Source organism: Pituophis catenifer, unplaced genomic scaffold (assembly GCF_029215685.1).
Source record: "Pituophis catenifer annectens isolate HBS135680 unplaced genomic scaffold, rPitCat1.0.hap2 SCAF_2, whole genome shotgun sequence".
Classification (NCBI taxonomy): domain Eukaryota; kingdom Metazoa; phylum Chordata; class Lepidosauria; order Squamata; family Colubridae; genus Pituophis; species Pituophis catenifer.
This window is the reverse complement of record NW_027256882.1, coordinates 31991154-32130862: the sequence shown is the minus strand read 5'-3', so window position 1 is coordinate 32130862 and position 139709 is coordinate 31991154. Positions and strand designations below refer to the sequence as shown.

At 43.2% G+C, this 139709-nt stretch overlaps 1 protein-coding gene across 1 annotated transcript; it reads right to left on the bottom strand.

The window, feature by feature from the left end:
* Nucleotides 1-20698: 20698 nt before the first annotated feature.
* On the bottom strand, nucleotides 20699-108825 carry LOC139312055 (complement C4-B-like). Its single transcript, XM_070936577.1, has 39 exons — nucleotides 108606-108825; nucleotides 106478-106548; nucleotides 106216-106304; nucleotides 104731-104813; nucleotides 103322-103418; nucleotides 101582-101687; nucleotides 97504-97627; nucleotides 90640-90755; nucleotides 87376-87546; nucleotides 86125-86304; nucleotides 82425-82607; nucleotides 81584-81739; nucleotides 80347-80473; nucleotides 79368-79439; nucleotides 77531-77722; nucleotides 70314-70422; nucleotides 69281-69351; nucleotides 67347-67486; nucleotides 63050-63259; nucleotides 61118-61169; nucleotides 58865-58954; nucleotides 57614-57817; nucleotides 55969-56044; nucleotides 52884-53040; nucleotides 52607-52747; nucleotides 49653-49824; nucleotides 47004-47191; nucleotides 44412-44570; nucleotides 43989-44048; nucleotides 41559-41652; nucleotides 38487-38658; nucleotides 35435-35525; nucleotides 34170-34244; nucleotides 30709-30814; nucleotides 29046-29135; nucleotides 26845-26937; nucleotides 26075-26158; nucleotides 24406-24538; nucleotides 20699-22331 (listed from the first exon to the last, which is right to left on the bottom strand). Exons 1-39 carry the CDS (start codon nucleotides 108799-108801, stop codon nucleotides 22190-22192), a joined length of 4872 nt encoding a protein of 1623 aa, XP_070792678.1. The 5' UTR covers nucleotides 108802-108825; the 3' UTR covers nucleotides 20699-22189.
* Between the last annotated feature and the right edge of the window lie 30884 nt (nucleotides 108826-139709).

The following is a 139709-nucleotide window of genomic DNA, read 5'->3' as shown; positions in this document are numbered from 1 at the left end:
TACTTTTGACATTAAGATAATGCATATCCTCCAGGCCCGCTTGGCTGGGCATTTATGGGGGCTGCTGCTGCTCCCCCTTTAATATTTCAGTCGAAGTTATTAAAGGTGCGTGGGATCGCTTGCGCGTGGGAATCGTCGAATTTACGGGAGCATTCCGGGAAACGGTGGAAAAAAACGTAGCCGGCATCCACCCTCCAAGGCTTGCAAACGCGCTGCCTTTTCCTATTTCCTCCCCCTTTTACCCAACGTAACGGGCCTTAACGTGATGCGAAAGCCACACAACCCCTCTTGAGTTTTTCTAACTCTATGCTCGCAGGTGCCTCCAAGAGGAGCGGAAAAACTCCGAGGAGGAGCGCTAGTGACACCTGCGGTTCGCAAGGCAACTCAGCGAGCTCTGAGGCAGGGAAGGGAACACCAAAGCAGGGGCAGGATAGACTTCTGAGTAGGCAGGGGGCTCCTCTGTTTATATTTATATTTATATTTATATTTATATTTATATTTATATTTATATTTATATTTATTTATTTTTATTAGTTTGTCAAACATGTATATGTATATATTATTTATTTATTTTTTTTAATTTGATTTATATGCCGCCCTTCTCCGAAGACTCAGGGCGGCTTACAATGTGCTCAGCAATAGCCTTCATCCTTTTTGTATATATTTATACAAAGTCAGCTTATTGCCCCCACAACTGGGTCCTCATTTTACCTACCTTAGAAAGGATGGAAGGCTGAGTCAACCTTGAGCCTTGGCGAGATTCGAACCCTGCAGTAATTGCAGGCAGCTGGTCTTAATAAGCTTAATAACAGGGTGCCTTAAACCCCTGTACTACCAAGGCTCTTGGTATTATATTTATATTTATTTATTTTTATTAGTTTGTCAAACATGTACAAGATAGCAGGTATAAATATTAACATGAGCGAAGGAAATGAATACAAATAAATTACTAGTTACTAAGTCTGCATTACTATTAATCTCCTCATCGTTCCCACCACCCATCTCCTTCCACTTATGACTGTACGACTGTAACTTTGTTGCTTGCAGCCTTACAATTTATATTGATATTGTTTCCTGATTGCTTATTTGTACCCTATGACTATCCTCAAGTGTTGTAGTTTATGATTCTTCATGAATGTATCTTTTCTTTTATGTACACAGAGAGCATATACACCAGTGGTTCTCAACCTGTGGGTCGGGACCACTTTGGGGGTCGAACAACCCTTTCACAGGGGTCACCTAAGACCATCAGAAAACACATATTTTCAATGGTCTTAAGAATAATTTTACGGTTGGGGGTCACCACAACATGAGGAACTGTATTAAAGGGTCGCGGCATTAGGAAGGTTGACACCCACTGATATACACCAAGACAAATTCCTTGTGTATCCGATCACACTTGGCCAATAAAAAAATTCTGTTCTGTTCTATTCTATTCTATTCTATTCTATTCTATTCTATTCTATTCTATAAATGGGGACGGTAGGCATGCAGGTGCGCTTATTCACGCCCTCTTTTTCTCTTTCCGTGCATGTAGTTGTATATTCCCACCCACCCACTCCTTTCATTGTGTGTTTCTGATAGGACTGCAAACTTGCTGGTATTGCCTGGAGCAGTGTTTCTCACACTTATACCTTTAAGATGTGTGGACTTCAACTCCACATGCTGGCTGGGGAATTCTGGGAGTTGAAGTCCACACATCTTAAAAGTTACCAAGCTTGAGAAACACTGACCTACAGCCTTTTCAGTAGAAAATCACATGTACAAAGAGGAGACGGACACCCATGCAATTTAATTGGAATTAAAAGCAAAGCAGAATATAGTACTATTGCCAAAATTCATTCATTCATTCATTCATTCATTCATTCATTCATTCATTCTGTCTGTCTGTCTGTCTGTCTGTCTGTGTCTGTCCTTCACTTTTCCCTTTCCCTTTTCCTTTCTCTTTCTGTCTCATTCTCTTTCTTTTTTCCTTTCTTTTTCTTTTTCTTTTTCTTTTTCTTTTTCTTTTTCTTTTTCTCTTTCTTTCTTTCTTTCTTTCTTTCTTTCTTTCTTTCTTTCTTTCTTTCATAAACTACAGACATTTAATCTCTTTCCTAAGATACTTATTTACATTGGCTTTTCTATTTGTTCCACTGTGTGGCTGCTCCTCCTGTTGCTGCATATTTATGCAGCACCAAAACCTTTCGAAATGTAAGCTTATTCTGTGGGTGGGCCAGCCTCTATGTGGACTGGAATCAGTCCCATTTGGGCATGGCGAGGCCTTGTTTTGCCTGCCAATCTTCACCCTGCTTCTTTTGGGAAAGAAAGACCATAAAAAAAATTTGCCATGCTGGCCTGTGGTGATGGGAGTTGTAGTTCAAGGCCCTGGATGGAGGAAGTGGTTAAAAATGACTGCCTTACTTGGTTGTCTTCAAAAGCCTGTGTGACTCAGTTCACGCAATAAACTGTAGTTAGTCACACCCAGCCAGTGGGTGTGTTAGTTTAGGTCACTATTCAAGTCTAAACTCAGAACAATGAAATAAATCATGATTCCATTGTGGATAAGCTCATAGGAACATGGTAAACTTTAAGAATGTGCTATACAGTATGCCAGAGATTCCCAACCCCCGTTCTGTCACCCAGTACCACCAGACTGTGGCCCGTTGAGACCCAGGCCCAACAAGTGGTGGGCGAGAGGATCAAGCTTCATTTGCACAAGCGGGTGCACGCATGAAACCATCCCCTCTTCCCCCCCATCCCCACTGCCACGGCCGCTGGTCCACACAGACAGAAAGGTTGGGGACCACTGTTATACGCCACCTCACAAAATTGTTGGAATATGTCCATCCCTAAAATTTATGCCATGGTGTTATGCACATTTACCCATTGACAAACCAGGGAAAGTATACAGGTAGTCCTCAATTTACGACCACAACTAAGCACAAATTTTCTGTTGCTAAGTGAGACATTTGTTAAGTGTGTTTTGCCCGCATTGTATGACTTTCTTGCCACAGTTACGTATGTGAATAGCTGCAGTGGTTAAGTTAGTAACATGATTATTAAGTGAATTGGGCTTCCCTACTGACTTTGTCAGAAGTTTATAAAAGGTGATCATGTACCCCCTCACCCCCCACCCTGGGACACTGCAAATATCACAAATATGAGTCAGTTGCCAAGCATCTGAATTTTGATCACATGACCATGGGAATGTTGCAACAGTCATAAGTGCGAAAAATGGTCATAAGTCACTTTTTTAGTGCCGTTCTAACTTCAAATGATCACTAAACAAACTACTGTTATTCTATTCTATTCTATTCTATTCTATTCTATTCTATTCTATTCTATTCTATTCTATTCTATTCTATTCTATTCTATTCCATTCCATTCCATTCCATTCCATTCCATTCCATTCCATTCCATTCTACTAAATGGTGGGATTCAAATTTTTTTACTACTGGTTCTGTGGGCATGTCTTGGTGGGCGTGGCGTGGTATGGCTTGGTGGGCGTGGCTTGGTGAGCATAGCAGGGGAAGGATACTGTAAAATCTCCATTCCCTCCCCACTCCAGGGGAAGGTTGCTGCAAAATCCCCATTTCCTCCCGATCAGCTGGGACTTAGGAGGCAGAGAATAGATAGGGGCTGGGCCAGTCAGAGGTGGTATTTACCAGTTCTCTGAACTACTCAAAATTTCCGCTACCGGTTCTTCAGAACTGGTTAGAACCTGCTGAATACCACCTCTGATTCTACTCTACTCTACTCTACTCTACTCTACTCTACTCTACTCTACTCTACTCTACTCTACTCTACTCTATTCCTATTCCTATTCCTATTCCTATTCCTATTCCTATTCCTATTCCTATTCCTGTTCCATTCTAGTTTCATTCCTATTCTATTCCATTCCATTCCTATTCCAGTTCCATTCCACTTTGATTCCAATTCTATTCCATTCCATTCCATTCCATGAAATATACAGTCAATGCATTTGTAACTGCTATACAGAAGATTGGAAGCTGTTCCTTTATATCTTTTCCCCCCTTTTCTCTTTTTTTATTTCTTTTCTATTACTGCATCACTTCTACTTTTGCATTCGTTTTAAAATTTATATTATTTTTACTTTATAAAAAAAATTATTATTATTCTTTAAAATGGGTGGATGATAACCTGGAAGAGTATTTTTCTACCATAGAAAAATGGTAGATTTGTTTAGTTAAGGCCTAGTATTAACCAAAGCCCTGTGTAAATTCTATATTCTTCATTCTTCTTCAGAAAAGCAGATCTGAGACAGAACAATAGCTGCCCTTCCATATTATTTAGCATAAATTAACACACATTTTTTAGCCATGGATAATGTCCATAGCCACTGTGTCTATCTCTACTTATTGAAAAAGTGACAAGTTGAGGGCCAAGATGGAGAAAATGTTACTATTTCAGCACTGGAGTTTAAATTGAAGCCTGCAATTCAGATCTGAAAGCTGTTTCTTTGTAGCAATAATGAACCAATTTTTTGGCAGTAACATAATTACTTCAAAATCTGGTGAGTGATACACCCACAGTTGTTGCTGATGCTTGCCTTGTTTTCTGCCCAAAGTCAAAAATGCCAGTGACTGTCTTGATTATTTTGACCTCCCACCTACTTCCACCCCCAAAGCCTTCCCCTTGATGATTGATCTGGGTCCAAATTATGGACAGGGTTTGAAAAAAACGTAATCCAGATGTGAGAAGATGCTCCTGAAAATATGAAAGAAAGCACCAGATTTCCATTAGGATCCCGGCAGGAGCAAAGAAGTTAGTTAACAATCAGAGTCCTATTTGTATCTTCCAAAGGTGCTTTTTCAGGAGGCAACTGGACTTTCTTGTTTTTTCTTTGAAGACCTTTCGCTTCTCATCCAAGAAGCTTCTTCAGCTCCAGATAAACACAGATAAACATCCAAGTGCTTCAATGACCCTCAAAAAGGATGGAAATGACCAGTTGCCTGTGAGGAATATACAGTAAATCCTTCCATTCCCCACATCCAGTCAGAGCTGAGGAAGCTTCTTAGATGAATCTCTGAGAGAGATTTTTCCCTCTCAGCCACGACGAGGAGAAGAGGCAGCCTAAAGATGGCTGCTATGAAGCTGGGACAACCAAGAAACAACTAAGATTGGTGCTGGAGCAAAGTAGGTGAAGAATGACTGGAACTGGGGGAGAGGATTCCTTTTTGCTTAAAACCTAACCCCAAGGAATAATTTAGAACTATTTGCTCAGAATTATTTGTTAAAGCAGTGATCAAGCATTCTGAGAAAAATACCAAACTGGAAGAAAAAAATGCAAAGAGAGAAAAACAATAAATCTTTAAAAATACAGAAAATTGGACTCTTAAACTGGGAAGATGTGGTAATGGGAAGGCATTTTAAAATGCTGGAATTATCTATTTAAAAACTTATCCTGCTTCTATAAAAAATTCACAATTGAAAGACTAACATTAGATTGATCAGTGGCAAGTTTAAGTTGAGAGCGGCACCTGCTGACGAAAGAAAAATATACAAGTCTAGGAATACTTATATGAAGGATTGTGAAACATCTTCAAAAGAAAAAACAAAAAACTCCAGTTGCCTCCTGAAAAAGCACCTTTGGGACAACCATGACCTGGATGACTGAGAATCTCTACAGACTCCTGTTTGTATAGTATTTTATATCAAGCAGTTCAGGAGCCTAGAACATAAAGACAAGTAGTCCTTGAGTTTACAACCACAACTGAGCCCAAAATTTATGTTGCTAAGTGAGACATTGGTAAAATGCGTTTTGCCCTATTTTATGACTTTTCTTGCAACAATTTTTTAAAGTGAATCATTGCAGTTGTTAAGTTAGTCACCCAGTTGTTAAATGAATTGGGCTTCCCCATTGACTTTGCTTGTCAGAAGGTCACAAAAATGGATCACTTGACCTCAGAATACTGCAACTGTCATAAATATGAATCAGTTTGAAAGCATCTGAATTTGGATCGTGTGACCATGGGGATGCTGCAATGGTCATAAGAGTGAAAAAAGGTCATAAGTCACTTTTTTCAGTGCTGTCGTAACTTTGAACGGTCACTAAATTATTATTATTATTATTAGTTCAATTTATATGCCGCCTTTCTCTGGAGACTCAGGGCAGCTTACAATGCATTTTAAAAAAAACATTATAAAAACATTTAAAAATTAAAACATTAAAACCCATTCACACCATTCATGGCCGGATCTCACAAGAATGAGAGCCTGGATAGCTCAACAGACAGAGCTCTGTAATTTAAGACCAGCTGTCTGCAATTAAAGTAAGATCGAATCCCGCCAGGCTCAAGGTTGACTCAGCCTTCCATCCTTTCTAAGGTAGGTAAATTGAGGACCCAGTTTGTGGGGCAATAAGCTGACTTTGTATAAATATACAAAAGTATGAAGGCTATTGCTTAATGCATTGTAAGCCGCCCTGAGTCTCCAGAGAAGGGCGGCATATAAATCAAAAATTTAAAAAAAATTTAAAAAAATGAAATGTTGTAAATTGAGGACTACCTGTAATTGTTTTTATTGTCCCTTTTTTTTTTACAAAAAATAATCAAGAATCAAAAGATGTTTCCAATTCTCATCCTTTTGGAGAAAAAAGACAGGTTTATATAACTCTTTAAATGCTTTTAAAAATATAATACAATAAAGATTTTAGAATTATATTTATAATTGTTCACATTAGCTTAAACTGAGTGCCAAACACTCCGTGCTGATACTAAGAGGCACTAATAAAATTGCAACTTACTCCCTTTTCTTACTTCCTGTTTTGTTTTTAAATCACATAACCCATTTCCTCCAAAAATAGAGGGGTGTGGCACTGTCACTTTCTAATTATGTAATGCACTTTAAAAAGAAGTTCTCACACCTAAAGTGTGGTGAGCAGGATTTTAACATTTAAAACGGTATAGGGCAGTGACGGCAAACCTTTTTGGGACCGAGTGCCCATACCGGAATGCACATCCATGGGCGTGCATATGCACATGCTAGAGCACTGGAAACCAGTGGTGAAATCCAATTTTTTTTTACTACCGGTTCTGTGGGCGTGGCTTGGTGGGTGTGGCAGGGGAAGGATACTGCAAAATCTCCATTCCCTCCCCACTCCTGGGTGAAGGATATTGGAAAATCTCCATTCCCACCCCACTCTGGGGCCAGCCAGAGGTGGTATTTGCTGGTTCTCCGAACTACTCAAAATTTCTGCTACCAGTTCTCCAGAACCTGTCAGAACCTGCTGGATTTCACTGCTGCGGGAAACCCAAAGACCAGCTGGCTGGCACATGCATGCCTGTTTTTTGGCCGTTTTTTGGCTGTTTTCAGGCTGTTTTCAGGCCATTTTCTGGCTATTTTGGGCCAAAAACAGCCTGAAAATGGTCCGGAAAATGGCCTGAAAATGGCCCGGAAATGCCCAAAAAATGGCCTGGTGTTTGGGTGTTTTCAGGCCATTTTCCGGCACTCATGCACCTGAGAATACCAGCTGGCTGGAAACCAGAAGAGCAGCTGGCGTGTGTGCAACATAAATTTTGGGGTCAATTTTTGTCGTAAGTTGAGGACTACCTGTCAATCCAAGTTGACTGACTGACTGACTGACTCTCTCTCTCTCCCCCCCCCCTCCCACTCTCCTCCCCTCCCAACTTAAGATATGTGTACTTAAAACTTCCAGAAATCTTCAGCTAGCATGGCTGGCAGAAGAATTCTGGGAGTTGAAGTCCATGTATCTTAAAGTTGCCAAGCTTGAGAAACACTGGAATAGAAGCTGTTCCAGAATGCTATATAGTAGTGATGGCTAACCTTTCTGTTGTTGTGTGCCGAAAGTGCGTCCACACCCATAATGCAATGCACACATGACCCACCCACCCCCCGCACGCCCTGTGTATGCAACACCCCCCCCCCCCCGTGCATAGGCCTCCCTGCAACCTCCTGGGAGCAAAAACAGGCCACAGGGGGCCATGCCGCACCCTCCTATGCCCCATTTTGGGCCTAGTAGGCCTCCCTGCACTGGGTTATAATGCAATGCATCTCCCTGCGCAGACCCCGCCCATGCACACACGTCTTCTGAGACCTGAAAATCAGCTGGCCAGTGTGGTGGAGCTGAGCTGGGTGACGGCTCGCGTGCCTGCGGAGAGGGCTCTGCACGCCACCTGTGGCATGCGTGCCATAGGTTCGCCATCACGGCTATATAGCCTCTCAGTTCCTGTAAGATATATATTTTCTCCTGCAGCAAAATTGGGAGCAAACAAAGGATCAAATGTCACTGCAATCAGGGATTGTATTTTTTTAAGAGGTCTCGTAAAATACTGCAGTCATTTCCCCTGCAGGTTGGAAAACAAATTCAGCAAGGATTTATGTGACGGAAATCCAGAAGTGAGTAGAATATTTCAGAGCATGGATGGAGAAGGTGTTGTATTTATGAAAGGCAGTTTATAGGAAATAAGATAAAAAAAAGTGTTAGAAAAAAATGAAACCGGCTGAGGATAGGAATGTTTTACCTAAGGGAACATTAAGATGGTATATCCTGCCTCCTTTCCAAAATGGAATGGTCCGTTCTGTCTCCTGAGAATTAGGACACCTTTCGAAATGTATGGCTTTTTACCAAAATCTGGAAGAACACAGGCCTGCTGTCTGCTACTAGTTTTTTTCCTGACAGCTTAATTGATCTGACAAGTATGCAAGAAAAAGCCAAATTATTTGCAGGAAAAGTAAGATGAAAACCACCTGGCTATTAGGAGCTACAATTAACACCTGTTTTTATAATATAAATGCAGACAAGGCTGCTTTGAGACAATGAAATACAAACATTCTGCCTGCTTTCAAGCATTGTTTTAAGCCATTGTTTCTTGGACCGTGGATTATGGAACAAAATAAAAAATGTTGTTTTTACCCACAGACATATAATCCAGACTTTAGAAATCATGACGAATGATTTAGCTCATCAGGACAAGTCACACACAAACAAATCATGTTTTGATGCAATGTATTGAGAGAACCTGACCAGCATAGGTATAAAAAGTTGCATTGAGGTCACGGCATGTTTACAAACATTCCACATGATTTGATTCAGGGCTGTGAACTAAGCCTTTGTTTCCATAATCAGAGATTATTGAATAAAGTGCACTTGGATGGGTTCGAACAACGTGTGAAGGCAAAACCACATTATTCCCATTAAGGTTTAATGTGTTTTCTGAAGTCAGCCGAGGCGATGTTTTGACATTATCAACGAGATGATGACAGAGGAAAAAGCTAACTCCTTGTCTGAAATTATATGAAATATCAAAAGTTGAACGCTCTTAGGAAGCAAAGGAGACCAGTTAAATCAGTGTTTTTCAAATCCAATTCCCCCGCCGACTTTGAAAAGCACTGATCTAAATTAAGTTGCAAAACAGTTGCTCTGGAAAGCCCCACATACTCCCAGAAGGGGCTATTTCTTAGTAGCATGATAAGGTGTAATTTTGCCAGCAATATCTAGTTTGAAGTCCGTTTAAATGTAGACAAATTAAGACATGTAGTATGAGGGTAAAGGTCCGTTCTTCGAGCTCGTGGGTTGGTTTCCGAATCTTTCGTTACCAGGCTAGGAAATGAAGGGAAACAATAATAAGGATATAATAAATAATACTAGAATATGATATACTGGTATACTAGATTCTGTAACCATTAGGTTCCTGTATTACATATATGCCTTTGTATTTGTATCACACATATTATGTATATTTGTATCTCCTGTAACAAACATATTCTGTTATTAGGCCTCTGTAATGTATCTGGTATTTGTCAAACGTATGTCCCTGCCATTTGACCTGAACTCATATCAATCTATCTAAAAGCATGGTCCATTATCTCAGTTGAAACTACAGCCATCAACAAAGGGATAATTTACACCTCAGCCCTAATTTATGTTTGATCTGGATAAACTCCTGTCTTCCAGAGCCAGGGGGCTAAGTGGCCAATTGAGTAAACAAAGAAATGCTTAAGATAAAACTAATTGGGAAGTTTCTATTCCCCCTTGCAGGGCATCAAGGAATACAGAAACCTAAATTAGGAGGCCAGAATTGGGTACTAAGCTGATGTCTCTGAGGGTATAAAAGTACGCCATACCTTCCCCAAGGTGTGGCTATTTCCTCGCATGCATTGTATCTGTATGTTCTGGATATAGTTCCACCCAGTATTTTGTTTTTGGCCATAAATAAAATCTGCTTTTTTGCAAGCCTCGTCTTGAGTCTCTCTCTTTGGCATTGTGGTGACTCAAGTGTATTTTGGGACCTTACAGAAACATCATCAGCGGAATTTAGGGAATGTCAGTGTCAGTGTTCTGTTTATAAGGGCTTCAGGTGTGGGTGTGTCAAGGGAGGGTCTTGTGACAAGTCAGTTGTGAGTGTCTGTTGTAGGTCCAGCTATAACTTTGGAGAGTTGTCCTCAGAATGATAGATACTCAGCCACTCCGTCTGCATCCCAGTCTAGAAAAGGTTGTTCATCTCGGATCTGTGAAGAACAGGGGAGAAGCTTGAGGTGGCCTTCCAGTATGGTCAATGGTCATACAAGACTAGAGGTAGCTTTAGAATAATGTTTCTTAACCTTGGCAACCTTAAGATGTGTGGACTTCAACTCCCAGAGTTCCCAAGCCAGCAAAATCCCTCTAGTGCAGTGCGGTGCATTTCAAACTTAGCAACTGTGTGGACTTCCAATTCCTAGAATTCTCTAACCGGCATGCTGGCTGGGGAATTCTGGGAGTTGAAGTCCACACAACGTAATGTTACCAAGGTTGAGAAACACTGTTCCAGATCATAAAAATCTGTTAGAATCTCTTATCCCTTACACCATGTTTTTCAAACCTAGTAACTTTAAGATGTGTGGACTTCAACTCCCAGAAGTCCTTAGCCAGCTAATGTGAAAAAGGAATATTTTTTTTCTCTGCAGGGAAACAAGTGGGTGTGATACAGCAACTTTCTCTAAGCTATCTTCTTGTACAATGAACTTCAGCTCCCAAAATCCATTTTAATGATGGTTGAGCTTCTGAGGAATTCTGGGAATCAAAGCCCATACAAAGTCAATTATGAACCGTGGTGGTGCAGTGGTTAGAATGCAGTATTGCAGGCTAATTCTGCTGACTGCCAACAGTTCAATTCTCACCGGCTCAAGATTGATTCAGCCTTCCATCCTTCCGAGGTCAGTAAAATGAGGACCCAGATTGTTGCAGAGTTTACAAGCTGCTCCAGCAAGTTGACTCTGGCATATAATTCCCAAATCCATCACCTGGGTTCAAAATGGACAGGATAAATAGGGTATAATATTCTTGTGCAGTTTTAATTTTCAAGAAGATTTTAAACCATCTAGAAAATTGCAATAAAGAGGAAATACATTCAAGATTGAAACAAAATCCTACTAGATAAAATGCTAGGATAAGAAGTATATCAGTTGAATACAGCTGGAGAGACTTCTGCTATGTTTTGTATCTCAGATGATGGTGTGAATATGTTGAAAGCTAACATTCCTACAAGCAACCACGTTCAACCCGTTGCTTCTTGTATGGAAGTGATGTTATTAACAGTGAAAACTGCACGAGGATTTTAAAAATACCCTGTAAAACTAAAAATCTACAATGCAAAGATTGGAAGGCTGAGTCAACCTTGAGCCGGTGAGACCCAAACTGCACCATGCTGAAGGACACAAACAAGCGGGAATCTGAACAAACCAAAGAAAAGCAAGTCAACAACATGGGAAGGAGATACCTTCTTGAACAAAAGATTTGAATTATGTTCTTTCTCTGTCTTTCTAGCTAGCTACCTATCAAGTATACTTTGTGGCAGTGGTGGAATTTAATTTTTTTCACTACCGGTTCTGTGGGTGTGGCTTGGTGGGCGTGGTGTGGCTTGGTGTGGCTTGGTGGGTGTGGCAGGGGAAGGATACTGCAAAATCTCCATTCCCACCCCACTCTGGGGCCAGCCAGAGGTGGCATTTGCTGGTTCTCTGAACTACTCAAAATTTCTGCTACCGGTTCTCCAGAACCTGCCAGAACCTGCTGAATAGCAACCCTGCTTTGTGGATAGAGGCTCTACATAGCTATCAAAGGATTGGGCCCCTTTTGGAAGTCTCACCTGACTGCAATGAGAGTTTGGGGGCCCAAACTAGGTTTAAAACAAGCTTATGAACATCACAGCCAAGAAAACAAGTGTTGATGGAGCTGGTAGCCCGGGGATTTGTGGGGAGAAAGACAAAAGGGGGTGAAAGGCAAAAGCGGTTTAGAGTAAGCAAAATTATTTTTATCTAAGCCTGAATCGAGGAATCCTCTTTTCTGTGCCTGGCAATGGCGTCTCTCTGTTCATTGATGTATTTTCCAGGGCTTGTTTGGAACTATTTCTCTTCCCACAAGAGATGACTGTGGTAAAGCCAGATTGCACAAAGCAGCTTTTAGTGGGTTTCGGCTAAAAGGGGGAGGGAAGGCAAAGAGAGATTAAAAAATGGAAAAGACAAGGCTGGGGGGGGGGCTGGGCTGTTTCTTCTGCGAATGCTTTTCTTTGCGAGAAACAACGTGAAATTGGAAGTTGGACATTTGCGTTGCAACAAAAGGGTTTTTCTCTTTAGCGTCCACTGAAGTCAGGTCTCACAACTCAGTCTCGCTCATATAAACAACATTTCTCCAACCCTTTGGTAGAGGAGTTCTTCTTCTCCCAGGTTCTGGGCCTTTTGATTCTCACTCTGTGCTCTTCAAAATGGGACCCATTCTTTGAAGGCACAATAGCATTTAGATGTTCAAGGGATATGAACCCTGATGCCCATCCCTCAATACTCTTCTTCAGAGACAAGCTTCCTAGCCAGACATCACAACCTTGTATCAGGAGTTCCTTGTGGTAGATTAGGATCCCTGCTGGTCTTAAAGAAATGCTGTGAAGCACAGGAAGGCATCAGAATGCTTTCAGATAGCACATAGCAGCCATTTGGGGAGAAACCTACAATAGCGGCCTTCAGAGTGCTTCTTGGTCCCAACCAGTGGTGGGATTCAGCCGGTTCGCACCACTTCGGGAGAACCGGTTGTTAACTTTCTGAGTAGTTTGGAAAACTGGTTGTTGGAAGAAATCATTAGGGCAGAGAACCGGTTGTTAAATTAATTGTATCCTACCACTGGTCCCAACCCTTAACTAACTTTCTTTCTTTCTTTCTTTCTTTCTTTCTTTCTTTCTTTCTTTCTTTCTTTCTTTCTTTCTTTCTTTCTTTCTTCCTTCCTTCCTTCCTTCCTTCCTTCCTTCCTTTTTCTTTCTTTCTTTCTTTCTTTCTTTCTTTCTTTCTTTCTTTCTTTCTTTCTTTCTTTCTTTCTCTCTCTCTCTCTCTCTCTTTCTTTCTTTCTCCTTCCTACCCCTTCCCTTTCCTTCCTTCCTCCTCCTCCTCCTCTTCCTCTTCTTCTTCTTCCTCTTCCTCCTCCTCCGTCAGCTTTCATCTTTTGCCCACACTAGCTTTCTGTACCTCTATAAGCCTATTGACTCTGCTCGCTTATCAGCACACATATTAAAATTGGAACGATGCAGAAAAGATTAGCAGGGATCAGCGTGAGTGACAATAAACCCCTAGAAGCAACAGATGCAAATCCAGGCAGCGGAGGGAGGGATTCTATGCTTTTAGCTTCTTTGTCTCAAAGGCCGATTTGGCGTGCTTGTAGGTGTTGTGTTGGTTCGATTGAAAACCTTGGTTGTTCAGTACTTCCTTCCTCTTTTGCTTCAATCCCCTTTCTCTGCTAACTTTCACCCGCTCAGCTAAGCTACCTATCTGATTGATGGAGAGCTCGTGCAAGATCATATCTGTCAATAGACTTGAGTTAAGCTTTTTCCTAACTAAGACGTATCTTTATTTTTTTCTACAAGCAGCACCAGCCTCAAGAATACTTTCTTACAAGTGTTTTTCTCTCCACACATTCTTTCCATCATCCAGAGTGAGATGATCATTCATTCATTCATTCATTCATTTGTTTAGTCATTCATTCATTCATTCAGTCAGTCAGTCAGTCAGTCATCTATCTATCTATCTATCTATCTATCTATCTATCTATCTATCTATCTATCTATCTATCTATCATTCATTCATTCATTCATTCATTCATTCATTCATTCATTCACAGATGAAGTTGCTTAGATAAGCAATGAAACGTCTCAGGTGAACAAATTTTGGTCCAGTTGCCATGACTTAACCTTTTTAGATACTTTTGGCCTGGATGATTGAGTCTTCATTGATATATTGTCATGATGGCAAACCTATAACACGTGTGCCACAGCTGGCACGCAGAGCCTTCTCTGCAGGTACATCGCCCCAGCCCAGCTACACTGCGCATCCATGTGCAGCTTCTGCCGGCCAGCTGGTCTTCGGGTCTCTGGCGCGCATGTGCAGGGGGCGGGGCACATGCAGGGGATGCGTGTGTGCATGCACAGGGGAGTGCATGCCCAGGGAGCACTCGCATTGCATTTTGGAGGTTCGTGCAAGCACTCCCTGCAACCTGTTTTGGACCTGGAAGGCCTCCTGCAACCAACCTGGAAGCCAAAATATGGGTGAGGGGGGAAGTGCGTGCATGTGTGGGGGGGAAGGCCACATAGAAGAGCCTGAGTGGCGTAGGAGGCTAATGCCTCCTACTAAGGCAGCATTTAACATCTAGCTGCCTGCAATTACTGCGAGTTCAAATCTCACCAGGCTCAAGGTTGACTCAGCCTTCCATCCTTTCTAAGGTGGGTAAAATGAGGACCCGGTTTGTGGGGGCAATAAGCTGACTCTGTATAAAATATACAAAAGTATGAAGGCTATTGCTTAGCGCATTGTAAATAGCCCTGAGTCTCCGGAGAAGGGCGGCATATAAAAATAAATAAAAATAAAAAAATAAAAAAATTTTTACGGGGAATGCTCGCATTGCATTTTGGGGGGTGCATGTGCACGCTTTGGCCACTTGGCACTAAAAAGGTTAGCCATCACTGATATATTGCAATACATTTTGAGGAAAAACCGCTGCAGTTGGTATGGCAAGAATTGGTACATTCTCTGCCCATCTATATATTTTTTTTAAGTTTGACTGATGAGGTTGCTTGGATGAGCAACGAAACGCCTCAGCTTAACCAATTTTGGTCCAGTTGCCATAAGTTAACCTTTTAGATATCTGCAATGGTTGTTCTCTTATGTCTTTCATCTTGACTGAGTGGCTGTGGTTCCCGGCATCCCGATATAGTCAGTTGACTCCATCACTGACTATTGGAGGCGAGTCCTTGGCCCCCACGGAGCAGGTTCGCAACTTGGGCATCCTCCTGGATACACCGCTGTCCTTGGAGGAACATCTGACGGCTGTGGCCAGGGGGACTTTTTATCAGGTTCGCCTGATCCACCAGTTATGGCCTTCCTAGATCAGGATTCTTTGTGCACAGTCACTCATGCCCTCGTTACCTCTCGCCTGGACTACGGCAACGCTCTCTACATGGGGCTCCCCTTGAAGAGAACCCGGAGACTCCAGCTGGTCCAGAATGTGGCCACCCGGGTAGTGACGGGAGCTGCATGGCGCTCCCACATAACACCTCTCCTGCGTGAGCTGCACTGGCTCCCAGTGGTCTTCCGGGCACGCTTCAAGGTGTTGGTTATCACCTTTAAAGCGCTCCATGGCATAGGACCTGGATACCTTCAAGACCGTCTGCTGCCACCAACGACCTCCCACCGACCGGTGCGCTCCCACAGAGAGGGCCTCCTCAGGGTGCAATCGGCCAAGCAATGTAGACTGGTGGCCCCCAGGGGGAGGGCCTTCTCTGTGGGGGCACCTGCCCTCTGGAATCAACTGCCACCAGAGATACGGAGAATTCAAGACCTCGGTGCCTTCCGCCGTGCCCTGAAGACCTTCCTTTTTCAGCAAGCCGGGCTGGCTTAATGCTTTTTAAATGTTGTTTAATATGTTTTGTTACTGCTTTTTAATTTTGTGGCCAAATTTATATATATCTTTTAAAATTGTTTTTAATGTTTGTATTTATGTTTTTTACTTTGGCTGTACATCATCCTGAGTCCTTCGGGAGAAGGGCGGTCTATAAATTTGATAATAAATAAATAAAATAAAATCTTGTTTTGTGTAAAAAAAAAATCCATATTAAAAAAAAAACGCAGAATAGATTAGCGCAATTACTTTAGGAAGACGCCTCTGTCGTTTTACTACAGACGTGGTTTCAACATGTCTGCAGCAACATTGGCAAGCAACCCTATCATCAGACTATTATCTTTCTGTAGGTTTCAGGACTGTTTCCTCCGTGTTCTTAAGCCAACATCTTTTAATTAGTTCCAAAATTTGTATTTGGCTGCATTCTGAAAATACTGGAAAATGTTTTTTGCTGCGGCACTCAACCGAGTGATTGATAAAGCATGATAAATAATGATCATTTTGAAACCCCTTAACCCAACCAGCCCTGTTTTTTCTAGGCTGCCAATGTGGCATTGTTATTAAACCTGCTGTTTACATGCAAGTGTTCTGTAACAGGGGCAGAAGGTTTAAAGAAGGAATGAAAATAATTGCAGAATAAAGATCCGGAATAAATGCAAGCTCTTTTTGTAGTTTAAAGCAATCTATTTTTTTTTTTTTAAAAAAAATATGGATACAAAAATAGCTTAAAATTGAATGGGCACTGTTGGAGAATTCAACCAATTCTCCAATTCTCTTCTCAGGGCCTGGTGGCTCAGCAGACTGATAGCATTGTGATTAACACCAGCTGTCTGCAATTACTGTAAGTTCGAATCTCACCAGGCTCCAGGTTGACTCAGCCTTCCATCCTTTCTAAGGTAGGTAAATTGAGGACCCAGTTTGTGGGGGCAATAAGCTGACTTTGTATAAATATACAAAAGTATGAAGGCTGTTGCTTAACGCATTGTAAGCCGTCCTGAGTCTCCAGAGAAGGGCGGCATATAAATCAAATAAAAAAATAAAAAAAAAAAGGTTCCTGGGTGCTCTCTCTAGCTTGGTTATTGAGTGCCCGTGCTCAGCGTCATATCCAGAGGTTGGCTTTGGGAAATAGATGTGTGAGTGCTGCCAGCATTTCTGCAGAGGTTGAAGGGGTGGGGGTGGGGGTGGGTCAGCCTGTCAGTGCTCAGACCATCCATCGCACGCTGCATCAAATTGGTCTGCAGAGCTGTTGTCCCAGAAGGAAGTCTCTCCTAAAGATGATGCACAAAACAGCCCGCAAACGGTTTACTGCAGACAAGCAGACCAGTGGTGGATTGCCCCCGGTTCGCACCGGTTCAATAGAACTGGTAGTAAAACTGGCGGTAGGCTCCGCCCACCGACCCTGACATCATCAAAACGCTTATGCGCATGTGCAGAAGAGTGCTTGTGTGCGCGAGCAAAGCGAGCGCGGGCAGCTCCGCAGCAAATCGGTAGTAAAGGTAAGTAGAACCCACCCCTGAAGCAGACTAAGGACATGGATTTCTGGAACTATGTCTTGTGGCCTGATGAGACCAAGATAAACTTATTTGGTTCAGATTGTGCCAAGCGTGTGTGGCGGTAACCAGGTGAGGAGTACAAAGACAAGTGTGACTTGCCTACAGCCAAGCATGGTGGTGGGAATGTCATGGTCTGGGGTTGCATGAGTGCTGCCGGCACTGGGGAGTTACAATTCATTGAGGGAGCCATGAATGCCAACATGTACTGTGATATACTGAAGCAGAGCATGATCCCCTCCCTTCGGAGACTAGGCCGCAGGGCAGTATTCTGGGTGTGCGCACAGGAGGCGGCAAGTGCTTGCATCCTGGGTGAAAGGGAAGCGCTCAGCCTGTGGGGCAAAACCACGCGGGTAGTGATGGGAGTGTCCCGATACTCTCATGTTACACCCCTCCTGCGCGACCTGCATTGGCTACTAGCTGCCCTCCGGGTGAGATTCAAGGTGCTGACTATCACCTATAAAGCCCTACATGGCTTAGGCCCAGGGTACCTGACGGACCATCTGTGGCCAGGAACAGCTCCCCATCGCCCGGTGCGTTCCCACAGAGAGGGCCTCCTTGGAGTGCCGTCGGCCAGGCAGTGTCGTCTGGCGACTCCTAGGGAACGAGCCTTCTCTGTGGGCGCACCTATCTTATGGAATCAACTCCCCCTGGAGCTCCGGGTGGCCCCTGACCTGCGCTCTTTCCGCCGTGACCTTAAGACATGGTTATTTCACCAGGCCGGTTTGGACTGAAGGGGTTTTTAAGGGGAGTTTTAATGGTTTTTAACATCTAATATTGATTTGTCTATTTTATTGCTGTGAGCCGCCCTGAGTCCTTTTCCGAGAGAGGGCGGCATATAAATTAAATAAATAAATAAATAAATAAATAAATAAATAAATAAATAAATAAATAAATAAATAAATAAAACGGTCCCCAGGGATGCCAAGCCCTGAGTGTGCACTGCGCATGTGCCCAGGGGGTGGGGTGGAGGCAGCACCTCGCTGGCTCCAGGGTGGCCCCGCAGATCTAAGGCCGACCGCATTCTGGCTCAGATAGCCGCCACCAAGTTGTAGCTCAGCACAGCAGGGGTGGGTTCCACTTACCTTTACTACCGGTTCGCAGCGGGATCGTGTGTGTGCATTCACTTCACACGCACGCACGCTCTTCTGCGCATGCCCAGATCACCAATGATGACGTCGTGCGGGTGGGTGGAGCCTCCCGACGGTTTTACTACTTGTGCTATAAAACCGGACAGAACCAGGAACAACCCACCACTGCAGCACAGGTACATGCTCAGACACACATTTTTGTTTCCTCATTTGTATTTTTTAAAGTAATATTTTGCAGCATGTTTATTGCAATAGCGTTTACGGTATAGCTGTACTTCATGTTTATTTTGCCAGCCGCAAAGAGCACAGAGGACGCTGTCCCAACCACAGCGAGTTTTATGCCTCAGTTTTGTTTCTTTTTGCAGGAATGTTAAACTGTGTAAAAAAAAACACACAACAACTCCTATATGAACCATGAAGGATCATATCTTTCCAGACCTGTGTTTTTTTTCCCTCCCCAAATATGAAGTTGTTTTTCTTGGCAAGCAACGTTCTAGGGCAGAGTCGGACAGATTCTGGTTTGTGGGCCTAATGTGGTTTAGTAAAGCTCTTTTCTCTTGCCTGAGACCTTCTCCCGTTCCCCAAACCCACCCTCCCGGGTTGGAACATCAAAATGGTTCGTCCCACAACTTTGGAATTGGTGGCAGAAGATATTTCCAAGCGGAGTTGGTCTGTTGTGAACATCACCGCCATCAAAGTGGAAATGTTGCTTTTAGCTCAAAGGGACATTCTAGCTCAGGGATCTCCAACCTTGGCAACTTTACGACTTGTGGACTTCAACTCCCAGAATTCCTCAACCAGCATACGCTGGCTGAGGAATTCTGGGAGTTGAAGTCCACAAGTATGCTGGCTGAGGAATTCTGGGAGTTGAGGTCCACAAGTATGCTGGCTGAGGAATTCTGGGAGTTGAAGTCCACAAGTATGCTGGCTGAGGAATTCTGGGAGTTGAGGTCCACAGGTATGCTGGCTGAGGACTTCTGGGAGTTGAGGTCCACAAGTATGCTGGCTGAGGAATTCTGGGAGTTGAAGTCCACAAGTCTTAAAGTTACCAGGTTGGAGACCCCTATTCTAGCTGACTTGTAGACTAGCTTCTCCCAATGGTGGCTTCTAGGTGGGATAGATAGACCACAATAGGAATTGTGATAGTAGTATAGGTACTTCTCGATTTACAACAGTTTGCCTAGTGACCATTCAAAGTTACAACGGCACTGAAAAAAGGGAATTATGACCATTTTTCACACTTATGATGATTGCAGCATCCCCATGGTCATGTGATCAAAATTCAGACGTTCGGCAACTGGCTCGGATTTATGACTGCTGCAGTGCCCTCGGGTCACGTGATTCTCGTTTTACGACCTTCTTACAAGCAAAGTCAATGGGGAAGGCAGATTCACTTAACAACCAGGTTACTAACTTAACAACAGCAATGATTCACTTAGCAACGGCGGCAAGAAAGGTGGTAAAACAGGGAAGAACTCATTAACATTAATCTTGCTTAATCTTATCTTGCTTGAGCAAGGGGTTGGACTAAATGACCTCCAAAGTCCCTTGCAACTCTGTTATTCTATGGTATCAACAGAAAATTTTGGTTCAACTATGGTCATAAGTCGAGGATTCCCTGTATAGCTTTGCAACCTGTTTTTTTTTTAAGGTATTCATCTGGCCATTTCTTCACTAGGAAGTTTGTAGGGTTAGCCTATAGATTCAGGAAATACAAATCTGGAGTCAATCATGGATAAAATTTCCCTTCCATTTCTACCTTTTCAGCCTTGGGATAGAAGCAGGGGTGAAATGCTCCCGGTTCGGACCGGATCGCCCGATCCGGTAGCGATGGAGGTGGGTAGTTCGGAGAACTGGTAGCAAAAATCCCTGCCCCCCCTCATGCCCAGCTGAGCCGCATGATCAACAGAGGCTTTTTAAAATTATTTTTAAAAGCATTTTTTCTACAACCTCTTCGGCCGAAGAGGTTGTAGAAAACATGATTTTAAAAGTTTTTTTTTTTTAAAGTTGGCCATGCTCACCCAGTCATATTACCCTCACCACCAAGCCATGCCTACAGAACCGGTAGTAACAAATTTTACATTTCACCACTGTATAGAAGAAAGTTGCCATTACAGAAGTATCAGAACGGAGTGGCAGAATCCTCAGCAGAATCAAGAATTAACAAACGGCAAGAGGAAACAAAATGAAAGTAAACGATTTTATTGCATGAAAAAGTAGTGCAAAACAGTGCCAACTCATTGTAAGACTCACCTATTTGGTCAAACGTAGTCTAGATACATTGGATTATGAATTCCTAAATCCTAGCCAGCTAAGCAGGTTACTGAAAGGGTAGCTCAGTTTTGGGTGGGGGTTGGTGGTGTTACACTATTCCGAGACAGGTGCTGCCCAGGAAGATGACTGAAAATTTTGGTTTGTGAAATTGCAAACCCTGAGAATTTTTGTACACTGTTTAAAATTAGGACTTATCAAACTTCAGGCTCTCCAGAAACAGACAAAAAGACTGTTGGATTATAAACATTTGAACGTGAGAGAATGTGGAATCCAGAGGTCTGCCCAGTCAAATAGAAAGTTGAATGCATAGTGATAAATCCCTGGGAAACCCAAAATTAGGAGAGTGGAAAAGATGGGGGGGGGTTCCTCCTTTTTAGCAATGACACACCCTCATTTGCTTTGGTTAATTTTTTTTTTCCCCCAAGAAAAAGTGGTGTTGAGTTCAGAAAAGAATACATTCTCAGATAGAAAGCACTTCTGATTATAAATAATCAATGCAGTGGATGGTGTGAAACAGGGCTTTGGCTAGGAAAAAATAATACTGAAATTGACACACCTCAGAACAGAAATGACTGTGTAGTAACAATAATTTGGGACAGAATGAAACACTTTCAAAGGAATGGTTGTCGACACTGAGTCAAACTCTACTAAAGACCTCCCAACTTAGAGGCAATTTAATGTCTGGCTGTTTTCTCGTAAAAATTGCTTCAGTTTGCTTTACCAAATGTCTTGGTAAGACCACACTTGGAATATTGCATCCAGTTTTGGTTGCTACAATATAAAAAAAAAGATGTAGAGACTCTGGAAACGATGCCGAGAAGAGTAAGAGAGATGATTGGGGTGGGTGGGTGGAGGTTAAAACATATGAAGAATGGTTGCTGGAATTGGGTATGTCTAGTTTAATGAAAAGAAGGACTAGGGGAGACATGATAGCAGTTGTTCCAATATCTCAGGGGCTGCCACAAAGAAGAGGGAGTCAAACTATTCTTCAAAGCACCTGAGGGTAGGACAAGAAGGGACAAAACTGAACAAGGAATGAACCAACCTAGAAATAAGGAGAAATTTCCTGACAATTAGAACAATTAACCAGTGGAACAACTTGCCTCCAGAAATTGTGGGTGCTCCATCACTGGAGATTTTTAAGAAAAGACTGAACAGTCATTTGTATCAAATGGTATAGGGTCTCCTGCTTGAACAGAGGGTTGGACTAGAAGATCTCTAAGGTCCCTCCCAGTTCTGTTAATCTGTTTTGATGCTGACAGACTCTTCTTGGGTCTTCAGGTCCTCTAATCACAAAGTGTTAAGGGACTCACAACACAGCATTCAAGAGGAGGTTTTCAGCCAGGCGGTATTCCATAAAAGAGGTGCATCCGCTTAGTCAAAGGTCCAAGAGGTTATTTGGCTCAGATGCGGCAGCCGTTCACAGCAAAGGAGGTGGTGAAAGACTCAAGGCGACTGCAAGTGTTGCGATACTGGGTGGCTTTACAACGCCTAGGATCTGGTATCTCTTCTATCCAGGAATTCTTATCCAGAAGGTACTGGGGGCTGCAGAAAGAAAGAACATTGAGTGACAGGTCTGGCATGACACTCCTTCCCCAAAGGGCCGGAGAAGCAGCGTTGAGTCCCTGATTATCAGAACCTGGATGAGATGGGTTGGACATGTCATCAGAATGGATGACCACTGTATGCCTTGCCAGGTGCTCTACACCAGGGGTGTCAAGCACAAGGCCCGCAGGCTGGATCCAGCCCTTGGAGCCGTCCTGGAAAATGTAAGGAACCGTCCCGCATCACTTCGGCCCAGTCTACCCCAATGCGAAGAGGAAACATCGGGTCAGCGTGGCTTCGGCCTGGCCTACCCAATGCAAAGAGGAAACATGCCAGCAGTTTGGGGAGTGGCGTCAAGATGGCCACGCCCACCTAGTTGGCCACACCCACCCAGTTGGCCACGCCCGGCCAACCCCCTCCCCCCCCGGACTTCAACCACAGCCCTGATGAGGCCCTCAATGAAATTGACACCCCTGCTCTACAGTGTTCTGGAGTCTAGGGAAGTGACCACAACAAGCGCTCTGAAGACTGTGGAAGAAAACCTACGCCACTCAGACATCCAGCCAAGGGAATTAGGACCCGCTGGCCAGTTGTACGCTATGAAGCCTCCACACACTGTGAAGGCAGGGGCTACCAAAACTGATAGAAAACTATGAGTGGCATCATAGAATAACACCCACAGTCACTAGAACAATGGTCTTCCAGTGCCCTCATTGGCTAGATTCTATGCAGAGCCACCTCTGTGTCCACATATGAAGTGCATAACATGATGTCTTCTTCAAATCCTATTTTTCTCTATCTGCCTGCCTGCCTATCTATCATTTGTCTGTCTGTCTATCTGTCTGTCCATCTACCTACCTACCCACCCACCCACACACCCATCCATCCATCCATCCATCTACAGTATCTATCTATCTATCTATCTATCTATCTATCTATCTATCTATCTATCTATCTATCTATCTACCTACCTACCCACCCATCTATCTATCTACCTACCTACTACCCACCCACCCACCCATCCATCCATCTACAGTATCTATCTATCTATCTATCTATCTATCTATCTATCCACCCACCCATCTATCTACCTACCTACCTACCTACTACCCATCCATCCTTCCATCCATCCATCTATCTACAGTATCTATCTATCATCTATCTATCTATCTATCTATCTATCTATCTATCTATCATCTATCTATCTATCTATCTATCTATCTATCTATCTATCTACTATCTATCTATCTACCTACCTATCCACCCACTCACCCACCCATCTATCTACCTACCTACTACCCATCCTTCCATCCATCCATCCATCCATCCATGCATCTACAGTATCTATCTATCTATCTATCTATCTATCTATCTATCTATCTATCTATCTACCTACCTACCTACCTACCTACCTACCCACCCACCCACCCGTCCATCCATCCATCTATCATCCATCCATCTACAGTATCTATCTATCTATCTATCTATCTATCTATCTATCTATCTATCTATCTATCTATCTATCTACCTACCTACCCACCCACCTACCCACTCACCCACCCACCCACCCATCTCTCTCTCTCTCTCTCTCTCTCTCTCTATCTATCTATCTATCTATCTATCTATCTATCTATCTATCATCCCTCTCTCTCTCTCCATCCATCCATCCATCCATCATTCTAGCGTTCACCTATCTAGCTAATCTACAGAAATGGGGAGTCAGAATGGGTAGTTTTTCTTTTTATTACTGCTTTTTCCTTTTCTGTTTTTAAGGTATTTTAATTTTTGGTAAATTTGCTTTGTCTCATTTCCTTTTATCAATAAATAAGCATACCCACACAAGAGTAATAGCACAATGGTGATCTTAATATTGCGTAATTAGTTCAAGACTGTCACTATTATTATATAACAATACTTTATTTGACTTTTTTTGTTGTTGTTATGCTTAAATGTACTCCCTTCTCTATGACCAGACATGTCAAGGCCCTCTAACTGCACACTTCTGCATTTGTTCCTCCTGTCTTTCTAACAACATACTGCACACCGAATTTCCCTTTCTTGTTTCCCAATTTACCGGTCATTTGAATCACGAGTTTCCCCGTCACGTCCCATCAACAAATATTCTTTGCCTGCAGCCAAGCGGGTCTTGCAAGCGGACCGAACCACAAAGCGACGGATCTGGCCGACTTCAATTCTGGAATCCGTAGCTACAGAGAGAAAGAAATCTATGGTTGAAAATCTGAAACAAAAAATATATGAAGCAGTGGTGGGTTGCCCTCGGTTCGCACCGGTTCTATAGAACTGGTAGTAAAACCAGCGGGAGGCTCCGCCCACCGACCCCAACGTCATCAGAATGCTTCTGCACATGCTCAGAAGAGCGCGCACATGAGCAAGCAAAGCAAGGTTGCACACGCGGCCCCATTGCGAACCGGAAGTAAAGGTAAGTAGGACCCACCCCTGATATGAAGACATCTAACAAGGTGGTGTGCTTTTCCACTGGCCCTATTTCTACAGGTAGACCTTGACTTATGACCGCAATTGAGCCCAAAATTTCTGTTGCTAAGCGAGACAGTTAAGCGAGTTTTCCCCATTTTACAACCTTTCTTGCCACAGCTGTTAAGTCAATCACTGCCGTTGTCAGGTTAGTAACCCGGTTGTGAAATGAATCTGGCTTCCCCATTGACTTTGCTCGTCAGAAGGTCACAAAAGGGGGTCACCGCAACTGTCATAAATATGTGTCAGTTGCCAAACAGTCTGAATTTTGATCACGTGACCACGGGGATGCTGCAACAGTCTTAAGTATGAAAAATGATCATAAGTCATTTTTTTCAGTGATGTTATAACTTCACTAAATCAGTGGTGGGTTGCTCTCGGTTCTGTCCGGTTCTTGCGAACCGGTAGTAAAAGCAGCGGGAGGCTCCGCCCACCCATCCAGATGTCATAATGGATGATCTGCGCATGTGCAGAAGTGCGCAAGCTCTCATTGCGAACCAGTAGTAAAGTTAAGTAGAACCCACCCCTGCTTTACAACCCCTGTTGTAAAGCAAGGACTACCTGTATATGATTTTCACATGGTTTTTCTTCAGAGTGTCAGCGTTCCAGAATCCACCCACCCCTTTCCAAGTAAAACTCTGAGGAAAGCATTTTTCAAAGTTCTATTTACTAGAATAGGTAAACTGGCACATCTGGGAAAACCAAAATCTGAGAGGTCTTCTGAGGTTTTCCCTCAGTAAATCAAAATCCCCAAAACCATCCCCTCACTCCCCAGTCGATCACATGCTCCAATCAACGTCCGTCCCATCTCGACTCAGCCCCCTGACCATTCCTTCTCCAGATGCAGAATCGGCCTGACCTTGACTGACAGGAAGAATGCTATTATGTCTAAAGACAACCCCTCTGCTAAATCTCCCCATCCTACTTTCCCACACATGAGAAGGTGGCAGCATGGAAGCTTCCGGCCTAATATGGCTTCCAAAGCTGACACAGAGCTTGCTTCATCCATGCTGCACTCAGCATCTCTAGTAAAAGTATCTTTTCTCTAAACCTTATGGAGTCGAGGGTCGTTCTTTCCTAGGGGATAAGCTGGGGCCAGTCTGACAGTGGGATGGACTTAGATCTCTTGTGGGCGCGTAGGGATTCGAGACTGATGACGTGTTTGACCCCTCCCTTCAGTTCAGTCTGATCATCTCCTACAGTAGTAAAGCTTGAGGCAACAAAACCCCCATGAAAGGGAGGCTACTCACTGAATTGCAGAGGCTCCTTGATTTTAACTTCATAGACCCGGAAGGCGCTTTCTTGGCTCTCGCGCTCCACTCGAACCAGGAATGCTAGAAAGAGGAGACAAAAAACATCATCTTTTGCCCTACTGATGGTCAGAATTAGGGATTTTTCCAGATCATCAAGTTCAAGTCTGAAGTGGTGTAGGGTTTCCTGCCTAAGCAGGGGGTTGGACTAGAAGACCTCCAAGGTCCCTTCCAACTCTGTTATTCTAAGTGTTGTCTCTGAGGCAACAGGACAATAGTTGACATACACAATTTGGCCTTCATTGTCAATCCTTGTTCGGCTAAGTAATGAATCCAGCAAGCAGTGCTGAATTATTTATTTGAGGCAATGGTGAAATCCAAATTTTTCTATTACTGGTTCTGTGGGTAGGCGTGGCTTGGTTAATTTTTTAATTTCAAATGCTCTCCTCCATGGAAGCAATAGGGGAGACAGGGAGGGAGGGAGAGAGAGAGAGAAGAAAGTGGGTGGGGGGAGAGATTTTGCAAAGCTGCAAGTCTCAATTTGATCACTAGGCAGCTCCCCTCGTGCCAATATTGACCAAAATGTTTTCAGAAATGAAAAGAGGCCATGTGAAGGAAGGGGAAAGACACAAGGAACTGAATGATGAGATATAGGTCTTCACAGATGTGAGCATAAGCAATATTTACAGGTTTTCAGGGAAGAAAAAAAATCAGTTCAAGTTATACAGGCCGCAGAGGGTGAGGCTCCCAGGACCAATCCCAACTCTTACCGTAATGTACACGGGGACTGTAACATGCAAAGTTCATCCGTTTCTCTTCTGTGATTGCATCCTCCAGCGTACGCTTCAAACGTGGACAGGCACCTGTTTGGTAGAAGAAATATGGTCTGATTCCTGGATACCCCTTTGATCAAAGGGGAGGGAATCTAGCACCTAACTCCAAATCAGTGGTGGGTTGCTCCCGGTTCCGTCCAGTTCTTGCGAACCGGTAGTAAAAGTGGCGGGAAGCTCCGGCCACCTGCCCGGACGTCATAATGGACGATCTGCGCATGGGCAGAAGCTTCACGAGCGAAGCTTGCGTGTGCACGCACTCCTGTAGCAAACCAGTAGTAAAGGTAAGTAGAACCCACCCCTGTCCAAGATGGCTGAGAAACCAATCTAATTTCTTTAGATAGGAACATGGAAGTTTAGATAGATGTTTTAACGATTAAAGAATGGAGAAAGTGGACAGAACAACAGGACATTTGCATTGTTTTCACATCCTTAAAGACCCTTTTCAAACATGGTAGCTATGTTGGCATCAACCATCAGAAATGTTACACTAACTATTAAGCGTGGGAACATGGAGCAAATACAGTGGCTATGGATATTTTAAGACTGGGGTGGCAGTTGTGATGCAGACATCTACCAGACCTTGGCTACAGCATTTCTACCAATGCATAAACCAGGAGTGGGTTCTAATTTTTTTTTACTACCGGTTCTGTGGGCGTGGCTTTTTTTTTTTTTTTAATTTGATTTATATGCCGCCCTTCTCTGGAGACTCAGGGCGGCTTACAGCGCGCTAAGCAATAGCCTTCATTCTTTTTGTATATTTATACAAAGTCAGCTTATTGCCCCCACAAACTGGGTCCTCAATTTACCTACCTTAGAAAGGATGGAAGGCTGAGTCAACCTTGAGCCTGGCGACATTCGAACCTGCAGTAATTGCAGGCAGCTGGTCTTAATAACAGGGTGCTTTAGACCACTGTACTACCAAGGCTTGATGATCATGTGACAATTCTTTAGGATTTAGCAGAGGTACTGGTCTACCAGGCTTTTAACTGCTTGCAGAGCTGTACTGCTCTACTCATTTTGTTTTTGGAGGCACTGGTCTACCCATTTATTTTTGCAGGCACCGGTCTACTCATTTGTTTTCTTTTACCACTGATCAGCTGTAGGGCGGCCCTTTGAATACCCGCGGCAAGAGTTTAAACAGTTTTTTCCCCTCTAGCCGATAGCTGGGACTCAGGAGGCAGCAATAGATTGGGGGTGGGGCCAAATAAAAGGTAAGAATAATGCAGGGGTGGTGGTGGGGAGTGTGGGGAGGCAGAACCGGTTCGGTGATGTCATATTGTCACCGCTACCGGCTCGGCCGAACCGGGCCGAACCGGGAGGAACCCACCACTGGCATAAACCTATGATTAGGTTCCAAAAAACACACTTATTCAAGTTGTACAGCCACAGGGGTTGGAGGACTGTACCATAAGAAGAACAGCCTCACTGCCAGGTTTGGCAATTACTAGAAAGGCTCAATATAATTTTGATTCCTCCTTCCTCAGTTGTATTCCCGATAGTGCTTTAAGTCACCCTCAAAAATGTATTCCTGATTGAAAGGAGAAGCATTCGGACAATCCTTGGTCCAGCTACCAGGTGGTTCCAAGCGGAATGGGACAACTTGCCACAGTCAGCTTACTGTGGCCAACTCTCCATGGCCAATTCGCTGTGGCCAACTCAACACAGCCAAATCTCCATAGGACAACTCGCCACGGGCAACTCTCTGCTGGTCAATTCACTGCAATTGACAATTTATCAATTCAAGTTAATTATTTAAAATAAAATAAAAACTTGTTTTAATTGTTGTCATTCAGATTTCATTCTGTCCTTCCTTTTTCATCCTTTCTTTAATGATTCCGTTCCAGCATTTCTTTGATATCAATGTAACTCTTGTCCCGCAGTAAATTAGCCATGGTGAATTGACTATGGTGAGTTGACCATAGTGAGATGGCCGCAACGAATTGTCATAGACCCTGTTCCAAGTGACAGCAGATCAGCTGCATTATTTTAAATGACCCTTGAAAACCACCTTTCTGGTTAATCATATGGAAGTAAACTTGGGCTGCATTTGTGTTTTGGCGGGAGGAGGGCATGTGCCCAAGTGTGCCTCTGAATTTAAAGACCTTAAAACCATTGATCTAAAGTCCAGGTAACTTTACCTTCAGCACACTGGCAGACATCATCTGAGCACAATGCGGACACGTACTGTGGCTTATTGGGAGCACCGTAGAAGATGCTGCAACGTTGATCTACAAGAGGGAGAGTGAACTAGTCAGAGGAACATAATGCATGTAGTCCTCAACTTACAACCACAACTGAGCCCAAAATTTGTTAAGTGAGTTTTGCTCCATTTTATGACTTTTCTTGCCACATTCGTTAAGTGAATCACTGCAGTTGTTCAGTTAGTAACATGGTTGTTAAGCTTCCCCACTGACTTTAGAATAGAATAGAATAACAGAGTTGGAAGGGGCCTTGGAGGTCTTCTATCCAACCCCTGACCCACCGCTCAGACAGGAAACCTATAGCATTTCAGACAAATGGTTGTGTAATCTCTTCTTAAAAACTTCCAGTGTTGGAGCATTTACAACATCTGGAGGCAAGTTGTTCCACTGATTAATTGTTCTAACTGTCAGGAAATTTCTCCTTAGTTCTAGGTTGCTTCTCTCCTTGATGAGTTTCCATCTTATCCTGCCTTCAGGTGCTTTGGAGAATAGCTTGACTCCCTCTTCTTTGTGTGAACTCCTGAGATATCGGAACACTGCTATCATGTTACCCCTATGTCCTTCCTTTCATTAAACTACTAGACATAGCAATAGCCCTTAGACTTATATACTGCTTCATAGTGCTTTTAAAGCCCTCTCTAAGTGGTTTACAAATGTCAGCATATTGCCCCCAACAATCTGGGTCCTCATTTTACCCATGCATGTGTTTTAATGTTTTTAAAGTTTTTAATGTTTTATTGTTTTCTTTTTAACATTTTTTATGGGAATGTTCGCATTGTTTTATTCTTTGTTGTAAGCCACCCAGAGTCCCTTGGGAGTTGGGCGGCATAGAAATGCGACAAAATAAATAAATAATAAATAAAATAAATCTCAGAAGGATGGAAGGTTGAGTCAGCCTTGAGCCTAGTGAGATTCAATCTGCTGAACTGCAGCTAGCAGTCAGCTGAAGTAGCCTGCAGTACTGCACTCTAACCACTGCACCACCTCGGCTCTATATACATACCCAATTCCAGCAATCATTCTTTATATGTTTTAGCCTCCAGTCCCCTAATCATCTTTGTTGGTCTTCTCTGCACTCTTTCTTAGAGTCTCCACATCTTTTTTACATGGTGGCGACCAAAACTGAATGCAGTATTCCAAGTGTGGCCTTACCAAGGGATTATAAAACGGTATTAACACTTCAAGTGATCTTGATTCTATCCCTCTGTTTATGCAGCCTAGAACTGTATTGGCTTTAACAAACTAATATTGACTAATAATAAACTAATAAACTGTGTGACACGCTTAAGGACCCCAGTGATTCACTTAACAACTGTTGTAAAAACTGTTGTAAAATCAGATCTGACTTGACTGACGACTGCCACGATTTATGACTGAAATTCTACTCCCAATTGTGGTTGTACATCGAGGACTGCCCGTACTACAAAATTAGCATACCTTTTGAAACAGTCTTTACTAATAATCCGTCATGTCTGTTCTGGAGACATCACAATGTGTCTGACACACCAGTTGTTCCCCACCAGAGATTGATTTTTTTTAAAAAAAATGCATCACACCAGCTCCCCCTCCCTCTCCTCAACTGTTGTTTGCCTTGACTTACCGGGTTCGTAGAAGTCATAGATGGTGGCACTGGCTGGTTGTAGTTTTCCCACAGATACTATCTGTTTAGCCCTGAAAGCGATACACTCACGATCGGATTGTGGTGCCTGGAAACACAGAGAAATATTTCAACTTAAAATGTTATATTCTACCTTTCTTCTGTGATCTAGGATGCAATCCTCCATTCGGGGACAAATCGGATGATCCATGTACAGGCAGTCCTTGACTTACAACAGTTCATTTAATGACCATTCAAAGTTATAAACGGCACTGAAAAAAGTGACTTATGGCCGTTTTTCATACGTACGAGTGTATCCCCATGGTCACATGATCAAAATTTGGACGCTTGGCAACTGGCTCATATTTATGACGGTTGCAGTGTCCGGGGGTCATGTGATCCCTTTTTGCGACCTTCTGACAAGCAGAGTCAATAGGGAAGCCAGATTCACTTAAGTTAGTGTTACTAACTGAACAATTGCGGTGATTCACTTAACAACTGTGGCAAGAAAAATCATAAAATGGGGCAACGTCCACTTAACTGATGTTTCACTTAGCAACACACATTTTGGGCTCAATTGTGGTCGTAAGTCAAGGACTACCTTGTAATATGCAGTTCAGCTCCCTTCAATGTGCTGAACTCCAGACGAGTTGGCTGTTAATTCTAGTCATTTCCAGACAGCATCAACAAGAACTGTGCTGGCTGAGGATGATGGGATGTATAGTCCAACATAAGGGGGGGGGGCTGCTGCTTGGAGAAGGCAAATGAAGCCGGGCATCAATTCAGCACTTTAACAAACAATGGTTCGAGACAGTGAACCAAGATTAGCTTCTGAAAATGTCACAAGGATGATCAACATTAAGACTCCAGCCTTTGGAAGGAACTACATTGTCTAAAAAGGCAGCTATCCGTGGCTTACAGGTAGTCCTCAACTTACAACCACAATTGGAATAGAAGTTTTGTTGCTAAACCATGCAGCCATTAAGTGAGTCGTTAGCTGCAGTTGTTAAGCGAATTGTGGTAGTTATATGAATCTGGCTTCCCCTATTGACTTTTCTTGTTAGAAGCCCCCACCCCCCACCCCGCCCCCGCCGGGAAGGTCACAAATGACAATTATGGATGCTGTAATCATCCTAAATACATGGTTGCAGTGGTGGAATTCAAATTTTTTTACTACCGGTTCTGTGGCGTAGTGTGGCTTGGCGGGCATGGCAGGGGAAGGATACTGCAAAATCTCCATTCCCACCCCACTCCAGAGGAAGGATACTGCAAAATCTCCATTCCCACCCCACTCCAGGGGAAGGATACTGCAAAATCCACATTTCCTCACGATTAGCCGGAACTCGGGAGGCAGAGAATAGATGGGAGCGGGGCCAGTCAGAGGTGGCATTTACCGGTTCTCTGAACTACTCAAAATTTCCACTACCGGTTCTTCAGAACTGGTCAGAACCTGCTGAATACCACCTCTGATTCTACTCTACTCTACTCTACTCTACTCTACTCTACTCTACTCTACTCTACTCTACTCTACTCTACTCTACTCTACTCTACTCCTGTTCCTGTTCCTGTTCCTGTTCCTGTTCCTGTTCCTGTTCCTGTTCCTGTTCCTGTTCCCGTTCCCGTTCCTATTCCTATTCCTATTCCTATTCCTATTCCATTCCTGCTGAGTGCCAAAGAATTGAGGCCTTTGAACTATGGTGCTGGAGAAGACTCCTGCGAATCTCTTGGACTGCAAGGTGATCAAACCGTTCAGTCCTAGAGGAGATCAACCATGACTGCTCTTTAGAAGGCCAGATCCTGAAGATCAAATTCAAATCCTTTGGCCACCTAATGAGAAGGAAGGACTCACTGGAGAAGAGCCTAATGCTGGGAATAATTGAGGGCAAAAGGAGAAGGGGACAGCAGAGAACGAGGTGGCTGGATGGAGTCACTGAAGCAGTCGGCATGAGCTTAAATGGACTCCAGAGGATGGTGGAGGACAGGAAGGCCTGGAGGAATGTTGTCCACGGGGTCGCTATGGGTCGGACACAACTTCGCTGTGGCATACGTAGCCACGCCTCTGCCCAGCAACACGGAAGTGTTGCCTATTGGCTGTGAAGTGACAGCTCGGCTGGCGGGAGAAATGAGTGCGTGTGATTGGCCACCTGTTTGACAGCTGCTGTATAAATAGCAGCCTTGACAGAAATTGTTGCTTGGTTCATTCGTTTCTACTCTAATGGGTGTTTGCTGTTGTTATGGCCTGAGGCCTTGCCTAATAAAGGACACTGTTATTTAATACTGTCTCGCCTCTTCTCACCTCGCTTCAAACAAAGCACTGGCGACGGAGGATGGGATTTTGAGGAGACAGTAGAGCACTGGCGAAGCAGTAGAGTTATCACACTCCCTGCCTTTGTTATATTCATCAAAAATGTCTACCCAGGCAAACTTCGCTCCATATGAACCAGCCTCCGAGACGTGGGACGCGTATGTAGAACGTTTTGACTGTTTCCTCCAGGCCAATGATTTTACCGAACTGTCCAGCGACAGGAAACGTGCCCATTTCCTGAATGCATGTGGCCCACAAATTTTTGCGACAGCCAGGGCTCTGATGGCTCCTCAACCTGTCTCTACAGTGCCCTGGGCCACTCTGATGGGCAAACTAAAGGCACACTATGAGCCTGCTTCCTCTCGCATGTCCCGGCGATTTACATTCCGCCAGAGGGTCCAGAAGGAAGGGGAGTCCATTAACTCTTATATGGCTTCCCTCAGGGCCGCTGCAATAGATTGTGAGTTCCCAAACCTAGAGGACTCCCTCCTTGAGCAGCTGGTGTGTGGTGTGAGGGACACGAGACTACAACGTCGCCTTTTAGCAAAAAATGACATCTGCCTCCAATCCGCTTTGGATGAGGCTTGCGCATATGAGATGTCAGAAAAATCTGCGGCTGAGATGCACAGGGCTCCGTCCGCGCTTGCAACTGCCCGGTCAGTTCACCATGATGATGTCTTTTCTGATGACCTCACAGACGAGGAAGATGCCGAGAGTCGCCTCAAATCATCCCCAACAAGCAAACGGCAAACAGAACGAAAACCACAACGAGCACCTTGCCTCGGCTGCGGCGAAAACCATCCTCGCTCATTGTGCCGTTTTAAGACCACAGTCTGCCGACGATGTGGCAAAAGGGGTCACCTGGCTAAAGTCTGTCGCTGGAGAAATGAGGGCGTGTGATTGGCCACCTGTTTGACAGCTGCTGTATAAATAGCAGCCTTGACAGAAATTGTTGCCTGGTTCATTCGTTCCTACTGTAATGGGTGTTTGCTGTTGTTATGGCCTGAGGCCTTGCCTAATAAAGGACATTGTTATTTAATACTGTCTCGCCTCTTCTCACCTCGCTTCAAACAAAGCATTTGCAACTAACAACAAACCCTATGCCTTGCCTTCTCCAACCACCCCTCTGAATATATTGTTTTGTAGAAAATCCTCTCACCTGGTCAAAATACAGGAGCAGCCGTTGTCCTTGAATCTCCCAGTGGTTGATGTATTGGTCAGGAACCTCTTGCAGCTGCAGAGATGGGAGGGAGGGAAAAGCCATAAGGAATAGATCAAGCAAGCAGATCTCCCAAACCGATTGGTCTTGCGGTTGATTAATGTTTTCCTGCCAGCTATCAACACTGGGAAAGCAGGAGGGTGCCAAGAGCAGATGGTGTAACCAACAGGTTTACTTAACAGGCCCTGGAGGCCTGAAATCCAGGCATCGCTCTCCAATGGAGAGCCAGAAGAGAGGTGACTGAAGCAGGATAGTGATATTTTCCACCTTATTCCAACACCAAGACGATAGGCAAAGATGTAACATCAGTTTAACTCAGGAGTCTCCCAACTTGACAACTTTAAGACTTGTAGACTTCAACTCCCAGAATTCCCCAGCCAGAATATGTGGCTGAGGAATTCTGGGAGTTGAAATCCACAAGTCTTTAAATTGTCAAGTTTGGAAAGGCCTGGTTTAATTTTCTGCCAAGCTCAACGGTGGATAGAAAACAGTAAGACACGGAGAAGCCCTGTTTTCTCAGTGTTTCCACCTCCAGTCTCTGTTTCACCCATCTAAATGGGGACATGTTGGGGACATCCAGATCCAAGAGTTTCTGCCACGGAGGTAGATATGACTAACCACACTTTTCCAGTATTAAGAGCTGTGGTGGCACAGTGGTTAGTATTGCAGGCTAACTCTGCTCACATTGCCAGGAGTTCGATTCCTTCAATCCTGACTGGCTCAAGGTTGACTCAGCCTTCTCTCCTTCTGAGGTGGGTAAAATGAGGACCCAGGTTGTTGGGCGCAAGAGGCTGACTCTATAAACCACTTATATACCGATTATATAGACTTATATACTTATATAGACTTATATAGTCTATATAAGCGGTTATATAGACTATAACCGCTTATATAGACTTATATACCACTTGTGAAGTGGTATATAAGTCTACATGCTATTGCTATTAAAAGCTGTGGCGGCACGGTGGTTAGAAGGCAGTATTGCAGGCTAATTCTGCCGACTGCCAGCAGTTCAATCCTGACCGGCTCAAGGTTGACTCAACGTTCAATCCTTCCAAAGTCAGTAAAATAAGGACGCAGACTGTTGGGGGCAATATGCTGATTCTATAAACCGCTTAGAGAAGGCTGTAAAGCACTGTGAAGCGGTATATAAGTCTAAGTGCTATTGCTATTGAAGAGAAGTACAACGCTTTGTCAAGAGCTACCTGAGCAAGGTCCACCTCATCAGGCTGAAAGCCACTCAACAGGGTGATGTCAACAATGACCATGCCAGAAACACGGGCCCCCCGTTGTCTCCTGTGGAGAAAGATTAAGAGAGAAAGGTTGAGAGGTGGGAGAGATTGTTTAACGCCTTTAGTTTGATTTAGTTGACCTCTGTGGTTCAATAGAAACATCAGACGATGACGTTGGGTGAACTGGATCATATAATGTTGATACAGGTAGTCCTTGAGTTACAACCACAACCACGTGTGTCGGACTCAACTGCATCATGTGATGTGTCGTGATGTTTTTTTGCCTTTGCGGAGCCGAGGTGGGCGTGGCCTGCATGTGACACATCCGGCCTGCAGGCCGCCAGTCTGACAGGCCTGACCACAATGGAGGCCAACCATGCTTCCATTCTTAAGCAAGACAAACATTAAGTGTGTTGTACCCCATTTTATGACCATTGGCCACTGTCGTTAAGTGAATCACTGCCATTCTGAAGTGAATTGTGTGGCTGTTAAGCAAATCTGGCTTCTCTCGTTGATTTTGCTTATCAAAAGCCAGCTGGGAAGGTTACAAATGGTGGTCACATACAGTGCAACAATCATAAATGCGTACTGGTTGCCAAGCAACCAAATTTTGATCACGGGGAAGCTGTAATGGTCGTTCAATCTGAAAACTGGTACTTAGTCACTTTTTTCAGGGCCAGTATGAACTGTTGTAAATTGAGGACTACCTGTACAGAGCATCATAATATATTCCCACCACCACCTCAGGCAGGGTTAGATATTGTACAGGTAGTCCTCGTCTTACAACCATTCATTTGGTGACCGTTCAAAGTTACAGCGGCCCTGAAAAAAAGTGACGGATGACCATTTTTCACACTGACGACTATGTTCGGATGCTTGGCAACTAACCCACATTTAGGATGGTTGCAGCATCCTGCAGTCAAGCGACCATCATTTTGCGACCATCTGACAAGCAAAGTCAATTGAGAAACCAGATTCATTTAACAAAAGTGTTGTTAACAAGTGTAGTGATTCACAACAAGTGTGGCAAAAAAAATCGTAAAATGGGGCAAAACTCGTGTAATGTCTCACTCAGCAACATAAATCTTGGGCTCAAGTGTGGTTGTAAGCCGAGAACTACTTGTAGTTCTGAAGACATATGGTCATGTGGTGGAAGGTATTAGATTGGATTCCCTGGGGGGGGGGGGGGTTATATATTTAAATTTATTCATTTAAAATATTTATATAGCAGCGCATCTTAATCAACTCTAGGAGGCACAGATATTACAGTTATAGGTAGCCCCTGACTTACAACCAGTAGTGAAATCCAAATTTTTTTACCAGCAGTTCTGTGGGCGTGGCTTGGTGGGTGTGGCAGGGGAAGGATACTGCAAAATCCCCATTCCCAACCCACTCCAGGGGAAGGATATTGCAAAATCTCCATTCCCACCCTACTCTAGGGCCAGCCAGAGGTGGTATTTGCCGGTTGTCCGAACTACGCAAAATTTCCGCTACCAGTTCTCTAGAACCTGTCAGAACCTGCTGGATTTCACCCCTGCTTACAACCACAACTGAGCCCAACTTTTTTCTTTCTAAGTGAGACATTTGTTAAGTGAGTTTTGCCCCATTTTACGACTTTTCTTGCTACAGTTGTTAAGTGAATCACTGCAGTTGTTAATGTTAGTAACACGGTTGCTAAATGAATCTGGCTTCTCCATTGACTTTGTTTGTTAGAAGGTCGCAAAAGATGATCACATGAATCCGGGACACTACAATGGTGATAAATGTGAGTCAATGGTCAATGTCTGAATTTTATTCACATGACGATGGGGATGCTACAATGGTTATAAGTGTGAAAAACAGTCGTAAGTCACTATTGTCAGTGCCATTGTAATTTTGAATGGTCACTAAATGAACTATTGGGAGTCAATGACTACCTGTATTTGTAAAAATAAAAAAAGTGGGATATAAATAAACAAACAAATAAATCTGTGAAAATAAATAAATAATAAATAAATAAATATTAAACCTGTCAAAATAAATAAAAAAAATAATAAACCAGTCAAAATAAATAAATAATAAACATAATAATAAATAAACCAGTCTAAATAAATAAATAAATAAATAAATAAATAAATAAATAAATAAATAAATAAATTTATTAATTCAACATATATATATATATATATATATATATATATATATATATATATATATATATATATATACCGCCCTTCTCCCCGGGGGGACTCAGGGCGGTGGACAGCCAAACTTAAAACACATATAGTACAAAAGTTAAGAAAAAACTAAAATAAATTAAATCATCAGCATTTCCAATTTAAAATCCCAGATCTGCAAAATCGAAAAGTTCCCAATTTAAAACCCAGAATCAATAAAATCGAAAATTTAAGAACCCCATTAAAACCATTTTAAGCTAGGCCAGCTTGTTGGAATAAATGAGTCTTCAGGGCCTTTTGGGAAGTGCGGAGGTCCGGGATCAGTCGTATTCCAGGAGGAAGCTCATTCCACAGGTTGGTATGATAAATGATAAATAAACCAGTCAAAATTTTAAAAAATGAACGAACTTGTCAAAATAAATAAATGAACAAACCCATCAAAACAAACAAATAAAATAAAAAATAAACCAGTCAAAATAAACATAATAATAAATAAACCGGTCAAAATAAATAAATAAATAAATAAATGAACCAGTCAAAATAAATAAATAAATAAATAAATAAATAAATAAATAAATAAATAAATAAATAATAAATAAACCAGTCAAAATTAAAAAAAATGAACAAACTTGTCATAATAAATAAATGAACAAACCCGTCAAAACAAACAAATAAAATTACAAATAAACCAGTCTAAATAAATAAATAAAATAAAAACTAAACCAGTCGAAATAAATAAATGAAATGAAAAATAAACCAAAGTAAAATAAATAAATAAATAGATAAATAAATAAATAAACATGTGAAGTAGCCCATTGCTTATTGCCAGCCCACTCTTAACAATTCTTTTGGTCCCCCTCCCAACTTACCAGAAGCAGACTTCGTAGGTGACATCATGTTTTGACTGTTCGGTGTCTTTGGTCTCCCTCCTTCGGCGCTGCCGGGCATCAAATAACTCAATCCGTGACAATGGCTGGCTAGCAGGTGGTGATGTGGGTGGAAGATCATCTTCGTATTCATAATAGTAATCTTCCATTTCAGCTGCAGTAAGAAAACACAGGCAAATCTTAACAAGGATCTACGCAGAGCAAAGACCATTGGCATTGTGAGGTGTGGAACATATTTGCTTTTTGTATAGGTGCACTGAATATGAAGTGTGCCTCATAGGAAGAATGGTTGCATGAACTGGGTATGTCTCAGGGGTGAAATGCTCCCGGTTCGGACCAGATCGCCTGATCCGGTAGCAATGGAGGCAGGTGGTTCGGAGAACCGGTAGCAAAAATCCCTGCCCCCCCCATGCCCAGCTGAGCCGCACAATCATCAGAGGCTTTTTCTTTTAATTTTTAAAAGCATATTTTAAATGCTTTTGGGCCAAAAAAAAATGCTTCTAAAAGTTAAAAAAAAAGCCTCTGATGATCGCGCGGCTCAGCTGGGATCGTCAAAGGGATCGTCAGCTGATGATCCCAGCTGAGTTGCCTGATCGGCAGAGGCTTTTTTTCTTTTAAATGCCTCTGACGATCCAAGCTGAGTTGCCTGATTGGCAGAGGTTTTTTTTCTTTTAAAAGCCTCTGATGATCGCGTGGCTCAGCTGGGATCGTCAAAGGGATCGTCAGCTGATGATCCCAGCTGAGTTGCCTGATCGGCAGAGGCTTTTTTTCTTTTAAATGCCTCTGACGATCCAAGCTGAGTTGCCTGATTGGCAGAGGTTTTTTTTCTTTTAAAAGCCTCTGATGATCGCGTGGCTCAGCTGGGATCGTCAAAGGGATCGTCAGCTGATGATCCCAGCTGAGTTGCCTGATCGGCAGAGGCTTTTTTTCTTTTAAATGCCTCTGACGATCCAAGCTGAGTTGCCTGATTGGCAGAGGTTTTTTTTCTTTTAAAAGCCTCTGATGATCGCGTGGCTCAGCTGGGATCGTCAAAGGGATCGTCAGCTGATGATCCCAGCTGAGTTGCCTGATGGTAGAGGCTTTTTTTCTTTTAAATGCCTCCGACGATCCCAGCTGAGTTGCCTAATCAGCAGAGGCTTTTAAAAGGGAAAAAAACCTCTGCTGATCAGGCAACTCAGCTGAGATCGACAGAGCCTTTTGAAAGCATTTTTTTACAACCTCTTCGCCAAAGAGGTTGTAAAAAAAATGGTTTTAAAAGAAAAAAAAATGGCCACGCCCACCCAGTCACAATACCCTCCCCCACCAAGCCACGCCCACAGAACCAGTAGTAACAAATTTTAGATTTCACCACTGGTATGTCTAGTTTAACGAAAAGAAGGACTAGGGGTGCCCAAAGGTGCTTTTTCAAGAGACAATTGGACTTTCTGGTTTTCTTCGAAGACGTTTCGCTTCTCATCCAAGAACCTTCTTCAGCTCTGAAGAATGAATCAGTGAAGAAGAAGCTTCTTGGATGAGAAGCGAAACGTCTTTGAAGAAAAACCAGAAAGTCCAATTGTCTCTTGAAAAAACACCTTTGGGACAACCATGACCTGGATGGCTGAGAATCTCCGTAGACAAGGACTAGGGGAGACATGAGAGCAGTGTTTCAATATCTCAGGGGCTGCCACAAAGAAGAGGGCGTCAAGCTATTCTCCAAAGTCCCTGAAGGCAGGACCAGAAGCAATGGATGGAAACTAATCAAGGAGGGAAGCAACCTAGAACCAAGGAGAAATTTCCTGACAGAACAATCAACCAGTGGTACAGCTTGCCTTCAGAAGTTGCCGTTGCTCCAACATTGGAGGCTTTTAAGAAGCCATTTGTCTGACATGGCTAAAGACATAAGATGGCTTATTTGCTTTTTGCCTAAACAGCTCAACATTTAAACTATCTTCTACCACTTTGTGTAAAACTAGCCAACCATAAACCAATCTTGTTTAAACCATAAATGATTCTTCCCAAGCAGCAGTCACTGTATATATTGTAACAAGCAAACCTATGAAGGCTAACCCCAAACTAAGAGAGAGGAAAGGAGTAACAAAGCTCTCAAATTTGCATCACTTCTCTCCTGTTCATGGACTTTATTTATTTTTATTTACTTACTACATTCATAAGCCACCCATCCAGTGGTGGGTTTCAAATTTTTTTACTACCAGTTCTGTGGGCATTTCTTGGTGGGTGTGGCATGGCTTGGTGGGTGTGGCAGGGGAAGGATACTGTAAAATCTCCATTCCCACCTCACTCCAGGGGAAGGATACTGTGAAAACTCCATTCCCTTCCCAATCCAAGGGGAGGTTGCTGCAAAATCCCCATTTCCTCCCGATCAGCTGGGACTTGGGAGGCAGAGAATAGATGGGGGTGGGCCAGTCAGAATTTTTACTACCGATTTTCCGAACTACTCAAAATTTCTGTTACCGGTTCTCCAGAACTGGTCAGAACCTGCTGAAACCCTCCTCTGCACCCATCTCCCTCTACAAGGCAGTTCACATTAAGCAACAGTCTGCGATGTGTTGGCCCAGCTATGTTGTTTTTTAGTAATCACAAAGCAGAAAAAGAGGGGGGAACCACCAATCAATTTTATATATATATAAATGTATCCTCCCTGTAAAGGTACAGTATTTGTATTTACTGTACCTTTACAGGGAGGATACATGGGATGAGGGTGTGGCTAACTGATGAGGACTAATAAGTCTGAAATAGATCTATCTTTGTCTCCTTAGTCTCCCAATGGGCAGCAGGGTGCTTGCTGGCTGCCAGAAAAAAGCCTAGAAACTAGTGGATTGGGATTTCACTGAACTAGGGCTGCATAAAAATCTTGGTTTACGTAGGAAGAACCTGGCTAAAGAGAATATGACTATATATATGCAAGTTTTGGTGTATTTGGGTCTTTTCCCGTGTAAGATTGAGAGTATCTTGGTGACGTTTCAACGAGGTCCCACTCGTCATCTTTAGGCTCGTGTCTTCAGCTTCATGCTTGGTATATATAAATAAATCCGCAGTGCCCAATCCCTGACGTACTATTTCGGCGAACAGAGCCGCTCACGGTCACTTCTAGCCCAAGAGTTTGACAGGTGTTGTTCTGGACAGCCAAAACATGAAACTGCTTGAGAACCTGGAAGGATAAGGAAGAGAAGATAAGATTTCCCTCTCCTGAGTGATGCTGTTAAGTTGTGCTAAACGAATGTTTTTCAACCTTGCCAACTTCCCCATCAGAGGTGGTATTCAGCCGGTTCAGACTGGTTCACCTGAACCGGTAGCAGAAATCGCGGGTGGGCCAGTCTACCCACCCCAGCTCTATGCCATCCTATTTAGGCACGTTTTTTAGCCGTGTGCATGCGTGTAAACTGCACACACGAGCAAGGCGCATGCACGGAAGGCCATGCACAAGCATGGATGTGCGCACACTCACATTTGCAAACTGGTAGGGAAGGTAAGTGAATACCACCCCTGTTCCCCATGGCTGGCTGGGGAATTCTGGGTGTTGAAGTCCACCTATTCTAAAGTTGCCAAGGTTGAGAAGCAATGTGCTCTAGCAGGGAGGGGGAAACTACTTATGGTTTTAGTTATTCCAAAAGAGGACCACACATACTAATCCCACCGCCTCCTTAACTGCTCGGGAATCTAGGTTTCCAACTGTGAGCCACCAGTTTCCTGATGTTTGGGTTCTCTGCTGAGGAGAGTTGTGGATTTCTCCTTCAGATTTAACAGATTAACAGAGTTGGAAGGGACCTTACAGGTCAGTGATGGCTAACCTTTTTGCCATCGCGTGCCAAAAGCAGGGGGAGCGCTGGGGGGTCGCATGTGCGTGTGTCCACACCCATAATTCTATGCCTCCTGCCCCCACGCATGTGTGCACAACCCCCTGTGCTCCCCCCGCTTTTGGCACACAATGGCACAGTGGGTCCGGTAGGCCCGTTTTTCGCCCTCCCCAGGCTCCACAGCCTTTCTTCCGGAAGTTGGCAAATGGGCCATTTCCAGCCTCCGGAGGGCCTTGGCGGGGGGGGGGAGGCCATTTTCGCCCTCCTCAGGCTCCTAGAAAGGCTCTGGAGCCTGGGGAGAGAGAAAAACAGGCCTTCCTCACACACACACACACACACACACACACACACACACACACACACACACACACACCAGGTCCTCCGGAGGCAGGAAACTGCTCCGAAGGCCCGAAAATCAGTTGGCCAGTGCGCACATGCACACTGGAGCTGAGCTCGCATGCCCACCGATATGGCTCTGCGTGCCACCTGTGGCACGCGTGCCATAGGTTCGCCATCACGGTTATAGGTCATCTAGTCCAAGCCCCCGCTCAAGCAGGAGACCCCACACCATTTCTGACAAATGGCAGTCCAATCTTTTCTTGAAAGTCTCAAGTGGTGAAGCTCCCACAACTTCCAAAGGCAAAGCTGTTCCATTGGTTGATTGTTCTCACTGTCAGAAAGTTCCTCCTCATTTCTAGGTTGAATCTTTCCTTGGTCAGTTTCCATCCATTATTCCTTGTCTGGCCTTCAGGTGCTTTGGAAAACGTTAGCTTTACCCCACTCCTCTCTGTGGCAGCCCCTCAAGTATTGGAACACTGCTATCCTGTGTTATCGCTATCAATATCCATCTGTGGTGGCACCACCATTTTGGAAACTCTTCCGTTAGGACTGGAGATGCATCCAAAATGCAGGAAAACCAAACATCAATCCCATCAAGGGTTGGAAACATTCCTTCTGTTCTCCCACAACTACTGATTCACACATATTAAGAACCCTTCTGTCTTCACAAGATGCACAGCCAGCAGAAATGCAACAGATGCAGACTTTCCTGTTACTCTGAGGAAAAAATCATCTGGTAGAATCTAAGTTAAAGGAGACCTAGAAGCTGAAGTATCATTCTTAGCAGTTGGATTCCTACTCTTTGGCTATCTCTTTTTCTGCCTTACCCTGGACTCAGTTTCTGCCAATCAAAAAGTGCCAGCTGTAGTTATATAGACCATTTAATTGTTTATGGAGATTCTCAGCCATCCAGGTCATGGTTGTCCCAAAAAAGCTTTTTTTAAAAGGCAACTGGACTTTCTTGTTTTTCCTTGAAGACATTTTGCTTCTCATCCAAGAAGCTTCTTCAGTTCTGATTGAATGATGGAGGATGGAAGGATTTATATTCCTCATGGGGGCACAGTTGAACCTCCAAGTGGCCTCAAAGACTGTCAGAAAAAGTGCTAATGACCCGTTGACTGCAAGGAAATATAAATCCTGTTGCGATCCCATTGCGAACCGGTAGTAAAAGTAAGTAGAACCCACCCCTGGTCACTAAATGAATTGCTATAAGTCAAGGACTACCCTACCTACTTTTCAGCCCTGCTGTGAGGCTAAGAGAAAAGGCCCATTACATCAGCCTCCCATCCTAGTAAAAACCGTAATAGTCATCACTCAATATTAATTATAATAGCAGTATGAAAGTACTTACAGTCAGAGTCCCTTTCCCTTTTCCTTCCACTTTTACGTCAATGTCTTTTCCCAAAGAAAACTGAAGGGAAAAAAAACCCCCTAGAATTACTTTGTAGAATAACAAGAAAAAAAGAGTAATCTAACTCTTTGACAAAAACATATGCTGTACATATAAATTTCCTTGAAAACACATAAATACAAAAGATAGTTTGAAACCTAATTGCAAAAGATATTCCCCTTTTATACACAGACACAAAATTGCAACATCTGCCATTTGAATGTTGCTATCAATATCATTTAAATCGGTAGTTTGTCAAAGTTGGCAACAGAATAAGAGTTGGAAGGGACCTTGGACAGTAGAAAGGTCTGGAAAGGATGGGTTTATATCCCCATCTGCATATTCCATTCCTCATCACATAAAGAGCCATGTCAACATGGGTACCTGAAGCTCTTCCTGGATTGGATCATTGGATCTTCCGAAGGAAATCTGAGTAGGCAAGTGTTTTCCAGGGATTGTAAGAGAAACTGTTAGCTCATTCCCTTCTTCTTTGAAAGTGCTGATCCAGTAAGAGGAAAGGGCTTCCAAAGCCACCACTGTGTCCTGGGAAGAGAAGCCACCATAGAAATCAGAACTCAAGCCCTCATCACCTCCCGTCTTGACTACTGTAATGCTCTCTACATGGGGCTTCCCTTGAACAGCACTCGGAGGCTCCAACTGGTCCAGAATGCGGCCGCGTGGGTGATTATGGGAGCAGTAAGACGCACCCATGTAACACCTCTCCTGCGCGAGCTGCACTGGTTCCCGGTGGTCTTCCGGGTGCGATTCAAGGTGTTGGTTACCATCTTTAAAGCGCTCCATGGCTTAGGACCTGGGTACCTATGAGATCGCCTTCTGCTACCGATAGCCTCCCACCGGCCAATACGCTCCCACAGAGAGGGACTCCTCAGGGTGCCGTCGGTCAAACAATGTTGACTGGCGACCCCCAGGGGGAGAGCCTTCTCTGTGGGGGCACCTGCCCTCTGGAATGAATTGCACCTGGAGATACGGATGATCCCTGACCTATGCGCCTTTCGCCGTGCCCTCAAGACGTTATTGTTCCAACAAGCTGGGCTGGCCTAAACATGAATTTTAATGGTTGTTTTAGTTTTTTTTAATAATATCGGGGCCAAATTATTTAATATATTTTTTTCATTGCTTTTAAATTTTTTGTATATGTGTGTTTTAGTGTTGGCTGTGCACCGCCCTGAGTCCTTTGGGAGAAGGGCAGTATAAAAATTTAAATAATAATAATAATAATTAACTCTGGCATGATTTTGGGAAATCCACATAAGAAAACACACAATCTCCTACCGTTCACTTTCTAGGTGTCAAACTCAAGGCCCGCGGGCCAGATCTGGCCTACGGGGTGCTTAAATCCAGCCTGCGGGGCCGCCCTGGAAATAGCGAAGGACCAGCCCATGGTGCCTTTGCCAGCAAAAGGAGGCTATCCCAGCCGAAAACAGAGCCTGGGGTGGCTGCCTGGGCCACCGCAGGTGCCCCAGACATGAGTGACATCAACCTGGCCATGCCCCCCCCACCCCCTGAGGTCAAACACAACTCTGATAGGTCCCTCAATGAAATTGAGTTTGACACCCCTGTTCTAGGTCATCCATATTTTGTGAGGCCCACGTTCACCATATCTCACTTTTTGTATCCTTCTGCAAATTCCTAAAGACTTGTGTGCATTTGTGGACCTACCAAAATCCATGGGTGTTTTAAACGCTCAGAATTCATGTCCTTTTTAGACTTAGACTAACTTTATTGTCACTTTGAAGGTGACAACTAATCGGCATACATTAAAATGAAATTTCGTTGCATACTGTTAGGATAGGGTTTGAGCCTAACAAGTTGTCCAGGCAATATATGTGTTCTGTGACTTTAATATGAATATGTATTGTGTGACTTTAAGGCTTTACTGCTGAATCATTATAATGCTGAGTCATGCTGTAATGAGATAATCATTGGTTGTGAACGTATTTAAGCAAGGTACTGTAACGTGTTCAGTTTGATGATATGCTGAAGCTGATATGATATGCTACCATTGTGTGTGGAGCTGATGATATGCTACCATTGAGAGGAGTTGCTATCTGCTAATCATGGTTTGATGGATCTGCTACCATCGTGCTTTGTGAACCAGAGTGAGTTTGTTATTCTAACCAACAAATGTTTGTTTGGTAAGAAGATATCTGTAACTACTAGACTGATTTAACTGACAAAGACCTGGAATTTGTTTAAAGACTATGAGATTGTTTTTCTACTATAAAGTAAGCTTTTGATAAACCAGTTTGCATAACTCTTATTCATCGCTCTCAGCAACGTTTCCTTGTGCATTTACTCTGCTGGTTGGTAACACAACACCAATATCCTTAACACATACAGCTCTCAAAGGGTCTCCACCTCCAATATACACTACATAAATATGACAAGATAGATAGATAGATAGATAGATAGATAGATAGATAGATAGATACAAAATTATGCATATACCCACATATGACACAGAGAAACGACACAGTCTAGTTTGGATGTATACAAGTACATGGCGAGAAAAACGAAACTTGCATGTTTACCAGACGGATGGCATAGGGAACAAAGTTGTTACAGAATCTGGTAATCCTGCTAGAAACACTTCGAAACCTCCTCCCAGAGGGAAGCAACGGGGACCAGATAGTGAAGAGGGTGTGTGGGGTCTCTAACAATGCTTCGAGCTCTAAGCACATAGCACTTATAAGCAGTGTCCTGAATGGGGAGGGAGAAGGAAGAGTGCATCATCCAGAATTTAGAATAAAATAGCAGAGTTGGAAAGGACCTTGGAGATCTTCTAGTCCCAACTCCCTGCTCAGGCAGGAAATCCTATACCATTTCATACAAATGGCTGTCCAGCCTTTTCTTAAAAACCTCCAGTGATGGAGCACCCACAATTTCTGGAGGCAAGTCGTTCCACTGGTTAGTTGTTCTAATTGTCAGGAAATTCCTCCTAAGTTCAGCCAGTACCTGTGTTGATCTGAATCCTCCTCCGTAGTTCCTCTGCTCGGTCAGCCACTCAGCCACCTTGGCAGCTCTTGCAGCATCATTTTGCTTCACTAAGTAGAGAAGGGCGTAGCTTGTAGCCTCCACTGAGATAGCTGAAGGCACCCTCGTACGATGGTCCTCACCGGCTAACCAGAATATCATGGTGCTGTCTGGAGGGCCAAGAATGAGAGAACAGAATTTAAGGCCAAAGCAGAAGTGATGCTTAAATTTGTGCTTTTGATTGATTGATTGATTGATTGATTGACTGACTGACTGACTCCCTCCCTCTCTCCATTCCATTCCATTCCATTCCATTCCATTCTATTCCTCCCTCCATTCCCTTTCCTCCCTTCCTTCCTTCCTTCCTTCCTTCCTTCCTTCCTTCCTTCCCATCCCATCCCATCCCATCCCATCCCATCCCATCCCATCCCATCCCATCCCATCCCATCCCACTTCATTTCCATTCCATTCCATTCCATTCCATTCCATTCCATTCCATTCCATTCCATTCCTTCCTTCCTCCCTCTCTCCATTCCATCCCATCCCATCTCACTCCACTCCCATTTCCATTTCCATTTCCATTTCCATTTCCATTTCCATTCCCATTCCATACAGGTATTAAACAATTCAGTGGTTCATAAAACCAATCAAACTAGAGTTCTCACATGAAACACAAATACTGTATCCATTAACCAGATTCAAATGACAGATAGCCCTCAGCTTCTGACCACAATTGAACCCCAAATTTATGTTGCCTTTACTACTTACCTTTACTACTGGTTCGCAATGGGGCCAGGTGCGCGCACTCACATTGCTCGCGTGCATGCGCAGAAGCATTTTGATGACATTGGGGTCAGTGGGCGGAGCCTCCCCCCGGTCTTACTACCGGTTCTATAGAACCGGTGCGAACCAGGGGCAACCCACCACTGGGGTGGGGGGGGGACTGGCGTGCTTTGGTCCATGGGGTTGCGAAGAGTCAGATACAAGTTAGTGACTGAAAAACAATACACATATTTACATATACATGTACATATACATACCCGTGTTTTCCAGAAAATAAGACCCTGTCTTATATTTTTTGAACCCCAAAATAAGTGCTTCGCCTTATTTTTGGGGATGTCTTATTATTTTGGAGCACATAGAGCAAGACGGGGCCCCTCTTGCCATCTTACCTGATTTCCAGCTCTGTCTCCCTAAACCTAACCAGAGGAAATGGCAGTGCATACATTTAAATATTTTCGGGGCAGGCTTATTTTTGGGATGGGCTTATTTTCAGGGGGGGGCTTATTTTAGCGCATGCGCTCAGAAGCCCGATTGGGCTTATTTTCAGGGGATGTCTTATTTTAGGGGAAACAGGGTATACACATACACAACCATGTACTCCTAGACTTACAACAATTTGTTTAGTGATTGTTCAAAGTTACAACAGCACTGAAAAGAGTGATTTATGACCGTTTTTCAGCCTTACAACCATTACTTGAACCTCAAAGTAATCAACTTTGTACAGGTCGTCCTCGACATATTAGTGACTGTTCAAACTTACAACAGCACTAAAAAATTGACTTACAACCATTATTCACCTTTTTGACTTTGCAGCATCCCTATGATCAAAATCCCTAATTTTGATCATAGTCATATGATCAAAATTGAGATGCTTGGCAATTGGTACATATTTATGATGGGTGCAGTGTCCTGGGGTCATGTGATCCCCTTTTGCGACCTTCTGACTAGCAAAGTCGACAGGGAAGCCAGATTCACTTAACAACCGTTTTACTAACTTAACAACTGCAATGTTTCCCTTAATAATTGTGGCAAGAAAGGCTGTAAAATGGGGCAAAACCAGGGGTGAAATGCTCCCGGTTCGGACCGGATCGTCTGATCCGGTAGCGATGGAGGTGGGTGGTTCGGAGAACCGGTAGCAAAAATCCCTGCCCCCCCCCCCCCATTCCCAGTTGAGCCGCATAATCATCAGAGGCTTTTTTTTTACTTTTAAAAGCATTTTTTTCTACAACCTCTTCGGCTGAAAAAATGCTTTTAAAAGTTTAAAAAAAAAAAGGCCCCTGATGATCACGCGGCTCAGCTGGGATCGTCAGAGGCTTTTAAAAGCATTTTTTCTACAACCTTAGAGGTTGTAAAAAAATGCTTTCAAAAGGCTCTGAGGATCCCAGCTGAGTTGCCTGATCGGCAGAGGCTTTTTTTCTTTTAAATGCCTTTGATGATCCAAGCTGAGTTGCCTGATCAGCAGAGGCATTTAAAAGAAAAAAAGCCTCTGCCGATCAGGCCACTCAGCTGGCATCGTCGAAGAGGTTGTAGAAAAAATGGTTTTAAAAGTAAAAAAAAAAAAAATTGGCCACGCCCACCCAGTCACAATAACCCCCCCACCCCACCAAGCTACGCCCACAGAACCGGTAGTAACAAATTTTAGATTTCACCATTGGGCAAAACTCACTGAACTAAGGTCTTGCTTAACAACAGAAATTTTGGGCTCAATTGTGTCATAAGTTGCGGACTACCTGTACACACACACACGTGCGCACGCGCTCGCGCACACACACACACACACACACATAAAATGCCAGAGCAAATATTTTTAAACAGTGTGTCATGAAGATGAAGAAAGAGAAAAAATACTTTTATCTTCTGAGGAAAGTTCCGTCAGGCGGCTGCCAGCAAGAGCAATGGCGGATTTGTCCTGAGAGGCGAATGCGAGGGCGTAGCTGCTGATGGCCATGGGGTACGGCCTCGGGGACTGATCGCTCAGGGAACTGGCAAGATACGCTGTTGCAAGTTCCAAGCTATTTTTCTGGAAGAGAAGGAAATTACATTGGAGCTAATTATGGAGCTAATTATGGAGCTAATCATGGCATGGGCCCAGGGTATTTGCAGGATCATCTCCTACCCGCCTCCCACCGCCCAGTGCGCTCACATATGGCTGCCCTCCTCCGGGTCCCCTCAGCTAGACAGTGTTGGCTGGTGGTCCCCAGGATGAGGGTGTTCTCTGTGGCCGCACCGACCCTCTGGAATGGGTTGCCCACCGAGCTCCGGACGGCCCCTGACCTCCGCACCTTTTGCACCGACCTAAAGACATGACTCTTCCACCAACTTCCCTGATCTGCTGTGGATTTTAATTTGGGTATTTGGGTATTTTTAATTTGGTTTTAATACTATTTAATTTTTACTTATTGTTGGGCTTTCTATTGTTGTGAGCCGCCCCGAGTCCTACGGGAGAAGGGCGGCATATAAATCTGACAAAATAAATAAATAAATAAATAAATAAATAAATAAATAAATAAATAAATAAATAAATAAATAAATAAATAGGGACCTCTAACTCTTGTCTTGTGGCCTTTGGGTTATCCCAGGTTTATTATTACACATTATTTATCTCTTTTATTCATTAAACATGAAACTCAGTCAACTGAACATTTAAAAATGTGTCACAAATACGATTGAGGGCCGAAGTGTACAGTTTATTGATATCACTGTACCAGGAGACGCCAGAGTCGAAGAAAAAGAACTGGAAAAAAATCACAAAATATTGCGACCTGGCCATCAAAACTACACAGCTACGGATGAAACATGTAACAGTGATACCCATTGTCATCGGGGCACTTGGTACCATGTCCAAGAATTTTACAAAACACATCAAGAAATTGCAGCTTCCTGCAATAACACCAGCGGAACTGCAAAAAACTGCGCTACTCGGAACATCGTATATTTTAAGAAGATACTTGGTTGATACCTAGGACCGTGGCAGCAACCCGTATCAACCATTAGCACCAATCACATATATTATTATTATTATTATTATTATTATTATTATTATTGTTGTTGTTGTTGTTGTTGTTGTTGTTGTTGTTGTTGTTGTTATTATTATTTACTTTATTCATTAAACATGAAACTCAGTCAACTGAACATTCAAAGATGCATCACAAACCCCATTGACTGGTGCTAATGGTTGATACAGGTTGCTGCCAGTGTCCTAGGTATCAACCAAGTACCTTCTTAAGATGTACCAAGTGCCCCGATGACAATGGGTATCACATATTTCATCCATAGCCATGTAGTTTTGATGGCCAGGTCACGCTTATTATTATTATTATTATTATTATTATTATTATTATTATTATTATTATTATTGGTTAATCTTCAATTTGTTTTTGTTTTTTTTTATTTGATTTATATGCCGCCCTTCTCCGGAGACTCAGGGCGGCTTAAAGTGCGTTAAGCAATAGCCTTCATACTTTTGTATATTTATACAAAATCAGCTTATTGCCCCCACAAACTGGGTCCTCAATTTACCTACCTTAGAAAGGATGGAAGGCTGAGTCAACCTTGAGCCTGGCGAGATTCGATCTTACTTTAATTGCAGACAGCTGGTGTTAAATTACAGTGCTTCTGTCTGTTGAGCTAAACCAGGCTCCTGGTTGTTGTTTTGTTGTTGCTGTTATTATTATTCGCACAATCAGCCAAATATTCAAACTGAATTTGGCATTTTTGTCTACCTATCAAGTCCGTACCAAGGACCTGGGATAGGCAAATCTGGATGTTTGACAGTGTTATAGATATCGTCACAGGATGGAAACTGTTCCAATAACAATAACAACAACAACAACAATAATAAAAATCATCGCAAAGTCAGCCAGATGCTCAGACGGGTTGGTTGTTGTTGTTGTTGTTGTTATTATTATTTATTACACATTTCTTGCTATTAAACTGTACAGCAGTTTTTCGGAACCTCAGCAACTTTGTCATATGTGGACTTCAACTCCCAGAGTTCCCAAAGCAGCATGGACTAATGAATGATGAATCCAGAATGTTCATTGAAGAATTCTGGAAGTTGAAGTCCACGCATCTTAAAATTGCTGAGGTTCAGAAACATTGCTGTAGACAAAGGGTAACATGGGGCAGGCTCAGAGGTGGGTTTCAGCAGGTTCTGACCAGTTCAGGAGAACCGGTAGCGGAAATTTTGAGTAGTTGGGAGAACCGGTAGTAAAAATTCTGACTGGCCCCGCCCCCATCTATTCTCTGCCTCCCAAGTCCCAGCTGATCGGGAGGAAATGGGGATTTTGCAGTATCCTTCCCCTGGAGTGGGGAGGGAATGGAGATTTTACAGTATCCTTCCCCTGCCAAGCCCGCCAAGCCACGCCCACCAAGCCATGCCACGCCCACCAAGCCAAATCCACAGAACCGGTAGTAAAAAATTTTGAAACCCACCACTGGGCAGGTTGCTTCCAATGTGTATATAAAAGGATCGGAGTGACCCAACCAAATCTGAGAAAGGAGCTTTATTCGAGAACTGAGTCTCCAGTCCCAGTTTCTCATTTTTCTATAGAAGAGGGGGATCAGTAAAAGCTATTTTATTTAATAAGATTTAAACCAGGGAATAAACTAATATTCTTAATCATTTTACCGTGCCAAGCTCTCATATTCATAATTCTACTTTAGCACATGCAAACTACCCACTGACTGGAACATTCATGAGGACTAGTAACTTTCTTCCCTTTTTAAAGAATTCAGGGTCCTGGATTCCACGCCCTAAAAGCAACGTTTTCACATGGGAAAGCACAGTGGTGGCCTCATACCAGTTGGCTCAGCTGCTCCTGTTTCTGCCTTTCTGCCTCTTCTTCCTCCTCTTTGGCTTCATACAAAGGCAAAGCTTGCTTCAGCGCGATGGTGACAAAGGCTGTCAGCGCGGCTCCCCCACGAAGGCCACCCACGCCGCCCTGGGGACAAAAAGAGGGGGGGGAGAGAAAAACTCAAGTATGAGGACCAGAACATCATGATTAATTTTGAGGCACGAGAGTCGCAAAAAGAAGTGAAGAAATGAGCCAAACCTGAGGGGACAAGCCAAGACCTCACCTGCATCTCTCGGTGATAGACAGGGTGGGAGTCTGTGAAAGAACCATCGCTCTGTTGCTGTTTCAGAATCCACTGCACTGATCCCCAGATCCCAGCACTTTCCACCTCCTGGTACATCCGAGTCAGGGACAAAACCTTCACCACAAAAGCTGTGAGCCTGAAGCAAAAGTGAAATGAGTGAACTCTCGGCACTCCTGGAAGTACGGATGGGGATGCTAGCAGGCAACCCAGTTTAAAAGGGAGGATGATGTGATGGGAGCAGGAGAAGGGGACCTTTTGAATAACTATTTTCGGTAACAAGGAGCACCCTGGATTACTGTTTCTAGCTCCGTTGAAGTGACAAGCAAAAATTTGAAATTCTGAGAAGACTCGGCTCAGATGGACCAAAGAGGAGAACCACGTAGAACAGGGGTGTCAAACTCGATTTCACTGAGGGCCGCATCAGGGTTGTGTTTGACCTCAGGGGGGGCGATTGGGGGGCTGTGGCCAGCTCAACGTCACTCGTCTCGGCACCTGTGGTGACCTGAGTGCTCTGCCAGCAAAAATGGGCTCAAGAGCTCCGTGTCAACTTGCAAAGCATCCCTGGCCTGTTCTCGAGTTGCTATAGGCCAGGGGGGATAGGAAACTGGAGAAACGGCACGTCAGCCAAAGACAGATGCACATCCCATGCTTATCTTTCTCAAGGCTGTATCCCAGGGTTACCCACAGCAGCCGGAGAGGAGTGACCTCTACAAGCTGCGAAATTGCTCTGTTGGCGAATGTGATTGATGACACACCCTAGAGGGAGGGGGGAAACAGGGTTATAAATTACGTAGGATCAGAGCTGGCTTCACTTGGGAACGTGCCGACATGAAGCTCCTAATAAATAACTGGATTTCTTTTGAAGCTTAACTCGAGGCTCATGATTTAATTAGGGCATCCGTCAGAACCCTGAAAAGCAAACCAACTTTTCAGCTGCGACAGCCTCCTGCAACCCTCTGCCAGTCAAAATAGAGCTCGGGAGCCCGTTTTTACTGGCAGAGGCACCACAAGCTGGTCCTTCACTGTTTCCAGGGTGGCTCCGTGGGCCAGAACTAAGCACCCCGTGGGCCGTATCCTTGAGTTTGACACCCCTGACCTAGAAGGTAGAACTTTAATATCTCGTAAACTCATAACGTACAAATCACACCTCCTGAATATTCAGTTGGTCATTAACAAGGTCATGCTAAGATTATTAGGGGATGATGTGAATTGTTACTCACTGGAGGAAGCAAATTAATGTGTGTTTGGAAGGGTTAGCAGTAAAAGGCTGCAAAGAACATGATGTCTGGACACTATCAAAGCTGATACCGGCCAGAGCATAGAACAGTTCCACGAAGTGAAAGGTTGGAAGATGTGGACTGACACATCTATGGCCCATAGGGTCACCAAGAGTCAGACATGACTGATTGGATAACATTATCATCATCATGAAATGTACATGTATAATTAGTGGGCGTGCTCTCTAAATCAGGGCCGTCCAACCTTTTGGTCATCAGGGACCAGCTCCATGGAGAAAGATTTTTCTGTGGACTGGAGGGGGAGTGGTTATTCATGCTGCCTGCATCCTGGTTGCTGGCATGCCACGGACTGGTGTCGGTCCATGGACCAGGGGTTGGGGACCCCTGCTCTAGATGCTTGATGACTCAAATGATGCTGGCCAGCTGAAAAACGCATTCCAAACCCTGCATGTTTGATCTGTATATGAAGTGATTGCTCTCCTTTCTGAAGGGGGTCTTCTCACTTTGCACCTGTGGGAGACGTATCCTTTACTTATGCATAAATAAAAATATATTGATCTACCTGTCTACCTCAGAGCCTATTTGGCAAAAGGCATATTGGGCTAAGAACCCTGTCGTGACTTATAGCTAACAGATGGACAGCTTTGTAATATTGTAATTACATATTGTAATGGTCCATGGGAATAATCTTCAGAAACAGGAGGGAGAGCTACAAACTGGACAACTGATGGGTAAAAAAATCTCATTCTAGGATCCTCCTATCCCACACTAAAAGATATCTCAGCCTAGCACCATCCCTAGTGGTTAGGACACTGAGTTAACAATCGGCAGGCTTGTATTCAAAACCTGGTAGCCGCAGGATGGGGTGAGCTCCTGTCACTCGCTCCAGCTCTTGTCAACCCAGCATGCGACCACAAGTAGATGGGTACCACTTCGGTGGGCAACTTAACAGGAACATGAAAGCAGCCTCTAACTGGTGCCCCCCCCACAGGTGATGTCACCAGCTATTCCTCTCAACCCGGAAGCATTTCAGTGTTCCTGATATAAACGTAGTACCCTCCCTAGTTTTCCAGAGACTAAAAGGCAAGGAGGCTGTTAATAGTTGGGAGCTTTTGCATGGTACCTAGCACTAGGTACTGTGAAAATTGGCTACCATTGGCTTACCTCTGCTATCATTAAGGAGCTGCTGGCAGCTTGACAAAGATTTGGGTGTCATTTTGTTGGTAGGTATGTTTTTTATGTTATGCTTTTAAATCTTTTGCTTTAGATAATAAAGCTTAAAATCTCTTCCAGCTCTGTTATTCTGTATTTGCTGGACTGTTCATTGTCTCTGGGTCCAAAAGAACCAGTTGTCCTGATCATTGCCTCACACTTGGCAAAACAGAGCTGTCAATCAGTGGAACAGGCAGCCATATGACATGGTGACTTTCTCTTCATTAGAGATCTTTAAAAATACTCGGACACCATCATCTGTTAGAGGGGCACTGGTGCATTCCACCCTGAACACAGATAGGATTAGATCTCTATGGTATCTCCCAACCAGTGGTGAAATTCAGCTGGTTCTATCCGGCTCCAGTGAACCGGTAATCCCGGTGACGGGAGGCTCCGCCCACCCGCCTGGATGTCATCACGTCCCATTTTTGACCCTCTGCACATGCGCAGGCAACTCTGTCCATGCATGGAGGAGGTGCACGCTCACGTTTGCGAACCGGTAGTGAAGGTAAGTGGATTTCACCCCTGCTTCCAATTCTATGATTCCTCACTCAAGCTCACTCCTCTCTTCCCTGTGGCTGACACCCAACCTCTTTTCCATGGCTACCTCTTACCAGGTGCTGCTGGGGGTGTTGAACCAAGCTCCATAAGACCCATCATTTTTCCGATAAGTGAGAATTCTAGTATAGCCTGCAACACAAACAATGAAAGAGAAAAGAACTTAATGGTGCTTTTTGAGAAGGAGAAAGACTGGTTTCATATCTGCATACACTTTCAACTGAGGGCTTACACCATTTCTTGTTGCATAGGCTAGAGCAGAGTTTCCCAATGTTTCTGGCTTTGTGGACCGATGGTGGGGGAGAAGGGATGGAGCAGCTGGCAAGCATGTATGTGTGCAGCTCCATTTGCACAAGCGGCATTGATGCACGCCTGCCGCTCACTTAGATGGAGCGTGTGTGCTTGCTGGACATTTCTGCAGCCCGGTTGCAAACCCCACACGCAGGGGTTAAATGCTGTTGGTTCACTCTGGTTCAGGCGAACCAGTAGTGATAAAAACTACCGGTTTGGGTGAACCGGTAGTACAGAAATGTTTTTAAAAAGTAAAAAAAAGGTTCCAACGATCGCACGGCACAGCTGTGATCGTCGGAACCTTTTTCAAAAACTTTTTAAAGCATTTTTTACTACTGGGTCAGGCAAATAGGTAGTAAAAAATGCTTCAAAAAGTAAAAAAATAAAAAGTTGGCCACGCCCACCCAGTCACATGACCCCCCCCCCAAGCCACGCCACGCCCACAGAACTGGTAGCAAAAAAATTTGCATTTCACCACTGGTCCACAGGTTGGGGATCCCTGGGCTAGGAGGAGGATTTGACCAGGCACATTTAATAGAGAATTGTTGATTAAATCGAACATTATCAGATGGTCATTGCTCCAAAGCAGGGCTCTCTAAACTTGGCAACTCTAAGACTTGTGGACTTCAATTCCCAGAATTTCCAAGCTAGCAGGCCTGGCTGAGGAATTCTGGGAGTTGAAGTCCACAAGTCTTAACGTCGCCAAGTTTGGAGACCCTGGCTCCAGAGAAAGTCAGTAGGGTGATGATACAGACGTTAATCAATTAGTGCTGGTGCTCCTTTTCGATTTATCAGCTGCAGGGGTGGGTTCTAACATTTTTTACTACCAGTTCTGTGGGCGTGGCTTTTTTTGTGGGCGTGGCTTGATGGTCATGTGACAATTCTTTAGGATTTAGCATAGGTACTGGTCTACCAGGCTTTTAACTGCTTGCAGAGTTGTACCGATCTACCCATTTATTTTTTGCAGGCACTGGTCTACCCATTTATTTTTGCAGGCACTGGTCTACCCATTTATTTTTGCAGGCACTGATCTACTCATGTATTTTTGCAGGCATTGGTCTACTCATTTGTTTTCTTTTAACACTGATCAGCTGTAGGGCGGCCCTTTGAAGCCCCGCGGCAAGAGTTTAAACAGTTTTTTTTCCCTCCAGCCATCAGCTGGGACTCAGGAGGCAGCAATAGATTGGGGGTGGGGCCAAATAAAAGGTAAGAATAACACGGGGGAGAGCGGGGAGGCGGCAGATCCGGTTCGGTGACGTAATATCGTCACCGCTCCCGGCTCGGGAGAACCGGGCCAAACCGGGAGGAACCCACCACTGATCGGCTGATATGGCCCAAGAGGTTCCCCCCCAATGTTCTCATTATTACTAAGGATCAGGCAGCCCATCCTCCTGTGTGTGTCATAGCTACCTGTGCGGAGATTTGCTAGGGCCACTTCTTTGCTTTCCGGTTTCAGATGGAGCCACTGCTCTGTCTGGTCCAAGTAGTGCATGGCATAGACCGCAGGGGCCATCATTATCATGGTCTGTTCTGCACATCCGTGTGGCACCCGCAGCAGGGAGGAGATGCCATCGGGATCCAGAGAACTCTGAAGGGTGTCAGCGGGAACTGATCCTGTGTGAAGATGAACAAATGTTTACCCGATTGTAATTCAGTAAATTTGGCAACTGGCCTGGACTTATGATGGCTTGCATTGACTCTGGGATCAGTTGCAATCTTTCCAGTCGACTTCCGACAAGCAAAGTCCATGGAGGAATCTGGGTGCACTTAACAATTGTAGCAAAAAATGTCTTCATCGGGCATGGTCATGTGATGACTCACTTTATGACCGTACCACTTAGCAATGGGCTAATTGGGATCGTAAGTCGAGGACTAGCTGTAATGAAAGCCTGACAAGTCCAATGGAAGCTGCTTCTTAGCTTCACTTCTAAAATAGGATTGAACTGCCAGGCGCATCAACTTGGGGACCAGGCTGGGAAACGTCCCCTCTTTTTCGCAGATAATATTTATTTTTATTCCTTTATTCAATTTTATACTGGGGCCAAATTAATATATATTCTTTTAATTGTTTTTAATGTTTGTATTGTATGTTTTTATCTGGCTGTATACCGCCCTGAGTCCCTTGGGAGAAGGTGCGGTATATAAATTCGAAATAAAATAAAATAAAATAAAAATAAATTTATTTCCAGCTCATTTTGCCGCAATATGAGCCAGCAAAGTTGGATCGGAGTCTGCTCAGTAAAAATAAGCAACATAACAGCGATGCTGGCTATCTCCGTTTGAAACCAGTAGAACAATATACGTTAGCATCTAAAGAATATCTAAATAGCTCTTGCAAGGCAACTTCAGACAAAAACTTTCGTGTTAGTTAGAACAATTAATCAGTGGAACGACTTGCCTCCAGAAGCTGTGGGTGTTCCAACACTGGAAGTTTTTAAGAAGATGTTGGATAACCATTTGTCTAAAGTGGTGTAGGGTTTCCTGTTTGAGGAGGGGGGTTGGACTAGAAGACCTCCAAGCTCCCTTCCAACTATATTAGGCTATTATTCTGCTAAGAGGGCCTGGTTGGGGAAACTTATCTGAAATTACACCACTGCAGCCCTGGTAGTGAATAGAAAGCTAAGCAGGCTTGGCATCAAAAACCTCAAATTTGCTCTTCACCTGTCAGACGGACGCTCATCTTGAAGTCTCCATCAGGAATGGCGTTGGATGGCAATTCACCTGAAATCTTCAGATATTTGGCGGCATCGTCTAATCCAAACAAAGATGGTAAAAAATCAACTCCATATTGCTCCCATGCAGCATTTTCTAAAGTCCTCGCAAATCGTTTAGAAATCATGCCTCTGATAGCTTCCTCTCCCCCTCAGAAATACCATCCTTCACCCAGACATGCCAGATGTTGGAACAGGTATGATCAGAAGAGATTTCTAGTGGCTAAGGGTAGTAACTGTGTAACTTTTCCTTTCTAGTCCATTAGCCCTTCCTCATAGCCAAATTAAAGAACAGGCAACATGTTATTTAGCCAGTGGAAACTATGTACCATAAAAACTCTGATTCCTGTCATTCCTGTGTGTCCAATCATATTTGGCCAATAAAGAATTCTATTCTGTTCCGTTTTGTTCCATTCATTGTTCCATTCCATTCCATTCCATTCCATTCCATTCCATTCCATTCCATTCCATTCCATTCCATTCCATTCCTTTCCTTTCCTTTCCTTTCCTTTCCTTTCCTTCCCTTCTTCCCTTCCCTTCCCTTCCCTTCCCTTCCCTTCCCTTCCCTTCCCTTCCCTTCCCTTCCCATCCCATCCCATCCCATCCCATCCCATCCCATCCCATCCCATCCCATCTCATCCATGCTCTGTTCCATTCCATTCCATTCCATTCCATTCCATTCCATTCCATTCCATTCCATTCCATTCCATTCCAATTATCTTTAACTGGGTGAAATGGTGCACCATAGGGTAAAATGAAGGGCCTGGTGGCTCAGCAGACTGAAAGCATTGTGATTAACACCAGCTGTCTGCAATTACTGTAAATTCGAATCTCACCAGGCTCAAGGTTGACTCAGCTTTTCATCCTTTCTAAGGTAAAAATGAGGACCCAGTTTGTGGGGGCAATAAGCTGACTTTGTATAAATATACAAAAGTATGAAGGCTATTGCTTAACGCATTGTAAGCCGCCCTGAGTCTCCGGAGAAGGGCGGCATATAAATCAAATTAAAAAATAAAAATAAATGTTTTGAACCAAGATACTTCAAATGGGCTAGTTTACAGAAAGCATCCAAATTCTGGGACCCATGAATCTCTCATGGGATTTAAATTTGACAAATTTTATAAAACATTTTATGACTTTAAAAATCTATCATGGAAGGGTTTAGGACATAATACAAAATGTCCTAAAAGATTTCTTGTACTAATGTTTGACTGTACTAAACAGTTCAACATGGGCTATTTTTACAGCAGATACATCTCTGAATGTTGCATCCCCGTGGTCAGGTGCTCAAAATTCAGAGACTTGGTAATTGACTCATATTTATGACGGTTGCAGTGTCCTCAGGTCATGTTTTGTGACTTTCTGACAAGCAAAGTTATATAGGGAAGCCAGATTCTCTTAACAACCTTGTGACTCACTTAACAACTGCAGTGATTCGCTTCCCACCTGTGGCAAGAAAGATTGTAGAATGGGGCAAAACTCACTGCACAACTATCTCACTTAGCATTGGAAATTTGGGGCTCAATTGTGGTCATAAGTCAAGGACTACCTGTAGTGGACAGGACTTAAGTGCTATTCTGGAGTAATGAACTCCAATTCTTTGCGGGTCTGTTCCCTGAAGTAGTCAATAAAATTTTTACCACTGACCCAACGTCTTTCTTTTTTATTTATTTCTTTATGGAATTTATATTGCTGCCTATTTGCACATGGAAACTCAAAGCGGCTTAAAGGTAAAGGTTCCCCTCGCACATATGTGCTAGTCGTTCCCGGCTCTAGGTGGCGGTGCTCATCTCCATTTCAAAGCCGAAGAGCCAGCGCTGTCCGAAGATGTCTCCATGGTCATGTGGCCGGCATGACTAAACGCCAAAGGCGCAAGGAACGCTGTTACCTTCCCACCAAAGGTGGTCCCTATTTTTCTACCTGCATTTTTTTAACGTGCTTTCGAACTGCTAGGTTGGCAGAAGCTGGGACAAGTAACAGAAGCTCACCCCGTTACGTGGCACTAGGGATTCGAACCGCTGAACTGCCGATCTTTCGATCAACAAGCTCAGCGTCTTAGCCACTGAGCCACCCCATATAAAAACAATAAAACTAATAAGAGTCATATAATAAATTAATATACGAAAATCACTCCCCATCCCCCCACCCTGCCCCGGCGACAGCACCTCACACGAGCCATTTAATGAGCTCCATCCCATCTTACTTTTGCTTTCCAGAGGAATGGTATATTCTTCTATACTGATGGCACCCTCTTTCTGAAAAGGGAGAAGAAATGAAACAGGTGTGACTAAGCATCAGGTTCTTTTTTAAAAAAAAAATAGTATTTTTTATTAAGAATTATAATTACAATAATAAAAACACATCGATCAAACTAAAAAACCCTAAAAGAATAAAAAGGCGAAGTAGAAGGTGCAGAAAGGAAAGAAACAAAGGAAATTGAGAAAAAGAAGAGAAAGAAAAAATAATAAAGAAAAAGAAAAGAACTTTATGAAGAAGTCAATCTATAAAGAAGCAAACTTGAGTTTGAACCTTCTTCTCCTTTAATTGCAATCTTTAGTTCCATCTAGTTCTCTTCCAGTTCCAATTTTTACATGGTTATGCAGCTATTATTATCAAGTGATAAAAGATGAATGGCATTTGTGAACCAAGTAGGCGCGATAAATATAAGCACAACTAGCAAATGTGGTCATCTGTCTGGAGAATTTTGCATAAAAGCTGCGGGATATTTGTATCTCTTTGTCTCTAATCCAGAAAAAACCTATAAAATTGCTTTGTAAATTTGGTGATGTGGGTTTTTTTTTGTTTTTTGTTTTGCATTTTAGCAGGATTTACGAAGCCTTTGTCATTTGAAATTGCTATGTTTAGCTACTATTAAGAGTGGAATCAGCCAGGATTTCCTTGCCATTTCTGATCCTCCTTCCTCTGACTTTGGCAATATACCATACAGCACCCCATTCAAAAGGCAAGTTTAATCCTTGGCTTGGAGAAGAGTTGATGATGATGATGATGGAGGAGGAGGAGGAGGAGAAGGAAGAAGAAGAAGAGGATGAAGAAGAGGAAGAGGAAGAAGAGGAAGAGGAAGAGGAAGAAGAAGAAGAAGAAGAAGAAGAAGAAGAAGAAGAAGAAGAAGAAGAAGAAGAAGAAGAAGAGGAGGAGGAGGAGGAGGAGGAGGAAGAGGAAGAGGAAGAAGAAGGTGGTTTCACCCCCTGAGTCCTAGTCAAAAATTAAACTGGGAGAGAAAGATTTTTGATACTTCATGGCAGAATTTTCTTTTATCAAAATATTGTGTTTTGGGAGAATTGCTAATGTAAAGGCAAACTAAAACCATGCACTTTAACGAAGAAGAAAGAAGAAAGAGGAGGAGGAGGAGGAGGAGGAGGAGGAGAATCGAATCGAATCGAATCGAATCGAATCGAATCGAATCGAATCGAATCGAATCGAATCGAATCGAATAGAATAGAATAGAATAGAATAGAATAGAATTCTTTATTGGCCAAGTGTGATTGGACACACAAGGAATTTGTCTTGGTGCATACACTCTCAGTGTACATAAAAGAAAAGATACATTCGTCAAGAATCATAAGGTACAACACTTAATGATAGTCATACTGTAGGTACAAATAAGCAATCAAATCAAATTAGGAAACAGTCAATTTAAATCGTAAGGATACCAGCAACAAGGTTACAGTCATAAGTGGGAGGAGATGGGTGATAGGAACGATGACAAGATTAATAGTAGAGAAGAAGAAGAAGAAGGAGAAGGAGAAGAAGAAGAAGAAGAAGAAGAAGTAGTAGTAGTTATCAATTCAATTGTGTCTGTCTCTTGGCAATTCTATGAGTCCGGTCTCTCCACATCTTCCAATCTTGCACTATTTCTTTGAGTTGTTTTATGCTCTGTCTGGAGTCAGCTTTGATGGTGTCCAGCCACCGTGTTCTTTGGCGGTCTGGTTTCCTTTTTTCTTTTACCGCTAACTCATCCTAACATGCTTTCTTTCCCCTTGTGACACGGCCAAAATAAACGAGAAGCAGTTTTGTGATTTTGGAAGATTCGTTATCCTGACTTAACACCATTTTGCACCTGGAGCAAGATTATGGAGCACTTGTCACCCTGTGTGCTGTAATTGAAGCTTCTTACCTCGACCCGTAATTTCTTGGAAACCTTGTCCCCTATCCCCCATTCGCCAACAGCAACAACAGTGATGGGGATGTCACTCGCCCCCATGGGCACCAGAACGAAGGGCATGGGAATTGCGGAGTTCCCTGGAATCTCCACCTTCCGTTTCCGTGCTGGTCCAAGTGTTGCTGGGGAACAGATCCCTTCAGCTGGCTCCAGATATACTAAGACCTATGTCAAAAAAAAGGAGAAACAAGATCTGTTTAAATATTCAACGTCTTTTCCAAGAACAACCAAGCAGCTGCTTGTCAGAATATTCATGACTGGGAAGACATACAGTAGTAACAATGTCAGCCAATGTATAGGCATAGCAGCTAAGTCAGCCAATGAGAGAGCTGAGACAAACTGGAGCCAGGGCGTGTCTTAGTCTGCAGCTTCTGAGTCTGTGCAGAGAAACTGAAACTAGTCTGTCTCCTGAACTGAAATTAGAAACCCATCTCTGCTGTTCTCTCCTCTGCTTGTGTTTTGCTTGTAACTGCTACCAGGTTGGAAGAATCTGCTATTGGCATTGTACATTTATTCATCTATTATTATGTATATAAAGAGAAGTTAATGAATCCTGCTGAATCAGTTATCTGTGTGTGCTTCTGGATTTAATTTTTGCAAGAAACTCTGACACTACTCTGATACTGAAACTGAGATGGTGACTCATACATTTCTGCTTGTCCTTATTTTTCTAAATTGCAGGGGGTCCTCGACTTACGACCACAACTGGGAGAGGAACTTCCACCGCTAAGCAAGTTGGTCTTTAAGAGAGTTCTGCCTGATTTTACAACCTGTTTTGCTGTGGTTGTTAAGAAATCCCTGTAGTTTTTAAGTGAATCTGGCTTGCAACATTGACTTTGCTTATTGTAAGCCGGCTGGGAAGGTCGCAAAGGTCACATGATCCTGGGATGGTTCGACCATTGTAAATGCATAGTGATTTATAAGCACCCAAATGTTGATCACATGACTGTGCGACAGTCAGCGCTGTCTGATTTGGCTTGGTGCCTCACAGGCATCCGGCCATCAAAGCTGGAAACTGAGGGGGAGGAGGGCAATAAAGTTGTGTGTGTACGTGATGGGAATTAGGATGGGGGGAATCACAGGTGATAAGGACCAGAGCAGCTGCATCCTGTTTGTACCAGCACCCCATGGACAGGCATCATGAGAAATATGCAAATTACCTACAAACATCTCAGAGTTTTCAAAAAATCATGGTGAGCTCTGGTTGTCTGGAAATGGGCTGGTCCCAGGGGGAGGGATGGGCTGGGGGCAAACCTACACCTTATTTTTGTATCTAATGAGTATGAAAGATTTCAGAGCTGGCTTGACTTTACTGCAACCAACACCCTTAGTAAAAGAACCCTTTGCTTTAACCAAATGGAGTCAAAAGCTTTTCTTTCCTAAGGGATCAGATCGGGGCAGGCCTGACAGGGACAGTGTGAAGACTGTTCGTAAGTCATTTTTTTTCAGCACCATCATCACTTCAAACGGTCACTAAATGAATGGTCATAAGTTGAGGACTACCTGTGGAATTTTTAATTTAAAAATATTTTAAAAATTATTTAAAAACAATAGAAGTATAAAGAATGAAAGGAAAAATAAGATCAAAAAAAGATAAAATCATGGCTTCTGTCTTTCTTTGCATTGAATAGCTATCATCTTACTCTCCCTTCCTTTTTCCCCTCTTCCTTTATAATTCTCTTTTCCTTTCCTTTTAATCCTTTTAGTCCCCAAATCCATAAATCATCAATTCAGTCTTTTCTGCTTTCAACAAAAGCCTCTATAAGGTTTCCAGTCTTTCAGAAAAAATCTTTCTTGGTTTTTCCCCTGACCAAACTGGTCAACCTCACCATTTCCATAAATTCTACCCTGTTTCCCCGAAAATAAGACATCCCCTGATAATAAGCCCAATTGGGTTTTTGAGCGCATGCGCTAAAATAAGCCTCCCCCGAAAATAAGCCTTCCCCCAAAATACTTAAACGCAGAGCTGGAAATCAGGTAGGACGGCAAGAGGAGCCCCATCTTGCTCCACGCACCCCAAAATAATAAGACCTCCCCGAAAATAAGGCCATGCGCTTATTTCGGGGTTCAAAAAAATATAAGACAGGGTCTTATTTTCGGGGAAACATGGTATCAATTTTACAATCCAGTCTTCGGGTATTTCATTATCCTATCTTTTCACATAGGAGGAACTGTACTGTAGTCGCCGGTTTAGTCTAGTGTGGGGGTGTCAAATACAAGGCCCACGGGCCAGATCTGGCCTGCGATGTGGCTGGATCCGGCCTGTGGGACCGTCCTGGAAAATGTAAGGGGCCGGCCCGCATTGCTTTGGCCCAGTCTACCCAATGCAATGAGGAAACATTGGGCCAGTGTGACTTTGGATCGGTCTACCTAGTGCGAATAGGAAACATGAGAGCAGTTTGGGGAGTGGTGTCAAGCTGGCCATGCCCACCCAGTTGGCCACCCCCAGTGAGCGGCATCGAGCTGGCCATGCCCACCCACCCAGTCAGCCACACCCACCCAGTCGGTCATGCCCCCCAGCCCCTCAAGGTCAACCACAGCCCTGATGCGTCCCTCAATGAAATTGAGTGACACCCCTGGTCTAGTGGTTCAGGCACCGGGTGAGAAACTGGGAGATGGTGAATTCTAGTCCCAATTTAGCCAGGAAAGCTAGCTGGTTGACTCTGGGCCACTCATTCTCTCTCAGCCCACTCACCTCACAAGGTTGATATTATGGGGAAAATAGGAAGGAGTATTTGTATATGTTCACCGCTTTGAGGTGTGTATAAAAAATAAAGGTGGGATATAAACCTTCAGATCAGGGGTTAAATCCAGCAAATTCTGACAGGTTCTGGAGAACCGGTAGCGGAAATTTTAAATAGTTCGGAGAACCGGCAAATACCACCTCTGGCTGGCCCCAGAGCGGGGTGAGAATGGAGATTTTGCAATATCCTTCCCCCAGGAGTGGGGAGGGAATGGGGATTTTGCAGTATCCTTCCCCTGCCATGCCCACCAAGCCACACCATGCCCACAGAACTGGTAGTAAAAAAAATTTGATTTCACCACTGCTTCAGAGTCTAAGGATCTGGAAAAACAAATTGTTGCTCTAAATAAAGATGGCCTAGGCCAGGGGTGAAATGCTCCTGGTTCGGACTGGATTGTGCGATCTGGTAGCGATGGAGGCAGGTGGTTCAGAGAACCGGTAGTAAAAATCCCTGCACACCCCCCCCATTGCCCAGCTGAGCTGCAATCATCAGAGGCTTTTTAAAAAATTTTAAAAGCATTTTTTCTACAACCTCTTTGGCCGAAAAAATGCTTTTAAAAGTAAAAAAAAAGCCTCTGATGATCGGGCGACTCAGCTGGGATCATCAGAGGCTTTAAAAAAAAAAAAGAAAGCCTCTGCCGATCAGGCAAGTCAGCTGGGATCGTCAGAGGCTTTAAAAGTATTTTTTTTACAACCTCTTCAGCCAAAGAGGTTGTAGATAAAATGGTTTTAAACGTTAAAAAAAAAAATGTTGGCCACGCCCAATCAGTCATATTACCCCACCACCACCAAGCCACGCCCACAGAACTGGTAGTAACAAATTTTACATTTCACCACTGGCCTAGGCTATAAGAAGATTGCCAAGACCCTGAAACTGAGCTGCAGCATGGTGGCCAAGACCATACAGCGGTTTAACAGGACAGGTTCCACTCAGAACAGGCCTCACCATGGTTGACAGTTTTTTCAGATCCTCAGAGCCTTAGTTCATTGCCATGAGGTGCCATGTTGAACTTCCAGTGACCAGTATGAGAGAATGAAAGTGATAACACCAAAATTAACACACCTGCTCCCTCTTCACACCTGAGACCTTGTACCACTAATGAGTCACATGACACTAGGGAGAGAAAATGGCTACTTGGACCCTATTTGGACATTATCACTTACTCACTTTTGTTGCCAGCAGTTTAGACATTAATGGCTGTGTGTTGCATTATTTTGAGGGGACAGCACATTTACACTGTTATACAAGCTGTATTCTCACTACTTTACATTGTAGACAAATGTCATTTCTTCAGTGTTGTCACATGAAAAGATATACTGAAATATTTACAAAATGTGAGTGGATGTACTCACTTCTGTGATATACTGTATGTATGGTATTAATTTCCTATATTCCTTTTCTAATTCAATGCCCACAAAACCCAATATTCTAGAAACCGATCTGGCTTCATCGTAATATTAACCTGCAATATTTTTTTGCATCATTGTATGGATTTGCACATCACTTACGCTGAGTGGATTAGGTTGGTAGTTATATAACACTGGACGAAGCTCTATCTGTTCAAACTGTTTCACGGAGTATGGCAGCCGGAGAGAAATGTGGAACTCTTGGAAGACTGTAACTTTGAAAGGTTCTGAAACACAAATCCCTAAAAACACACGAAGAACTGAGCATTAGCCAAGAGAAGCAGCTGGATAATAATAGAAGTCTTATTACTAAACATAAACAAAAAAAGAAACAAGCAAGGCATGGAGCTAAGGAAACATAAGTATGCTACCGGAAGTTTAGATTTTGAACTGAAAAGCCTCTGTTTGACTGGGAAAATCCTGACACAGGGAGAAACAGGGAGAAAAAAAATCTAAGAAGGGCCTGAAGATGGATCAGACTATCCGTTCATCTAAATCAGGGGTGTCAAACTCAAGGCCCGTAGGCTGGATCCAGCCCATGAGGTGCTTAGTTCTGGCCAGAGGTGGTATTCAGCCAGTTCGGACCAGTTCAGGTGAACTGGTGTGGAAATTGCAGGTGCCGCCCACTTACCCTGGCTCTATGCCGTCCTATTTAGACACGTTTTTGAGGCCAGGTGCATGCACGGAAGGCGCACGCGTGAGCAAAGCACACATGCAGAAGGCTGGGCGCATGTGCATAAGGCAGGCGTGTGACCGTAGGACGCTGCCAACAGCCGTAAATATGGCCGTGTTGCCAAGCGCCTGAAGTGCGCATGACAGCGGGGGTGGGTGGCAGTGGTAGGATTCAAAAAATTTTACTACTGGTTCTGTGGACGTGGCTTGGTGGGCATTGCATGGCTTGGTGGACGTGGCAGGGGAAGGTTACTGCAAAATCCCCATTTCCTCCTGATCAGCTGGGACTTGGGAGGCAGAGGATAGATGGAGGCGGGGCCAGTCAGAGGTGGTATTTACTGGTTCTCCAAACTACTCAAAATTTCCGCTAACGGTTCTGTAGAACTGGTCAGAACCTGCTGAATACCACCTCTGGTGGTGGGGTGGGTGTGCTAACTGTCAGAGCTTCGGATAGATAGATGAATATAGCCACATTCTGGGGTGAGGGAGTGGGGGTTTATTTATTTATTTATTCATTCATTCATTCATTCATTCATTCATTCATTCATTCATTCATTCAATTTATATGCCGCCCTTCTCCGGAGACTCAGGGTTGCTTACAATGCATTATGCAATAGACTTCATACTTTTGTATATACCTGCTTAGTAGAGCTTTTGCCTCCCCCCCCCCCCAAGCAGTGTTCTTTTTATACAAAGTTAGCTTATTGCCCCCACAATCTGGGTCCTCCGGGTCTTCATTTTACCTACTTCAAAAGGATGGAAGGCTGAGTCAACCTTGAGCCTTTTACTAATTTTACTAATTTATTATTTTATTATTTTTCATTTTATTCTTTTTTATTTCTTTTATATGGTTTTTATATCTGTGTAAGCCACTTTGAGTCGCCATGTGCAAGTGGGCGGCAATATAAATTTTCTAAAATAAATAAATAAATACCCACAAATATGGCACAGAGAAACAACACAGTCTAGTTCGGATGTATACGTCTACAAACATGGAGAGAAAAATGAATCCTGCGAGTTCACCAGATGGATGGCATAGGGAACATAGTTGTTACAGAATCGGATGGTCCTGCTAGAAATACTTTTGAAACCTCCTCCCGGTGGGGAGTAACCTAATGCCCTTCTGATGCATTGGAGTAAAGAGTTTTTCAGAATTTAGAAGCTAGATAAGGAATCTCTGAACATAGCGGCTTTACGACTAGTGGACTTCAACTCCCAGAATTCCTGGCTGGCTGAGGAATTCTGGGACTTGAAGTCCACAACTCTTGAAGTTGCCAAGTTTGGAGATGCCTGGGCTATATCTTTGAGAGGCAAAGTCTGTGAGTGTCTGGTTCCCAAAAAAAGCAGAAATCATCAATGTTTACCTTTCGCAGAAGACATGCTAACCGCTTGGATCTCCCACGTGGTGATGGAATCGGGAAGATGAAATTCTTCTCTGGAAAACACCAAGAAGAAGCTTTCTTCATTTTCTGTATCATGGGCATTTCCACCAAGGTCATACAACTCTTCAAAATCTTTAATCTTGACCAGCCACTGGTCATCATAAGACTCTTCCCCCTTGCATTAAATCCTCATCCCAGTCCTCCAAGACCTGTTTATAGGTAGTCCACAACCAGGGATGGACTTCAAAAATTTGAGCAAGGGGTTCTCTGCCCGGTTAATGGGTGGGCATGGCCATGGTGGGTGTGGTCTAGTTGGCCTCTTGAACTACAGCGGGGGGGAAGGGGGCGCATTTTTGCCCTCCCCGGGCTCCAGAGGCTTTTCTCGAGCTTCCGGAAGGGTGAAAACAGCCTCCCCAGGCTCCGGAGGCCCTCTGGAGGTCGGAAAAGGGCCAGTAGGCCTGTTTTTCACCCTCTCCGACCCTCTGCACCATCCATGACTTACGACCACAATCAAGCCCAAACTTTCTCTTGCTAAGCAACACAAGTGAGGTGTTAGGTGAGTTTTGCCCCATTTTAGGACCTTTCTTGCCACAGTTGTTAAACGAATCGCAGCAGTTGTTAAGTTAGTAACACCATTGTTAAGTGAATGTGGCTTGCCCATTGACTCTGTTTGTCAGAATATGGAAAAAGTTGACCACGTGACCCTGGGACATTGCAACCATCATAAATATGAGGAAGTTGCTAAGCGTCTAAATTTTGATCACGTGATCCTGGGGATGCTGCTACGGTCATAAGTGTGAAAAACAGTTCTAAGCCCCTTTTTTCAATGCCGTTGTAACTTTGAATGGTCACTAAATGAATTGTTGTAAGTCGAGGATGACCTGTACGTAATTATACAGGCAAATATTTGGGCTCAGCGCCTGGTTCCAGGTTCCCAGGAGCCCAATGTCTGACATGGATGAAGCGTTCACAAGAAATGAAACATGACTTGTAAATGAGTTTCTGTTCTACTCACGTGTGGGTTTGATCCACAACGAAGGTTTTCCAGAGCCAGCTCTCAGGGAAAAATCTTCGCAGTGTGATAATATCATCATCGAAATAATCTTCTTCATCTTCATCGTCAACTATGTAGAAAGAGAAAGTCACTAGTTAAAGATGACAGTTTGCTCATTTCCGAAAAAACTTACAGCAGGGTTCTACAACCTCGGCAAGTTTAAGACTTGCAGACTTCAACTCCCAGAATTCCTTAGCCAGCCATGGAATTCTGGGAGTTGAAGTCCACAAGTCTTAAAGTTGCTGAGGTTGGAGACCCCTGCCGCCTTAGAAGGAATGGTATTCAGGCCTTTTCACTTCAGGTGTTTTAACAGTCGCTGCGATGTCTCTGGAATTTCACTGTGATCCCCTTTTGTGACTTTCTGGCAAGCAAAGTTAATGGGGAAGCCAGATTCACTTAACAACTGTGTTACTAATTTAACAGCTGCAGTGATTCACTCAACAATGGTGTCAAGGAAAAATAGGGCAAAATGGGGTAAAACTTGCTTAAAACTTTGATGTTCATCAACCGAAATTGGGGTCGGACTTCCGGTTTCCTCGTCTTCGGCGGCGGCGGTGCCTTTTGAAGCTCCACCAGCCCCGCTGCTTGTAGAGCCGCTTCGTGACTAAGAAGCGGCTCGAAAACTTCAAAAATCTTTAGGATTTTTGAAGAGAGATCGCAGGGTACAGGTTGAGCCCCTGCAACCCCCCCAGGGAACAGTTTCTGGGGAGGGAACAGGAGCGGCTCCCATTCGACCTGCTGGAACTCCGGGCGGCGTGGGACAAGTCTGCTTTCGCAGAACAAGCCGGCTACAGGAAACTTTAAATTGAAAGAAAAGAAACCAGCCTGAATAAGCAGCATATTGTTACTTGAACCCTGAAACTCGGAATCGCAAGTATTAGAGTTTTCTTGGCTTTCTAACTTGATTGAGAAATGCGGATGAGTGAAAGTGAACTGTAAAAATATGGCGCTTAGCCTCAAAGTTAACGAGCGGGCGAGTGTGGATTGCTGAACTCATCTTGCTTTGTTACAAAGTTTCTAAACTGCCACGAAGCTGCTTCGCTTGTATTTTTTTTTTTACAAGAGAAATAAGAGAGGAACTTTTCAATATTGGACTTTGCTTTATTTTGGTTCTTATTTGATTAAATCTGGGGGACTTTTTTAAAAGTCTTTGTGGAGGTGGGAGAGGAAGAAGAACTTCCCTTTTTAGTAAAACTAGCCTACGTGGCAGGATGGCCTCAAAGAAGCAGGAAGTGAAGGCAGCAGGAGGTGGATCTCCCACACATAAAGCACAGCCTCCCCCAGCACAACAGATACAGACTCAGAAAAAAGATTTTGATGTGGGAGATTTAAAAGAATTTATTTCTAAAACTTTGGATGACAAATTTCAAGGATCTCAACAGGAAATAGATTATAAACTTCAAAAATCACATGAGGAATTTTTGCAGGAAATTAATGAAGTTAAAGATATGGTGAAACAGAATCAAAATATGGTGACCAAAAAAATATCAGAAGTGGCGTCTGGCCTGGCAAATTTTATTGGGAAAGTTGATTTTAAAGTTGAAGAACTCAAATCAGAAGTTAATGTTAGGATGAAAGATAATGATTATAAAATTGATGAAGTAGACAATAAAATGCAGAGAATTGAAGATGAGATTGTCATGATACAATTCCGGGCGATGGAATTTGCCATACGGCTTCGGGGAATTCGAGAGGAGGAGAGACAGGACTTGAGACAAATTTGCTCTGAAGCCTTGGCTAAGATTTTACAAGTTAATCCTGATTTGGTATTTCATAAAATAGATAAAATCTACAGAGTGAACTCTTGGGTGGCCAGACAAAGACAACTGCCTAGAGATGTGGTCATATACTTTACTGAGAGAGAAATTAGAAATGAAATCCTCCAAAAATCTTTTCACACCTCTGTACAAGTGGGGGGCTCACGACTTGTAATTTTTAAAGAATTACCTCCTAAAATGCTGAAAGCTAGAAAAGAATTTGGTTTTCTTGTTAAGGAATTGAAAGACTTACAGATACCCTTCCGGTGGGATGCACCAGCTGGGATAATTTTTAGATATAAGGGAGAAGGATATCGGTTGAACACCGTGGAGAAGGCACAACATTTTTATAGTACTATTCTTAAGGAAAGAACACCATCTCCACGTACATCTACAGTTTTGGAGATTAAGGAGAGTGAAGAGAGGCAATTGGAAGAACAGTCTAAGCAGGAATTAGAAGTGCAAGGTGCAGAAGGAGGTTTTCTGAGTGAGCCCTTGTTGGATTCTTCTCCAATTTTGGATTTGATTCAGTTGACTGAAGTTAAAGATCAACGTATAACTAGAGCTCAATCCAAGTTACTTAAACAAAAGCAACAACAACAACAGGAAAGACAAGACAAGAAGGCAGCTAAGAGTACCCCACAAGAGAGTGGAGCTATGGGAGGAGCAAGATCGAAGCTCTTGGATGAACTTCAAATATTTTGCTCTGCGCTCCAGAAACAGGCTGATGACCCTTAAGTGTCTATCTTGGAATGTTAATGGGTTGAATTCAGCACAGAAACGGAAGAAATTATTTACATATTTGAAACAATTTAATAATGATATAATATGTTTACAAGAAACGCATATTACAACTCAAGATCAAAAATATTTGATAAACTCAAAATTAGGAGTACATTATATATCTTCAACTTCGCAGAAAAAGAATGGTGTGGTTATTTATGTAAATAAAAAATTAACAGCAAAAGTTATAGAAGTAGATCAAGATGGTAGGTTTGTAGCAATCGAATTGCTCACAGCAAATGGTCAAATTCTTCTGATTGGAATTTATGCTCCCAACCAACAACAGGATTATTTTTACAAGATGTTACATACTAAAATATTGCAATGGGACTATAGATCTATTTTACTTATGGGAGATTGGAATGGAGTAATTGATTCTAAATTAGACAAAAAGAGCTTGGCAAAGTCTAGAATTAGACTACCGCAGACCTTTTTTAATATGAAAGAAGATATGGAACTAAAAGATGTTTGGAGAATACATAATCCAAATGAATTGGATTACACTTTCTTTTCCGATAGACATAGATCCTTTTCTAGGATTGATTTTATTTTGTTGTCAAATGATCTATTTGTTAAGACAAAAAGAACAAAGATTTTTCCAAGAACTTTGACTGACCATAGCCCTGTATGGATAGAAATCGAGATGGATAAGGTTGAGAGACGTTCTTGGAGATTAAATGAGAACTTGTTTAGATATGAAAAAAATATAATAGAACTTAAAAAGCATTTGAAAGAATTTTTTGAAATAAATCTGAATAAAGGTACTCCAATTGAAATTGTTTGGGACGCAAGTAAAGCTTATATGAGAGGGGTACTTATCTACATGAATTCTAAACATAGACTGTTCCGACAAAAGAAAAGATTTGAGTTGGAAATGGAAATAAAGAATAAAGAACAGTTACTTATTAAAAACCCAACAGATGAAAGAATACGAAGCGCTATAAAACTTTTGAAAGACCAATTTCAAATGCTTATGGCGGAACAAGTTGCAACAAGTTTACAATATGCGAAGCATAATACATTTTGTAACGCTAACAAACCGGGCAGATGGTTGGCTTACACACTGAGGAAAAAACAAAGTATACGGACTATTGATAGTATTGACATTGGAGGGAAAGAAATTTTTCAACAAAAATTAATTAAAGAAGCTTTTGTGGATTATTATACTAAATTATATGCCAAAGAAGAGGTGCAGAATGGACTTATAGAAAAATATTTAAAGGATAAGAGAGTTACAAAAATTACTGATCAACAAAAGGAAAGAATGAATTATCCTATAACACCGGAGGAGATAATAGCGGCAATTAAGCAGCTAAAAACAGCCAAAGCTCCTGGCACGGATGGTTTGACTGCAGTGTATTATAAAACTTTACAAGCTGAAATGGTGGGACAACTTAGAGATTTATTTTGCAATATTCAACAAGGGGGTAGAATACCCCCATCTTGGACAACTGCTTATATATCTTTGATACCAAAGGAACAAGTTGGTCCTAAAAAACCAGAGAACTACAGACCAATATCTCTTTTGAACACAGACTATAAAATTTATGCGAAGGTATTAGCCAACAGGTTGATGCCAGTAATCCAAAAAGTGATTCATGAGGACCAAGCGGGATTTATTGAGGGCAGATACATGAAGGACAATGTAAGGCAAGTAATAGACTTATTGGAATATCTTGATAAGAATAAACAGATTTCTGCAGTGCTGGTTTTTTTGGATGCGGAGAAGGCCTTTGATAGAGTGGATTGGAATTTTCTACTAAAGACTTTAAAAAAGATGGGCTTTGGGGACCAATTTATACAGGCGATTTCAGCAATTTATCAAGAGCAAAAAGCACAGATTATTATTAATGGAAGTTTGACGACAGAGTTTAAAATTGAAAAAGGAACAAGACAGGGATGTCCGTTGTCCCCACTTTTATTTATTTTAACATTGGAAGTCTTGCTAAATACAATACGGGACTCAAAAATTCTGAAAGGCATAGTGATAAGGCAAGAGGATTATAGAATAAAGGCATTTGCAGATGATCTGGTTGTTACCCTATCACAACCAATGGAATCAACAATCCTGATGAACGACATTATACAAGACTATGGTAGAGTTTCAGGTTTTAGACTGAATTCAAAAAAGACTAAAATGATAGTTAAGAATATGACACAAGATCGTAAACATGAGCTTGAAAGGAGGGCAGGTTTTGAAATTGTACCTAAGGTAAAATATCTTGGAGTTCAGGTTGCAGAATCAAATATGAAATTGTTTCAAAATAATTACGAGGTGTTGTGGCGAGAGGTTCAGAAAGACATGGAGACTTGGAAAAAGCTGCAACTGTCTTTACTTGGAAGAATAGCAGCAGTTAAGATGAATATTTTGCCAAGATTTCTGTTTTTGTTTCAAATGATTCCGGTGCTTAAAAGTGATAAACAACTGAAAGTCTGGCAGTCTGGCGTGAATAAGTTTGTCTGGAACGAGAAAAAGCCGAGAGTGAAATTGAAAATTATGCAAGATGTTCCAGAAAGAGGAGGTCTTAAACTCCCAAACTTACAGTTATATTATGATGCAGCAGCTTTAACTTTAACAAGCGATTGGTTTGGAAATAAGAAGGCTGGAATATTGAATGCAGAAAGTTTTGATCTTGAATTTGGATGGCATGCTTATTTATTTTACGACGACAAAATAGATAAAGTATTTAAAAGTCATATACTTAGAGAATCTTTGATGAGAGTTTGGAAGAAGCACCGACTCAAATGGGATTATAAAATACCGTTATGGCTGGATCTTGGTCATACTTTGTGGAATACAAATATAATGTCACTCGGGGGGTTTTTATACAAAGAGGTTCTTTTTACAGATGCGGGCAGATGGCAGCTGAAGACATTACAGACACTGTTGGACGAAGGAATTAATTTAAATTGGTTACAATATAATCAATTACAATTGAGATGGAAAGAGGACCAAAAAACTGGTATTATGTTGCATGAGGAAGAATTGGTTAGACATATAAGAGAGAAAGGTCCAATGCATATTAAAAGGCTTTATAATGTTTTGCTAGAAAGGGATTCAGAAACTGAATTAGTTAAAGATTGTATGATTAAGTGGGCACAAAATTTTGAAGAACCAGTGATGTTGGAAACATGGGAAAATATTTGGGTTCAGAATGTTAAATTTACACAGTCCCAGAACCTGAGGGAAAATTTCTACAAAATGTTTTATAGATGGCATTTAGATCCCAAAAAGTTGTCATGTATGTACCCTAATGTTCAGCCAAAATGTTGGAGATGCGAATGTTTGGATGCTACGTATTATCATGTTTGGTGGACCTGTAGGAAAGTTAAGGCTTTTTGGATAAAAATTTGGTGGGTCATGCAGAATGTTTTGAAGAAAAAAATTCAATTTTCTCCACAACTGTTTTTATTGGGTATAGTTAAGGGTTTTACACGGGGTGAAATAAAATTAATATTGTATATGATAACTGCAGCAAGATTGTTGATAGGTAAATATTGGAAGAATGAAGCTTTGCCTACTATCGAGGAATGGACTTTGAAGATGGCTAGTTTTGCAGAGATGGCGAAGATTTCAGCGTATTTAAAGGATTGTTCACAAGAGACTTATGAATGGGAATGGAAAAGGTGGATAGAATATGTTCAGAACAAATACCAAACTAGAAAGTATCAAATAGCTTTTATTTGAAAATAATGTATTAGAAATATTAAAGAGGAAAAATTATATAGGGGGAGGGATGGGTTCAGGCTTATATATTAGTGTTATTAGTTATGAGTATGTAATAGGGAAGTCCGGGGGGGGGGCGGGTCAGGGAGGGTTAGGGAGGATGGGAAGTTTGGGGAGGGAGGTGGGGGGGTGAAAAAAGGGGTGAAAATGTAATTGTAAAACTTTTGCAATAAAAAAAAAAAAAAAAAAAAACCGAAATTGGGGTCATAAGTAGAGAACTACCTCTATACACTACGGTTTCTGAAACTCCTTATGGACCAAAATAATTACTTACACATAACCTAAGTCAAGGTTGTAATTCGAGGACTGCCTCTATATGCTTCATAGGGGTGTTATTAGCCTATTTTAGTTTGGCAAGATTCTGTCTATGGGTGAGGAACAATTAATAAGTCTGCTTTTAAGAATGACAACGTTTATTTCCTGCTTTTTGGAGTTTGACAGAAAGATATTACGGCTGTTTGTGAGGCAGAACGCTGAAGCCGGAACTCTTTGTTATAAAACGTGTTTTGAGAGCCGACGGGAATTGATGTTCAAACATCTGGATTGCCTTTCTTCATGTAACCTTTCTCTTTTCCTATTCAGCTGGCTCAGGGTTACCATACTCACCAGTGGTGGGATTCCAAAATTTTTACTACCGGTTCTGTGGGCATGGCATGGCTTGGCGGGCATGGCTTGGCAGGCGTGACATGGTGGGCATGGCAGGGGAAGGATACTGTAAAATCTCCATTCCCACCCCACTCCAGGGGAAGGATATTGTAAAATCTCCATTTCCTCCCAATCAGCTGGGACTCGGGAGGCAGAGAATAGATGGGGGCAGGGCCAGTCAGAGATGGTATTTACTGGTTCTCCAAACTATTCAAAATTTCCCCTACTGGTTCTCCAGAACTGGTCAGAACCTGCTGAATACTCACCCCTTCCAAGAGTATGGGACCCCCAGGACTGGCGACGTAATTTGGCAGCATAGCGGCAACAATCAAGGAAGACTTCACGGCACTCTATGTTCTGAATCCTCTTGGCACGTTCATCGCATGACCGGGCATTGCGAAGCAGCACAATGCCGCCTTTGCAGCATTTAACCTGATTAGGTGTACTGTATTTGGCAACTGCAGAAGAGAGAGAGAGGGAGAAGAAGATTAAATATCGGTGGATATAAAATGCAGAAACAAAAGAGATAAAGGAAACTCAATATTTCATATTCCCTTCTTAGAATTCTGATTAGTCTAGCCCAGCAGTTTCCACATTCTGATATACCAGGCCTGCATTTTTTTCAACTTTTGCAACTTTAAGATAGGTGGACTTTAACTCCCAGAATTCAGCAGCTTGACACTGGTGCGTAACACAACTAGAATTGAAGCCGGCTTAAGAAATCCGGTTCTTTGTTCAGTCATGGGAAACAAAATCTGATATTCTGAGTTCCTTGACTCCCAATTGGACTTCTCAGTTTCCCTTGCCTCTCCAGAAGCAATTCAGGTGAACAAGAAAACAAACAAAACAACCTTACATTTCTTTTACGATTTCCCCACCATATAGTCTACACCATTTGCACGAATGGAGCTTCTCATTCACATGCAAGCGCCTTCCACTTCACGCACGTGCTTGCCCACGGCTCATGCCCAGACGTTTGCCCATTTTTTCAGCAGCCCTATTTCAAACAGGCCACAGCAGGTTAGTGGGCTGTAGCTCGGGGGCTGGGGGACCCCTGTTCTATATTGTAAATGTCAGTGTTCCAGAAAACCCCAACTTCGAGTAAAGATGCGAAAGCAAGCATTTTACAAAGTTCTCTTTATTAGAATAGGTAAACTGCTGTGATGGGTTGCTCCCGGTTCGCACCAGTTCCCGAGAGCCGGTAGCGGTGACGATATGACATCACCGAACCGGTTCTCTGTCTTCAGGAGCTGGGCCCTCCCACCTGCCCCGGCATTATGATGACCTTATATTTCTTCTTTTTTCGCCCAGCTGAGAGGTGTGGCAGAGCGGATTGCTGCACCTCAGCTGGGCAGATTTGCAACACGCTTGCGCAAAGCGCAAGTTTGGCGCGCAGGCGAGCAAAGCGAGCATGCTCATGGCGATCACATGCAAAGCGCGCGACCGAAGAGAACTGGTAGTAAAGCCGGTTAGAACCCACCCCTGGTAAACTGGCACATCTGGGAAAACCCGAATCTGAAAGATCTAGATTTTCCCTCAGTAAATCAAAAGGCCGGAAGCTTCTATGCTGCCAGTAAACTACCCAGAGAGTGCTGTAAAGCACTATGGGGCAGTATATAAGCCTAAATGCTAGTTTGTATTCATAGCATTTGCATTTGCATTTGCATTTGCATTTGCATTTGCATTTGCATTATTTTATTTTATTTTATTTTATTTTATTTTATTTATTATTTTATTTTATTTTATTTTATTTTATTTTATTTTATTTTATTTTTTGTTTTGTTTTGTTTTGAAATTTTATATTGCCACCTACTCGCACATGGCAACTCAAGATGGCTTACACGGATATAAAAACTATATAAAAGAAATAAAAATAATAAAAATAAAAATAATAAAACAATAAATTAGTAAAATAATAACTCCCCCACCCTGGCGACAATACACATTCATACAAATCATTGAACGGGCTGTATACTGCTCTGGGTTCCCCCAGGTCTATTATTAATTCTGGCTCTCCCCAGTAAAGTTCTTTGCTTAAATTGGAGCAACTGTGTTCCTAGAATCACAATGGAGAACCTCATTGTTTCATCTCCCAGCATTTACCTTTCTTCTCTATCTCAAGTTGAAATGACAGGGAACGCTTTTTCCGGGAAGCGTTTTCTTCACATCCATGTGCTGTGGAAATGAAAAGAAGAAGATGAATGGAAACTCAATACATAAATAAATAAAATCCCACTAGCAGGGGATATTAAAAGGGATGATTCCTGATGGAAAAGGAGAGCTGCGGTTTCTCAGAAACAGAAGAAGAAAATAAATATTTGTCAGAGAGTAAAGCAAGTGAATCGGCGCCAATGAATGCCCAGGCTATTAGAAAGTTGTCAAAATCTGTGAGATTTGGTTGAAATTTCAGACAAGAAGGCACAAAGAAAAGGGATTCTCAGGGGTGGACTTCAAAAATTTTAGCAAGGGGTTCTCTGCCCGTTTGCTGGGTGGGAGTGGCCATGGTGGGTGTGGCCTCCTGCACCACCATTGGGGGGCGTTTTTGCCCTCCCCAGGCTCTAGAGGCTTTCCTCAAGCCTCCAGAAGGGCAAAAAAAGGCCTCCCCAGGCTCTGGAGACCCTCTGGAGGCCGTAAACAGGCCCGTTTCCGATTTCCAGAGGGCCTCCAGAGCCTGGGATGGGCCGGGCCCATTTCTGGCCTTCTCAAACTTCCGGTAGGCCCATTTTTCACCCTCCCTGAGCATCTACAAGCGCCCTGCATTTACCTGCATCCCACGTGGGGACTCCTGGGGGTGGGGGGCAAGAGCCAGCCAGGAGTGGGATTTGGGGGTTGTCCGAATTGCACAGAATCTTAGCTAGAGGTTCTCCTGAACCCTTGCGAACCCCCAGAAGCCCATCCCTGGGCATTCTCCTTGCAAGATTTTGACTGTTTTAACCTTATGTCCTTCTGAGCCAACCAAGAGTGTTATTTCATTTCTTTTCCTCACAGCTTTGCAATTTCTATTATTCATTTTCTTTATGACTATGAGGATAGAAACTTTTGATAATTGCCCCTTTATTTTCCTTCAGGACTGGTTACTCACCCTTCCGGAGAGGGCTTTGCTGTTCACCAGCACGAATTGAGAGACCAGCATCGGCAAAGATACCCAGGGAATCTTCCCCGCTGCCGGCAGTGCAACCGAGATCATAACTTTTCATGGCCTCAGAAACCTGATTTCAAGAGGGAAAATAAATACACGTGTGGAAAGATGATAAGGCCAGAGAAAAAGAGAGACTGCTTCTATCGATGTGTGATGTTTTACTGGACCAGTATTCCTCAGCCTTGGCAACTTTAAAATGTGTGGACTATAACTCCCAGAATTCCCCAGCCAGGTTAGCTAGAACTAGAAGAGGTGCAAACATAACTAGCAAAAGTTTCCCGTCAGGAAATTTTTCCTTAGTTCTTCCATCTGTTGCTCCAATCCTTCTGATCTTCCACAAGAGCTTTACAACCTGGCACTGCCAGCTGTCTTGAGGCTCCAGTGCGGGGGGAATGGTCTTCACATTGGGGGCAATTGACAGACTAATAACAGATCCCATCTCACCCCCTCTTCATCTTATTCCCTCCTTATCTTTTGATTAGACTTATGGACAGGTAATTCTTGACTTACTATCAATAATTGAGCCCAAAATTTTTGCTGCTAAGAGAAACAGTTACTAGGTCAGTTTTGCCCTATTTTACGACCTTTCTTGCCACAGTTATTAAGTGAATCACTACGACTCTTAAATTAGTGACACAGTTGTTGAATTAATCTGGCTTCCCCATTGACTTGGTTTGTCAGAAGGTCGGAAAGAGGGATCACATGATCTGGGGACCCTGCAACCATCATAAATATGAGCCACTTGCCAAGCGTCTGAATGAGCCCTGGTAACTTTGAAGGGTCACTAAACAAACTGTTGTAAATTGAGGATTACCTGCATTTTATGTGGTTTATGAGTTAATTTCTCTTGTGTATAGGTTTTTTAAAAATTTTATCTTTTTAATAATGTAATACCGCCCAGAGTTACTTGGGGTAAGATGGGCAGTCAATAAATATAAATGAATGAATAAAATTAAAATTATAAAGAATGAATTAAAATAAATTAAAATTATAAAGAATGAATTAAAATAAATTAAAATAAAGAATGAATTAATGAATAAATAAATAAATAAAACCCCTCAAGTGCCAAAATGTGCCCATCAAATTCCTATCCATCACAGCTATCTTACACATGGAGTCGAAACAAGGAGTTGTGTACCCAAATGACTAAGAAGTGTGGCTGAACCAGAAGGCACCATACCTTGTCTTGTGTGAGTCGATTCTTCCCGTTGAGGGCGTAAACGGCAGCATCCGTGGCAGAGAGAGAGACGAAGGATTTGGCATCTGTTTTTAGGGTGAGTGACAGGCGTGACTGTGGCTGCAGACGGTCTATGTTTGACGAGGAGCGAATCTCCAGCTGAAGGTTGGAAAGACAGAGTGAGGGAGAAGTAGGACAGCCAACCCCAACTTCTTCCTTGATCTCTAGGTGGGAGAGGTGACAACTTCATAAATTACCTGGAAATTCCAGAAGCATCCTCCGAAATATTTGGAAAGTCAATGGTTAGTCTTTCCTTATTTTTCCTTCCTTGCTCTTTTCCCCTCTTCCCCTTTTTTCTTTTCTTTGTCTTTCCTCTTTCCCTTTCTCCTTTCCTGTCCCTTCTTGCATGCTCAAATGCAAGATGTTTTGTTTTCAGTTTGTTTTGATAGCCCTCGGCCAATAAAAATTGAGCTCGTGGGGTTGCCACACTCCATTTTCGGCCGCAACGGCTTCCTGCAGGCCCTCTGCCAGTGAAAACGGAGCGTGGGGGGCTGTGCGCGGCTCCCCCACCCTGTGCTCCATTTTCATTGGCAGAGGCACCACAGGCTGGTCCTTTGCTCTTTCCAGGCTGGCTCCCAGGGGCCAGATCTAAGCATCCTGTGGGCCAGATCCAGCCCGTAGGTGAGTTTGATACCCCTGCACTCCACTAAAAACCAAGCCGAGCACAGAATGGAATGGGGGTATGTGGCAATGAGTGAAACAACTGACTGTCTTAGAAACAAATCACTGGCACGAAACTCTGGAGTGGATTTGGAAACGCAAGCCCCTCCTAAATGCAACATACCTTCCCCTCGCAGCGGGGGATCACTTCCAACCATATGGAGTTAGAGACAATTTCATCCCCAAGGCGGTAAAAGGCCACAACACGAAACGTTGGCATCAGATTAGGTGTAATGGGAATAGAGGCTTCTCTAAGAGTGCCACGTGGAACGCTTTTTACAGAGATTATGTCCCCTTTGCTCAAAACCTGCAGGGAAACGGTCAAAACAGTGTTTAAACACAGAGACACATCTTCCAGAAATTTTATAAAAATAATAATAATAATCCCATAACCCAGTCCTCAATTTACGGCCACAACCGAGCCCCAAATTTCCATCGATGAATGAGACATTTCTTGAGTTTTACCCCATTGGACAACTTTTCCCGCCACAGTTGTTAAAAGTGAATCACTGCAGTTATTAAATTAGTAAGGCAGTTGTTCATGAATCTGACTTCCCTGTCGATTTTGCTTGTCGCCAAAGGTACAGGACCCAAGGATACCACAACCCAGTGGTGAAATCTAAAATTTGTTACCATGGTTCTGTGGGCGTGGCTTGGTGGTAATGGTGGTAATGTGACTGAGTGGGCGTGGCCAATTTTTTTTTTTTACTTTTAAAACCATTTTTTCTACAACCTCTTCGGCGAAGAGGTTGTAAAAAATGCTTTCAAAAGGCTCTGACGATCCCAGCTGAAGAAAGCCTCTGCCGATCAGGGAACTCAGTTGGGATCGTCAGAGGCATTTAAAAGAAAAAAAAAGGGGGGGGTTCTTTTAAAAGCCTTTGAGGATCCCAGCTGAGCCGCGCGATCATCAGAGGCTTTTTTTTTACTTTTAAAAGCATTTTTTCGGCCAAAGAGATTGTAGAAAAAATGCTTTTAAAAGTAAAAAATAAGCCTCTGATGATTGCGCGGCTCAGCTGGGCATGGGGGTGGGGAGCAGGGATTTTTGCTACCGGTTCTCCAAACCATCCACCTCCATCGCTACCGGATCAGGTGATCCGGTCCGAACCGGGAGCATTTCACCCCTGCCACAACCCATCATAAATAGAGGCCAGTTGCCAAGTGCCCAAGTGTTTAATGTGAACCCAGTGAGGTGAGTGAGGGGATAATCTTGAGTCTGAGTCAGTGGTGGGATTCAAAAAATTTTTACTACCGGTTCTATGGGCGTGGCTTGGTGGGCATGGCATGGCTTGGTGGGCGGGGCAGGGAAAGGATACTGTAAAATCCCCATTTCCTCCCGATCAGCTGGGACTCAGGAGGCAGAGAATAGATGGAGGCGGGGCCAGTCAGAGGTGGTATTTACCGGTTCTCTGAACTACTCAAAATTTCCGTTACCGATTCTCCAGAACTGGTCAGAACCTGCTAAATACCACCTCTGCTCTGAGTCAATCCTTCCCTCTCAGCCCAAGATCCATTGTGGTCTAAGGGTGAAGGTGTTTGACTAAGCATGGGGAGACCCAGGTTGTTGTTCCTGGTCACCTATGGCAACATCTGGAAGCCATAGGGCCAATTCCTCCCTCTCATCTCAAGAGTCGATGTGGTTAATTTTGATGAATGTGGTGGGGAAATCTAGGTTGTAAAGCTGCTCTCAACCAGGGAAGCTATGAGCTGGTCGTCTTTCTGTCCAACCTATCCTACAAGGTTGTTGATATGGGAATAAAAGATAGGAGGGAGGGAGGCCATCTGTGTTGCAACGTAGGTGATAATAACTATAGCTACAACATATTTAGAAAATTATACAAAATAATAAGCAACTTTATAGGAGCTGTGGTGGAACCAGTGGTTAAAATGCAGTATTGCAGGCTAACTCTTCCCACATTCTGAAATTCGATTGAAGGTTGACTCAGCCTTCCATCCTTCCAAGGTGGGTAAAACGAGGACCCAGATTACGGGGGGCAATAGGCTGACTCTGTAAACCGCTTAGAGGGCTGTAAAGCACTGTGAATTGGTATATAGGTCTAAGTGCTATTGCTATAACCAGTTTGCATGCTGGGAAAAGGCAAGGAGAAAACATGTATTCATTACCCAACTAGGTTACACCATCAGTGCTAGAAGGAAGTGGGATTTACTCTCTTTTTATATACTAGTAGTTTGGTCTGTCAGTATTGGTGCAGTGGAGGGTTGCTCCCAAGTTGGTCCGGTTCTTGCGAACCGGTAGTAAAAGCGGCGTGAGGCTCTGTCCACCTGCCCGCATGCTCCCATTGCAAACTGGTAATAAAGGTAAGTAGAATCCACTCCTATATTGGTGGGAGTGGTCTTGATAGTTTCTTGATTAGACTGTTGTTTATGTTTGATTATTTTTCTATGTTATTATTTTTTTTCTTGATTGGAGTATTGTTTACTTCGTGATTGCTGGTCTGATGTTAATCTAGTCAGGGGTGTCAAACTTTATTTCATTGAGGGATGCATCAGGGTTGTGTTTTACCTTGGAGGGGTGGAGGGCATGGCCTGAGGGGGCATGGTCAGCTCGACATCACTCGTGTGGGGGCGCCTATGGTGGCCCAAGCACTCTGCCAGCAAAAATGGAGCTTGGGAGGGCCCCGCATGGACCTCCCGAGATCCATTTTTGCTGGCAGAGGCACCATGGGCTGGTCCTTCACTGTTTCCATGGCAGCCCCGTGGGCCAGATCCAAGCACCCTTGTGGGCCATATCTGGCTCACGGACATTGAGTTTGACACCCCTGATCTAAGTGTTCATCTCTGTTTATCTAGGTGTTGATTGCTAGGAAGGAGCTGTTGTGGTCTCTTTATTTCCCTTTTAGCTTTTCGACTGTTTTTTTTGAATGGTATTTAGATCTTGTTTATGACCTAGGCTTCCTTAGAAATTAAACAGCACAAACTTAGCCCCACCAAACCTCTTTAATTCATACGGCTGTAAATTACTTTCATTTACAGTCTGCAAAGCTTGATAAACAGTCTTTCAGGGGAAGGTTATCAACACCCACTTATCTCACGTGGAATGCTGCCAAAGAGCTAATTTCCAGATGCAGGGCAACGCCAAACTTGGCACAGAGTCACAAGCAGAAATTTCAAATCTTGAATCGGCCAGATGAAGTAATTGCTTCCTGCAAAAGCTCACGTCCCACTTGCTTCTCTTTTAAGTCTTATAGGAAGGGCCAATCATCTCCAAGCCTTACTCCCAAGTCGACCCTGTTTCCTTAATTGTTCCTGTCTCATGACACCTCTGCGCATGCACACACTGGGAACAGGCTCACGCTGTTCTTCTGCCTCGCTGATGTCAGACTCCGGAGGCAGCAAAGAACTACCAGATGGCCTTGGCCCCCTCTCTGCCTCCGACTCAGAGCCACTGTCCGAGCCTTCCCCAGACTCCAGGACTGGCCCACATTCCTCCCCAATCTCCTCACTGTCTGAATCTGCTGCCAGCTCTGCTGGCCGCTGATGGACCACAACATTTATCTCTATGTATCTATTGATCGCTGATCTGCTGAGTAACAGGCTTCCAGGAATTTTCTAGCATTTTTGGTCTAGGGTTCTCAGAGTTTCCCAATTGAAACTATGGTTATGTGTGTCCATGTGTTGCGCAATTAAGGAGTTTTCATTACGTCTTCAGAGTGCTAGTTGGAGTTCATGGATGCACACTGTTAATTTTCTGCCCAGTTCTTTAAGCGGACACCTACCAACATTGACAGGACAAGCCACTTGTATATAAAGAGAGAACTACCAGGTTCTCATGAACATCTCCCACCAAACCTCCTGAAGGGTCTCACCATGTAATAGAAGTCGGTGAAGGCATCTGAGCCAATGGATTTCAATTGAATTGTGAGGGTCTCTCCAATATTCAAGCCATAACTTCTGAGACTTTCAATGATCAAATAGTTGCCTCTGGCGGACTTGGTGGCCTTGGCGGTCAAGGTCGCTTCTGCTGGACTCTCTGTTCCTGCTGTTAGCTGTGGGAAAAATAAAGATAGTCAGGCTTTTTTATAGACTTCCTGGACAGAGAGGATATCAAGAGCCATGGTGGCGCAGCAGTTAGAATGCAATATTGCAGGCTACTTCTGCGGATTGCTGCCTGCCAGCAGTTCGACAGTCCGATTCTCACTGGCTCAAAGTTGACTCAGCCTTCCATCCTTCCGAGGTGGGTAAAATGAGGAGCCAGATTGTTGGGGGCAATAGGCTGACTCTGTAAACTGCTTAGAGAGGGCTGTAAAAGCACTATGAAGCGGTATATAAGTCTAAGTGCTATTGCTATTATGGAGGGACAATTCCGATGAAAGATTTATCATCTATCTGTCTGTCTGTCTGTCTATCTATCATCTATATATGTATCTATGTATCTTTCTATTTGTCTGTCTGTCTGTCTCTGTCTATGTGTCTGTCTGTCTATCTATCTGTCTATCTATCTATCTATCTATCTATCTATCTATCTATCTATCTATCCAACCAGCTATCTATCTATCCATCCATCCATCCATCTATTTCTGGATTGGGAAAGTTTCATGTACAGGTAGTCCTCGACTTATGGCCACAACTGAGCCCCAAATTTCCATTGCTAAGCAAGACGGTCGTTAAGTGACTTTTGCCCCATTTTATGACCTTCCTTGCCACAGATGTTAAGAGAACCCCTGCGGTTGTTAAATGAATCTGGCTTTCCTACTGACTCTGCTTATCAGAAGTTTACAAAATCACATGACCCCGGGACATTGCAACAGATATAAATACATGCCAATTGCCAAGTGTCTGTATTTTGATCACATTATCATGGAGATGCTGCAACAGTTGTAAGTGTGAATAGTGGTCATAACTCGCTTTTTACAGTGCCATTGTAACCTCAAATGGTCATCAAATAAACTGTTGTAAATCAAGGACTACCTGTATAGTATGCAAACATATACATATACATATGTGTATGTATGTGTACGCCCATTTACTGTGAACATATAGACATACACACAGATTTTGCTGTAATTCTCTTTCTTCCTCCCCTCCTGTCCCCACCCTTTTGATGGGTGAAACAATACCGTGACAGTGACTGAGGAAGAGCCTTGAGCAACATTGATTCTGTATTTCGCAATTCCCTGCTTATCGGTGCTCATCTGTTCATCCATGGAAGATGGTGCTCCGGTTATGCGGGTTCTGATGCGGACTGGGAGGTCGGCGGCTGGTGAGCCATCCGGCAGTGTGATTCGAGCCTGGAGAAAATCCAGAATGTTTTATTAACAATAAGTAGTCTGGGAGTTTTAGAATTCAAACAGACAAGTACCAGCCACGTAAACAGTCCAGACTTAACAAGTGTTGGTAAAAAAAGACAAAACAAAGTCTAGGTAGTGGACATTGCAATACCTGGTGACAGCAGAAGAGAAGAGAAAGAACTGGAGGAAATCACAATATATAAAGACCTGCAAATAGAAGTGGAATGACTATGGCAAAGGAAAGCAAGGATGGTAACAACAGCAATAGGTGCCTTGGGTGCAATCCCAAAACATCTGGAGCACCACTTGAAGACCATGGACATTGATCATATCCCTACCAGTCAATTGCAGAAGGCAGCTTCTCTTAAAATGGTTTACATCCTACGACAATACCTTTAGCAACACCAAACAACATTTGTCTAGCCCAGGTCCTGGGGAAATACTTGATTAGTGGATAAAAATGTCAAATCCAGTTTAAATCTCTGGCTGCCTGTACTTCTAGCGATAATAATTTAAATGTATTGGCCTCCCAGTGAATCTTTATGTGGTTTAGTTGCATACCTACTGTTAAGGATATTGTTGAGTTACACCCGAAGTTGTGGTTTATAAAGCAGAGTACCTTTAGAGTTTTACGCAAGGAAACGTTTTGAGAGTAATTGTGACTAACATATAGACAAACTGGGTTTTACAGTATTTTACTTTTAGGGAAAAGCAAAATCATAGTCCTTTAACAATCCAAGTCTTAGCCATATAAAGTGCAATATAAGATCAATCCAGGGATATAAAATCTTCTTACCAGTTTGTAGTAAAATTCAAGGAACAATCAGGAACAATATAAAAACAGTTCAATAAATATCAGAAAGCAGTAAATAAATAATCATGATCAAACAATGACCATATAGAGAGATCAAAAAGAGTTACAGCATAGCAGCAGGTAAAAATGGTGTAGTGTCCACACTAACCATAATTTAGCTCTCCTTAAATACATTGGCTACAGAGCTCAGCCAATCAGGATGTAGAATGACTCAGCACAGTTCTTAAAGCTACATAATACATTCGCATAATACAAACATACAATGTTGGCTTATATATTTCCTGGCCAACCAATTAGGCAATAACCATTTCCTAACACCTACAGCTGAGACATGCCACAAGTGGACAATTGCAAGAATGAACACATTCACATGGGCAGACTGATCTGCATGAAGCCGCTGAGAGTTCTGGATTGAGGTGGGGTAGAAATGTGTGCAGCTAATCAATAGAAACAGATAAATGTGTTCAACGCATGCTCTCTCATCCACAGAGTGCGGATTTGCCCTTACAGATTTTGGTGAACTACATCTCCCACAATTCTCCTCTTTGTCAGTTGGGTAATTGGGATTAACTCACCCAAATCACAGACTAGCACATTGTCCAATAGAAGAAGAATAAAATAGAATAACAGAGTTGGAAGGATCTTGGAGGTCTTCTAGTCCAACTCTCTGCTTAGGCAGGAAACCCTATACTACTTCAGACAAATGGTTATCCAATCTCTTCCTAAAAACTTCTATGTGCTAGTTGTTCCCAACTCTAGGGGGCAGTGCTCATCTCCATTTCAAAGCCGAAGAGCCAGCATTGTCCAAAGACGTCTCCATGGTCATGTGGCTGGCATGACTAAACACCAAAGGTGCACGGACCGCTTTTACCTTCCCACCAAAGGTGGTCCCTATTTTTCTACTTGCATTTTTTTACATGCTTTCAAACTACTAGGTTGGCAGAAGCTGGGACAAGTAACAGGAGCTCACCCCGTTACACAGCACTAGGGATTCAAACCGGTGAACTGCCGACCTTTCGATTGACAAGCTCAGAGTCTTAGCCACTGAGCCACCATGTCCCTATTTAAGCCTGAGTGGCGTAGGAGGCTAATGCCTCCTACTAAGGCAGCATTTAACATCCAGCTGCCTGCAATTACTGTGAGTTCAATTCTCACCAGGCTCAAGGTCGACTCAGCCTTCCATTCTTTCTAAGGTGGGTAAAATGAGGACCCGGTTTGTGGGGGCAATAAGCTGACTTTGTATAAAATATACAAAAGTATGAAGGCTATTGCTTAACGCATTGTAAGCCGCCCTGAGTCTCCGGAGAAGGGCGGCATAGAAAAATAAATAAATAAATAAAAAATAAGCATTTAAGGATACATTTCATCAAAACAATGACCTCTGGTGGTTAGAAGTTATATCTCTAAAGCCCAAAACAGCTGATGGATCCACACCCAGGATGACCAGTTCTTGAGGGGGAAAAAATGCACATATTGTCCCCATCTGTCGCCAGCCTCCCAAATGTTTATTTATTTATTTAGACTTAGAGTCAGTGACTCCGGACGGCTTGAAAAAGTTGACATCTACACATTCTTTCTTGCTATGTATATAATATAATAGTGTTGGGTTTTTTTTACTCATGCCACCTTAGGGTTTACTTGATTTAGTAAATTTGATTGCAGATAGACACTTCTGATCGAATTAGTTACTTTTCCCAGCAACACAAATGCCCTTCCCTGTTTGCTCTCTGCACTTCACCAAAAAAAAAAAAAAAAATTATCACTGAAATGCTGTCTTTAAACTTGTATTTTACAAGTTTACTGTTGTAAAAGTGAAATAATTTGCTTGCTTTTTTTTTTTTTTTAAAAAAGTCAAGTTAGGCTGGCTGAGGAATTCTGGGAGTTGAAGTGCACACACCTTCAGGTTGCCATATTGAAAAACTCTGGTCTAGACTAAGTGGTGGGAAAATTGGAAAAATTGTAAGATTATTTTGTTTGCTTATTTTTCTTGTTTGTCTGAATTGCCTCTGGAGAGGCCGAGAAACTGGGAAGCCCAATTGGGAGTCAAGGAATTCAGAACAACAGACTATTCCCCCGACCAAACAAACAACCAAATTTCTTAAGCCACCTACATTTTTAGTTGTGTTACACACCACTGTCAAGCTGCTGAAGTGTGTGCGAAACCCTGTGTTTGGAATTCAGAAATGTGAAGGACAACCAGAATCAATAATATGCACCCATTCTCACAACCACCCTGCCCAAGACGGATGACGAACACGGCAGAAAAACACAGCACATACCAGCACTTCGTACGGAGCATTGGGCACAAAGTAACGCTTGGTTTTCGACAGGTCCACTGAATAAGGTGATGATATAAATTTCACTGAGGTGAGTTCCTGTTCCTCCAGTTCTCCACCTAGGAGAACGAAGAAAAGGTCAACAGGCCACCCTTAAACTTAACCAAGTTTTACAGAGATGCAGAATAGAATGGAATGGAATGGAATGGAATGGAGTGGAGTGGAGTGGAGTGGAGTGGAGTGGAGTGGAGTGGAGTGGAGTGGAGTGGAGTAGAGTAGAGTAGAGTAGAATAGAATAGAATAGAATAGAATAGAATAGAATAGAATAGAATAGAATAGAATAGAATAGAATTTTTTATTGGCCAAGTGTGATTGGACACACAAGGAATTTTGTCTTTGGTGCATATGCTCTCAGTGTACATAAGGAGAATAAAATACACTCATCAAGAATAAAAAGATACAACATGTAGTGATATTAAAGGTTACTAATAAGCTATCAAATTGTACTATGAAACAAATAAAAGCAATATAAATTGAAAGATACAAGCAACATGGTTATAGTAATAAGTGGGATTTTTGTGTTTCCCCAAAAATAAGACCCTGTCTTATATTTTTTTGAACCCTGAAATAAGCACTTGGCCTTATTGCCATGTGCTCAAAAGCCCGATTGGGGTTATTATCAGGGGATGTCTTATTTTGGGAGAAACAGGGTAGTGAGAAGAATAGTAATACAGTCTTAGTGAATTATTTGACTGATTATTTGAAGTCCCAGGCTAGATGAAAAGAAAATTAACAAATCAGTAGCATGTACAGGGAAACCTTGACTTTTTTAGCGACCATTCAAAAATTACAAAGGCACTGGAAATAATGACTTATGACTGTTTTTCACACTTATGACCGTTGCAGCATTCCCCATGGTCACGTGGTCAAAATTCGGATGTTTGGCAACTAGTTCTTATTTATGACGGTTGCAATGTCCTGGGATCGTGTGATCCCCTTTCGTGATCTCCTGACAAGCAAATTCACTGGGGAAACCTTTATTCATTTCACCACCGTGTTACTAACTTAATAACCGCAGTGATTCACTTCACAGCTAGGGCAACAAATGGGGCAAAACCAGTAATGGGTTCCAAAAAATTTTACTACCGGTTCTGTGGGCGTGGCTTGGTGGGCCTGGCATGGCTTGGTGGGCGTGGCAAGGAAAGGATACTGTAAAATCTCCATTCCCTCCCCACTCCAGGGGAAGGTTACTGCAAAATTCCCATTTCCTCCTGATCAGCTGGGACTCGGGAGGCAGAGAATAGATGGGGGCAGGGCCAGTCAGAATTTTTACTACCGGTTCTCTGAACTACTCAAAATTTCCGCTACCGGTTCTCCTGAACTGGTCAGAACCTGCTGAAAGCCACCTCACTTAACAATAATCTCACTTAGCAACAGGAATTTTGGGCTCAATTGTGATTGTAAGTCAAAGATTACCTCTATTGGCTTTGTTTCTCTCATCAGTGTTCAGGCTGGCTCATTTCACACAATGGGGGCTTAAATAAAGTTTTTGTTTTTTTTTAAAATTTGATTTATATGCCGCCCTTCTCCGGAGACTCAGGGCGGCTTACAATGCGTTAAGCAATAGCCTTCATCCTTTTGTATATTTATACAAAGTCAGCTTATTGCCCCCACAAACTGGGTCCTCATTTCACCTACCTTTGAAAGGATGGAAGGCTGAGCCAACCTTGAGCCTTGGAGAGATTCGAACCAGCAGTAATTGCAGGCAGCTGTGTTAATAACAGGGTGCTTAGACCACTGTACAGCTTAGACCACTGTACTTAAATAAAGTTTGTTAAAACAAGCCCAAATTGATTGAGTTTATATATCAGGCTCAGATACAAACTCTGGTTTATAAATCACCACGGCTGGGCTCATTCCATACTCTCAACTCTCAACCAAATAATCACATTTAGCAGAGGATTTGAATCCCTGCTGCTAGGGATCAAATGAGATGGGGCAGTCAGTGGGTCAGTCCCATTGTATGAAAGAGGTGACACAGCTTTACTTAAACAGGAGGGCTTTCAAATCAAGCTTTTAATCGTGCAGCGGCTTTGCCCCATTGACAGGTGTTATAAAGAGTCCAGAGACTGCATTGTCTCCTGTCTGTAGGATTTCCTATACCCGTGATGGCGAACCTATGGCATGCATGCTGGAAATGGCACACAGAGCCATCTCTCCGGGCACACCAGCCATCGCCTGTTGCCCTTCTGGGTTCCAGCCAGGTGGTCTTTGTGCGTGCAGGAGCACCAGAAACTGGAAGAGCAGCTCCCTGGCGTGCATGTGCGTGCTGGGAAGCTGAGCTTCCTGTTTCTGATGCTCCCGCGCGTGCGCGCTGGGGAGCTTACTCTTCCGGTTTACGGCGCGTGCTTGTGCGTACTACCCTTTCGGCACTCGGTACCGAAAAGGTTTGCCAACACTGTCCTATACCTTCTCCCACCCTTTTTCTTATCCCTGGAAAATGATTAAGAAAGGAAAAGCTGATACAGGTAGTCCTCAGTTTATGACCACCGTTGAGCTGAAAATTTATTTTGTTAAGTGAGTTTTGCCCCATTTTATTTTTATTTTATTTTTTTTATTTTTTTTATTTATATGCCACCCTTCTCCAGAGACTTAGGGCGGCTTACAATGCGTTAAGCAATAGCCTTCATCCTTTTGTACATTTTATACAAAGTCAGTTTATTGCCCCCACAAACCGAGTCCTCATTTTACCTACCTTAGAAAGGATGGAAGGCTGAGTCAACCTTGAGCCTGGTGAGAATTGAACTTGCAGTAATTGCAGGCAGCTGGAAGCTAAATACTACCTTTAACAGTAGCATTAGTCTGCTGCGCCACTCAGGCTCCTTTTACGACCTCTCTTGCCACATTTATTAAGTGAAAGGCTGCTGTCGTTAAATTATTAAAAACTGGCTTCCCCACTGACTTTGCTTTTCAGAAGGTCGCAAAAGGGGATCATGTCATATATGTGAGTCAATAGCCAGGCGTCTGAATCTTGATCATGTGACTGTGGGGATGTTGCAACGATCATAAGTGTGAAAAATAGTGTGAAAAATAGATCCTGGTGTGGAAGAGGTAGGTTGTAACATTGAAGGGAGGGTGCATTCTAGGTACTTACAGGCCAAATACTTCAGATTCTGACTGAGGAGTTCATAGCTAAGTAAAATAATCTGGTTGATCTTGTTTGGGTCTGAATAGTTCTGAGATGGAAGTTGTCAGCCCTAGTCAGTAGATCAAACCAGGAATTCAACTCTAGAACGAGGCTAAAAGTACAGGTAGTCCTCGACCTACGACCACAATGGAGCCCAAAATGTCTGTTGCTAAGTGAGACATCCGTGAAGTGAATTTTGCCCCATTTTACGATCTGTCTTGCCACAGTTATTAAGTGAATCACTGCAGTGGTTAAGTTAGTAACACAGTTGTTAAATGAATCTGGCTTCCCCATCGACTTTGCTTGTCGCAAAAGGGGAACGTGTGACACACACACACACACCCCGGGACACGGCAAATGTCATAAAGACATGCTAATTGATAAACATCTGAATTTTGATCACATGACCATGTGGGATGCTGCAACCGTCGTGCGAAAAACGGTCATAATAAGTCACTTTTCTGAGTGCCGTTGGAACATTGAATAGTCACTAAACGAACTGTTATAAATTGAGGGCTACCTGTGCTCTCCCTGAGAACCTGTGTTCTATAAGAACAGAATCTTGCAAGTCTAATTGTCCTCCTCCTTCTTATACCCCAGTGAATAAGGGAGGTCTCTTGTCTGAGCCATTTCCCAATGTTATCTGGGCATTCAGGACTTAAAATGTTTTAACCTTTCTTGTATTAGCCACAGAGCCTGCATATTTCCCTCAGAGTCATCTTTCTTATCTCTACAGAGGTTCTCTAAGACTAGATTGGGAGTCAAAAAACACGCTAGATGTAAACTGTGACCAGAGGTGGGTTTAAAAAATTTTAGCAACGGGTTCTCTGCCCGGTTGCTGGGTGGGTGTGGCCATGGTGGGCGTGGCCTCGTCGGCCTCCTGCACCACAGGGGGAAGGTGTTTTTGCCCACCTCGGACTCTGGAGGCTTTCCTTGAGCCTCCAGGAGGACGAAAACGGCCTCCCCAGGCTCTGGAGCAGTGGTGGGTTCCTCCCGGTTCAGTCCGGTTCGGCCAAGCCGGTAGCGGTGACGATGTCACCGAACCGGTTCTCCCCCCCGCCCTCCCACCCCCCCCCACCCACGTTATTCTTACCTTTTATTTGGTCCCACCCCCAATCTATTGCTGCCTCCTGAGTCCCAGCTGATGACTAGAGGGAAAAAAACTGTTTAAACTCTTGCCACGGGGCTTCAAAGGGCCGCCCTACAGCTGATCAGTGTTAAAAGCAAACAAATGAGTCGGGTCGTAAGTGCGAGGACTGGTCATAAGTGCGAGGACCTTCCAGAAATTATTCTGACCAGCTAGCCACGCCCACCTAGTCAAATGACCTCCAAGCCACACGCACAAAATAAGCCACGGCCACAGAACCGGTAGTAAAAAAATTTAGAACCCACCCCTGCTCCGGAGGCCCTCTGGAGGAAACTTCCGGTAGGCCCATTTTTCACCCTCCCCGAGCCTCCGCGTGTGCCCTGCACTTACCTGCATCCAAAACAGGGGCTGCGTGGGGACTCCTGGGAGGGGAAGGGTGGGTGGGACGGGGCCAGCCTGGAGTCCAATTTGGGGGTTCTCCAAACTGCACAGAAACTTAGCTAGAGGTTCTCCCGAACTCTTGTGAATCCCCAGCAGCCCACCCCTGGCTGTGGCCAATTCAGCACTGCAGCCAAGAAAATTCCAGGGATGTGTCCATGAAATCACAATTCAAAGGAGTTGTTCCTTTTTTCTTTTTTTTTTAAAGCTTACGGGCTACCACTAATATTTATTATTCTTGTTTAAGAGCAGCCAGGCCTTGAGATCTAACGCCGAGCTCTAAACCCAGTCCTCCATCCACAGTAAGGCTATGTGTCCTAAATAATAAGGTTCTAACAATTGACAAATGAGTCTCTGGCCTGTTTGTAGATCACTTTTTGTCAGTAGCTTATGAAGCTATCATGTTTCATTTTTGGGACGCTGCTCTCCTTTCATTAAACAAGGAAGTGAAGATGGAATAATTTCCTTTCTATTCCCTCTCTGACAGCGCAAGTAAATCAAGTAAACCCTGACAATACACTTCTACAAAGCCCCAAAGAATGAATTCATGTAATACCACCTGACAGCATTCCTTCTCACAGGTGTTGGCTGAAAGGTAATATAATTTTCACACAAGAGAAGGAAGCTTTTCCCTTGCCACCATCAAAGCCTTGAAAAGCATGAACGATTCCAGCTTCCACCTTTATTTCTCCTTTATTGGTACTCTTCCACTATCTGAGGTGCTCAAGATGTCCGATGCAAACCTAACACATTTGGAAGGGAGCAGGGGTGGGTTCTAAATTTTTTTACTACTGGCTCTGTGGACGTGGCTTATTTTGTGGGCGTGGCTTGGTGGAGGGGTATGTGACTGGGTGGGCGTGGCCAACTTTTTTTTTTTTATCTTTTAAAAGCATTTTTTCTACAACCTTAAGAGGTTACAGAAAACAATGCTTTGAAAAGCCTCTGCTGATCAGGCAACTCAGCTGGGATCATCTGAGGCTTTTCACAGCATTTTTTTTACCACCTCTTCGGCCAAAGAGGTTGCAGAAAAAAATGCTTTGAAAAGCCTCTGCCGATCCCAGCGGAGCCATGGGATCATCAGAGGCTTTTTTTTTTTCTTTTTACTTTTAAAAGCATTTTTTCAGCCGAAGAGGTTGTAGAAAAAATGCTTTTAAAAGGAAAAAAAAAAAAAAGCCTCTAATGAGGTGGGGTAAGCGAGCGGCGACCAGGCCGGGGACCGGTTCAGGGGCGTGGCCAGCCAATGTTATTACCGGTTCTCTGAACTACTACAAATTTTTACTACCGGTTCTTGTGAATCGGTGTGAACCAGGAGCAACCCACCACTGGAAGGGAGTGACCTGAACTGGTGTGTTCTGACTTAGGCTCCCTTAACAAGCAGGAGGCAGGAATTACTGGCCAAACCTCTTTTATTTACATGAAATGACAGCAAGGTTTGTCCAAACAGTTTTTCAAAGGAATATTTCTTAACACACCTTATCTTGTTTGGCAAGCTGCCGCGTAATTTGTTTCCAACCGCAGTACAAGGCAAAACTTGGAACAGAGTCTCTCAGAGTCACGAAATGAACGAATTGTTCCCTGCAAAAACCCACTCCCTGTTCCCTCCTCTTTTATTTCCTATGGGAGGGGTCAATCACCTCCAAGGTGTGGCCTTACTCCCGAGCTGACCCTGCTTTCTGAGTTGTTCTTGTCTTCTGGCAGTTCTGCGCATGCGCGCACTGGGAATGGGCTCTAGCTATTCCTTTGCCTTGCTGCTGTCTACCTTCCTCTCTGCCTCCAATGCAGAGCCCTCATCCGGGCATTCCCCAGCCCCCAGGACTGGCCCAAGTTCCTTCCCAACCTCCTCACTGTCTGACTTTGCTGCCAGCTCCACTGACCACCAGCAGGCCACAACATGGAGAAAGAATGAGTACTACTCATTGTTAATGAGTAGCAATAAATTCCAAAAACAAATGAGTACCAAACATTTTTTTTCTATAAGGGATCATATTAGTGAATCACAAGGCAGCTGACACCAACAGGTTTTAGCTTGTGCGTAGACTACCAAACAGACAATGAGTCCCAGAAGAAAATTTTCTTGTCAAAATGAGTTGAGTACCAAATTCGATGAGTTTCAAAGCCGTTGAGTACCAAGGTGCCACTGTATTTTCAAACTTACTTGCTGTTTCTATGATGGAGGCTGCGATGTAAAGGGATGTTCCAACAAGGTCCTGCAGGGGGCGCCCCACTTTCTCAATGAGAACGCTGCGCTGCAAGATGAGTGAGCCCTCGCCATCCTCGATCTGAAACGGGGCAAATTAGGAAGGTGTTAAGGTCTAAAAATCACATTTGGTGTATGCACATTACCACAGATACAATTTGGTCATAACTGAGATCCAGGAACATGAGGTTGGGGAAGGGGAAGACCGAAAAGAAAGCGTCCAAATTTTGTGGGTCTGTTTGGTGTAATTCCTGGCGAGTTATGGTAGTGACAAAGGCCAAATATTCATTTATTTGTTTACTTCAGGGATACCTGTAGAGAGAATACAGGTAGTCCTCGACTTATGACCATAATTGAGTCTTGAATTATAGCCATTAGTCCTTGCAGACTTTGAGCATTGACTGGACCCGATTTTATGACCTTTTTTGCAGTGGTTGTTAAGCAAACACTGCAGTTATTCAGCGAACGGTGTAGTTATTAAATGAATGCAGTTTACCTAATGGGTATTTTTTGCCTGAAACCCGAGGTCAATGGCGAAAAACATCCAAAATGGCAGTCATAGGATTGCGGGATGCTTCAAATGGCCACAAAAGTGAGCTGGCTGCCCTTTTTGGTTGCCCAAAATGTGATCATGTGACCACAGGGGGAAGGGGTGAGTATGCAGCCATTGAAACTTCAAAATTGGGTTATGAGTAGTTAGGGGGATCTGTTGTAATTTTGGCTAAGCAGCCGGTTCTAAGTCAAAGACTTCTATAAGAAAGATTCGCCCTTAAACCAGGGGTGAAGTCCAGCAGGTTCTGACAGGTTCTGGAGAACCGGTAGCAGAAATTTTGAGCAGTTCGGAGAACCGGTAGTGGAAATTTTGAGCAGTTTGGAGAACCGGCAAATACCACCTCTGGCTGGCCCCAGAGTGGGGAGGGAATGGGGATTTTGCAGTATCCTTCCCCTGCCACGCCCACCAAGCCACACCCACAGAACCAGTAGTAAAAAAAATTGGATTTCACCACTGCCTTAAAACATTTTTGTTTTGTTTTGTTTTATTGTAGTTTTAGTTTTATATATGGTTTTCGTTCTTGGCTATAAAGCCACCCAGAGGGTTTTTTTGTTAAATATATATATTTTAAGTAAATAAATAAACAGGGCTTCAAAATGACTGGAGGAAAACAGCAAATCAGTTGCTGAAAACTGCAAATAGAGAATGGTTACCCGTGTTTCCCCGAAAATAAGACCCTGTCTTATATTTTTTTTGAACCTTGAAATAAGTGCTTGGCCTTATTGCCATGTGCTGAAAAGCCCGATTGGGCTTATTATCAGGGGATTTCTTATTTTGGGGGAAACAGGGTAGCGATTTGTTAGCATTCTCTGTTCTACCTCCAATCAGGTCTTTCTCATCCTACCTAATTCCAAAATTCAAACCAGCTTCCAGGGGCCAGAAGGCATGCTCCGCTTTCATTCTGCTGGTTCTGGATTCTTCTGCTATTTAAGCTTTTCTTGCTAGTTTTTTTCCCCTACTTCCAGTGATGGGATTCAGCCGGTTCGCACTACTTTGGGAGAACCGGTTGTTAACTTTCTGAGCAGTTTGGTGAACTGGTTGTTGGAAGAAATCATTAGGGCAGAGAACCAGTTGTTAAATTATTTGAATCCCACCACTGCCTATTTCTACACTGTCAATTTCAAGTTCCTTCACTCAACCTGGACTTTTGAGTAAAGGGATTGTTTCGAATGAAGTCAAAGCAATACAGGTAGTCCTTGGCTAACAACTCTTCAATTGGTGATGGTTCGAAGTTACAATGGCACCAGTGGTGGGTTTCAAAATTTTTTACTACCGGTTTTGTGGGTGTGGCTTGGTGGGCGTGGCTTGGTGGGCGTGGCAGGGGAAGGATACTGTAAAATCTCCATTCCCTCCCCACTCCAGGGGAAGATTACTGCAAAATCCCCATTTCCTCCCGATCATCTGGGACTTGGGAGGCAGAGAATAGATGGGGGCGGGGCAGTCAGAGGTGGCATTTACCGGTTCTCCGAACTACTCAAAATTTTTGCTATCGGTTCTCCAGAACTGGTCAGAACCTGCTGAAACCCACCTCTGAACGGCACTATAAAAAGGGACTTATGACCATGTTTCACACTTGCGACCTTTACAGCATCCTCGTGATCACATGATCAACATACAGACGCTAGGTAGTTGGCCTGACAGTTGCACCAAAAAGAGTGACGTATCCCTGTTTTCCATACTGACTACCATTGCAGCATCCCTATGGTTGCGTAATCAAACTTCAGACACTTGGAAACTGACTCATGGTTATGACGCTTGCAGTATCCGGAGGTCAGGTGATTATCTTTTGTGACCTTCTGACAAAGTCAATGGGGAAGCCAGATTCATTTAACAAACGTGTTATTAACTTAACCACTGCAGAGATTCACTTAACCTCTGTGCAGGGGTGAAATGCTCCCGGTTTGGACCAGATCGCCCAATCCGGTAGCGATGGCGGCAGGTGGTTCGGAGAACCGGTAGCAAAAATCCCCGTTCCCCCCATACTCAGCTGAGCCGTGCGATCATCGGAGACTTTTTTTTTTTACTTTTAAAAGCATTTTTTCTACAACCTCTTCTGCCGAAAAAATGCTTTTAAAAGTTAAAAAAAAAAAGAGCCTCTGATGATCATGCGGCTCATCTGGAATCGTCAGAGGCTTTTAAAAGCATTTTTTTCTGCAACCTCTTAAGGTTGTAGAAAAAATGCTTTTAAAAGTACAAAAAAAAAGTTGGCCACGCCCACCCAGTCACATTACCTCCCCCACCAAGCCACGCCCACAGAACCAGTAGTAACCAATTTTACATTTCACACTGCCTCTATGGCAAGAAAGGTCGTAAAATGGGGCAAAATTGACTTGTCAACTTTCCTACTTAGCAATGGAAATTTTGGGTTCCATTCTGGTTGTATACTGTAAGGGATAATATTAAAGGAAAGATAAAAATGAGCAACTTCAAATACATTATTCTCACTGTTGAATAGCTATTGAGTCATGTGCTAAGCGTGCACTATTTAAATAAAATTAATTAATAAATAATTTTTAAAAAACTATTATATTCGTCCCATCCCGGTCCACAAAAATGCATTCCTGCAGGGAAGGATATATCAAATGTCGGAGTTGTAAAATGAAATCTGATCAGCTCCTATCTTGTTTGGCTTCAGGAAATCATTAAAAACGGAATTGTTTAAGAAGGCCTTTGATTTATAGATGTTGCCATCTACTTTTATTGCTGTTCGGTTGATGGTTTTATGATTTTAGTTGTGGTTGAATTTTTGGGAAGTTTAGGGGGGAAGCTGCTGTCTGAAAAAGTTTATTGATTGTAACTGTATCATGGGCATTTTTTGTTTCTGATTTTGTAACCTGGAGTCCCTGTTTGTAAATGTGGATGGTTATATAAATTTGTTGAATAACTAAATAGTGAAAAAATAACCTGCCGACAATCTTTCTAGTAAAGTAAAGTAAAGTAAAGTAAAGTAAAGTAAAAAGTAAGTAAAAGTAAAAAGTAAAGTAAAGTAAAAAGTAAAATAAAGTAAAAGTAAAAAGTAAAGTAAAATAAAGTAAAAAGTAAGTAAAAGTAAAAAGTAAAGTAAAGTAAAAAGTAAAATAAAGTAAAAGTAAAAAGTAAAGTAAAATAAAGTAAAGTAAAGTAAAAAGTAAAATAAAGTAAAGTAAAGTAAAAAGTAAAAAAAAGTAAAAGTAAAAAGTAAAGTAAAAAGTAAAGAGTAAAGTAAAAAGTAAAGTAAAATAAAGTAAAGTAAAAAGTAAAGTAAAGAGTAAAGTAAAGTAAAAAGTAAAAGTAAAAAGTAAAATAAAAAGTAAAGTAAAGTAAAAAGTAAAGTAAAGTAAAGTAAAGTAAAAAGTAAAAGTAAAAAGTAAAGTAAAGTAAAGTAAAGTAAAGTAAAGTAAAGTAAAGTAAAGTAAAGTAAAGTAAAGTAAAGTAAAGTAAAGTAAAGTAAAGTAAAGTAAAGTAAAGTAAAGTAAAGTAAAAAAGTAATCTCTGTTCCCTTACCGGGATTTGATATTTCAGTCCAGAGATATAAACCTTTTCCTTGTTCTCACCAATCACACCAAATCGGACATAGGCTGTGCCGGTGACCCCTTTCCCATAGAAAAACCTGTTGGAGAAGCCAAGAAAAAAAATATGATTAACTTTGGAATAAAAGCTGTGGATGACCAGGAAAAAAAAGGGTGTGTCGTCCGCCCACCCCACCCCACCCCACCCGCTGCATCCTCATGATGTTGCCTTCATCTAATCCACACCCTGAAGTGCTCTTTCTGATTGATGATGTGATATCAAGTTGATGTTATCTCTTAGCAACCCCACCGTTAGATTTTTCTCCATGAGGCTCTGTCCCTAACCTGGTCCTTCAGGTTTTGCAGCTGTGTCCCCATCACCACTATAACTGACTGTCCACTTTTGGTTGTTCTCCTCTTCTCTTTCCTTCCACCTTTTCCAGCATTAGAAACTTCCTGCTGGATAGTTAGAATTATGCCATCTGGCTACTGGTAATTTTCTTTAATCAAACAATGTTATAACACGCTCCTTTTTTGCAGTATCATCTTTAAGATACCCAAGAACAAGACACTAGAAATATTAACCTTCCTTTTTCCTTCCCTTCCCTTCCCTTCCATCAATCCACACACCTTCCTCCTTTCCTTTTCTTTTTTCCTCCTTTCCTTTCCTTTCCTTTCTTTTTCCTTTCCTTTCCTTTCCTTTCCCTTCCTTCCATCAATCTCCACACCTTCCTCCTTTCCTTTCCTTTCCTTTCCTTTCCTTTCATCAATCCACACACCTTCCGCCTTTCCTTTCCTTTTTTCCTTCTTTCCTTTCCTTTCCTTTCCTTTCCTTTCCTTTCCTTTCCTTTCCTTTCCCTTCCTTTCTTTTCTTTTCTTTTTCCTTTCCTTTCCTTTCCTTTCCTTTCCTTTCCTTTCCCTTCCTTCCATCAATCCCCACACCTTCCTCCTTTTCTTTCCTTTCCTTTCCTTTCCTTTCCTTTCCTTTCCTTTCCTTTCCTTTCCTTTCCTTTTCTTTTTTCCTTCTTTCCTTCTTTCCTTTCCTTTCCTTTCCTTTCCTTTCCTTTCCTTTCCTTTCCTTTCCTTTCCTTTCCTTTCCTTTCCTTTCCTTTCCTTTCCTTTCCTTTCCCCTTTTCTTCCATCAATCCACACCTTCCTCCTTTCCTTTCCTTTCCTTCTTTCCTTTCCTTTCCTTTCCTTTCCTTTCCTTTCCTTTCCTTTCCTTTCCTTTCCTTTCCTTTCCTTTCCTTTCCTTCCATCAATCCACACACCTTCCGCCTTTCCTTTTCTTTTTCCCTTCTTTCCTTTCCTTTCCTTTCCTTTCCTTTCCTTTCCTTTCCTTTCCTTTCCTTTCCTTTCCTTTCCTTTCCTCTTTTCTTCCATTAATCCACACATCTTCCTAGTCCCCTCTCCCCTCCTCTCCTTCCATTAATTCACCCACCTTCATCCCTCCCTCCCTGCCTTCCCTTCCCTTCTCTTCCCCTCCCCTCCCCTCTCACACTCCACCATAACACCCACGTTGTCATCTAAAATTTTGAGAACCTTCCCTGAGCTATTTTGCATCTATTTTTCCTAGGCTTATGATGAGAATGGCAGTTCAGCTCTCCCAAAGGAAAACTGCCTTCATTTCATGCTTGCAGTTGTCCGTTGCCTTACTTAGCAGCTATCTCCGAAAACTTTACAGTCTGAACATATCACGGTTAGAGAATCCATTGAATAAGAAGGAGTTGCTTACTTAGCCTGAATGTTAATTTGCAAGTTAGATGTTTGCTGTCCAGTGACCAGGATGTATTTCTGCTCTGGGACAATCTTCACCTCGAAATGAGGCAGGACTAATGAGAGAAAGGAAGAGATAGAAAATTGAGTTTCATCCATACTGTATCTTTGATCTGCGTGAAAACAATACTTTGCTCCTGTTCCAAGCAGAAAACAATACTCTAATCAAGGAATCATTCAGGAGAAAACCACACATCCCCAATAACACTGGCAGAGCAAGCTACTGTATATAAGCAGGGAGCAAACCTCACACTTATTAGCACTGATGATGTTATCTAGTAAGGTAATGAAATGTCTGGAAGCAAACAGTCACTTTCAGAGACCACCGAGCACTCCACAGTTCAATCTTGGGCTACAAATATTCTCTTCTTTAATAAAAAAGCTTAATGAAAAGAATATATCCAATATCCAATATCTCAGGGGCTGCCGCAAAGAAGAGGGAGTCAAACTATTCTTCAGAGCAACAGAAAGTGAGACAAGAAACAATGGATGAAAACTAATCAAGGAGGGAAGCAACCTGGAACTAAGGAGAAATTTCCTGACAGCAGAATTAATCAGTGGAACAACTTGCCTGTCAGGTTTCGATGTCGTCTCAAATAAAATAAATTGCATTTCCAAACAATTTTTGAATTTGAAGAAATCTTTCATTTTATTAAGCACGACAACCTGTCCCCGATCGTGGCGTAGCCAACACTGACTTCCTGACCCCAAACCTTCCCTTTCCGTTCCCCAATTCTCGGCGTCTCATTGGCCCTCTTCCAAATCACTCTCCCCATATCTAGTACTTCAGCTCCCAGGAATGTCCCCCCTCCCATCTCATCTCCTAGGGGACATTATCTTCAGGGAAAATAAGTAGGTGAGAAGTCAAGCGTCCTCTTGCCAGCTGCCCCCTCTTCTCCTTCTTATGTCAGCACTAGAGTAAATGCAGGTTGAAGTGCTGACATCGCATCCAGAACTTGTGAATGCTCCAACACTGGAAGTTTTTAAGACGAGATTTGACAACTGTTTGTCTGAAATGTTATAGGCCAGGGTTTTCTTCCTAAGCAGAGAGTTGGACTAGAAGACTTCCAAGGCAGTGGTGGGTTGCCCCCGGTTTGCACCGGTTCTATAGAACCAGTAGTAAAACTGGCGGGAGGCTCCATCATCAAAATGTTTCTGCACATGCGCAGAAGAGGACATGCATGGCCCCATTGCGAACAAATAGTAAAGGTAAGTAGAACCCACCCCTGCTCCAAGGTCCCTTCCAGGTGGCATTATACCTGGGGCAGGATAGAGCTTGCCAGTGGGGGCAATAGATAGATATAATTTCTTCCGACTTCCTGTGTATATTTGGGAACAGAACCAGAGTGCAGCTATCTCAGAACCTACCATATTTTTTCACCTCAAACTCGGTGGTTGTGTTGTAACCCTGTGCACGGACAAAGTTGGCTGTGATAGTCCAAATGCCCGGCCTGAATAGAAGAGAAACGAGAACAAAGGGAAACCTTAGTTGTGTATAGAAATGTAAGCACCTTTTTTGAGGTCAGTCATAACTTCGAATAGTTGCCAAGTCACCAGTCATAAGTTGGGGACCATTTGTATCCAAAGTCCTTTAGATCAGCGGTCCTCAACTTTTGTGGCTTGGCGGCCTGGCTGGGAGGGGAGAGGGGCCCGAGCCGTGTGAGTGGCGGACTGGCACACATACGGATGTGCGCGCAGCTCGACTTGCAGAAGTGGCGGGCCAGAGTAGGTGTGTGCAGTATGCACGGATTTGCACACCAGCCCACTGCTCATGCTGCCCAGTTCCAAATAGGCCACAGCCCAATAGTGGCCCGTGACCCGGGGTTGGGAACCGCTGCCTTAGATAACACAAACAGTGGAAACTTCCCCAAGCCAGGTTGTTAGGGTGTGTGTAAAAAGTATTTGTTGCTTGAGCAACGAGCAGAGCAGAAACACACAGGGAAGGAGATAAACGTACAGCTCGTGTGAGAAAAATACTTTATATACAAGATAAGAAGCAGTCTCGGAGTAGGTAAAACAGTCCAAGGTCATAAACAGTAATATCAGTCCAGTAAGTATCTTCCCTTACCAAAGCAAACAGACTTTAGTAACTCTCGGTATACAGTACCATATACCAATCCAGTTTAACACCAATCAGCAGAAGACGCAGGAAGCAACAATCAAGAAGAAGGAACGCTTCTCTACGCTGCTTATTTATGCACTGTAGCCTAATTGCAGGGTTCAGCAAACCCAGATTACATGGCTCAGTTGTTTCTTAAAGAAACAGATATATTGCCTGACCAACAAGTTAGGAGTAAGCTACAAGCTGAACCTAACACAGGTAGTCTTGCGACAGTGAATCTGAATCTGTTTCTCCCTATCCAGGTTCTAAAAGTCTCCTGGCATAATAGAATGGGACAACTAGAATGCCGAATTAAATAGTATTGTTGTTGTTGTTAGTTGCCAAGTCGTGTCCAACCCATCGCGACCCCATAGACAACGTTCCTCCAGGCCTTCCTGTCCTCTACCATCCTCTGGAGTCCATTTAAGCTCACGCCGACGGCTTCAGTGACTCCATCCAGCCACCTCGTTCTCTGCCGTCCCCTTCTCCTTTTGCCCTCAATCTTTCCCAGCATTAGCAATGCTGGGAATTAAACAGTAGACTTGATTAAATGCATTTGAAATAATTGCACGGTTTAGGACTGCCAGACCAGAGTAAAAAAATCTCAATTTCACCCTTCAACATCACTGCATTTGTGTTTCGGGAAAAGCTGAAAGTTGCAATCCTTATCTCGGCTTGTCGTTCGTTCAGAACTGCGATAGTAAATAATCACCAGTAACGCACAGAGAATCAGGGTTTAAACTGAAACTTACTCAGCCACATCGGGAATGGTCAGATGGTCAGTTATGACAGATTTGAGTGCTGTGCGTTCAATCTTCTTGACCTGAAATCCCCGCGGATTCTGAGGGAGTGAAACGGGAACACAGTGAGTGAATTTCATAAAGCAAAAGGTGTTCGAAGTAGCAAGTTCCCCATGTATAATGCTCCAATTAGTATATTCTTTTTAAAAAAAAAAAAAAAAGTTTTATCAGGTTCTGCTTCACGGCGTTTTAATTGAATTCTCTTGCTCATTACCTTCACAGTGATAACAACGGGATTATTGGTGGGCCGTAACTTGTGATCCAGAGGGAAGACTCGGAAGTTCACTGGAATAAATGAAGGAAAGTGGAGTGTAAGAGAAAGAAGGGAGCGAAGTGCTAAGGCAAATCCAGAACCTACCTTACAGGTAGGGGAAGTAGTGGAAACAGGAGGTTGGGATCATTAAGTAACTGTATGTACACCACCTTGAGTTGACCTAGAGCAGGGGTCTGCAACCTTAAACCCTCAAAGAGCCATTTGGGCCCGTTTCCCACAAAAAAAAACCACCGGGAGCCACAAAACCTGGCTGGGCGAGGTCAACTCATCGTCACTCACTCCCACCCAGTCACATGACCCCCCCCCTAGCCACGCCTAGCCAGTCGGTCCTTAGGGCAGAGAACCGGTTGTTAAAAAACACCAGGAACCACAAAATCCTTTTCTCTCTCTCTCTCTCCCTCTCTCTGTATCTCTCTATGTCTCTCTCTCCCCTCCCTCTGTATCTCTTTCTTTCTGTGTATCTATGTCTCTCTCTCCCCCTCTCTCTGTATCTCTCTATGTCTCTCTCCCCCCCCTCTGTATCTCTTTCTCTCTGTGTATCTGTCTCTCTCTCCCCCTCTCTCCCCCTCTCTCTGTATCTCTCTATGTCTCTCTCTCCCCCCCCGTATCTCTTTCTCTCTGTGTATCTATGTCTCTCTCTCCCCCTCTCTCCCCCTCTCTCTGTATCTCTCTATGTCTCTCTCTCCCCCCCTCTGTATCTCTTTCTCTCTGTGTATCTATGTCTCTCTCTCCCCCTCTCTCCCCCTCTCTCTGTATCTCTCTATGTCTCTCTCCCCCCCTGTATCTCTTTCTCTCTGTGTATCTATGTCTCTCTCTCCCCCTCTCTCCCCCTCTCTCTGTATCTCTCTATGTCTCTCTCTCCCCCCCTGTATCTCTTTCTCTCTGTGTATCTATGTTTCTCTCTCCCCCTCTCTCCCGCTCTCTCTGTATCTCTCTATGTCTCTCTCTCCCCCCCCTCTGTATCTCTTTCTCTCTGTGTATCTATGTTTCTCTCTCCCCCTCTCTCCCGCTCTCTCTGTATCTCTCTATGTCTCTCTCTCCCCCCCCTCTGTATCTCTTTCTCTCTGTGTATCTATGTTTCTCTCTCCCCCTCTCTCCCGCTCTCTCTGTATCTCTCTGATTTCCAAGGCTAGGCAAGGAGTGACTGGGAGGGGAGGGCGAGGGGTGGGGCCAGCCAGTGATGGGACAGGGAGCTACAGCAGAGGGCCCAAAGAGCCGCATGCGGCTCAGGAGCCGCAGGTTGCTGACACCCGACCTAGAGATTTACTAATGACAACTAGTGGTGAACGCACCAGGTTAGAAGCCTGGAGACTGCGAGTTCTATTTCTGCCATAGACGTGAAAGATGGCTGGATGACTTTAGCCCAGTCACAATCTCTCACCCCAACCCACCTCACAGGGTTGTTGTTGCGAAGAAAATAGGAGGAGGAGGAGGAGGAGTATTGTGTGTGTTTGCCACCTTGACTGGCAAAAATTAATAAAGGCAGGATATAAATAAATAAATAAAATGTTGAGTAATAAAGGTAGTATTCAACTTATGAGCACAGTTGAGCCCAACATTTCTGTTGCAAAGCAAGGCAGTTGTTAAGTAAATTCTGACCCATTTTATGACCTTTCTTGCCACAGTGGTTAATCGCTGCAGCTGTTAAATTAGTAACCTGGTTGTTAAGTGAATCTGCCTTCTCTATTGACTTTCCTTCTTAGAAGGTCACAAAAGGGGATCATGTGACCTAGAGACACTGCAACCGTCATAAATATGAGTCAGTTGCCAAGCATCAGAATTTTGATCGTGTGACCATGGAGATGCTGTCCTGGTCATAAGTGTGAAAAACAGTCATAAGTGACCTTTTTTTTAGTGCGGTTTTAACTTTGAATGGTCACTAAATGAACAGTTGTAAGTCGAGGACTACCTATAATTGCACAACCTCAGTAATTGGAAAGTGAATATATATTTCTGTCTGTATAAGCTGCATCATTGTTCAATAAAGGTGGTTTTTTTTTTTTTAAACAGGATAAACGAAAAAGAACAGAGCAAGGTAAATTGCAAGACGCGTGTGAGGTGGCCTCACCCTTTTGCTGGGGGGTGTAAATGGGCTTGTCAGTCTGTAGCAACAGGTAACCCTCTCGGGCACTCCAACGCAGGTTGAGCGTTTGAATGTTCCTGGGGGTGTTGAGCTGAGAACTGTAGGCCACCAGTTGGATGTAGCGGCTTCGCCGCTGGGAGCTCAAACCGCAACGGTCAAAAAACTGCTGTGTCACCTGCATGAATGAAAACAGTTAGACCTGAGAGCAAACGATACCTTCTGGAGAATAGAATAGAATAACAGAGTTGGAAGGGACCTCGGAGTGCCAAAAAGGGAGAGCTTTGTCTGTGTGTGCTTTGCGTGCGCTCGTCTGGGCCACAACCTGGAAGAGGATCTGCCCAGGGCGCATGCGCACGCTTGAAAATGAACTTCCGGTTTCCGGCTCGCGCATGTGCGCCGGCCAGCTAGTCTTCCAGGTTTCTGGCACACATGCGTGCGTGACGATCAGCTGACTGGCACGCATGCTCGCGCAGGAAAATGGAAGACCAGCTCTTCCAGTTTTTGGCACTGCCACATGCAAAAAGGCTAGCTGATCGTTGTGCGCGCATGAGCGCCAGAAACCCGGACGAGGAACGGGCGACGCAGCGCATGCCATGCAACATGGCTCTGCATGTCATTTTGGGCACGCGTGCCATAGATTCGCCATCATGGCCCTTTACCATTTCAGACAAATGCTTGTCCAATCTGGCTTCTTAAAAACTTCCAGTGTTGGAGAATTCACAACTTCTGGAGGCAAGTTGTTCCACTGGTTAATTGTTCTAATTGTCAGGAAATTTCTCCATAGTTCTAGGTTGCTTCTCTCCTTGATTAGTTTCCACCCATTGCTTCTTGTCTTGCCTTCTGGTGCTTTGGAGAATAGCTTGGCTCCCTCTTCTTTGTGGCAACCCCTGAGATATTGGAACACTGCTATCATGTCTCCCCTAGTCCTTCTCTTCATTAAACTAGACCTATCCAATTCCAGCAACTGTTCTTCATATGTTTTAGCCTCCAGTCCCCTAATCATCTTTGTTGCTCTTCCCTGCACTCTTTCTAGAGTCTCAACATCTTTTTTGCATCGTGGCAACCAAAACTGAATGCAGTATTCCAAGTGTGACCTGACCAAGGCATTATAAAGTGGTATTAACACTTCACATGATCTTGATTCTATCCCTCTGTTTATGCAGCCTAGAAATGCTTTGGCTTTTTTGGCAGAGAGGGAAGAAGACAGATAACGTAGAACAGGGGTCCCCAAACCCCCAAACAGCCCACTACCGGGCTGTTCGAAACCAGACCATGGAAGAGATAGGCAAGTCGCATGAGCGAAGTTCCACTTGCATGAGCGTTAAAATGGCTGCCGCTCATGTGAGCGCAAACACCCTCCCCTCGCGTGCGAAGCTCCGCCTACACGCATGCTGGGCCAGGCCATCGCTGCCGTAGAATTATACATTGCCAGAGAAATTCTGATATCAAAATAGGGAAAGGGGGACTTTTCCTCACTATATATAGTATCTATATCACTATCTATACCAACGGTCTCCAACTTTGGCAAATTTAAGACTTGTGAACTTCAACTCCCAGAATTCCTCAGCCAGCTTTGTGGAATTTGAGGAATTCTGGGAGTTGAAGTACACAAGTCTTAAAGTTGCCAAGGTTGGAGACCCCTGGTTTATCTATACCTTTTGCATGTGTACAAAAGGAGTTGGAAGTCAATATTTTTCATTTCTCCCCTCTATCCTACACTTTCCTCTTTTCCCCCTTTCCTCCTTTATTTTTCCATCATTTTTATTTTTCCATCATTTTTATTTTTCCTTCTACTTCTGTATTTTATATTTTGATGAAACTAATAAAGTATAAAATGCAAAGAGTCAATTGCAGAGTTCCCCATATTGTCAACCCAGTGCTTCTCAACCTTGGCGAGTTTAAGCTGTATGGACTTCAACTCCTAGAATTCTCCAGTCAGGTTACTAGGGAATCCTGGGAGTTGAAGTCCATACAGCTTAAACTCGCCAAGGTTGAGAATCACTGCCATAGCCCATTGTCTCCACATATTAATATGAACACTTCACATGATAGAACTTGATTCTATCCCTCTGTTAATGCAGCTTAGAACTGCGTTGGCTTTTTTTTTGGCAGTTGAATCACATTGCTGGCTCATATTTAAGTGATTGTCCATTAGCACTCTAAGATCCCTCTCACATCTACTACTGTTGAACAAGGTACCACATATACTGTACCTGTGCATTTTGTTTTTCTTGCCTAAATATGGAACCTTACTTTTTAAATTCCTGCTTAGCAGCAAAATTTGTTTTGTTTAGCCTAAAGAGCCTCACAGGTGTTTTGCCAGATTTCAGTGGGAAAAATCCCTTTGTGGATTTTAGCATCCTGGGAAGAGAGATAAATCCCAGTGTAATAATCCTCATCTACTGAATACAGATAAAGGTAGACAATAAAAGCATTCAGAAAAACAGGTGATATCTCTGTAAATGACTGTTAGCGTTTGTGTGAAAAGCAGAACTTTCCCCTTGATCACCGAACAGGGATCATTATGTCAATTTTTATTACCCATTTACTGGAACTTCAGGCTATTTCAAGGCAGTATTTCCCTTTTTCATGTTTTTCAAGCCTTTCCCCACATGCACAATATATCCCTTTTCCCCCCATCAACTTCCTCCTTCAAGTTCTGCATGGCAGTTCCAGGCTGGTACAGCGATTCTGAACTGTCAGCATCCAATCCGGAAAACAACAACAGATCACAGATCCATTTCTGTTCCTTGTCAATCTGTGACTTCAGCAGATTATTTCACAGGCCATTTTAAGAGCAACAGCTGATCACTCGGCCAGCCGGTGTTTTCAGAAGTGCAGGAAGAGCCTGCAGAAACTCTTGTGGCTAATTTTTAATTCTGGCTTGAAGAGAACGGCTGGCTGGCAAACTATCGTTTATCCCAAACCAGGCAGTGAAGAGGAAAGAAACGGTGCATCTGAACTTGAGGATTTCATATCTCAAGCAAGTCAGATCTTGTTTTAGCCTGGTTTTATAACAGAGTAACAGAGTTGGAAGGCACCTTGGTAGTCTTCTAGTTCAGGGGTCTGCAATCTTAAACACTCAAAGAGCCATTTGGGCCCGTTTCCCACAAAAAAAAAAAAAAACCCGTTACGAACCGGCAGTAAAGGTAAGTAGAACCCACCCCTGGTGGGTTTCTATTGGTTCGCCCGGATTCAGGACAAGAAGTAATGGATGGAAACTGATCAAGGAGAGAAGCAACCTAGAACTAAGGAGAAATTTCCTGATAATTAGAACAATTAACCAGTGGAATCATTTGCCTTCAGAAGTTTTGGGTGCTCCATCACTGGAGGCTTTTAAGAAAAGATGGGATAGGCATTTGTCTGAAATGATATTGGGTCTCCTGCTCGAGCGGGGGAGGTTGGACTAGATGACCTCCAAGGCCCCTTCCAATTTAATTTAATTTAATTAATTTAATTAATTCAATTTATATGCTGCCCCTCTCTGAAGACTCAGGGCGGCACAACTCTGTGAGTGAATCCATTTCTTTTCTCTCCTAGGGGTGGAACATGCAATCTTCCCAGATTCCAGTCTTACCTTCAAGGTCACATCTTGCACAAATTTTTGGGACTCAACAGACTGAAGGCTGAATGGTGTTTGTTCAGAACATTTTTGTCCGGTCAACTCATTTTGGAAAAAGACACTGCCCTTGAGCCCCGATGGAGCGTCGTCAACCTGAAGCACAATCCGCACCTCTGCTCCCACTGTCACCACGCTGGGGGCAACTATCACCAATCTGCAGCATCGGGGAAAAGCAAGAATATTTCATAGCGAGGGCCATCAACTTCCTTCAACGTTTAAATTTTTGCAAGCTCGTCAAAAAAAAAAAAAAAGAAGGAAAAAAAAATGGAAATTGGAAAAGAAGACCAGAGAAGCCAAAACTAATTAAGCCACATTAACACAAAGTGTGGAGCCTAACTGTGACTCACAAACAGATGGCTGGCATTCACACTGGGCAGGCATCTGGTGGGCATCTGAGATGCCTCCTGGAAGGGGCTGAGAACCCCAAATCCAGGGGTGAAATGCTCCGGTAGTGATGGTGGCGGGTGGTTCGGAGAACCGCTATCAAAAATCCCTGCCCCCCCCCACATGCCCAGCTGAGCCACATGATCATCAGAGGCTTTTTTTTTTAACTTTTCAAAGCATTTTTTCTACAACCTCTTCCGACAAAAAAATGCTTTTAAAAATAAAAAAAAAGCCTCTGATGATCGCGCGGCTCAGCTGGAATCCTCAGAGGCTTTTCAAAGCATTTTTTTCTGCAACCTCTTGGCCAAAGAGGTGGTTAAAAAAATGCTTTGAAAAGTCTCTGACGATCCCAGCTGAATTGCCTGATTGGCAGAGAGGTATTTTTTAAAAAGCCTCTCTGACGATCCCAGCTGAGTTGCCTGATTGGCAGAGGCTTTTCAAAGCATTAGAAAAAATGCTTTGAAAAGTTAAAAAAAAAAAAGTTGGCCACGCCCACCCAGTCACATTAGCCCCCCCCAAGCCACGCCCACAGAACAGGTAGTAACAAATTTTACATTTCACCCATGCCCAAATCCCTTTAGGACAGATGTGGCATTGTGGTAACAATGTGGTGAAGGTTTGTGAGGCAAACCTTTAATGGCACTGAGGGCCACCCTTAACATTTCTGGAGAACAGCTGAGTGCAATGATGCAACACCATTGTGACACAGATTGGCTGAGCTATTTTCTGGCGCTGGCATAGCATTTACATGTTTTTGTCCCTTTACTTTTTAAAGGACATCAAATTCTTACACAACAGCTTTTGTGTACTCGGAAGGAGGGAAAAAACAGCTCAGTCAATTTCCATACTTAAATGGAACCACATTTTGGCATTTGAGTGATCACCGACCAATTTAATTTTCACATTCACATTTTTATCAGTTCACCAGTTTAACTTGGTGAGCTCCTGACAATTGCATTTGGGTTTTATCACACTGAATAATTACATGTGGTCCTCGACTTACAATGGTCTGTTTAGTGACCGGTCAAAGTTACCACGGCACTGAAAAAAAGTGACTTGTTCTGACTGTTTTTCATACTTAGGACTGTTTTTATCGGTTTATTTATTGGTTCGATTTATGTGCCGCCCTTCTCCTGAGACTCAGGGCGGCTTACAATGCGTTAAGCAATAGCCTTCATACTTTTGTATATACCTGCTTAGTAGGGCTTTCGTCCCCCGCCCCAAGCGGTGTTCTTTTTTATACAAAGTCAGCTTATTGCCCCCATAATCCGGGTCCTCATTTTACCTACCTCGAAAGGATGGAAGGCTGAGTCAACCTTGAGCCTGGTGAGATTTGAACTTGCAGTAATTGCAGGCAGATGGTGCTACTTAACAGCACTTTAGTCTGCTGCACCACCAAGGCTCTGTTGCCGCATCCCCGTGGTCATGTCATCAAAATGTGGACGCTTAGCAACTAGTTCATATTTATGACGGTTGCAGTGTCCACGGGGTCACATGATCCCTGTTTGCAACCTTCTGATAAGCAAAGTCAGTGGGGAAGCCAGATTCATTGAACAATCTTGCTACTAACTTAGCAACTGCTGTGATTCACTTAACAGTTGTGGCCAGAAAGGTCGTAAAGTGGAATAAAACTCAATTAACAACTGTCTTGCTTAACAACAGAAATGTTGGGCTCAATTGTGGTCATAAGTCAAGGATTAATTGTATAACTAATCTTATCTTTAAATCAAAGTCACTTAAATCACATTTATTAAGGCGCCAGTTGCAAGGCAACACAGATCTTTAACAAAGCTCACTTTTTACCTCAGTCCATTGGAAAACTTGTCCATTAATTCTTAACCTTTATGTTTTCTTTGCTAACAAGAAAGCAGTTTGTATAAAAATGGTTCCTTTTATCTCCATGGCTGCTCTGTTTACTGACAGCCTTTGATAAAGAAGTTAGTCTAAGGCTTTTTAAAAATCCAAGTATACACTGCTGACAGTTACCTCCATTCACTCTCAAAAAACCTCAGGAGATTGGTAAGGAAACAACAACTTTTAACTTTGCAGAGTACATGCTGGTCCTCTTATTTATTTATATTTCTTCTTTTTTAGTTGTCACAATCAAGAGATTCTTGACGTGTTACAACATCAACCATAAAATGTCTGCTGTAATTTTACATAGCCGTAAACAATAATTAAACACAGATAAGATCATAAAACAGCCCAATCAAAAAGTCATAAAGATATATAGTGATATCCTTTAGCAAGGGTTTTTTTCCCACCCCTTCTAAGGCTTAGGAATTTTAAGTAAGTTTTTGGGACTTTGGGGGAGGTATGGCAACCTGTTTTGCAGAGCTGACAATCATGGCAAAGATCAAGAAATTGATGAGAAGACCAGTTCCTTGGAATCTCTCCTGAAATGGAAAAGATGGGAGATTGCCCAGATGTGCTCCGGATGGCTGGTCCTCTCAAAGAGACCACAAAACAGTGATTTTCTGTGTGTTTGAGCAGCAGAAACAATGGGTTTAGCCATCTCACTTGCAATTGCTGCGGAGATTTTCTGAAATTGCCTATTAACTATTCTAAAGCTATTAGAAACTTTCAGGAAGACAGGTTTGAAAAATCTTCATTGGGTGAATTTACTTCAAGCTACGAAGAACTCAGTATAATGGGCTACGAAAAAATTAAGAGAAATCAAATCCTATGACAACATTTAAATGAAAATTGGTAGAAGTAAAAGGAAGGCATATAAAACTGGTTTATTTGATTGAGGTTTGAATAAGATACTATATATTGCTACTTCTGGGCTTTCTGCTGATACCAGGACTAAAAAGATACCGTAGATAGAATATGAGATTAAAAAGTAATTGTTGGGGGTGTTAATTTTTTTTATACTTGCAACAAAATTTGGAAGAGATTTCTTTATAAACTTTTCTCTTTATTACATTTTTTTTCTTCTCTGTTCTCTTTTTCTCCTTTCTCTTCACTTTTTAAAAGTTTAGTTTGTATTAGATTTTGCTATTATTATAAGGCAAATGCTCAATAAAATTGTACTTTTTTTAAAAAAAAAATCTTTATCAAGTTTTTAAATTTTTCTTCTAGTGCTTATAATTTTTTTTAATTACCATTTTGAGCTATAATTCATGGCTGACATTTCCAAAATCTTCCCTAAATCTCTCTTTTAAAAAAAAAAATATGGTAGCCTTTTGCAATCCTCTTGGCTTGAGCTGGATTTGTGGGACAAGATGCATATTTTTGTTAGCCAGTCAGCAAGTTGACATTTGGCAAAACATTTGGGTGGATGCTCTCAAAACATAGTCTCTCTAAAAAGTCCTAGAATTATTATTGTCTGACTATCTATATTTCTCCACTATTTCTCTTGTTATGGTAGCCTTTTGGCTTGGCCCTAATTATCAAGCTTCTTCACCTCATTGCTGGTCAGTACATCACTGGCTGCTTTTAAGAAAGATCTAAAGCATGCTGGCTGGGGAATTCTGGGAGTTGAAGTCCCCACCTCCTTAAGTTGCCAAGCTTGAAAAAAATATTGATCTAAAAACTCACATTAAATTTAAATTTAAAGGTACACGGCAGTATGGTAGTTAGTAAAACAAAATGGTAGGGCTGTTTTGTGACAGGTAGTCATTAACTTATGACCACAATTGACCCCCAACTTTTCTGTTGCTAACTGAAGTTAAGTGAGTTTTGCCCCATTTCACGATTTTTCTTGCCAGAGTTGTGAAGTGAATCGTCGCAGTTGGTAAGTTAGAAACATGGTTGTTAAGTGAAGCTGGTTTCCCCAATGACTTTGCTTGTCAGAAGGTTGCAAAAAGAGGTTCATATGACTCTGGAACACTTCAACCATCATAATTATGAGTCAGTTGCCAAGCATCTGAATTTTGATCACCTGACCCTGTAAATGCCGCAATGGTCATAAGTATGAAAAATGGTCCTAAGTAAGTCACTTTTTCCAGTGATGTTGTAACTCTGAACGGTCCACTAAAGGAACTGTTGTAAATCCAGGACTACCTGTACCTCAGATAGAGCAGTTGTCAGGTATATTTGTGTACGATTTTATAGCTATATGGCTGTGATTTTTACATGATAAGAAAGATATTCTGATGCATACTAAACTCGTTACTTTTGCATAATTTTTATTTGGTAATTTTGAATGCGTTTGGACTGTGTTCAGACAGGATGTCAGATAAACCTATTTCTTTTTGTTTATTTAGTTGATCTTTGCTTGGCCCAACAGGGAAAGCCAAAAGTTGTAATCTAACACAGCTGTAGAATACAGCTATATTTAATCTGATCTACCAGGGCACAAAGTATACAGATATGCATACACACACATACAAACACACACACACACACACAAATGCATAGACATATATGCAAAATCAGGCAAGTTCTCTCCCTTCGAAGATATGGTTGCAATCTATCAAATGCTGTTTATGGACTGGATTTATGGTCTTTCCATTCAAAACAAACAAGAAGCTTTCAAAGACCAGAGAGTGCGGTTTCCACAATTTCGCAATATTGATGTTGGCTGAATTATAGACATTCCGATGCTTCCAATCCCCCCCCCTCCACTCCTTCCTAACTTCAAAGTCCTTTATACCAGTATCCATTCTAGACTTTTCAAAATTGCTTAAACTCCGATTTACACATTGGATTAGATGAGGCTTAAGATAGATAGATAGATAGATAGATAGATAGATAGATAGATAGATAGATAGATAGATAGATAGATAGATAGATAGATAGATATATCCATGAAACATCCACACCATAGCCCAATTTAAGGCTTTGCTTATTGCTTTGGAAGCTTGTTAAACATTAAGGCCGAGATTCCTGCTACCCTTTTTCCCGAAAATAAGACATCCCCTGATAATAAGCCCAATTGGGCTTTTGAGCGCATGCGCTAAAATAAGCCCCCCCTGAAAATAAGCCCTCCCCGAAAATATTTAAATGCATGTGCAGCCAGTCCCTGCCATTTCTCTGGTTAGGGTTAGGGAGACAGAGATCGAAATCAGATAAGATGGCAAGAGGAGCCCCGTCTTGCTCCACGCGCCCCAAAATAATAAGACCTCCCTGAAAATAAGGCCAAGTGCTTATTTCGGGGTTCAAAAAAATATAAGACGGGATCTTATTTTTGGGGAAACACGGTAAGTTGGGGGTCTGTTTACTCCAAGTAGAACCTGCCCACTCAACGTATGCCCAATAATAAGAGATGGTGTGAGTAAAAAGGGAGGGGGTGCAGATGATAGGTTTTCTTAGTTGCGGTCCCTGAAAAGGAGTGAAGGCTTTTTCTTTTCACCACCCCTGTTCTGCTTTAGATGGCCAGTGTCATGGGCTGGAGAAACTAACCAAGATGATCAGTGATAGGTTTCAAAAATTTTTACTACCAGTTCTGTGGGCATGGCTTGGTGGGCATGGTATGGCTTGGTGGGTGTGGCTTGGTGGGCATGGCAGGGGAAGGATACTGTAAAATCTCCATTCCCTCCCCAATCCAGGGGAAGGGTACTGCAAAATCCCCATTTCCTCCCAATCAGCTGGGACTTGTGAGGCAGAGAATAGATGGGGGCGGGGCCAGTCAGAATTTTTACTACCGGTTCTCCGAACTACTCAAAATTTCCGCTACCGGTTCTCCAGAACTGGTCAGAACTTGCTGAAACCCACCTCTGAAGATGATGTTGCTTACTGTGGGTTTACAGGCAGACCTCGACTTACAACAGTTCCTTTAGTGACCCTTCGAAGTTAAAACGGCACTGAAAAAAGTGACCGATGACTGTTTTTCACACTTACGACTGTTGTAGCATCCCCATGATCACGTGATCAGAATTTGAATGCTTGGCAACTGACAAGTATTTATGAGGGTTGCAGTGTGCCGGGGTCATCTGATTACCTTTTGAAAACTTCTGACCAGCAAAGTCAACAGGGAAACCAGATTCACTTAACAGTGTTCTGCCCCAGCTACGGACCCCAAAGGACGCAGCACACACAAAGTCTGTACAAACCTTAGTTTACTAAAATAAAATCAGGTTTTTTTTCAAACAAAGGCTGTTAATTAACTTTCTTAACAGCCTATAAGAATCCAAAGAATAAATAATCTTACTCTTACTAGGATTGGCAGAAAGCCCAGAAGCAATTTGCAGGAAGCTGATAAGATAAGCAAGACAAGACATGAAGGTATGTGAACTAAGTTGTTCCCTGCAAATTGCTTCAGTCAGCGTTCCTCCTTAAATAGGCTAAAGGAGTGGCCAATTAGCCCCAAGCCTTACTCTCGAGGAGAGCTCCTCCTAAGGAGCCACTCCTGCCTTTTGGCAGCTCTGCGCATCCGTGCATCGAGAAGAGGCTCCTCCTCTTCCTCCTCTTCACTTAAGGGAGCATCTGGAGGTTCTGAAGGCCCTGGCTGAATCCCCACCTCTGGCACCACATCTTCTCCAGCCTCCTCATTGTCCGACTTGAGTGCCAGCTGCACAGGCTGCTGGCACAGCACCACACCAGCCTCCTCGCTGTCTGAATCAGCCACCAGCCGCACAGGCCGTGTACGGGCCACAACAAACAGCCATGTTGCTCACTTAACAAAGGCAGTGATTCACTTACAGTAACTGTCTCGCTTAGCAACAGAAATGTTGGGCTCCACTGTGGTCGTAAGTCGAAGACTACCCGTATTTATTTCTAATCTTTTATGATCTTCTATGATAGTAAACTAGGCCCTGGATATTCTTACTCCTGTCACCACGCTCTCTCCATTATCCCCAATCTGGTTCTGGGGCTGTCAGGGTGGAACTCAGTCAGGGTCTCTTGTGGCTAAAGAGGGATGAGAATCTGGGTGGGTCTCCCCACTCGTGATCCAGCACCCTTCACATCACCACGATGTAAAAAAGATGTGGAGACTCTAGAAAGAGTGCAGGGAAGAGCAACAAAGATGATTAGGGGACTGGAGGCTAAAACATTTGAAGAACGGGTGCAGGAACTGGGTATGTCTAGTCTAATGAAAAGAAGGGCCAGGGGAGACATGATAGCAGTCTTCCAATATCTCAGGGGCTGCCACAAAGAAGAGGGAGTCAAGCTATTCTCCAAAGCAACTGAGGGCAGGACAAGAAGCCATGGGTGGGAACTAATCAAGGAGAGAAGCAGCTTAGGAGAAATTTCCTGACAGTGAGAACAATTAATCAGTGGAACAAATTGCCTCCAGAAGTTGTGAATGCTCCAACACTGGAAGTTTTTAAGAAGAGATTGGACAACCATTTGTCTGAAATGATATAGGGCCGTGATGGCGAACCTATGACACGCATGCCACAGGTAGCACGCGGAGCCATATCTGTGGGCACGTGAGCGTTGCCCTAGATCAGCTCCAGCACGGCTGTGCATGCCGGACAGCTGATTTTTTGCCTCCTGGGCCCACTGGAAGTTGGGAAATGAGTGTTTTCAGCCTCCGGAGGGCCTCTAGGGGGGGGAGGCTGTTTTCGCCCTCCCCAGGCTCCTAGAAAGCCTCTGGAGCCTGGGGAGGGTGAAAAACGGGCCTACCGGGTCCACTGTGCCATCACATGCCATAAGCGGGGGGAGCGCGGGGGGGTCATGCGCGCATGTGCGGAGGGGCAGAGCACATTGAATTATGGGTGTGGGCACGCACGCAACCCCCCCACGCTCTCCCACGCTTTTGGCACGCAATGGCAAAAATGTTAGCCATCACTGGTATAGGGTTTCCTGCCTGAGCAGGGGGTTGGACTAGAAGACCTCCAGGGTCCCTTCCAATTCTGTTATTCTAAATTCTAAACCTCATAGTAGTTGTTAAGAGAACCCTGCAGTTGTTCAGCGAATGTGGGCTTCCCCGTTGATTTTGTCAGAAGCCAGCTGAGAAGATTGCTAATGGCCATCAGATGATGCTGCAACTCACTGATTGGCAAGTTTGATGTTGGGATCGTGGAGACGCTGTCACCGTTGTAAGTATGAAGACCGGTTAGGAGTCACTTTTTTTCCACAACTTCGACCGGTTGCTAAATATATGGTTGTAAGGCAAAGACTATCTGTATTTTCCTGTTTGCATTCATGACTTAATAATAAGCTACAACTCCTCCAGCACAACCTTATGTTTCACGAGCCTTGTTTAAACAATCCTATAATGGCATGTTTCTCTTTTTTATTTTTTTTAATTGAAGCTTGCAATAATATAAAATACAAATAGAAACAAAGGGGTAGGGAGAAAGAAAAGAAAGGGAAAGGCTGCAAGGTAAAAGGAGAAGGAAAAATAGCTAGGACTTCCAACTTCGCCACGGGAAGCTTTCAAGAAGAGACTGGACTGAAACCTGTCAGAAATGGTGCAGGGTTTCCTGCTTGGGCGGGGGGGCGTTGGACTAGATGACCTACAAGATCCCTTCCAACTCTGTTATTCTGTTGTTCTGAAACTTTTTTTTGGTGCAGTGGAATACAAAGTGCTGTCACAATCTCAACTTACATGTTTAGTAAGTGCTAGCCATTTCTATAATAGCACATTAATCTAATCATCAAAACCTAAAATCAAAGTTTCATTTTTTGTTTGTTCGTTTTGAGTATAAAGTCCAGAAGTGGTTTCCAAGTACAAACAAAATTCGATAAATTCTTTTTATTCTTTAGTTAGAGCAGTTAAATTTTGCCATCTCTCTGCAGTTTCTAGCTCTCTGGGCTATTTTTAAGATGTGTGGGCGTGGCTGGTTGGGGAATTCTGGGAGTTGGAAGTCCACATATCTTAAATTTGCCAAAGTTGAGAAATGGTGGATTCGAACAGAGCTTCCTAGCTGCTTAGCCTCAGGAAAACTCAGCCGTATCCAGAGATTGTTTATAGACAGCTAGCTGTGTTCAGCCGGAGATCGTAGTGCAGGCTGGCTGATTCATAAGTCACATGAAAGCAGCTCCTTTATGGTGGTTATTGCAATGTGTGAACCAGTCCTTGACAATGTTTGTATAACAGATGAGCTATGGTTTGTTTAACCTTTGTTTACTGAAAAAGTAATAAATTGGCTGGGTTCATGTATTGTACCAGTTTATTCTGGTGGTTTGTGTAATATGATGGTGACCGGGTTATCTCACTAGAATACAGGAAGTCCCGCATTTATGACAACTGAAAATTTCCATTGCTAAGCAAGACAGTTTTAAGTTTTGCCCCATTTTATAACCTTTTCTTGCCACGGTTATTAAATGAATCACTGCCGTTGTTAAGCTAGTAATGCAATTGTTAAATGAAACTGACTTCCTTGTTGACTTGGCTTGTCAGAAGGTGGCAAAAGGGGGACACTACAAGCATCATAAGTACATGTCAGTTGCCAAGCACCTGAATTTTAACAGATTAACAGAGTTGGAAGGGACCTTGCAGATCATCTAGTCCAATCCGCACAGGGGTGGGTTCTAAATTTTTTTACTATCAGTTCTGTGGGCGTGGCTTATTTTGTGGGCGTGGCTTGATGGTCATCTGACAATTATTTAGGATTTAGCAGAGGTACTGGTCTACCAGGCTTTTAACTGCTTGCAGAGCTGTACCGATCTACTCATGTATTTTTTTTTTTATAAAATTTTTATTAATATATTCTATACACTAATACACAAATAAAATATACAATCCTGCCACCATGGTATAATATGATTACATTGTCCATAAAATCATTCCTTTATACATACATATTTGCCACCATATATATATATATATATATACTCATGTATTTTTGCAGGCACTGGTCTACCCATTTATTTTTGCAGGCACCGATCTACTCATGTATTTTTGCAGGCACTGGTCTACCCATTTATTTTTGCAGGCACCGATCTACTCATGTATTTTTGCAGGCACTGATCTACCCATGTATTTTTACAGGCACTGGTCTACTCATGTATTTTTGCAGGCACTGGTCTACCCATTTATTTTTGCAGGCACCGATCTACTCATGTATATTTACAGGTACTGATCTACCCATGTATTTTTACAGGCACTGGTCTACTCATGTATTTTTGCAGGCATCGGTCTACTCATTTGTTTTCTTTTAACACTGATCAGCTGTAGGGCGGCCCTTTGAAGCCCCTGGGCAAGAGTTTAAACAGTTTTTTTTTCCTCTAGCCATCAGCTGGGACTCAGGAGGCAGCAACAAATTGGGGGTGGGGCCAAATAAAAGGTAAAAATTATGCGGGGGTGGGTGGAGGGGGAGTGGTGGGGGGTGGGGCAGAACCGGTTCGGTGATGTCATATCGTCACCGCTACCGGCTCTGAGGAACCGGGCCGAACCGGGAGGAACCCACCACTGAACCCACTGCCCAAGCAGGAGACCCTACATCTGCCTCTACCTTGATCGTACGACCACAGGATTACTGTAAAGGTCATAAGTGAAAAATGTTCCTCAAGTCACTTTTTTTTTTCCAATACCGTTGTAACTTTGAACTGTTGCTAAACAAATGGTTGTAAGTTGAGGACTACCTGCAAAATAAGAAAATAAAATACATGGCACTGCATGAAACCTCTCGTCTGCTCGCTAGAGGAACCAATAGATTGAACCCCTCAGGAATCAGAGGCATTTTAAGGAGGAAAAGAGGGTTTTTTAAAGCTACCATTTTGCTTCTTAAATTCTTAAATCAAAAAATTTAATAATTCTTAAACAGGTCCTGTTGGGACAGAGGAATTGTAAAACTATTGGGGGTAACTTCCCTGCCAACCAAAGCCACACATTCTTTGTCCCAACAAAGTTTTTAAAAAAGAAATTGTTTATTTCGTTTTCATTATCTAAACATACACAGTAACATTCTAATACTTTTTCATTTTAAAAGTCTTATTTAAATGCCCTTATGGTAACAACGCATCACATACTTCCTGCTATGCAAAAAAAAAAAAAAAGAAAAAAAGACAGAAACCTTGAAAAGGTTGCATAATAATAATACTAACAATTGCAACAATGTTCAGTTCGATTTTGAAATTGTATTTTAAAGGAAAGACAAAGCATGTGTAGTGTTCATGTAGCTAGAACAGGTTTCCTAACAAGCTTTTTTCCCCAGCCTTCCTTAAGCAAAATCAAAGAGAGTTTAAGTCAAGTGAAAACAGAAAAAGCAGAGGCTGAATTTAGGAACTCACAGCATGCAAGTAGATTTAAATAAAATAAAAGCCGCAGTCTCTTTTAGGACTTTGCCCCCCGAGACTTTACCTCAGAGGGAAGCAGAAACCAATAGGTAAAGGTTTACTTAGCAAAATTGGGCAAAGGCTGTAAGAGGGATTTGATATGCTGGGGATGGTCTTTGCTGTGGTAAAACAGCAGCTTGCTGATGAGAATTATAACTGAGGAAGAGAAGCTGGTATTTTTGCTGGACTTTACCCACCTTGGTGCTTGATGGCTGATCGCTATCAAAACTCCCATCCATGATAGCCAAAGAAGGAACCGGTTTTGAGAGGACATCTCTGGACCACGTCTGCCCTGTCCGATGCTTTCTTCAGCTCTGGCCAAGACTGCGAGAGGATTTTGCAATTAATTGCTGGGATAAGCATGGGGAGGGGAGACAGTGCGTGAGTCAGATAACTTGGAAGATTTCCAGCTGAAAAGAAAGCAAAACTTAGCAAGAGCTACGAAACTCAGCCTGGCTGCCCAATGAATTCAGTCCAATTCTATTTGAGCTCTCCAGCTGGAGCTGTCTCAAAAAACCTCAGGTTTGATGGAATTGAATAATGCTCCCTTCTGTCCCAGTTGGCTGAGGGTGATGCAGGGGTGAAATCCAGCAGGTTCTGGAGAACCGGTAGCGGACATTTTGAGCAGTTCGGAGAACCGGCAGTGGAAATTTTGAGTGGTTCAGAGAACCGGCAAATGCCACCTCTGGCTGGCCCCAGAGTGGGGTGGGAATGGAGCTTTTCCAATATCCTTCTCCCAGGAGTGGGGTGGGAATGGAGATTTTGCAATATCCTTCCCCTGCCACACCCATCAAGCCACACCATACCCACCAAGCCTCACCCACAGAACCAGTAGTAAAAAAATTTGGATTTCACCACCGGGGTGATGGGAGCTGTAGTCCAACTCAAAGGTGGCAGTTTACGCTGCATCCTAAGGCTACCTGCGCACCTTGCCCTTCGTTATGGCTTGTTTAATCGTGGTTCATCAAACAAAACATCATGGGATTGGTTGGCTCAGCACATGAAGCCATAAACCAGAGTTTCAAAATCCTTCCAATGAGTTATCTTCAAGTTTAATTCAAATCAACCACAGTTTGACTTATTCCAGTTGCTGGCTTGTGATTTAGTGTCACATATGAACAGACTCAGTTCTGGTTTAAAATTTATTTAGTTATTTAAAAGCTGGCTTGATGCAATTCTGGTTGTGTACAATGTACTACCAGTAATTACCTTCAATGAAGTGTAGGAAGTTAGCACCCACCCCTTTCCTGGAAGAGTGAAATATTTTAGGAAATATGAAAAAAGGCAGAATATTATATTTCCCTGGATGAGAAATGGAGAAGTATATTTTACAGACAAAGCAGCTCCCACCTTCCTGCCCCCCACCCTTTGTCAATGGGCCAGAGGCAGAAACCCAATCCTTTGTCAAAGGACATTTGCAACACAATAGCAACAGAAACTAACACAATGGGCCCCATCTAGCAACCAAAACTCACCACGTGACCTGGGAAGCACATGTGACCATCAAACAGCAAGGCTAGCTAAGACCCCCACCCCCTGGGAGTCTGACAACCAATTAGGATTGTCTTTTGGGGGCCCAGGAAATGTAAAGCCAGAGAGAGCATAAAAACCCGAGGATTTACTGTATCTGCCCTTTTTTTCTGTTCAGGAACTCAAGCCATGTGATCCTGTCCTCCATTAAACCATCTTTCTAAGCAGTCTCCATGTTTCCAGTGTGTTTTTCCCCACTTGGAGCAGAACCTAGAAGGAGATTTCTTCCAACAGAAGTTCATTAGTTTGCAACTCAGTGGGTCAGATGAAGCCAAAGTATGGTTTGTTAATGATCTGTTGCTATGTATATTCAAGCTCTCTTAACCTTTTTAACAGTGTTTAAAAAACTTGGCAGTTTTAAGATGTGTGGACTTCAACTCCCAGAATTCCCCCAGCCAGCAAACTGGCTACGGGAATCCGGGGAATTGAAGTCCACACCAGGGGTGAAATCCAGCAGGTTCTGACAGGTTCTGGAGAACTGGTAGTGGATATTTTGAGCAGTTCGGAGAACCGGCAAATACCACCTCTGGCTGGCCCCAGAGTGGGGTGGAAATGGAGATTTTGCAATATCCTTCCCCCAGGAGTGGGGTGGGAATGGGGATTTTGCAGTATCCTTCCCCTGGAGTGGGGTGGGAATGGAGATTTTCCAGTATCCTTCCCCTGCGACGCCCACCAAGCCCACAGAACCGGTAGTAAAAAAATTTGGATTTCACCACTGTGTCACACATCTTAAAGTGGCCAAATCTGAAAAAAAAAAAAACCAGCTTCAGCATGACGTGAGAACCAGTCCATCAAATCAAACCAAACCTTTTACTTCTCCCCTTCTCTCGTCAGCTTTCTTTCATTTACACCTGGTATTAATATGGATTAGTAACTTGGAACTGTAACTTTCAAGGAGTTCGGCCTGGGTCATGAGGACTTTCAGCTGTACCCAGGGTGGAGAGACAATAACATCCAAGCAACAATCAAGATAATCTTGAGCGATGGTGGAGAAATAGGGAAATTCCCTGCAATAAAAGAGAGCTTGAGTCATTCCAGCAGATCAGCCAAGGTCTGGTTGTTATTCTGAGGGCTGTGAAAAATAAACTAAGCTTGATGATTGAGTAAAATACAAGTTGATAAGCAAAACAAACTTTCGTCTAGTTGCTTGTAAACATTTTATTTGCGCGTCTGCTGGGATGGTCAGAAACTCAAGAGGACAGTTGATTAAACCGTGTGATTAAAGCTTTAATCATATTGCTGCAGTCATTACCTTGACTTTGTTGATCATACCCTGTGGATATCCCTCAACAATGCAACTATGCCTGGGTGACATTAGAACAATTAAATCAGTGGGATGGCTTGCCTCCAGAAGTTGTGGGAGCTCCAACACTGGAGGAGTTTAAGAAGAGATTGGACAATCATTTGTCTGAAATGGTATAGCGCTGTGATGGTGAACCTATGGCACACGGAGCCATATCAGTTGGCACGCAAGCTCAGCTGATTTTCAGGCCTTCTGGGCCCACCGGAAGTTGGGAAACAGCTGTTTCTGGCCTCCAGAGGGCCTCTGGGGGTGGGGGGTGGGGAAGGCCCATTTTTTGCTCTCTCCAGGCTCCTAGAAAGGCTCTGGAGCCTGGGGAGAGCGAAAGACGGGCCTTCCGGTCCCACAGGAAGTTGGCAAACAGGCTGTTTCCAGCCTCCGGAGGGCCCCCAGGGAGGTGGGAAAGGCTGTTTTCGCCCTCCCCCAGACTCCTAGAAAGCCTCTGGACCCACTATACCATTGTGTGCCAAAAATGGTGTGTGTGTGCAGGGGGGGTCGCACACACGTGTGGGAGGTGAGGGGGCATAGAATTATGGGTGTGGGCATGCATGCGGTCGCCCCCCGCACTCCCCCCGCTTTTGGCACGCGATGGCAAAAAGGTTAGCCATCACTGGTATAGGGCCATTGGGCCGTGGTCCACTCATGGGCTGCGAGCTGTTTGTGTCGTCACGTGATGTATCAGGACTTTGTCCCCCTTTGTTAAACTGGGCGGGGCCAGCTGGTGATGCATTTATTTATTTATTTATTTATTTATTTATTTATTTATTTATTTATTGCGATTTATATGCCGCCTTTCTCCCTAGGGACTCAAGGCGGCTTACAAAATGACAGCTTCAATACAAATCACAATACAATACCAAATTAAAATCAGTAACCCAATTAAAAACGATTTAAAATTATACCAGTGTACCCCCAAACAGATCAGTTTAATTGGCGGAAGAGCCACGTCTTCAGCTCGCGACGGAAGGAAAGAAGGTCGGGGGCTGTCCTGAGCTCAGTGGGCAATCCATTCCAGAGGGTCGGGGCTCCCACAGAGAACGCCCTCCCCCTGGGGGTCGTCAGCCGACATTGTTTGGCCGACGGCACCCTGAGGAGGCCGACTCTGTGAGAGCGCACAGGACGATGGGAGAACGGCTGGAGATGGTCCTGCAAGTACCCCGGGCCTAAGCCATTTGGCCCATGGGCAGTGAGTTTGACACCCCTGAACTAGAGGGATTTAAATTGCGTAAAAGAAACAGACCTAATAAAAGAGGAGGTGGAGTTGCACTATATATAAGAAATAACTACATCTCTACAGAAATAGACCACAACAATGATGAAAACTGTCTTGAATGCATTGGGGTCAATGTAAAAGGGGTGGGGGAAACGACATTGACATAGGTGTATAATATAGACCACCCAACCAACCAGAGGAAAGAGATGAACCTTTTGCTAATCAGCTAAGGTAGTGATGGCTAACCCTTTTCTCGTCGTGCATTGAAAGCCTGTGTACGTGAGCGCAACAGCGCGTGCATGTGCCGGCACCCATAATGCAATGTGTTCCCCCTGCACATGTGCCACAACTCCCCACACACCCCATGCCCCCCACGCATGCTCACGTGACTCCCCATGCTCCCCCCGCCCCCCGTACATGCATGCATGACCCCCCAGCCCCCCATTTTTGGGCTAGCAGGCCTCCCGGCAGTCTCCTGGGCCCAAAAATGGGCCATGGGGTGGCACACTGTACCCCCATGCTCCGCCTCTGCCCCGTGCATGTGTGCGTGATCCTCGTCCCCCCTGCCCATGTGCGTGCTCCCTCTGCGCATACACATGTGTCTCCTGAATGCGTCCCGACCCTCCCCCACGCATCCCAGAAATCAGCTGGCCAGGGGGAGGCGTGCGTGCCCATGTATGGTGGAGCTGAGCTGGGGGACGGCTTGTGTGCCCACAGAGAGGGCTCTGTGTGCCAGTTGTGGCACGCGTGCCATAGGTTCGCCATCATGGAGCTAAGGTATGTAGGAAGCAAACCATCATAGTAATGGGGGGAACTTTAACTATCCTGACATCAACTGGGAGACCACCTCTGCACTAAAGGGACGATCGAGCAGTTCAACATGAGCTGGCTGTGTGATCCAGCTGTTAAGAAACTATCCTGAGATTCATTAACCGGGACATATGGGAAGTGTTTTTCTCACTCTACCATGCCCTGCTCCAGATTTCTTTCTGCTTGAAATGTTGGGCCCTGACCTGGACACACACTTGAAAAAGAATGAAAGTGAATCAGTCATTAAGCAAATCCATTGTCTGCAATCTGTTGGGTTTTTTTTTTCTGGAAACCCATATAAATTATGTATCAGAGTCCGACTGTTGGAACTTTTAATCCAGGTGATAAGTACCTTTCTTCCATCATAATGAAATGATCACTAAATTGAGGATCTCCTGACTTCCGGTTGGCGATTCGTGGCGAGACGGTGGAAGGAGAGCGATCTCCGCTCTTCAACCCCGGATTTCTTTGTGTTTTGGGGACCCTTAGGGGCGCAAGAGCCTGGAGGGCATTGTGAACTAGAGAGGGAGTCTGGAGAGCAGCAAAGCGTGGGGCGAGCAATTGTCACTCGAACGGACGCCTCTGTTAACCCTGTAATGTCAAATGAGAGCAACTGCAGAGGTGGGTGGATGGATGGTAAGGGGTTAATGGTTTATCATTTCGGGTCAGTATTGATAGAACATCCAGTTGCAACAGAGAAAGGAGTTCCAGAAACTGTACCAATGTCCCGAAGGGCATAGTAGGATGTGGTATTTACAAGCAGAAATATCCACTTCCTCACATTAATTGAAGGCTGCGGTGTTCAGTTCCCCAGCTGTCCTTCTCCATTAGAGTGCCTTTTAATAACTGCATGCCAGGCAGAAATTCAACAGAGGCAGCTTCCCTAGGCTGACCGGTAGCAAAGCTGAACTGAAACCCAGCTTTCTCCAACTCAAAGCCTCAATCTATGTGAAGGCTAAGTGATTGGGGAGCTAAGCAGATGTGCTTCAAAGGGGAATAATACAATAATGGAATTATAGAGTTGGAAGGGACCTTGGATGCAGTGGTGAAGCTCAATTTTTTTTACTACCAGTTCTGTGGACGTGGCTTGGTGGGCGTGGCAGGGGAAGGATATTGCAAAATCTCCATTCCCACCCCACTCTGGGGCCAGCCAGAGGTGGCATTTGCCGGTTCTCCGAACTACTCAAAATTTCCGCTACCGGTTCTCCAGAACCTGTCAGAACTTGCTGGATTTCACCCCTGCTTGGATGTCTTCTAGTCCAATCCCCTGCTCAAGCAGCAGACCCTATACCCATGATGGCAAACCTATGGCACGCGTGCTACAGGTGGCACGCGGAGCCATATTGATGGGCATACGAGCGTTGCCCTAGTTCAGCTCCAGCACGCATGCACACGCTGGCCAGCTGATTTTTGGGCCTTCTGGGCCCAACGGAAGTCAGCAAACGGGCTGTTTCCGGCCTCCAGAGGGCCTCTAGGGAGGTGGGGAAGGCTGTTTTTGCCCTCCCCAAGAAAGCCTCTGGAGCCTGGGGAGGGCAAAAAATGGACCTACCGTGCCATCACACGCCAAAAGCGGGGGGGAACATGGGGGGGTTGCACATGCATGCATGGGGGGGCAGAATTATGGGTGTGGGCACACACGCACGCAACCACCCCGCACTCCCCCAGCTTTTGGCACGCGATGGCAAAAAGGTTAGCCATCCCTGCCCTATGCCATTTTAGACAAATGGTTGTCCGGTCTCTTTTTAAAAGCCACCAGTGATGGAGCACCCGCGTCTGAAGGCGTTCCACTGATAATTTGTTCCGACTGTCAGGAAGTTTCTCCTTACTTCTAGGTTGCTTCTCTCCTTGATTAGTTTCCATCCATGGCTTCTTGTCCTGCCTTTGGAGAGTAACTTGACTCCCTCTTCTTTGTGGCAACCCCTGAGATATTGGAACAATGCTATCATGTCACCCCTAGTCCTTCTTTTCCCTAGACTAGACAAACCCAATTCCTGTGACCGTTCTTCATGTTTTATCCTCCAGCCCTCTAATCAACTTTGTTGCTCTTTTCTGCACCTTTACCGAATCCCAACATCTTTTTAATAATATAAGCAGGAGACGCTATACCATTTCCAGAGATTGGATTGGTTGTCCAATCTCTTCTTTAAATCTCTTCTGTTGGAGCATCCTCAACTTCTGGAGGCAAGTCGTTCCACTGATTAATTCTGCTAACGGTCAGGACATTCCTCCTTAGTTCTAGGATGCTTCTCTCCTTGATTAGTTTCCATCCATGGCTTCTTGCTCAGCCTTCAGGTGCTTTGGAGAATAGTTTGACCCCCTCTTCTTTGTGGCAGCCCCTCAGATATTGGAAACACGGCTATCTTGTCAGGGCTAGTCCTCCTTTTCATTAAACTAGACATGCCCAATTCCAACAACCCTGCTTTATATATTTTACCACCGCAAACCTGCAGGCCCACCCTTTCTCCCCCTCCTCTCTTGTGATAAAAGGTCTCCCTCTCCAGCTATGTATCAGCTTGTCCAGTGATGTTCTGGAGAGAGTGGGAAGAGGAGGGGGGGGCCTCTTCCCACTCACTCCAGAACATCACTGGACATTGACCTGCTAATTTATTGACTGTCTGCACAACTCAGCCTCCCTTTGCTGGGAAACAACTCACGTGATTACCGGGAAATTCCTTCTCCTGCAGAAAACGAAAGTTACTCCTGGTTGGGAAAGTTTTGCGTCTGGCAGGGCGTGTGGAAATAGATCGTGGAGGGAGAATGTCTGGAAGCATTTAGTAGGGTGGAGTGGGAAGTCGAGGGGGAAGGGAGGAGGACATGGGCAGCCCCATCTCTTTGGGGCGGAGTGGCGCAGCCTAGCAGGTGAGGAAAAGATGGATGAATCCTTCTCCTTCCATTGTTAATTAGCAGCTCATTAAGCCTGCAGTTGGAGATGATATTAATTAGCGCTGATTGGGAGACAGGAGTGGAACCCCTAATAAATCCCCCCCCCTTTCCTGCCTCTCTCTGGTTTTAATTAAGCAAAACAGCCTAGTAATTAGGAGACTAATTAGAGGAAGAAAAATGAGCCAGCTTGTCTTAGACTCTCATTGCTAAGCTGTTGTTGGACACGCTCTGTCATTCAAGCTATTCCCCTCTCCCTCCTTTTTTTCCCCCTTTTCATTTTAGGTTTTCTATGGCTTTTAGCCCTAAAAGTTGGCTTTCTATGACAAATGGAATAATGGTGTTTCTGAGCATGAATAAAGTGGGCAGGATAATTTATGGCTCTCCCAGATCCATACTGTATGATTCAGACAGTCTCAAAAAGTATGGGGGGAAAAGGTAAAATGGGAGGGAGAGGGCAGTGGTGAAACATAAAATTTGTTACTACCGGTTCTGTGGGCGTGGCTTTGTGAGGGAGGGGTAATGAGACTGGGTGGGCGTGGCCAACTTTTTTTTTTTACCTTTAAAATCATTTTTTCTACAACCTCTTTGGCTGTAAAAAAAAAGCTTTTAAAAGCCTCTGACGATCAGGCAACTCAGCTGGGATTGTCAGGCCTTTTTTTTTTTACTTTTAAAAGCATTTTTTCGGCCAAAAAAGTTGTAGAAAAAATGCTTTTAAAAATAATTTAAAAAGCCTCTGATGATTGCACGGCTCAGCTGGGCATGGGGAGGCAGTGATTTTTGCTACCAGTTCTCCGAACCACCACCTGCCATCGCTACTGGATCGGGCGATCCGGTCCGAACTGGGAGCATTTCACCCCTGGGAGGGGAGGCTTTCAGATAGTGTTATATGGGAAGTCCTCAATTTACAACCATTCATTTACCAACTAGGACCATTGCAGTATCTGCATGGTCATGCGATCAAAATTCGAACACTTGTCAGCCAGCATGTGTTTAATAATTCTTCGTGTCTGAGTGAAGACATTATAGGCTCTTGAAACTTGTAATGCAGTGTTTCTCAGCCTTTGTGGTTTATACCATGTGAGGACTTCAAGTCCCAGAATTCCCCAGCCAGCCAGCCAGCTGTTTGCCATGCTGGCTGGGGAATTCTGGGACTTGAAGTCCTCAAATCTTAAAGTTACCTTCGTTAAGAAAAGCTCCTCTAAAGCATTGTGAGAGACAGTGTTTGTTCCCATTTGTCCTTTTTGTAGGTGTTTGGGCAGGTTGCAGTCAAAAAAAGTCAAGATGGTGTCAATAATGGTATTATCAATGTTCTGCTCATTTTTTTAATGGGTACTGCAAAGAAAAAAATTGAATGAATCTCCTAAACTAGAATGGAGTTGAAGCTGGATCTCCTAAACTAGAGGTCTTGTGGACTTCAATTCCCAGAATCCCTCAGTCTGCATGAATTGAGCCCATGCTGGCTGAGGAATTTTGGGAATTGAAGTCCACAAGTCTTAAAGTTGCCAAGTATGGAGCCCAGGGGTGGGTTCTACTTACCTTTACTATCGGTTTGCAATGGGATCGTGCACGCTCTTGGTTCGCTCACGCACACGCCTTGCTTCTGTGCATGCGCAGATCAGCGATGATGACATCCGGGGCGGTGGGCGGGGCCTCCCACCGGTTTTACTACCGGTTCTTGTGAATCAGTCCAAACCGGGGGCAACCCATCACTGATGGAGACCCCTGTCCTAGGGGGACAAATCTCGGCAACACAATGGAAAAATGCAAAGAACTTAAAAAAGAGGCAGAGTTTGAACGTCACTATCTTGACTTTTTTTCACCATACCTGCAGACACCTGTGCTTTGGTCAACAGGTTGATTGATGTACATTCGTTGCCCACTGAAGTTCTCCCTTAATGTTTAAGACCTCTCTGAAGGGAAAACACTAATCAGTGAGGATTGAACTTGATATTTCAACAGTTAAGTCTAAGTTTTTGAAGTTTTTAAAATCTAGAACAGTGTTTCTCACACTTGGCCCTGTTAATCCCACTACACTTCAATTCCCAGAATCCACCAGTCAGCATTACCTACACCAGAGGTTTTCAAACGTGGCAGCTTTAAGACTTGTGGATTTCAACTCCCAGAATTCTCCAGCCGGCTGGAGAACTCTGGGAATTGAAGTCCACAAGTCTTAAAGTTGCCACGTTTGAAGACCTCTGACCTACATAGACAACATGATTACTCATTTGGGTCTAGCTAGCATTTCTAAAGGAAGATGGTTCCCCTAAGCCAGTATTACACAACTTCAGCAACTTTAAGATGTGCGGAATTCAAGTCCCAGAATCCCCTTACCACCAAATTGAGCCCAAAATTTCTGTCGCTAAGTGAGACATTTATTAAGTGAGTTTTGCCCCATTTTATGACCTTTCTTGCCACAGCTGTTAAGTGAGTCACTGCAGTTGCTAAATTACCTGTATACTGCATGGGTCAAAAAGAGGGCTGTGAAAATATTTACAGACCCCTCGCATCCTGGACATAAACTCTTTCAACTCCTACTCTCCTACCCTACTCCTACACTATAGAGCACTGCACACCAGAACAACTAGACATAAGGACAGTTTTTTCCTGAACACCATCACTCTGCTAAACAAATAATTTCCTCAACAATGTCAAACTATTTACTAAGTCTGCATTACTATTAATCTTCTCATCGTTCCCACCACCCATCTCCTTCCACTTATGACTGTATGATTGTAACCTTGTTGCTGGTATCCTCACGATTTATATTGACTGTTTTCTAATAGGATTTGATTGTTTATTATTTCCCCAACACTTAATGTTGTACCGTATGATTCTTGACGAATGTATCTTTTCTTTTATGAACACTGAGAGCATATGCACGAAGACAAATTCCTTGTGTGTCCAACCACAATTGGTCAATAAAAAATTCTATTCTATTCTATTCTATTCTATTCTATTCTATTCTATTCTATTCTATTCTATTCTATTCTGTTCCATTCTATTTCATTCCGTTCCATTCCATTCCATTCTATTTTCTATTCTATTATACTCTATTTTATTCCGGATAGTAGTAACACCGTTGTTAAATGGATCTGGCTTCCCCATTGATTTTGCTTGTTCGAACTTTGCAAAAGATGTTCATATGACCCCAGGACATTGTAACTGCCAAGCATCCAAATTGCCAAGCATCCAAATTTTGATCATGTGACCACGGCGATGCTGCAATGGTTGTAAGTGTGAAAAACGGTCATAAGTCACTTTTTTCACCGCCGTTGTAACTTTGAAAGTCACCAAACAAATGGTTGTAAGTCAAGATTATCTATATTAAAGATTTTTCTGATCAATTTTGTCAGGGCCAGCCATGGTGAGTAAGATTGCCAAGAAAGAGGAGCTATAGCTAAGAATGATGCCTATATCTGAATGTTTGATTGATTTGTGCTGGGGTGGGTTTTTTGGGGCTTGTCTTTGCTGAGTGAAGGAAACAGCAGGACAAAAAGCTAAACAGGCAGAATTAAAAAAAGAAAATAAATGAAGAACTTAAACCCGAGCCAAGATAAAAGGGAAGAAATGACAGTATAAATAGATGTTATGCAAGAAACTTTCCCGGAGGTTTTAAATTTATATCCCTTCTTCCTTCCAGGGGTTTAAGGCAGAATCAGTAGAACTGCCTCCACTTGTCCCTGCAACAACAACCCTTCCATGTTCGACTTGGATCCAAGATGGACTGCCTCATAATTAATCAAACAATTAATTAATTAGTGACCTTCTAGAACTAGGGTGGAGTTGAATCCGAATTTCAACTTTTAACAGTCTGAAGTTGGGGATTTTGCAACCATCCAACTGAATACAATTCTGAGGCATGGCGAGCGATGGATGTTGTTATCCATTATATTGAAAAAGTTGGGGAGACTTAGACAAAAAGGAGCTTTTGAGCCTGGCGGAGAGACCTTCCTTAGACGCAGTCCAGAGGATGGAATTGTCAGGAGGCAAGGCAAGGATAAGCAGAATAACAATAACTGAGTTGGAAGGGATCTTGGAGGTCTTCTATTCCAACTTTCTGCTCAAGCAGGAAACCTTCCTATACCATTTGAAATAAATGGTTGTCCGATATCTTCTTAAAAACTTCCAGTGTTGGAGCATTCACAACTTCTGGAGGAAAGTTGTTCTATTGGTTTATTGTTCTAACTGTCAGAAATTTTTTCCTTAGTTCTAGGTTGCTTTTCTCCTTGATTAGTTTCTACCCATTGCTTCTTGTCCTGCCTTCAGGTGCTTTGGAGAATAGCTTGACTCCCTCTTCTTTGTGGCAGCCCCTGAGATATTGGAACACTGCTATCATGTCACCCCTGGTCCTTCTTCCAGCAACCATTCTTTTTATGTTTTACCCTCCAATTTTTGCTGGCTGAGGGAACTCTGGGAGGTGAACCCCAAAGGTGGCTTTTCCAAAAGGCTCCTTGACTTACAACAGTTTAGTGACCAAAGTTACAATGGCACTGAAAAAAAGTGATTTATGACCATTTTTCACAGTTACAACCTTTGGGGCAGCCCCATGATCCTGTGATCAAAATTCAGACACTTGACAATTGGTTCATACCTATGAACATTGCAGCATCCCAGGCAGTGGTGACTTTCAAAAATTTTTTGCTACCGGTTCTGTGGGTGTGGCTTGGTGGGCGTGGCAGGGGAAGGATACTGTAAAATCTCCATTTTCCACCCCACTCCAGGGGAAGGTTACTGCAACATCCCCATTTCTTCCTGATCAGCTGGGACTCTGGAGGCAGAGAATAGATGGGGGCAGGGCCAGTCAGAATTTTTACTACCGGTTCTCTGAACTACTCAAAATTTCCGCTACCGGTTCTTCGGGACTGGTCAGAACCTGCTGTAACCCACCTCTGGTCCCAGGGTCACATGATCCCCTTTTGCGGCCTTCTAACATGCAAAGCCAATGGGGAAGCCAGATTTACTTAACAACTGGGTTAATAACTTATCAACTGCAGCGATTCACTTAACAACTGTGGCAAGACAGGTCGTAAAATGGGGCAAAACTCACTTAAATGTCTCACCAACAGAAATTTTGGGCTCAATTGGGGTCGAAAGACTACCTGTACAATGTGGATAAATTTTTATTTATTTTATTTAAAACATATAGCTGTCCATCTTGTAACAAACTCTGGGTGGCTCCCAACAGTTCCTAGATTTAGGATCTTCTGTCTTCTTTTAATTTAATATCACTTATTTACTAGATTATTTAGTATAAATTCGCCAAGAGTCGGATCACAACTAAATGGTTAAAAACAACAACATTCACCTCAGTTGACTAGTACTCCAGACAACCTACAATATTGACATTAATCATTCCATATAATGAAATAAAATATAAAACAGGGAGTTCTAGGATTAAGGAGAAGTTTCCTGCCAGTGAGAACAATTAATCATTGAAACGTCTTGCCTCCAGAAGTTGTGGGTGCTTCATCACTAGAGGATTTTAAGAAGAGATTGGACAACCATATGTCTGAAACGGTATAGGGTTTCCTGCTTGAACAGGGGGTTGGACTAGAAGACCTCCAAGGCCCCTCCCAACTCTGTTATCCTGTTATTCACTGCAAACCAGTTCTGTACTTTTGCCTGGAAAACTGCATGAATGTGTCTATAAAACCATCAAGAGTACATAATTTTAAAACGTTAGGCCTGCTCTGAAGCACAATTCATTCAAATAACCACCCAAACCATCCATTCTTGGCAATTTGCCACCAAATTTCAATAAACAGGATTGGGGGGGTGGGGGAAAGGGAAAGTGTTCAATCTTTTCTATAATCTGCATTCTTCCTTGTTTCCACCTTCACAATATGGCGGCTGGCTTTAGATTTTTTTTTTTTGGTAAATAAATCACCCGTTTCAATTCTCAGTGTGCTGTGGCTTAGGTAACCAGGAAGAAGATATTAAACCAGCTGGGAAAGCCCCACAGGGAGCAGGTGTGTACATTTTTTCGAAAAGAAAAAATGAAGGGAGTGCCCTCTAATCGCTCAGTGACGGTTAAGTATGCTTAGTAAGTATGGCGTGAATGAGGGAGTGAGAATCTAAACATTGGTGAAGGAAGAATCAACCAGAAGCAGTTCCCGTCCAACGTCATTTTGCGAGAAATCCCCTTATAACTGCTGCCACTGGGTTCACACATCGCAATAGGCCCTTGTTGAGTTAACCCTGGTTTCTGAAATAATAAAACCTAATTGGGTAGGTTAGACATGGATTGTCGCTCAGGCTCTTGAAACGCTTTGTGACTTGCATTGTACATCATTTTGCCAGGATTGTCTGCTAGGAAATTGCATCCCTGAATTCTTGTGTACTCTCTCTTGGGTTATCAATGATAGTTACCTCACCAGCTTTGCCACAGTTTCCCTCTTTTTCAAATTCCTTTGGTTTTCCCAGACATCAGGGTCTTCTCCAGTGACTCCTACCTGTGAATTATACGTTCAAAATATTTAGAGTCGTTTGCTGGATTTCCAGAGATGAACTTAATATTGAATTACATCTAGTCCTTGAATTGCAACAGTGACTATTTGAAGTTACGATGGCACTGAAAAAATTGACTTATGGCAATTGTTCATACTTATGACCATTGGAACATCCCTATGGTCAGGGGTCAGGATAAAGTAGTAGAGACTGGAGCTGGGAAGTAGAGAAGAAAGCACCTATTTCTGATTGTCCTGGATTGATTTTGTTGCAATATTTTCAGGATCAGACTCAATAAGATTAGTGAGAGTTAGAGGTTTGAATATATTTTCTTTTATTTACAACAGGCATTCTATATTCACTGAATATTCACAGATAGAAGCTAGGAAAAGGATGCAGACAGCTCCTTATATATACAATGGGAGGAGCTAGATGTGGGAGTGGTGAATTATGAATACATTAAGAAGTGAAGAATAAATTAACCCCTGATACCCCGTTCATATACTATTTACACATTGGAGAATAAGGCATTTACATCTGACAAATCCCCCTCTAAATGCCGATTCGTTATACAACACCAATTACATTCAGATTCAGGACAATACAAAACATACAATTTAGAAGTTAAATATTTGTGCTGCTTAGAAGGTAAAGGCTTTGTCAATATGTCAGCTAATTGTTCTGAAGTATCACAATGCACTGCTTTAATAAATCCATCCTGAGATAATTGTCTCACATGTTTAAATTTTATATCTATGTGTCTGGACCTTTGTCCAATGGCGTCAGATCTAGATATTTCAATGGCTGCTTTATTGTCTTCATGCATAACAAAAGGCAAAGCAGGTTTTTTCCAAACATCTGAAATTAAATCATTAAACCATACAAGGTTATTTGCAGCTTTAGATAAACAAACATATTCTGCTTCTGTCGTTGAAGTGGCCACTAATTCTTGTTTACCAGTGTACCAGTAAACTGGACAGTCATTTAAGAGGAATATATAGCCAGATGTGCTTTTTCTACATGAGGTGTCTCCAGCCCAGTCCGCATCTGCGTAACATGTAAGCTTTGGTTCTTTATTATCGTTAGGTTCTAACATTAAACAAAAGTCTAGTGTACTTTTCAGATATCTTAAAATTCTTTTAACAGCTTCCCAGTGATACATTGTTGGCTTGCTGACATGTCTGGATAATAAATTGAGTGGTAAAGCGATATCTGGTCTTGTCCAATTAGATATATAAAGAAGTGAACCTATGATTGATCTATAAAATGTGTTATCTTTGAATTCGGGAGAAGATTCATCAGTATTTCTTAGAAAGTCAGTTTGCATAGGAGTATCACAAGGTTTGGCATTATTTAGATTGCATTTATTTAAAAGTTCTATGATCTTATCTCTCTGAGTAAGTTTGAATCCTCTTTTAGTCTTATTAATTTGAACACCAAGATATTTGTTTACTTTGCCTAGAGATTTTAACGAGAAATGTTCATTTAGCTTAGTTACAAAAGTTTCTCTTCTCTCTTTATGTTTTCCTATGTATAAAATGTCATCCACATAAATCAATACAAATTCTATGTAATCATCACCCTTTTTGACAAAGAAACAGTTATCAGCAGTGGTAGCATTGAAGTCCATGGTTTTAAGTACTTTTACTAAACAATCATACCATTGTTTACCAGATTGTTTTAACCCGTATAAACTCTTGTTTAACAACCAAATCTCATTTTTGTTTGTGTATTGACTGTGAGGTGCTCTTACATATATTTCCTTATCTAGTTTTGCGTGTAGAT

Excerpts from the sequence above, each read along its gene's own strand:
- LOC139312055 (XM_070936577.1), bottom strand. The coding sequence starts at position 108,801 with ATGCAGGTGACACAGCAGTTTTTTGACCGTTGCGGTTTGAGCTCCCAG. Across the intron at positions 79,440-80,346 it reads GCAAAGCCCTCTCCGGAAGG|CACATGGATGTGAAGAAAAC; the intron begins GTGAGTAACCAG and ends TCATTTCCACAG. Across the intron at positions 24,539-26,074 it reads CAAGGAGCCTCTGCAATTCA|CTACGGATTCCAGAATTGAA; the intron begins GTGAGTAGCCTC and ends TTCTCTCTGTAG.